Here is a 125,693-nt window from a genome sequence, read left to right as displayed (position 1 = left end):
GGCCAATTGTAAGTTCCTTGACCACTGGCCTGGAAATGAGGAGATTACCCAGGGCAGACCGAGGCTCTCACCTATTACCCATTGCATGCATACTCATTCCTTCTCTGATCCCTTCGTGCATTCCCTCACAGTGTGTGCAAGCAAGCGGCTTGTGGACAATTGATTCGGTGTTTGCTGGAGACAGCCGATAGCATGGCTCAGAGCAACAGCGGGATCTTGACCCCGAGAGTGACTAAGCACTAAATGATGGAAGAGGGGGTCCTCTTTGGGATTTGTCAATGGCCATGTGATGCAAGGAGATGGCTGGTGCATTATAGCATTGGGTCATAACATCTAAGCCCATACTGCAGTGAGATATAATACTATGGTAATTGTTGAGAGATTACTGTTAGCATTGATACAGATGTTTGACAGGCAATGGGAATTGTCATAATCTGGGAGTGTACATGGAAAGGAGACTTTGTCTTTACACTGGAGCGCAAGAAGTTGAGAGGAGACCTGATGGAGGAATTTAACATCATAAGCGACAGAAAACCTGATAGAAGTATATAAAATTATGAGAGACATCGATAGGTTTGACAGTCAGAACCTTTTCCCCATGATGGAAATATCAAACAACAGAGGGTTTAAGTTTAAGGTGAGAGGGGGCAAAGTTTAAAGAAAATCTGTGGTGTAATTTATTTACACTGAGGGTGATGAATGCCTGAAATCGGCTGCTGGGAGTGGTGGTGGAGGCAAATGTGATAGTGGCATTTAAGAGACTTTTGGATAGGCATATGGATATACAGGGAATGGAGGGATATAGATTATGTACAGGTAGATAAGAAATGATCTTGGTATCATGTTCGACACAGACATTCTGCGCTGAAGGGCCTGTTCTTGTGCTGTACTGTTCTATATTCTATTATTCACCCTCCAGTCTTCCAGCATGTCACCCGTGTCTAACGATGATTCGTATATCTCAGCTGGGCTCCCGCAGTTTCTTCTCTAGCTTCTCTCACTATACCTGATCGCACCTGGGAGATTTATCCAGCTTTATATATTTTAGGACATCCAGCACCTCCTCAACTGTAATACGGACTGTCCTCAAGACATTGTCATTAATTTTCCCAAGTTCCCTGGTCTTCATGTCTTTCTCTGTGGTTAACAGGTCCACACATGGATGACCGCTTTATAGATAATAGACAATAGGTGCAGGAGGAGGCCATTCGGCCCTTCGAGCCCGCACCGCCATTCAATGTGATCATGGCTGATCATTCTCAATCAGTACCCTGTTCCTGCCTTCTCCCCATACCCCCCTGACTCCGCTATCCTTAAGAGCTCTATCTAGCTCTCTCTTGAATGCATTCAGAGAATTGGCCTCCACTGCCTTCTGAGGCAGAGAATTCCACAGATTCACAACTGGCCTACCCCTTATTCTTAAACTGTGGCCCATTGTTCTGGACTCCCCCAACATTGGGAACATGTTTCCTGCCTCTAACGTGTCCAACCCCTTAATAATATACATTTCGATAAGATCTCCTCTCATCCTTCTAAATTCCAGTGTATACAACCCTAGTCGCTCCAGTCTTTCAACATATGACAGTCCTGCCATTCCGGGAATTAACCTAGTAAACCTACACTGCACGCCCTCAATAGCAAGAATATCCTTCCTCAAATTTGGAGACCAAAACTGCACACAGTACTCCAGGTGCGGTCTCACTAGGGCCCTGTACAACTGCAGAAGGACCTCTTTGCTCCTATACTCAACTCCTCTTGTTATGAAGGCCAACATTCCATTGGCTTTCTTCACTGCCTGCTGTACCTGCATGCTTCCTTTCAGTGACTGATGCACTAGGACACCCAGATCTCGTTGTACTTCCCCTTTTCCTAACTTGACACCATTCAGATAATACTCTGCCTTCCTATTCTTACCACCAAAGTGGATAACCTCACACTTATCCACTTTAAACTGCATCTGCCATGCATCTGCCCACTCACACAACCTGTCCAAGTCACCCTGCAACCTCATAGCATCTTCCTCACAGTTCACACTACCACCCAGCTTTGTATCTGCAAATTTGCTAATGGTACTTTTAATCCCTTTTAGTTTCTGAGGGGTCCTATTTGCCCTTTTTCCCTTAACATTCTTAAAATATCTCTTTGTATTCTCTTTAATCTTATCTGCTAGAACCAGCTCCTGCCACTCTTTTGCCCTCCTGCTTTCCTTCTTAAGTATGCTTGTTAATCCCCTCTACTTATTCAAAGAAACACTTGATCCCAGCTGTCTATAGCTGACCCATGCCTTCTTCTTTATCCTGACCAGAGTCTCAATTTATTTTGTCATCCACATTTTCTTACACCTACCTGACTAGCCCTTAATTCTAACGGGAACATGCACGCCTTGATCTCCCATAATCACACTTTTAGAAGCATCTCACTTCCTGGACATCCCTCTGCTCGCAAACAACCTACTCCAATCCACTTTTGCAAATTCCTGTCTAATGCCATAAAAAATGACCTTGCCTCAATTGAGAACTTTAACTTGTGAACCAGCCCTGTCGTTATTCATAACTATTTTAAACCTTACAGTCACTTCAGTGACATGACTTGCCCATTTACAAAGAATAGGTCAGGTTTTGCCCATTTCTTAGTCTCATCATTTTACCTGAGGAAACTTTCCTGAACACACTTGACAAATTCCATTCTGTCCAAGCCCTTGGCACTATGGCAATCCCAGCCTACACTGGGAAAGTTAAAATCTCCTACTGTGACAACTTTAATAGTGGTTACAGCTGCCTGCAATCTACCAGCATATTTGTTCCTCTAATTCCTGTTGACCATTTGGAGCCTATATTATAATCCCAACAAGGTGATCATTCCCTTTCTATTCCTCAGCTCCACCTATGTAGCCTCACTGGATGATCCTCCGGTAATAGACAGTTTGGACTACTGCCGCAATATTCTCCTTAACCAATATAGGAAATACTACTCTTCTTTTACCTTCACCATATCTCGCTTGTGGCACTGTACCCTGGAACCTTATGTGGCCAATCCTGCCTCCCAGTACTAGTTTGGATCTCACCCCCCTGCCAATTGTTTAAATCTCTCAGGTAGCCCTTACAAACCTGCCGGTGAGGACAATGGTCTCCCTCCAGTTCAGGTACAACCTGTCCTTGTGTAGGAATGGCCTACGTCCACAACGCTCTGCAATTTCTTGCGGTCTTGGATGGAACTGTTCCCATAACCATGCTGTGATGCATCTTGATAAAATGCTTTCTATGGTGCAAATGTAGACATTGGTGAGGGTTGTTGAACTTTCTAACCTTCTGAACCTGCCATGCTGAACTTCTTAAGCATTCTAACAAAGTAGAGGCATTGGTTATTGGTTCAGAGTAAAAGAGGCTTTCTTGGCCATTGGTTACTCCTATCTATGAAGCTCTCATTCTCTTGGATGGTCCTGAGATTGTCCAGCTACACCTCCAGTTCCCTCATGTGGTTAGTCAGGAGCTGCAGCTGGATGCACTTTCCCCAGGTTTAGTCCTCAGGGACACTGAAAGTTTTCCTGACTTCCCACATCCTGTAGGATGAGCATACCAATTGCACTCACTGCCATCTGGACTGCAACCAGTCTAAAAAAGTTACAGAAAAGACCTTACCTTATTTTACCCTCAACCTGCTCACTCTCGTTGCTGAAACGTTTGGAGCCAGACCTTCAACACTTAACACTCAAACACAGCACTTTGACCTCTACACAGCCTTTGCTAAAATGGCCTCTCTAGAGGAGGAAGTGGTATCTCAGTCCCAGCTGCTCAGGGGCTGCAAGTTGAAGAAAGAGATGATAATGGGAAGAGATTTACTGGAAATGTCAGCTACACAGGGGAGGAAAGCGGATGATCGACGTTGATCATAGTGGGCATGGTGGAGGGGAGGAGAGAAGGTCAGGCAGGCTGTGGGTGGGAGGGAGGGAAGAGGACACATGGGGAGGGGGGGGGAGTCACTCGCACTCTGATGGAAGGGAGAAGGGAGCAGGAGAGTCTCCACCTGCGTGCGGGGAGAGGGAGAGGGAGAGGGAGAGGGAGAGGGAGAGGGAGAGGGAGAGGGAGAGGGAGAATCTCCGGGGGTGGAAAGTGAGGAGAGATGGGAACGTGTCGGAAAATCGCAGAGACAAGTTGATCCACGGAGACGCGCTCCGGGCCGGGAGCGCGCTGCGGCGGCGGGGACGCGCCTGGCGGCGGCGGGGACGCGCCTCGGCTGCAGGTCCGGACTGCAGCGGGACAACGGACAGCGGTTCCGGCGGGCGGGGAGCGGGGCGGGCAGCGGGGCAGGCACGGGCAGCGGGCAGCGGGGGAGCCGTCCCTCCTGCAGCCATGTACGCGGGACGGAAGCGGAGGAAACCGGTGCAGAACCAGAAGAGGTGGGTGCGATCGGCGCCAGGACGGTGGGGACCGGCGTATGGGGGGGGGGGGGGGGGGGGAGGAGGTGTGGGTGGGGAGGGCAGGGGTTGGGTGGCAGGGGGTGGGGGCGGGGGAAAGGTGTAGGTGTGGGGGGCAGGGGGTGTGGGGGGCAGGGGTTGGGTGCGGGGGGGAGGTGTGGGGGCAGGGGTTGGGTGTGGAGGGCAGGGGGTTAGGTGTGGGGGAGGTGTAGGGGGCAGGGGTTGGGTGTGGGGGGCAGAGGTTGAGTGCGGGGGGGAGGTGTGGGGGGCAGAGGTTGGGTGTGGGGGGCAGGGGGTTGGGTGTGGGGGGAGGTGTGGGGGGCAGAGGTTGGGTGTGGGGGGCAGGGGGTTGGGTGTGGGGGGCAGGGGTTGGGTGTGGGGGGCAGGGGGTTGGGTGTGGGGGGCAGGGGGTTGGGTGTGGGGGGCAGGGGTTGGGTGCGGGGGGCAGGGGGTTGGGTGTGGGGGGAGGTGTGGGGGGCAGGGGTTGGGTGCGGGGGGCAGAGGTTGAGTGCGGGGGGGAGGTGTGGGGGGCAGGGGTTGGGTGCGGGGGGGAGGTGTGGGGGGCAGGGGTTGGGTGCGGGGGGGAGGTGTGGGGGGCAGAGGTTGGGTGTGGAGGGCAGGGGTTGGGTGTGGGGGGAGGTGTGGGGGGCAGGGGTTGGGTGTGGGGGGCAGGGGTTGGGTGTGGGGGGCAGAGGTTGAGTGTGGGGGGGCAGGGGTTGGGTGTGGGGGGCAGGGGGTTGGGTGTGGGGGGCAGGGGTTGGGTGCGGGGGGCAGGGGTTGGGTGCGGAAGGCAGGGGTTGGGTGCGGGTGGCCGCCCTGGGTTGGTGTCGAGGGGCATGGGGTAGGTACCGGCTGGGTGCAGGGATGCATAGGGCCGGTTCCAGGCTCTGGCACAGAGAGGGGTGGGTGCGGTCGGGTGCATATCCAGGTTTGGGTCTTTATGTGTAGGAAGGAACTGCAGATGCTAATTTAAACCGAAGAGAGATAAAATGCTGGAGTAACAGGCAGCATCTCTGGAGAGAAGCAATGGGTGACGTTTCGGATCAAGACCCTTCTTCAGACTAGTCAGGGGAAAGGGAAACGAGAGATATAGACAGTGATGTAAAGAGATATAGAACAAATGAATAAAAGATATGCAAAAAAGATTTTTGCATAATCTTTCATTCATTTGTTTTATATCTCTCTTTACATCACTGTCTGAAGAAGGGTCTCAACCAGAAACATCACCCATTTCTTCTCCCAGAAATGCTGCCTGTCCCGCTGAGTTACTCCAGCATCTTGTGTCTATTTTGGGTCTTTATGTAATGTGGTACAGAGTACTGTCAATTGTGTTATGGCATTTAATATGGACCTGACCCTACTCTGTGTTGATGATAGGTACTATCTTTGGAACACTAATGCAGTCTGTCATGAGGATTAATATAATCTTAAGGGGTAATTAATGCAGACCATGGATTGGCATTTAACTGAGTCTTCAAACTCTGAATTAGCTGCCAGACTGTTTTGTGAAAGTGTATTGATTTGCAACGTTATCTTGTTTGGCTTGTTATCAGTGTGAAGCCAGTGAATGTTGATGGAATCAAATCCAATCCATCAAAGAGGCACCGGGATCGGTTAAACTCTGAATTGGAACGCCTTGCTGGCTTGCTCCCTTTTGCCGAAGATGTGACCTCCAGCCTGGACAAGCTCTCTATCCTCCGTCTGAGTGTCAGCTACTTGCGATCCAAAACTTTCTTCCGGGGTGAGTTAAAAGTTGTGGAGCAATGTGGGCAATGATGAGGAGCAGTGACCCTTGCTCAGGAGTATCTATAGATGCCGCACAATGCAGAGAGTAGGAAACGGGGGCATCTATCATGTGCAGACACTAACATACTTCACAGAGCAAATGATTCCCTATATAACACCAGTGGGTGCACTTCAGAATCACTTTATTAGATGTAGCATGTAGATATTTGGACATGTACCTGGATAGAAAAGGTTTAGAGGCATGTGGGGCAAACGTGGGCAAATGGGTCTAGCTTAATTGGGGCATCTTGGTCAACATGGACGAGTTGAGCCAAGGGGCTTGTTTCCCTCTTCTCCCTTTCTCACGTTGTTCCAGTAAGTATTCTGTGACCTTTGCATCATCCTTAACAAAGACTTAGTTGTTCTTAAGTATATATCACAGACCCTGGAGGGTATATTTTGAAAGAAAAATAAAACTTTCCTATTTTTAAACAAGGAAGTAGTGTCACATTTTTGAGTTTTTTAAATGTTGGTCCTCATTAATTGTGGGAAAGTATTTTGCTTTGGTGATGTGAGGGGAGAACCAGCTTTTAGAAAAAACAGTTTGAACAATGCTTTGCTTTAGGGATATGTTTACACCGAGTGCAAGGGATAAGAGAAAGTGAGTTCTGTTTTTAAAATATTGGAGTCAATACGTTGCGGTGAACTGGTACCTCCCCACTTTGTTGCATTTTTTAAACTGGGTGCTTTGTTTTGATCTGAAGAAGGGTCCTGACCCATAACATTACCTGCCTATTCTCCGCACAGACGCTGCCTGACCTGCTGAGTTCCTCCAGCACTTCATATTTTACTTTGATTTGCCATTCTTGCCTATGGAAGCTTGACTCAGTGTTCTTTCTTTTGTTGTGGTGGTGTAAAAATGAACAACTATTTACAATAATGCAACATGCTTGACTGGTACAAAGGATACATTCAAACTCTCTTTAAATATTTATATAAAATAATGGTAATCATTTCAAAATATCAGTTTATTAGGGGCCGTGATTTTGTTCTGTGAATTGAATCGATGGGAAGGAGTTTTATTTCCACTTTAATTAATAGAATGCTGTTGAATGTATATATATTTTTAATCTTGCCTGGATGCTTGGTTTCAGTTCTGGCGCACTGCAGGGTTTCTACCCAACGGCAGGCATTAATAATTTAATGAAGTGCTATTTAAAGAATTTATAAAATGGATGGAAGTCACCACTTAAACACGTTTTGATTACCTGTATGATGGAGGTTGTTAAGGAAGCCTGCTTAATTATTTTGTACATCTTTGGGTATATGGAAATCTAAAGTGGATTAAACATATTTGTATTTGTCTTTTTTTTTTCTTGGATTTTCATGGGCAGTCGAGCCTGAGAACAGTCATCTTCTGGGCGGGAGGATGGAGAATTCTGCACTTGTTGCTTTTGTGCTCTTTAAGACTGATGTGTTTAAAAAATATATATTGTGTCGTTATGGATGGAAGATGGAAGTGAAGTTTAAATAATTATTACAACATTAAGTGCAATTGTGTAAAAACACAAAAATTGATTGGAATAAGCTTCCAAATGTCTGTGATGCATCTGAAGGTGGGAGCACATTACACTTTGCAAATTGCATGTACTTTGCAGAACTGTCGATTGATTGCTTGTCATTTTTTAATAAGTGGTACTTTTACTTCTCACTGACTTTCAAAGGAAAGCTGCAGCTGGTTAAGTACTTCAAAGCAGTCATTGGTTAAGTACTAACTCGTAGATGGCCATAACGATGCCAGGTTTACCAAGGTTGACCTCTTAGCTAGAGAATAAATGTTCTAGTGCTGATTATTCCTAATGGCAAGTTATTCCTTTGTAAGATTACCACTTTACCTTCTCAAAAGTAATTGACCCTTCATTTAATATAGAGCCCTGTCCTATTAATTACGTAATACCCTGCCATGACCTGTCTCCTTTTTAAGAGGTGGAATGTAATTCTAAAAATGCCATTCAAAGTCCAGGAATTAAGGTAGAATTTTGTTTATTTTCCACATGTGAATTGAGAACTCTGATAATAAATCTTTTAATTTGGAAATGTCACCAGCTTTCTTTTTCTATTGGAAAAAAGCAGGTACACTGGCAGTCTGTAATCCCCAGAACACTTCTGTAAATCAAAATACCACGAAACAAACAAAAGATCAATCAGACTCTATATTGGTGGATTTGCCAATACTTGTTGACAATTCAGTCAGCTTCCAGTTGGTATGTTTAAATCGGAGGCAGCGTTTGGCATCAATGCAACAGTAACAACGGTTAATGCCCCTGTGTCACTGTTTGAGGAAATGATCAGCATTTCAAAGCTAAAAAAAAACTGCAACCTAGCTTTTAGTTTTTAATAATTTTCTGTAATGTTTGAGAAACAAATTATTGTTTAGAAATCCTCCTTGGGGGAGAGATATTGTGAATTATTGTATTGCTCTCACAATCTTGCTTGATTTTGGAGTTATTTCACTAATCTACTGCCAATATCATAATTCATATCAAATCCCATTCACCCCCATGTGTCCATCAGTACATCAGTACTAAAATTTGACCCGTCCCAGCCACCTACAGTCATGATTATCAGTGAAACCATGTTTGGTCGTTTCATGTTCTGGGTACTTTGGGCTTTATGCAACACTGTATATCCCCAAGTTCTATCATTGCACCCTTGGCAAGTGTGTATTTTGCTGTGTAGCATTATATGCAAGAATTCTCTCCAGAAACTGTCATTCTTATAGTCTGTCCTCTTAGGATTCTCACCAAAAATCTAACTTGTACTTTGATTAGAGGTCCTGATCTTTTTGGTTTTGTGATTGTCGTTTTCTTTGACTGGTATTGGGTGATTATATACGAACAGAATGTTGCTTGAGATTTATTGACTGGGTGTGAACTTTGCTTAATGTTTTTTTTATAAACAGAGGTGTGCTATTGAGAACTTTATCTACTTTATTGTGATGTATTGAATTGCGGGGAAATCAAACTTGAGAATTGGAAATACTTTGGAGGGCCACTTACATGAAAGGCAGGGAAGCTGGGTTTCCTAAGAAGTTCTGGCAGCCATTGTTCTGAACCTTCTCCCATGTAATTTGGTTGGCACAATGATGCGGCTGGTAGAGCCAATATCACACAATGCCAGGGACCCGGGTTCAATCCTGACTTCTGGTGGTGTCAGTAGAGTTTGCATGTTCTTACGGTGAATCCACAGGCTTCGTCCCAGGTACTTTGGGCACATCCCAAAGGTGTGCGGATTGGTGGGTTGATTGGCTGCTGTAAAATGGCCCTTGTGTTTAGGTGAGTGATAACATCTGGGAGAAGTTACAATGGGATTACATTGGGCACTTGATAGTTGGCACCGAGTGGGTGGCACAGAGGGATCGTTTCCATGCTTTTTCTCTTTTTGACAATATTTCTCATGGAATTCAGCTGCTTCTGCTGTTTCTCAGCAGTTACCCTAGGAGAGTTGGTCAGATTCAATGGACAGTAGGTCTTCACAAGTCAAAGATGTTGAAAGTCTTGACAGCTGACAGCCAGCGGCAGGGCTTATTGATTTGTCAAAGCATTTTTGAGGGCATATCTTCCTATTATCATCAGATAATCATTAGGAAATAACAATGGCTGTGGATGCATGATCAAAGAGCAGAAAGCTTGGGAGTGGAAAAGAGGTCTTAAAAATAGATGAAGCAATATGCTGCTGGACTGAAGAGGCATTCTGGGGTGACACCCATCCAGGAGAGCTGCTGCAGGTAAGCAAATGGCCACACTACCCAGGATAAGTGGGCTTGTCCTAATGGCCATATTCTGCCAATGAACTTGGGGTGGCACAGTGGCACAGCTGTTGAGTTGCTGCCTTACAGTGGCAGGAACCCGGGTTCGAAACGGACTTTGGGTGTTGTCTGTACAGAGTTTGTACTGTGATTGGGTGGGTTTTCTCCAGGTGCTCCGGTTTCCTTCCACATTCCAAAAATGTACAGGTTTGTAGGTTAATTGGTCCTGTGTAAATTGTTCCTAGTGTGTAGGATAGAATTAGTGTATGGGTGTTCGCTGAATTCTTTGGGCCAAAGGACCTGTTTCCACACTCTATCTCAAACCTAACCTAACCTAACCACGTGTTGAGCGCCCAACTGTGTGGCAGAAGGGGACACAGATTTCCCTCCAGGGATGAATAAAGGTTTATCAGATCGTATCGTATCGTAGATAAATCAGGCGAAGTGTCAGACAGAATGTCAGTTCCTCAGTATTGCACTAGTATGAATGGGTAGATTTGAGCCAAAATCCTTTGAGTGCAACTTCAATCCCTGAACAAGAAGTTTGTGAGCTCAAATGCTCACTGCCGAGGTTCAGCTTAAGATAAGGTGGCGTGACATGATTCATTTTTAAGGGTCGGTCAATTAGGGGCCAGTAATCATGCCATAGTGACTAGGGCTCATTGTATTTTGGAGATGGTTCACTGTGCTCATGTAGCTGATTGTAAACCAGATCCTGAACAAGAGATGGAAATGTGCTAGGAATATGTAAGTGCTTTAAGTACCAACAACGATATTGCCTTTAATGAGGAAGAACATGTGGGGTGACACAGAAATGTAGCTAGTGGAGTTACTGCCTCCAGTGATCCAGGTTTGATCTTGATCTCTCGATCCTGATCAGAAGGGTCAAAAGGGGCCACAAAATGGCTTTGGCAAATCGGATTAAAGTAAATCCCTAGTCTTTTCATGTCTATATTAAAAACATTGGGGATAACCAGCAAGATGGTCGGACCACTCAAAGGGAGTTTGTGCTTGGAATCAGAGGATATAGGTGAGGTGCTAAACAAATACTTTGTAGCTATTTTCATCAAGGAAGAAGGACCTGGAGGACAGTGACATAATTGCAGAGAATACTAAAATGCAAGGTCAGTTTGAGATTAAAATGGAGGAGGTTGGGGCTCTTGAAGGTCACTAAGGTTGATAAATCCCCAGGACATGATGAGATCTATCCCATGTTATTAAGAGGCAAGAGAGGAGATTGCAGGAGCCTTGATATGAGAGAGAAGGCCTTTTTCATTGTGGTTTCCCATGGAAACTAAACCATCCCTGTGGAAGAAATTCAGTGGACAATAACTGACCTAACATTTGACTGATACTGAAGTTTCCTCAGCAGGTAAGGCCAAGGCAAGATTGAATTGATTTTTGATGTTGTGGCAAATAACAGCAAGGTGGGAACAATATGCAAGTTTAGATTGTCATAAAGCATACTGAGGTGTTCAGCACAATGCAGTTATGTGGAACATCAACTACCCTGCCACTGGGAGGTGACTGAGACAGAAATCAACCTTTCTGTGGAAGAGTGGAACTGGTTTTGGGAGCAACAAAGCATTATGAGCTGAATTACATCTATATACTAAAACTCTCGTTTGTTTGTTTGTTTGTTTGTTCCTGAACTATAGCCAAAACGGTCCATGATAGCGCACCAATACCTTACTCACCGTCATCCCTTTGGTGCTAATGGAAGAAGTATCATTGAAATCGGTGTTACATTTTTAAAGTTATTCACATTTTAAAGTTTAAATCTATCTCCTAGGGAGGGTGGCGGGGGGAGGGGAGGGAGGAGGGAGAGGGAGAGGGAGAGGGAGAGGGAGAGGGAGAGGGAGAGGGAGAGGGAGAGGGAGAGGGGGGAGAGGGAGAGAGAGAGAGAGTGCTGCACCAATGCAGGAGAGGTTTGGGCCCAACGGGTCCACTTGGTCTAGTTGCTCTATAAAGTTGTGTTGTCCTACACTGATTATTAATGATTTGTTTAACAAGGGTTGATGCAATTCATTCAATTAAACTAAACTGGTGCTTTTATTCTTAACCCATGGGCACAGTGGTTTGCAGATTACCAGTTCATGTGGAAAGATGAGTTGGTGGGGTGCTTGTCTTCTGACTACTTGCGCTGCATCCTCTGAGCCCAGCCACTTTAATGGAGCTATGCACCCCCATATTTGCTCTCTTGTAAGTTGTGGAGGAGATGGTGCATGGGCGGGGATGAGAGAACAAGCAGTGGATTTTGCTCTGAGAGTAGTCAAGATATTCCTAAACCCACCATTGCTCCAACATTCTCAATCCGGCACATGTGTTTTCTCCTGATGAATAGAAATGGAGTTATGGAACATGCTTCAGCAGAATGGCTTTTGACATAGAATAATACAAATGGGTCCAAGAGGGAATTGGTTGGGGAGACTTTGACGGGTATGATGGGATTAGGGTGCATCATTAGAGAGGGGCTTGACGGTGCTAATGGGTTTTTGCTCCCTTTCCAAAAGGTCTGTTTGGCCCAGCAGTCTGCCTCTCTCACTTTCAATTCACTGAAGCAACAAGATTCACTGACAGAAAGATAACATGAGGAGCAAAGGGAGAGAATGAAGCTTAAAGCACTTGCTGCAATAAAGCAGAAACGTTACATGACTCTTCACAATAACATGGCACTTCACAGGAGCGGTGACAAACAAAAGGAAGGCGAAATTAGGACAGGAGACCAAGGACTAGGAGAGAAGTTTCAAGGAAACTGCAAATTCCCTTGGAAAGGCCTGATAATGGACGAGTTAATCCAATTCCAGGTGTTCTATGTTTCCCTTATTTACAGGAAGTAATATACAGATGCTGTCCATTCAACCCATGACCTCTGCGGTAATTCTTTGCAATTTGATGAAAATCCAGGGCTGATCGAGGCAAGAGTTAATCAAAGATAAATACAAAGTGTTGGAGTAACTCAGTGGGCCAGGCAGCATCAGTGAAAAAAAAGGATAGTTGACGTTTCGGGTTTGAACACTTCTTCAGACTGAAAAATGGGTTTCACCTATCCTTTTTCTACAGTGATGCTGCCTGATGTGATGAGTTACTCCATTATTTTGTTTCTATCTTTGGTATAAACCAGCATCTGCAGTTCTTTGTTTCGCCAAGAGTTAATCAAATGTGTCCCAAGACTGCTGAGCAAAAGGCAATGTTAAATAACCCGCTGTATCTCAGAGATGTGAGAATAATTTCTGGTAATCAGTTCCTCTCCAGCTAGAATTGTCGGGAGCTGTTTTGTTGATTGGTAGCTGAGTGAATTTGCATTTATTTGCTTTGGGAAATCTGAGCATCTGTCAATTTGAGTGTCCTCTTTGCAGCAGCAGTGTGGGGGACATGGCAAATGTGCAAAGTGCTTTTTCTTGGGAGGTGTTTGTGATCCCACTTTGAATGAGAATTTAAACTGAGATCCGAGAACATAACTTTCTTACTTTGGTTTTCAATATCCTGCTTAATGAAGACCAGTAATCCTTGTGCCTTCCTAACCACATTGTCTACTGGTGTTGCCGCCTTCAAGTATCTATGGGCTTGTACATCAAAGTCCCTCTGTTCGTCAAAATTTCTAAAGATCTTGACATTCATGGTGTATGCACTTGCACATTAGTACTTCCAAAATGCATTCCCTGACATTTGTCTGGATGTCTGGCTGTTGTAAAAGGCAAAATTTAAATGTAAGTTTTTCTTTCTTCTTCTGCTTGTGCTTTGCACTGAATGAGGACCAAGTGTGTGAGAGGTGAGACGGGTGGCACAGTGATGCAGATAATAGAACTGCTGCCTTCACAGTATCAGAGTAATAAGGGGAGGGTGGATAGATTAGGACATTTTTAGTGTGCGGGGATCGCTGGGCTGTGCGGACTTGTTGGGCTGAAGGGCCTGTTTCTGCGCTCTATCTCTGAACTAAAGTAAATTATAGAGGTTTTTAAAATATGAAGGGCAAAGATTATGTAGGAAGGTAACTGCAGATGCTGGTACAAATCGAAGGTATCACAAAATGCCGGAGTAACTCAGCAGGTCAGGTAGCATCTTGGAGAGAAGGAATGGGTGACGTTTCGGGTCGAGACCCTTCTTCAGACTGATCAGTCTGAAGAAGGGTCTCGATCCAAAACGTCACCCATTCCTTCTCTCCAAGATGCTGCCTGACCTGCTGAGTTACTCCAGCATTTTGTGATACATTTGAAGGGCAAAGATTAGGTGAATAACTGCAATCTTTCCTCGAGATAGGGTAGTCAAGAACTAGAGAGTAGTTTTAAGGTGAGAGGAGAAAGATTTTAAAGGGACTTAAAGGACAAGCTTTTCGTGTAGAAAGTGGTGGGTTTAGGAAACGAGCTGCCAAAAGTGTTGGTTGAGGTAGATGTAATTACAACATTTAAACAACATTTGGATAGGTACATGGATAGGAAGGTTTTGTAAGAATATGGGCCAGCATAGGCAAGTGGGACTAACTCCATTAGTTAACTAATCTAACTGGACAAGTTGGGCCAAAGGGCATGCTTCTTGGCTGCATAGCTCTATGACTCGGTGATCAAGGTTCTATTCGGACCTCTGGTTTTGTTAGTGTGGAGTTTGCATGCTATCCCTATCCCAGTGTGGAATTTCCCTGGGTGCTCTGGTTTCAAAGACACGTGGCTTGGTAGGTTAATTGGCTACTGTAAATTGCTGTAAAGTGAGCGGGTGAGTGGGAGAACTTTAGGGATTGATGGGAATAAAATGGGATCAGTGTAAATGATAGCTTGGTGATCAACGTGGGCCAAAGGGCCTGATTCTCTGACTGTAAAATAAAACGGGCACATAACAAGGCAGCATGGTGGGGGAAGGGGTAAAACAGGGAGGTAGTGTGAAATGGGCAGGGGAGGTATTGGAAATGATTCAGCTGTACATGGAGTTTGCTGATGGCAAAATGAAAATATTACTGGCTTGAGCCTTCAAAATAAAACGCCACTTAAATGCAGCTTCATGGCTTTGACAGTAAGGATGTAGACACAATTCAGCAGCTGTCCTCTGATTTGGCAATGGTTTTGTTGATTAGTTCACTATCATATCATCATATCATATATATACAGCCGGAAACAGGCCTTTTCGGCCCTACAAGTCCGTGCCGCCCAGCGATCCCCGTACATTAACACTATCCTACATCCCACTAGGGACAATTTTTACATTTACCCAGCCAATTAACCTACATACCTGTACGTCTTTGGAGTGTGGGAGGAAACCGAAGATCTCGGAGAAAACCCACGCAGGTCATGGGGAGAATGTACAAACTCCTTACAGTGCAGCACCCGTAGTCAGGATCGAACCTGAGTCTCCGGCGCTGCATTCGCTGTAAAGCAGCAACTCTACCGCTGCGCTACTGTGCCGCCCTACATTAAACGGCAGGATGCCTTGTCGGCACTGACTCTGTCAGATCTGATTGTCTTCATTTGCTTTGGACAGAGAGGTGATTGGGCAAGGGGTTGTCCGATAACCTTAGTTCTGAGTTTACGGCAGCACCTGAATAAACGTGCAAGTGTGTGGACATGAGATGTTGGGAGGGCGAGCACTGTGTTGGCTGTCTACGTCCATTGCCTGAATGGATCTGGGGTAGGTTTGCGGTGGTCATGCCGCTGAGCTTGACCTCGATTCCATCTCATTGCTTCTGTGTGAGCAAGGAAGAGCATGGAAAGTTCACCAGTGATGTAACCCAACAGTGTTTGAGTTCGTATGAAACAGTGTTTCATAAAAAGATGATGAAATAATCAAGGCTGATTGCTCTCTCAATGACTGGGAGGCTCTCAGCCCGTGGTGCACGTCAATGCCTGGAGTCTTGTCACATCACACTGCTACGTATGTACGTGGTCCTTGAAATGTTGGTAATTAGATGTGAACAATTTCATCCATCTCAGTGATAGTTCTCTGCTCCTGGGCCTGGCAGGGTGAGTAATGGAGCTATCAGGAAAAGCCGCTGTGTTGTCAGTAAAATTTCAGCAGCACAATGCTGGCTATGTGAACTTTTCACTGCTGACTTGATCTGGATTGCAGTGGGAGAGAGAGAGTGCTGCCTGCTGTGAGTTGAAGCAGTGAGGGGTGCACCATTGTGACTTGAGGAACAGTTGCTGCTGAGAATCGCTGAGAGAGTTCGTCTGGGGTACAATGGCAAATGTTAAACTGTGGGGCTTCTTGATTTTCTGCCTATGCTACAAAGTTACTTTCGTACGTTGAAAATATTTCTGTGTACCTTTGGATATTTCAGGCAGTGAAGTGCTATAGAAATACAGCAAAAACAAGAAATGCTGGAAATACTCTATGCATCTGTGGAAAGAGAAACAGTTTATACTTCCGGTAGAAGACCTTGCAACAAAACTGGGGAAGAGAGGATACGAATATCGGAGTGGAGAGAAATAGGCACGTGACCTTCCAACAATGACCTGAAACGTTAACTCTATTTCTCTTCCCAGTTATTGCCTGGCCTGTTGAATAATTGCAGCACTTTGTGTTTAGAAGGGAAATTGACTTGCTCTCTCCATAGCCAAAGCCCTGAGAAGTTGGAGAAAAGCAGTCCACAGGGATGCTATTGGTACATCTTCAGTACCCTGGGAGCAGCTGATCGGAAGGCGGGATTGCTGCCCAGTTGAAGAGGTAAAAACTAGATCATCTGAGTGGACCTGTTGGCTTTTGAGTGGAAGCTGTGACTCATTCTGTCCAACTAATGGTTGACAAAAGTTAAAGAAGGAGATTGCATCTTTCAAATTGGGGCAGAAAGAGGGAGAACTAGCATTGAGTGGATGGAGGGGAGACGGGAGAGGGTCATTTGTTTACTTGGAACAATTATCAAAATGTTCTCAGTGGAATGGTAAGTCTAAAACTAGAGGGCATAGGTTGAAGTTGAGAGGGAAAAGATTTAAAGCTTCCATATACCCACCATCCTCCATGTGGAAAAATATGCCCCTTGGGGCTCCTTAATATCTTTCCTTTTTCATTTTAAGCCTATGGTTTCTAGTGTTTAGATTTCTCTACTGTGGGTGAAAAGATGGTGGCTATTCAATCTCGGCTTGGCTCATGATTTATGAACCTTGATAAGGTCATGTCTGAGCCTCCTTTGCTCCAGGGAAAATAGTTCCAGCCTCTGCTTACACTTGAGCCTTTAGTGCCGGTCACACCTTTGTGAATCTTTTTTCCACCGTATATGGTGCAATCACATCCTTCCCATAGCTGTATGACCAGAACTGTGCATGATACTTCAAGTGTGGTGTCACCAATGGTTTGTAAAGCTATAACATGACATCCCAACTCCTGTACAGAATGCCCCGATTGATGAAGGCAAGCAACCCTGCCTACCAGTGTCAATATTGGCAGGGAATACTCACCCTTTCCTTGAACAGTTGAACAGCAATGGCCAAGAAAGCACACCAACACCTCAACTTCCGTAGAAGGCTGAGGAAGTTCAGCATGTCATAGTAACATAGAAAATAGGTGCAGGAGTAGGCCATTCGGCCCTTCGAGCCTGCACTGCCATTCAATATGATCATGGCTGATCATCCAGCTCAGTAACCTGTACCTGCCTTCTCTCCATACCCCCTGATCCCTTTAGCCACAAGGGCCACATCTAACTCCCTCTTAAATATAGCCAATGAACTGGCCTCAACTACCTTCTGCGGCAGAGAATTCCACAGACTCACCACTCTCTGTGTGAAGAAATGTTTTCTCATCTCGGTCCTAAAAGACTTCCCCCTTATCCTTAAGCTGTGACCCCTGGTTCTGGACTTCCCCAACATCAGGAACAATCTTCCCGCATCTAGCCTCTCCAACCCCTTAAGAATTTTATATGTTTCAATAAGATCCCCCATCAGTCTTCTAAATTCCAGCGAGTATAAGCCTAGTCTATCCAGTCTTTCTTCATATGAAAGTCCTGCCATTCCAGGGATCAATCTGGTGAACCTTCTCTGCACCCCCTCTAAGGCTAGAATGTCTTTCCTCAGATTAGGAGACCAAAACTGCACACAATACTCCAGGTGCGGTCTCACCAAGGCCCTGTCCCCAACAACTCTCGCTAACTTCCTGCGATGCGCCATAGAAAGCATTTTACGGGAATGCATCATAGCATGGTTTGGGGACAGCTCCATCCAAGACCGCAAGAAATTGCAGAGAACCGTGGTGACAGCCCAGACCATCACGCAAAGCAATCTCCCTTCCTTTGACTCCATCTACACTTCACGCTGCTTCGGCAAGGCCACCAGCGTAATCGAGAATGAGTCACACCCTCTTCTCCCCTCTCCCATCAGGCAGGAAGAACAGAAGTGTGAAAACACACACCTCCAGATTCAGGGACGGTTTCTTCCCTGCTGTTACCAGGCAACTGAACCATTCTATCACTAACTAGAGAGTGGTCCTGATCTGCCATCTACCTCATTGTAGACCTTTGGACTATCTTTAATTGGACTTTACTGGACTTTATCTTGCACTAAACATTATTCCCTTTATCCTGTTACTGTACACTGTAGACGGCTTGATTGTAATCATGTATAGTCTTTCCACTGACTAGATAGCATGCAACAAAAAGCTTTTCACTCTACCTCGGTGGTACACGTGACGATAAACTAAACTAAACAGTCCAACACATTATGTTGAATCTTTATTGCACTGCCTCTTCAGGTGTGTATAGTCTCATTAAAATCTCCTTAACCCTCCAGTGCATCCCCTTTAATTGAGACTAACATATCACGTGCCTTCTTCATAGTTTGCCGCAGCTGCACGTTACCTCCATGCTTCGTATCAAGGGACACAAAGGTTCCTCTGAATAACATTTAATAACTTTGATCAACTTTAATCCTTTTTGTTCTTCCTAATGTGATTAGTCATGCATTTGGTCTTATCACCTTCTTGCTCATTTTCATCTGTTAATCCTTTTGAAGTATTTTTGGGATAGACGTTCATTCTCAATTGGTTACCCGGATTGTACAATGTAACATTAAAGAAGGGTCTTGACCCGAAGCGTGACCTATTCTGCTTCTCCATAGATGCTGCCTGACCCACTGAGTTACTCCAGCAGTTTGTGTCTACCTTCTGCATGTTTTGCTCTGCTTCTGTATTTTAGAAGTGAAGACCCATATGTAGCCATGATGATATTACTGGTGAATTTCTGCACCATTTTAGACAATAGACAATAGGTGCAGGAGTAGGCCATTCAGCCCTTCGAGCCAGCACCGCCATTCAATGCGATCATGGCTGATCACTCTCAATCAGTACCCCGTTCCTGCCTTCTCCCCATACCCCCTCACTCCGCTATCCTTAAGAGCTCTATCCAGCTCTCTCTTGAAAGCATCCAACGAACTGGCCTCCACTGCCTTCTGAGGCAGAGAATTCCACACCTTCACCACTCTCTGACTGAAAAAGTTCTTCCTCATCTCCGTTCTAAATGGCCTACCCCTTATTCTTAAACTGTGGCCTTTCCCTTTTATCTTCTCTCATCTGACTGTGTATCATTCTGACCCAAAGAATAAAGTTATACATTGAATGGAACCTTACAACAGGTTATTAATGTGTTCCATCTCATATGCCCGAGTTGGGTTTGGCTTGATGTTAATTTGATCTGTGTGCTACTGGTTTGTTATACCCACTACTGTCTGCGTGATCATCATTTCTGAAGTGTGACATCCACCAGGAAAGGGGAGGATTACATTCCAAGATTCTCAAATCTTTTTCCAAGAACAAATCTTTGTTTTTCTTTGTGCCTTTTTCTTTTGCTTTCCTTGGTCGTCCCTGCTCTTGTGTATGGACTGGAGAATTCCAAACGTTCACAAACTTCTGATTGAAGGAATTCTTCCTGACTGCATTGAGGGGCCTCGGTGTGAGCAAGTTGGAGGGGAACCTTCATATGGTGGGGTTCAACTGGGCCTGCTGGTCTTGTCCTTGGTGGTAGAGGTCGTGCATTTGGAGGGTGTTGTTGGAGTGATCTAGGCGAGTATTTGCAATGGTAGAAAGAGTGAATGCTTAGAGAGATGAGTGAGGTGTCGGTCAGTCAAGCTCCAGGATGATGTGTGACGTTGTTAGGGTTGTTGGAGCTGCATTCAGCCAGGTAAGGGGAGAGTATTCCATCATGCTTCCGCCTTGTGGGTGGTGGCGAACATTCTCACCATGAAGCATAAATCCCTGCATTTGTATCTGCAAGCAGGTGATGTGACAAACAACTGGGAGAAGCAGGAACGAGTTGAATAATGCAAGTTTTGATTGGAATTAAATTGATTAAAGCTGAATTGATTTTGTTGGTGGGAGTGTGGGGTGCGGTGTTGTAACTTTTGCTGATTAAAGCTGGGCTTTTGACTCTAGAAATGTCATGGAGCCATGCAGCTTGGAAACAGGCACACCACGACCACTTTAACCAACAGGCAACCACCCATTAAACCCCTTGTCCTGCGCTTTGCTGGTAGTCTTTTACACCCAGTTGAAGTGGCCTGATGACTGGGTCCCAGGAGAGCAGTCCAAATGAGCAAACTTGGTGCAAACTTGGAGCTGCAAAGGTTAATCCCGTTCCCTGCTTGCTTCTGCTGATTGTACAATTTTCCTGGAATTTCACAGTCCTGAGAAGCCTCCCGAGGTTTGGTTCCGTGTGCCTCTTTCAGCTGTGTGTGGAGATAGTGTCTCTGCACTCATTCCAGTTTCCTGTCTGCCGAGCAGTCAGCAAATAAATCACGCAAGTGCTCTGCTGTAATATTTGAAATCAGATCGGACTGACAAGCGAAATAAATGACCACGAGTTAGTGTGCAGAATGTTATTTTTTGCATAATTACAGACTTCCCCATTTCCTGACTCCGGGAAAATGGAACTCCCTTCAAGTGGCCGTCACTTGTGTGGGAGAAAGTTCAGCCAGTACACTGGGAGCATGAGTGCAGGACTGATCCACTCTCTCACCAAGGCCACCAACGGATGGATGTGTACACTGTCTGGCCACAGTTATATTCGGACACTAAAACACAGTCAATAGCTACTGCCCATTACACCTTGCTTTCCTGAATCGCGCTGCGGGAGCCCCTACCCAGGCTTCCTATCATCAGCCTCATCAGCTCCCATGCAGTATTACGAGTTCACAAGTTATAGGAGTAGAATTTGTCCATTCGACCCATCGAGTCTACTCTGCCATTCAATCATGGCTGATCTCCGCCTCCTAATCCCATTTTCTTGCTTTCTCCTCATAACCCTTGACACCTGTTCTAATCAAGAATTTGTCTATCTCTGCCTTAAAAATATCCACTGACTTGGTCTCCACAGCCCTCTGTGGCAATGAGTTCCACATTATTAGTACCAGAAGCTTCTCCAATCCCTTCATGGGCCATGAGAGGCAGTTCATAAATTCTAGGAGCAGAATTAGGCCGTTCAGCCCATCAAGTCTACTCCACCATTCAATCATGGCTGATTCATCTTTCCCTCTCAACCGCATTCTCCTGCCTTCTCCCCATAACCCCTGACACCCTTACTAATCAAGAATCTCTCAATCTCCACCTTAAAAAATATCTATTGACTTGGCCTCCGCAGCCATCTGTGGCAATGAATCCCACAGATTCACCACCCTCTGACTAAAGAAGTTGCTCCTCATCTCCTTTCTAAAGGTACGTCCTTTTATTCAGTTATCAGTGAGGATATAGGCTGAATGTTTAAAGACCATCCAGGTGTGGCGTGGCTCGGATTTCTCCGCTTGCTGCAGTTCTCTGGGAGGGTAAGGTAGAATCCACATGTACAAATCTGTCAAGGGGCATCTTAGTGACAGAGTTGTACAGCACAAAAACAGCCACTTCAGCCCACCATGCTTGTGCTGACTTTTTGGCCCAGTAAAACGATGTACAGGTATGTAGGTTAATTGGCTGGGTAAATGTAAAAATTGTCCCTAGTGGGTGTAGGATAGTGTTAATGTACGGGGATCACTGGGCGGCACGGACTTGGAGGTCCGAAAAGGCCTGTTTCCGGCTGTAGATATATGATATGATGATGATATGATAATGCAAATATCATTTGCCTGGTTTAGGAACATATCCTTCTATGTTTTGCCTATTTGTCAAAATAGTCTAAATGTCTCTTGAACATAATGATCTTATCTGATTTCCACAACCCCCCCTGGCAGCATATTCTAGATAGCAATTGCTTCCTGTGCACAAACAACACAACTCACCCCCCCCCCCAGATCCAGCTCTTGTGGTTTCTACTTTATGGAACGGACTGCACTGCTGAAGTACTTATGTAGAAAGGAACTGCAGATGCTGGTTAACACTGAAGATAGACACAAAATGCTGGAATAACTCAATGGATCAGGCAGCATCTCTGGAGAATAGGACCTGTTCCTATTCCTTTTCTCCAGAGATTCTGCCTGACCAGTTGTGTTACTCCAGCATTTTGTGTCTATCTTCTGCTGAAGTATTTCTCTGGCTGTAAAATGCACTGGAATATCCTGAGGATGAATCAGGTGTTGTGTAAATGTAGGTTCTGACTATGATCCTGACTACGGGTGCTGTCTGTATGGAGTTTGTACTTCTTCCCCGTGGGTTTTCTCCGAGATCTTCGGTTTCCTCCCAAACTCCAAAGATGTACAGGCTTGTAGGTTACTTGGCTTGGGACAATTGTAAATTGTCCCTAGTATGTGTAGGGTAGTGTTAATGTGTGAGGATTGCTGGTCGGTGCGGACTCGGTGGGCCGAAGGACCTGTTTCCGCACTGTATTTCTAAACTAAAGTAAACTAAAGTTAATTTGTGTTTTTCCATTATCCACATCATTGAGGCTCCATGGTACCTGAGCTAAAAGCAGATTGGACAATCCTATTAATTTATTCACTGCTTTTCCCACCCCTCCTCATCTGGCTGTTGAGTAATAAAAAGTTAATTGGCTCATGTGTCCTTTTTTTAAAGTACCACCATATCTCCGAGTGTAACCATTCTATTTAACAATGCAGAATTACCTAAAGTGCCTGACTATTGTGGAAGGAGCAATTACCTGGATCTCTGCCAGAAGCCTTAATGATATGCAACAGCGTAATCCAAAAGCCTTCGACATTATCTCTGCTCAGAACTTTTTTTAAACAATGGGCTGGTTTATTTTGGCTCGGCACCATTACTTTGTTGGAAATTAGCTGCAGAATTACTGCTAAACTCAATAATTGGCAGCCCCATTGCGTGTGTAGAGGCGCTGAGAGCTCTCCTGCCAAGAAAAGGTTATGAAACTTAATAGTATTGCCAGTTATTTTTTCCTGCCTTTCTCTTCCCCTCCACCGCCCTCTCCCCAACCTAGTCTCGACCTCGAGTGAACCTGAGTTTTTGATGCCAATTAAGGGAAAGTAGTACTGGTCAATGAGCAAACACAGCCTTTTACAGTGGGCCGTTTCACAGTGCTTGCTAATGGGTTTGCCTTTTTTGCACATCAAATTATTACCTGAAGCCCAATTTAAATGTGCTCGTTTGCAAAGAATGGAAGGGGCGGGGTAATCCTATGTAGCATTTAACCCACTGCACTGTTGCCTTAGAGACGACAAGGGCCCCATCCTTTTTGTGTGCACTATTTGCCCACTGGCACCACCTGGTGACTGTCTAATACAGGAGAATGGGCTGGAGATCTTGCTGGGACCTGTTCATCTAACTTTTTAACTGGCTTCTGTGTTTTGCATTATTGCAACAGTGGAGGGACTATCATGTCTGCCTGAATGCAGGTTCTTCAAACAAATGAGGATATAAGACCTTTCACAATCCAGTAAAACCCCGATAATCCCACATACTTGGAATGCAGTGAATCTCCATTAATCTGGCACACTTAGAATATGATAAAACTCAGCTAATCCAGCACACTTGGAACTTTGTTGCATTAGTGTTTTTTCCAGACTGTTGGGTGTTTCCATTGTATCATTCATTCTCATATTGTGTAATTTTTAGAGAAATAGTAGAAGATTGATTTACCACAGACTGGACCCCTACATAGGGTTGATGAGGCAACAGTTCTAGAATTATTTACATGACTCAGATGAACACATTGAGGTGGATTGATTCCTTTGCTCAGCTGTGTCTATACAGTGGTTTGCTGAGTATAATAGTTTGGGGGGGTCTTTTTGCAGATATATTAGATGTCGGTGAGGCTGTATTTAGAGTATGTGTTCATTTTTGGGCATCATGTTATAAGAAAGATGTTGTCAAGCTGGAAAGGGTGCAGTGATGATTTATAAGGGTATTGCCAGGTCTCAAGGGCCTGAGCTATAGGGAGCAGATGAGCAGGCTAGAACTCTATTCCTTGGAGCGCAGAAGGATGAGCGGTGATTTTATAGAGGTGTACCAACTTGTGAGAGCAATAGATTGGGTAACCGCACAGAGTCTCTTGCCCAGGGTAAAGGAATCGGGAACCAGGTTTAAAGTGAGGGTGGGGAAACGATTTTATAGTATCCTAAGGGGTAACTTTTTACACAGAGGGTGGTGGGTATATGGAATGAGCTACTGGAGGATCTACTATTGCAACATTTAAGAAATATTTAGACGGTGCATGGATCGGATACGTTTAAAGGGATCTGGGCCAAATGCAGGCAGGTGGGACTAGTGAAGATGGGACATGTTGGTTGATGTAGGAAAGTTAGGTTGATGGGCCTGTTTCCATGCTGTATGGCTCTAATACCCATTAGGAAGGAAGATCTTGGTAATGCTGTGCTCATGGATGGCTGGTGGTGGGGAATTTGCGACCGATTCGCATCACACAAACCAACCTCCCTCCCTTCCATTGACTCCATTTACACCTTGGGCTGCCTCGCTCGGCAAGGCCACCAGCATAATCAAGAACGAGTCTCACCCAGGGTTAGGATTAGCCGTAATTGCTAAAAATCTGAAATAACTTTTTGGGTTAGGGTGTTTTTAACGAGTAGAGAGAACTGACATTTCTTCTGAATAATAAGAGACAGAAATAATAAGCTCTGAAAGTTTGCACTTGCTGCAGCGTCCTATGTCACCAGCTGTGCTGTGGCAGTATCAGGACTGTGGGTCCGAGCTGGGTATCATAAGTCTTCCCAATTTGTTAAGGATGGTATCATTCCACCGCTGCTCTACAAGGCTCAGCAGACCCCTTCCTCTCCTCATTGGTAAATGATTGTAAAGACAATATATGAATCACCGCCATCAAAAGTTGTGATTCTTGTAGCTATTTGTCAACAGAGACCTTTATTGCTGAATCTTTAAGGGACTGGAAAGGTCAGAGCACATTGTGCATTTTCATTAGCTATATGACAGAAAATGCCAGTTGAATGTGAATAGACTTCTAGCGACGTTGAGAGTAACTAAAATTGGAAACTTGTCTGAGTGCATCAAAACCAAGAGCGACAGCACTCAGACCTGTCCCATCGAATTAAATCACAGTGACTGCTGAACTCTTGTCAATGGGAATATCTAGAGATCTAAAAAAACTGGCTTCAAGTTACTCTATGACAATGTTTAATATGTTTTATTTCTATTTAAAATGTTACGGGAAGGGAATTATTTTAATTTGCAATGCAGAACAGACCATTTCATCCAACAACTCTCAATATCTTTCCTGACATTAGCAGCCAGAATGTGAATGTTATCAACCAAATGTCTGGCTGGCCATTTGAAAACAAAAGCACCAGCACCTTTTAATGTAGTAAAACACCCTGAGGCAGTCGCTTTCTTGCTTTCCTCTCCAATGCATCCCTTCACAGAATATACTTATGTTCTTTTTTCCTTTCTCTGCTTATCTTCCCCTTAAATGTATTTATGTAATTCAAAGATAAACACAAAAAGCTGGAGTAACTCAGCGGGACAGGCAGCATCTCTGGAGAGAAGGAATGGGTGACATTTCAGGTCGAGATCCTGCTTCAGACTGGTTATGTAATTCATCTCAACTGGTTGGTATTATGGTGTGTAGGAAGGAAAGATGAGAAGAAGAGTCCTGACCCGAAATGTCACCCTCCTTTTTCTCCAGGGATGCTACTGACCCGCTGAGTTACTCCAGCACTTTGTGTCTAGCTTTGGCAGCAGATCCACATTGAGATCTTATCAATCTTTGAGCACTCACATACACAATTCTGCTTTATTCTTCTCAAGATCCCATCAACTCAACCCCAGTTTTTACCACTCACCTACATATATGCAGCAATTTACAGCGGCTTGTTAACCTACCGACCCATACGTCTTTGGGATGTGGGAGGAAATCAGAGCTCGCTGGGGAAACCAGCGTGGTGGACACAGGGAGAATGTAGAAACTCCACTCAGACAGGACCTGATGTCCGGATTGAATCTGGGTCTCTGGTGCTATGAGGCAGCAGCTCAACATGCTGCACCATTGTGCTGCCTTTTCTAGATCTTTAGCAGATAAGTTATTGCATCGTATGGGAGGCGCATTCCCAATCTCGTTGTACCCCTGGGTACAATGACAATAAAGATATATTGTATTGTATTGTATATAGTCAATGAATGCAGTCAGGGATCGCTCCTTGGAATAATTCACTGAGGATGTGTGTGGCAAATTCGTCTATTTCATACTTAACTATTGGGTATTTGTGAAGTGTGGCAATATCCAGTACCAAACCTGTCAGCTAAAGGATGGTTAGGAAGATCATTAATGTTTCACCCCAGTCAATGAGGAACTTGTAAAGCACTTCTTCAATCAGCCAACCCCAGCCTGCTGCCCTGATAGGACCCTAAATTCCTGTTGCAAATTGTTTATTCCTGTCAGAAAGTACAATACCGAGGTAATGTTTCCTTGATAAATTATGTATCTTAAATCTTCAGCTGAAATAAAAAGAAAAAATGCTGGAAAAACTCAGCAGGTCAGACAGTCTGTGGAAAGAGTAACAGTCGGTGTCTTTGGTCAGTGATTTTGTTTTGGTTAAATCTCCATGTGCTGTCTGATTAAAACATAATTGCTTGAAGTGTTATGGTTTTCGAAAACATTTACTGTTTGAAAGCAATTAGAGAATTGATGATAGAACTCGTTGGGCTAAACAAAATGTGAATTGTGCGTCAAATCTACAGAAACTGGTTTAACAAACGCTGACCAAGAGATCCGTGTTGGACATTCTCGGCATGTATATTTTTACAGATCTTCCTTCTATAACACAACATTTATTATCTCTGTCCGCTTCCCACGGAAGGAGGTGATGGACTGCCTTGTTGAACTGCTCCCATCCCTTCAATACAATGGAGTGAGATTAAGGACTCGGAAACCCAGCAGAAGATGGAGGGGGGAGATTCTGCAAGGTGCCACTCCCAACAGGAAGCAAATCCCCAGGGACCGTCTGATAACACTGTAAACAAGCAACAGTGACTTCAGGAACTTACTTATACATTCATTCCCACAATTTCCCATGTGGTGCTCCCTGTGGGTAATACTTTCCTTATGAATAAATAGGCACTGTTATTCCAATAATTATTCTGAAATATCATCTACAGACTTGCCTGTAAGTGTCTGTGACATTTCAAATATTTATTCAGGATATTGATCAGTTTAAAAAAAAGGGGAGAAGCCAGAAAGTTGTTGACAGTGCCTGAAGTCGGCATTGAACCTGCATCTCTGGAATTGTGAGCCTGTGGCTTTACCAGATTTGCTCCTTTGTCTTTGATATAGGAATTAAGCCTATGGATGATCCCTGCTCACAAGGGTGAGGTATGGGAGGACTGTGGAATGAATTGGAACTTTTGCACCAGGAAGAACGAAAAAATCCCAGTGTCTCAACAGCTGAATTCAAGAGAGTTATGTGGCATTAAATGCTAGCGTCTTCATATGAGATGCATGGTGGGTGGGGACTAAGGGAGGTTGTGCATTAACCCACACTTTGTGTTAAGATGCAGGAGTTGTGTGTGTTTAACAGCAGGAGGTTGTGACAATGTATGCTCCTCAGCCAGTGCAGCAATGAGGCCCTGCGTGTTGGATGCTATTGCTGAATTCCATTTGCTTTGAATGGGACTCGGTTCTGTAATCCCTTCCCATTCTTTCACTTGACATTACATGCCCTCCCTGGTGTTTAATGGTCTGCATAATTTTCATGTAGTGCTGAGAAGAGGCTCGTATATAATTAAGCATTGGAAGCTGCTTTCTAAGTGGGGGTGACCCTTGTCAGAATTGAATGCCATCACTTGCTGTTAGATTATCGGTACCAAAGGTTAAGCCTGCTTACTGCTGAGCATTTGAAAATGAGCAGGACCCTTCTGAAAAGCTGAAGGCAGTTCAGAGAGTCTACGTTTGCCACTGAAAAATAGGAGCAATAATGGCATATTGTCATGTCAGTGACCTACAAATCCTCTGTTCAGGTTTGCGCTGTCTGGTTGAAATTTACGAGTCGTCCTTAAATACAGGAGAGGTGCCGGAAGATTGGAGCGTTGCAAATGTTGTACCTCTTTTCAAGAAGGGCTGCAGGGAAATTGCTGGGAACTATAGGGCAGTGAGCTTAACATCTGTTGTTGGTAAGTTACTGGAGAGCATTCTGAGGTATAGTATATACAGGCATTTGGATGGGCAAGGGCTGATTAGGGATAGTCAGCATGGTTTTGTACCTGGGAGGCCATGTCACACAAATCTGATTGATTTCTTTGAAGATGTGACCATGAAGGTTGATGAGGGAAGAGCTGTAGATGTTGTGTACATGGATTCAGTGAGGCATTCGACAAGGTTCCGCATGGTCGGCTGCTCTGGAAGGTTAGATCGAGGAGAGATAGCTGAATGGATAGCAAATTAGCTTCATGGAAGGAATCAGGGGGTAATGTCGGAAGGTTGCTTCTCAGACTGGAGGCCTGTGGTGTGCCTCAGGGTTCGGTGCTGGGCCCATTACTGTTTGTCATCTACAGGGCAAGATTAGCAAGTTTACTGATAATACAAAAGTTAGTGGTTTTGTTGATAGTGAAGATGGTTGTGAATGAATGCAACAGGATCTTGATCGATTGGCCAGGTGGGTGGAGGAATGGTTGATGGAATTTAATACAGAGAAGTGTGAGGTGTTGCATTTTGGGCCATTGAACAAGGGCAGGACCTACACAGTTAATGGTAGGCCTCTAGGTCGTGTTGTAGATCAGAGGGATCTAGGAGTACAGATGCATGGTACCTTGAAGGTTGAGTCACAGGTTGATAAGGTGGTCAAAAAGGCTTTTGGCACTTGGCCTTCATCAGTCAGAGTATTGAATATAGAAGTTGGGAGGTTATGTTGTAGTTGTATAAGATCGCATTTAGAATATTTTCAGTTCTGGGCACCATGTTATAGGAAAGATATTGTCAAGCTTGAAAGGGTTCAGAAAAGATTTATGAGGATGCTGCCAAGACTAGAGGGTGTGAGCTATAGGGAGAGGTTGAGTAGACTGGGTCTCTTTTCCATGGAGTGCAAGAGGATAAGGGGAGATCTTATAGAGGTATACAAAATCATGAGAGGAATGGATTGGGTAGATGCAGAGTCTTTTGCCAAGAGTAGGGGAATCGAGGACCAGAGGACATAGGTTCAAGGTGAAGGGGAAAATATTTAACAGGAATCCGAGGGGTAACTTTTTTCACGCGAGGGTGGTGGTTGTATGGAATCAGCAGCCAGAGGAGGTAGTTGAGGCTGGGACTCTGCCATCGTTTAAGAAACAGTTAGACATGTACATGGATAGGACAGGTTTGGAGGGATATGGACCAAGCACAGGCAAATGGGACTAGTGGTGTGCCTCAGGGTTGGGCCGAAGGGCCTGTTTCCACACTGCATCACTCGATGACTCTATGACTCTATCGTGATGTTACAGCTGGATAAAGGGGTTGGAGTCATAGAGATAGAGCTATACAGCATGGAACCAGACCCTTTGGCCCAACTCGGCCATGCTGACCGACATATTAGATGTAATCTAATTTGCTTGTATTTGGCTTATGTTTCAAACCTTTTCTATCCACGTCCAAATGTCTTTAAAATGTTATTGTAGCTGCTCTATCATTCATGTTTTATAAACCTCACTTTAACATATAAAGTTTAGTTTAGAGATACAGCACGGAACACCGAGTCCGCACCGACCAGCGATCCCCCCACACTACCCTACACACACACACACACACACACACACACACACACACACACACACACACACACACACACACACACACACACACACACACACACACACACACACACACACACACACACACGGGACAATTTACATTTATATCAAGTCAATTAACCTACAGACCTGTACGTCTGGAGTGTGGGAGGAAACCGAAGATCTCTGAGAAACCCCACGGGGAGAACGTACAAACTCCGTACAGACAGCACCCTTAGTCGGGATCAATCCGGATCTCTGGCGCTGTAAGGCAGCAACTCTACCGTTGCGCCACCATGCCATCAAGGTTATCATTCAACTGTAAAACGTGTTCAAAAATGACAAAATAGGGTGGAAGTGGAATCGAAAATCCTGGAACAGATCCTTTAACACCCAAAAAGAAAAGATCAATGATTGACTTGGGACTTAGCCTAAACCCCAAATTATGTGAGTGGAGGGACGTTTTGAGAAGGGATTAAGGTCCTCAAGTCTGTCCATTGGGTGTACACAGAGACCCTGTAGAAGTGATGGAATAACCAACCACCTCACAAACTACCCTCCCATCCTCTCCACTGCTTCCTGTCAGTCAGTGTGACACTCTGAAATGCTTACCTTGATGTCAACAGCCATCTCCAAACTCCCCAAAATGGAGTGAATGCCAGTCAGCCTAATTCCCCAGGGACTGCTTTGGGTGAAGATGATAATATTTTATAAATGAGCCCAGTAGGGTATCCGTCTGTTTCATTGAGCAGCGGCCAAGGTAAGGTGTGAACTGATTAATCGCAGTACTGAAGGTGCATCATACACATCGTTTCTGATGCTACAATGAGGACCAGTAACAAGGTCTTTGTACACAAGCCTGTATTCCAGCAGCCTGTCATATGGCCCATCATCAATTATACATATCAAGCTATTCATCCATTATACAAAGACTGCACATTAATGGGCACTTTGTTTTCATTCCAGATAGAAGTACAACCGTTGAATGAATAATGTATTGTTCAAATAAATTGAATTTACTTAGTGTCTTTAGGAGAGTTTATTAAACAATCCACTTGACCTGTTCAAATACATGAAGTATCCTAAACCTTCAACGGACTGAAGTGCCAATACAGCCTTAATTATGCTGGCCTACTTGTGGGTCACACTTTTAACTTTGAAGTGGGAAAACCCTTGAGGGTATCCGAGTCTCCCCTCCCTCTCACCTCAAACCCTGGTGTCAGATCAAGGAAGGGACATGAATGTTTCACAAGATTCTGAAGAAGAAGTGCCGACTGACACTGCTCTCTGCATTGTCGATGGTGCTTTGGTCTTCAGTTACCAGCAATCAACACTACACTGTTGGAAGAGGGGAGTAAACTGCAGGATTCATCAGTTCACTCACAAGATTGAAAGCCGGTAACGAAAATGTTCTGTTTTTGTCAGCATTAGTGAGTGAAAGGAAATAATTTAATGTGAACATGTTTAATTTAACATGCTAATTTAACATGAAACATCCCTGGCCAAGTGAAGGGTCATAGAGTCATACAACACAGAAAAGGCCCTTTGGCCCAACATGTGCATATTAACCAGCAAGGACTTGTCTATACTGATCCCATTTCCAATATTTGTCTGAAGAAGGGTCTCGACCTGAAACGTCACCCATTCCTTCTCTCCAGAGATGCTGCTTGTCCCTCTGAGTTACTCCAGCTTTTTGCGTCTATCTTTGGTTTAAATCAGCATCTGCAGTTCCTTCATACACTAATATTTTATGCATCGGCTACAGAAGCAAACATCCCATATACTCTCTTAACTATCTTATCTGATCTGGCTGCTGCCTTCTCGGGTCCTTGGGCTTTTATATCACGGTCCCTCTGTTCCCCAATATTCCCTGGCGTCCTGCCATTGTGCATGTCCTATCTTCATTAGTCTTTGCAAAGTGCATCACCTCACACTTGTCAGCACCACTAAGCTTGAGGTTTTCCAAAGCTTTCCTGTCCATATCCTAATATGCACCTGTGCTTGTGTAATCTCTACTCAGTGAACCACACTCAGTAACATCATGATTTTAAAACTCACATCCCTTAAATTTAATGCCTCATGCTAAAATCCTTTAGCTTTCTCAGATCTCGGCGTTCTACACTTGAGGTCTCTTGCTCATTGTTAATTTTAATCGCTGCACCAAATGCTTTTGAGGCATTTCCGAAAGCTCATCTTTTTGAAAAGCTCTTGGCAACCTGTCCTGATACCACTTGGTGTGAAGGTTGGCAACTGCAAGTTCTAGCTGATAATGGTCAACCTTACCTAGCAGTGAATGATAACCTCCAGAGACTCACTGCAAGGCCTTGCATTGATCATTTGAAGTCACAAGACATGGAATCTGGTACAAGAAGCAAACTGCCGGAGGAACTCAATAAGTCGAGTAGCATCTGTGGAGAGAAAGGAATTGTTCAAATTGGGATCCTGCATCAGGACCGAGAGCGGAGAGAGCCAGATTAAAGAGAAGAAGGGAGTGTTGGGATGAGGGCTTGTAGTGACAAGTGGACCAAGGAGGGGTTGCACAGATGGAGATGGGGGGAAGGTGGGCAATAGGTGGAAGCAATCGAGGAGAAATAAAGGGATATGGAGGTGGGGTGAGTAGGGCGAAGGTGAAGAGACACAAATTGGAGGGTGATGTGCAGGGAATTTGAGGTCTCCTTCCAATCCTTGATTAGAATGGCCATCCTACTAAGCAAACAACTGATCTCTTTTTTGTTCATGGATTTACTGGATTGTTGGTTACAAATTTGCAACTGAAGGGTTAAAATAGGTAGCAATCAATAAATATTGTCCTGGTCATCCAGCAGTTTGAATATGGATAATTTAACCAGTTACATAACAATCTTGTAACAGATTACACTGGTAATTAAATATGTTACCATAAGTCAGTATTAACTGGTACTGAGTTGATTATAGTGGCAGCTGAAGTCCAAGAATATTACTGTTCTCGAGCACATACCTTTTATGAGCTGGTGGTCTTCCTTCCCTGAGACACAGATGTTAGTTCCTGTCGATTTATTCACAAAATGCTGGAGTAACTCAGCAGGTCAGGCAGCATCTCGGGAGAGAAGGAATGGGTGACGTTTCGGGTCGAGACCCTTTTTTAGACTGAGTTCCTGTCCTTGGCAGTGAGATGGGTGTTCCCTCCTCACCAGTTCTGCTTGAACGCAGTTTCACAGTGAGCATAGCTACCTAGGGTCAGCTTATCTGGTCCATCACTCTCCTCAATCTTCAACTCCTGTGACTTTTCCCTCCTTGTTGTAGTAGATACAACCTTGTGGCCTAACGTCTCATAGCCTATCCCAGGCTCTCTTATACAAAAAAGTACTTCCCTGGGTAAAGGTTCTAAGGAAGAAGACAACATCTAATACCAAATCCATTTTTTATTCTCTCCACTTTCCCATTAACTTACACAGATAATAAGCATGCATCAACTTTCAATGTGATGATCAATATGCTTAACACGTTTGAATTGAATGGTGTGGGAGGTGACCGCTTCCTGCCTATGCTTCTTTGTTCTTAAAATCTGGACTCAGTTTGAGTGTAATTGGGGACTTCGAGTAGCATTTGAGGATTACAAGCATGGAGAGTTACATTGCGTAGTGGAGTCTGAAATGTAAAAGAAAATTGAGACGACGGGTTTATTTTGCTGAATAGGAAGATGGCATTGTGTGACGTTGTGATTACATCAGACAATAAACTGTGGCTTGTAATTGTGCGGCGTGTGGAATACAGCAGTAACATGGCCAGGACACTGGCTACCAGTAATCTCTGCACTAGTTCCATGGGAGCTACAAGGTTCAGAAAAAGCCCTCCACCCCACCAGTGCAGCCATCTCCCCACACAGCACTCCCCCAGTCCTACACCAGAGGGTCAGCCGAGGTTTTGATTTGTGCTCGGGTTGCTGCAATGGGACTTCAAGCTACAGTGGCGCAGTGGTAGAGTTGGTGTCTTGCAGTGCTGTACATCTGGGTTCGATCCTGACCACAGGTGCTGTCTGTATGGAGTTTGTACGTTTTTCCCCGTGACCTGCGTGGTATTTTCTCCAGGTGCTATGATTTCCTCCAACACTCCAAAGATGTACAGGTTTGTTGGTTAAAAGGCTGAGGTAACATTGTAAATTGTTTAGGTAAAATTGTAAATTGTCCCTAGTGTGTGTTGGATAGTGTTAGTGTGCGGGGATCGCTGGTCGGCGCGGTGGGCTCGAAGGGCCTGTTTCCATGCTGTAATTCTAAACTAAAAAAACTAAACACAGGTTAAATTCTTGGGCCAAAGTGCTATCAAGGGTGCTAGAACTGACAAGTAAGTTTATAACAAGAACTTGGAGCAGGAGTGAGTAATCGTTAATTTAAGCCTGCTCTGCCATCCAGTGAGATCAAGACGGATTTTCTACTGTTTTCCTGCACTATTCCCCTCGCCCTCGATCCTCTCAATATCCAGAAATCTCTCAGTCTCTACATTTGGGTGCACTCATTGGCCGAGTCTCTCTGTTCTCCAGGGTAGTGAATTCCAGATGTATGACTCTATGACAATGAACTGATTATGCATTCTGGTTTAAATCATTTGTACAGTTTGCAACTGTTTTGCAGTTAGATTGTGCATTATTGCATGTGGATTATCTGGGGGAACACAGGGTCAGGCAGCATTTATGAAGAAAATGATGTCTTGAAGGAGTGTCCTGACCTGAAAGGTTGTCTGCCCATTTCCCTCCATAGATGCTGCCTGACTCGCTGTGTTCCCCCAGCAGTTTGTTGTTTACTTTAAATTCCAGCATTTGCAATCGCTTGGATCTCGTGGGTTATTTTTCCTGTTTTGTTTTCTTTCCTCCTCCCCCTTTCTTTGACTGCATCCTCTTTCCCGATCCCCTGACGTCCACTCCACGCCCTCTCAGAGTTAGTGACCATCTATAGCAGCTATTGCAAGCCTCAAGACTTTCTCACCCAGAGAGTTGTGAATCTGTGGAATTCTCTGCCACAGAAGGCAGTGGAGGCCAATTCTCTGGATGTTTTCAAGAGAGAGTTAAATTTAGCTCTTAGGGCTAACGGAATCAAGGGATATGGGGAAAAAACATGAACGGGGTATTAATTTTTGATGATTAGCCATGATCGTATTGAATGGCGGTGTTGACTCGAAGGGCCGAACGGCCTACTCCTGCACCTATTTTCTTTGTTTCTATGAACCCCTCACCCTGAATATCCCAGTGCCTGGCAGGAACCTGTTGTTGGTACTGGAGCTGGGTTCGATGTCCTCGTTCAGTGTCTGGATCTTGTTTTCCCAGGAAGGTGCAGTGGATCTTAAATCGCAGGGTGTGGCAAAGGCCCCAGGGTACAGAACCCAGTGACCGTTTTCATTCACTGCTGAGCAAGATGAGCATCTTGGCACAGACTGTGAAACCTGGAACCCATTGGAGATGTCTGGCTTGAGTCCATGTTGGACACCGTCCTGACTAAATGTAATGCAAGGGAAGTCTGCACAATCGAGCAATATACGCACACATATGACGCAGTCCAGCATGAGTACACAAACGATTGAGAGGTGGGGGCACATGCTTACAAATACCCACACATGCTTCACATGCTTACAAATACCCACACATGCCTGTAACCTCTAAGTTGCTAAATGAATGTACATTAATTGAAACTAAAAATATCATTGTTATCAGCTTCCTGTGGTTTAAGACTAAAACATTATAGTAAGTGTGGTGCAAAACTACTTGATAGTTTTTCTGTGAAATATGAGTGTATTTTTGCTGGAATATTTGGTAGCTGATTTGTGGAATCAGCAGCAGGGTTGGTTTTGTGGTTAATGCTACTGCCTCTCAGCTCCAGAAACTCGGGTTCGCTCGTGACCTCGGCTGCTGTCTGTGTGGAGTTTGTATGTTTGACTGTGTATATTTCCTCTGTGCATACAGATATCCTCCCATATCCCCGGTGTAAATCACGCCTGGTGTAGGCAAAATAAAATTCTGGATTTTTTTTAGCAGGGCAGGCAGTATTTGTGGAGAGAGAAGCAGAGCTTGTGCCTCATTGAGTCAGAGTCATACAGTGTGGAAACAGACCCTTTGGCCCAACTTGCCCATGCCGAGCAACATGCCCCCTCTATGCAGGTCCCACCTGCCTGCGTTTGACCCATAACCCTCTAAACCTATCTTATCCATGAACCTGTGCAAATTTTTCTTAAATGTTGTGATAGTACCTGCCTCAACTATTTCCTCCAGCAGCTCGTTCCATACACCTACCATCTTTTGTGTAAAAAAAAAGGTTGCCCCTCAGGTTCCTATCAAATTCTCTGGTTCTTGATTCCGCTACTCTGGATAATTCCTCTCATGATCTTATGCACCTCTATAAGATCATCTCTCATTCTCCTGCGCTCCAAGGTATAAAGACTTAGATTGTTTCAGTCCTACTACTTTTCTAAGCTTGCTACATATCTCTTTCTCAGACTCCCACTAACTATTGGGGGAGGGGAGAGGGGGTGGGGTGGTGGTTTTCTACAATACAATCCCATCAAAGTGATCTCCCCTTTTTTCTTGGTTCCACCCACATAGCCTCTCCTCTAGCATTTGTACCTTGCAACATTGAACTGCAAGTCCTGCCCCTTGCTCAGCCATGTTTCCGTGATAGCTGTAATATCCCAGTCCTATGTACAATCTATTCCTTGAGCTGAACTGTCTTGTTTCCCTTTGCACTGAAATAAATGTCAGACCTCCCTCCCTCCCTCCCTCTGTGTCTTCACCGTCCCCTGCATCGGAGTCGGCTGCAGTGTCACAGACCAGGCTGCTGCTCTCCTCTGACAGACCATTTCCCTCCCTGCTGACCCCCAATGGTTTCCAAAGTGCTATACTAGTTAGCCATTCACTAGGATGTTGCCTGGGTTGGAACGTTTACTTATGAGCAGAGACTGGATATGCTGGGTTGTTTTCTTTGGAACACCAGTTAGAGGTATACAAAATTCTGAGGGGCACAGATAGTGAAAACCTTTTTCCCCATGGCACAGATGTCCAAGACAAGAGGACAGAATCTATGGAGAGCAGGAAGAGGTTTAGGGGGTACCTGAGGATCTGGTGGGATGGAAACTGGAACACTGCTCGAGGGAGTGGCAGAGACTCTCACAACATTTAACAAGCATCTGGACCAGCACTTGAATCGTATGGAATGGAAGACGACAAAGGGAAACTCAATCATTATTGATTAGGTTTTTAAATTGTTTTTTTATTGATACTGGTATTTGTTGTGTTGGTTCGTATGTCTGTGCAATTGTCTTTGAAAGATATGCACTGTCGCACTGTTATCAGCTGTAGCACTTCTAATTTCGTTGTACCTTGCGTACAATGACAATAAAGGCATATTATTATTAAACCAAATGCTGGTAGATGAGATTAGTATGGATGGGTACTAGATGGTCGATATGGATGTGGTAGGTCGACAGCCCTGCTTCTATGAACTCTGTGGTCTAAGTTGTACCACGTAATATTTACCAATAGCTTCCATTTGGAGTGGGCCTCCTCATTTTCTTTTGGCATCCCTGGCCTCTCCTATTTCCCATTTCACGGTATTTCTTTCTGCTTAAACTGTTTAAGACAATTATGTTCCTTCAAATCTGGCCCCATAATCATCACCAATTCTAAACATTCTGCCGCTGGCGTCTGAGGGAGGCCTTGGGTCTGGAATTTCATCTCTAGCCCTCTCTACCTCTGTCTTCCCTGCATTTATCTTTATAACTCACCTTTGTTTATTCAGGCTGTTGGCCCAATAACTCTTTCTGTGTAAGACTTTGTGTGTCAATAATCTGGAGTTGGACCCTTTTGCATTTCATCAGATTAAAGATGCTCGATATGCACAAGCTATTAGTGGGTGTTGCTAAATGAGTTGATGAATGATTTTGTCAGTCAGTGCTCCTGGCTCATTGGAGCGTTGCTAATGCGCTGTCTTTAGAGTTTCTTTTGGAATTAGTTTACAATCCATGAATTTCCATGTAGAAATAATGACAGTAAGGCGTGAAGTTTTAGATTTTACATCTAGTGCACAGTATATTAGTACCAACGAGTGTTTTCATTACATTAATCACATCATGGCCTAGGTTGACAATTCAAATGATCAAGAACGAAGGAGGTCGCAGAATGTTGTGGCCATTAACTGGTCTATGATGGATATTGATCTCCTGACCATTGAAGGGACTTATAGGAAGCACTGCCTCAAGAAGGCAGCTAGTACCAAAGACCCACAGCAGCCTGGCCATACTCTTTCACTGCTGCCTTTGGGAAGAAGATACAGATCCAGGTTCAAGAATAGCTTCTACCCATCAATTATCAGATCTTGAACTGCCCTGCACAACCCTAACCTAAACCTTACCTCAGCACCGAACTACTGTGGACTTTTCACTACTGAGTTTGCACTACATACTTTGGCATGCACTATCATGGTCTGGTTTACCTAGAATAACTAATTTAGTATATATTTAGTGTAAGAAAATAACTGCAGATGCTGGTACAAATCGAAGGTATTTATTTCACAAAATGCTGGAGTAACTCAGCAGGTCAGGCAGCATCTCAGGAGAGAAGGAATGGGTGACGTTTAGGGTCGAGACCCTTCTTCAGACTGAGTGTATATTTATGTGCAGTAAGGGACGTCAGATACTGGTTTAAACTGAGGATATATTTTTCTGTTGTATTGTTATTTAATATGCCTGTAAAGCTGTAAGAAGTGCGAATTACATTGTTTTGGTCCCGTTGCACATGACAATTAATCACACTCTTTCGTACTCTTATTATTCTGGCCCCCTCCCAAAGATATTTCATAAGTCCTGCAATTTGAAAAGCAAGCAAGAGAACAAGATGATTTTGAGATTCATTCTTGCGTCTTGGCCATTGACAAGACCAGCATACCTTGTCTCCTGGTTTTTCCATTTAAGGTGATGGTGAGCAAATTTTAATTGATTTTATATTCTGATACTCTTACCTCTGATCGGACTAGCATTTATTGTCCAACCCCAGCTGCCTGTGAGGAGCTGGCGGTGGGTTGTAGCCTTGAGCCCTACATTCCTTCTGATTAAGCTACTCTCACGGTGCTGAAGGGTCGGAAGTTCCAGGATTTAGGCCCTGCAGCAATGAGGGACCTGTGACTGATTTCCCAGACTGATTTCCCAGCCACCTTGAGAGGGAGCTTCAAATAATGGTGCTCTTGTCCTCCTTCACAGAGTTTGTCTGTTTGGGAGGGACTTCTACCTTGCACTGTGGAATTATTGTCTCAAAGCTGCTCATGCAGAGCAATGTAATGTGGGCAGCCCTATTTATGGTGGAGGCATCACACTACTTTCTTAATACAATAAGAAAATAAGAATAAAATCTTTGTTCCTCCTTAATTGTCAATAAAGCTTTTTGTAAAGAGTTCTAAATGCCAGTTGATTTCCACTGTCTCTGAAGTTTGTCACAGGCCAGCCACAAATCCCCACACACCCTTCTGAGGCAGAACTGTGACAGGCAGGAGGGGGAAGCCATAATTGTTCCTGCAGCTGATCCTCAGCAGCGTGAGCAGATCTGATGTGACAGCTTCTGCTAAGATGGACTCCACGCAGCTTAAAGTGAGATAGACACAAAATGCTGGAGAACTCAGCAGGACAGACAGCATCTCTGGAGTGAAGGAATGGGTGAAGTTCCGGATCGAGACCCTTCTTCAGACTCGACCCGAAACATCACCCATTCCTTCTCTCCAGAGATGCTGCCTGTCCCGCTGAGCTACTCCAGCTTTTTGTGTCTCTCTTTGGTTTAAACCAGCATCTGCAGTTCCTTCCTACACATTTATAGTGGGATGTTCCAGGAAGGCATTTAACTGTAGAAGGTTCACTCTGCTGGTTTTCTGATGTAGCAGGTATTTGGTCCTTTGGCTGAGCAAAACAAAAGACACTTTTTCTTTTCCCTACATATCTGTTTCTCTCTCCCCTCCCACTATGACTTTCTGCTCTCAGACGTTCGCCTCTGTGTGCTGTGTTTATATACCTGCTGTCCTACTGCAGGTAAGAATTTAATTGTTCCGTTTCGGGACGTGTGTCAATAAAAAAGCTCTTGACTTGATTCACTTGCCGACGAGTGGAGGGGATGAATGATAAAGGTTGTGAGTGAGGTACGAGTCAATGGCTATTATTTTCTGGTTGGAGTTGGGATTTTTGAATCTTTTAAATGCAGATGGCAGATTTATGTCCATCAACTGTCATCTGCTTTTTGTATCACTTTTCAGAACATTATCTCCCTTGGAAATGAAACCTAGCGTTGATAACACTGTCTGCTGGGCAATAATCAGTGGTTATTGCAATGGTTCACAAAATATAGTTGTTTGGTATGTCATTCATTTACAACTCAAGAAGTTTGCCATATCAATACCGCTGGTTCTCTTGAATCAACAGATCTTAAGCTGACACTGGGGTTTCAGACCAGGTGATTAAACCAGGAGGGGTTTAGGAGGAAAAGAGCTGGTGGGGGGGGGGGGGAGAAGGGGGCAACATCTAAATTCACATGTGCAAAATGGACATCGGCAAGGTACCGTGGAACTCAGCTGCTGGAACGGGTATCAGTGTTCTCAGCGTCAGACAGAGACACAAGAGCAGCTGTGGAGCAGGGTGCTGGTAGGGATGACACCTTTAGCTGAAGCTTTTAAGGTCAGTAGTTGCAGCAAAAGCAGACAGTGTGTTGGGGGAGGCGAGGAGTTGCAGTTTAAATAATTGATCACAGCTGGTCCATTTTCACCCTTGCAGAGGTGAACTCCGCACATATGAAGAACTGCTTTTATAGCGTTTTTGCTGTGCTTTGGCAAAGTACATTAAAAATGCAGTGAATGAACAGCAGAGTGGGTTGTAGGCAATGGAACATGCTTATATTGAGAAGGGTAGTGGTTTTGCCATGTTAGAGGCTGCCGATCATCCTCTGACAAACCCCATCTCTTCCCCCCAGTAATACACCAACATGTGAAGAACCTACTAAAATTAATGGCATGAACATTTTGCTATGAACACATTTTCAGCAGAGAATGTGGTGGAAAATGCAGCCTTTTCACTTATCTACAAATACTCATTATGATTATCTCTACACATTTTTAGTTAGGTTTAGGTTTATTATTGCCATGTGTACTGAGGTACAGTGAAAAGCTTTGTTCTGCATGCTATCCAATCAGATCAGATAATACTATACTTAAATACAATCAAACTCAAGTACAATAGGTAGAGCTAAGGGGAAGATACAGAAGGCAGAATATAGTTCTCAGTAATGTCGTGCATCAGTTCCACTGACGAAGTCCAATGTCCGCAGAGAGGTAGAGGTGAATTGGAGAGTACTCTTGCTGATGGAAGGACCATTCAGACTCCTGATTTGATAACAGAGGGGAAGAAACTGTTCCTGAGTCTGGTGGTGCATGTTTTCAAGCTTCTTCACCTTTTACCTGATGGGAGCAGGGAGAAGAATGAATGACCAGGGTGGGACAAGTCTTTGATTATTATGTCTTTGATTAGTCAGATTCTCAGTCTAGGGAACAATTCCTTCACTAAACCTCCATACCTAAAAACCACACTAATCTCATCAAAAATAATTTGTACGTACAGGCAATACATCAAGTTGGTTGTAACCAGTTTTGTGTAAAGTTGTAATGTAATGTCCAAACTTCTGCCTCGACCTCTAAAGGCAAGCATGCTGCCTCCTTCACCATTCTATCCATCTGTGTTGCCTCTCTCAGGGAATGCTGGACTTGAACCCCAAGATCCCTCTGTTCTTGCTTGTTTACATCATAGGTATTCTTTCCAAGGGTTTGTTGTTGAGTTATCCCTGACTCAATAGCTTTTATTTGGTTTCTACTTAGGACAGTCATGTAAATGGATCGTCAAAAACCACAAAAGACCTGAGATGAAAGGATACAGTTAAGCAGAAAAAACCCACTTCTCTCCCTCTATTCTCAAGGCTTGCACATTTCATGGTCCATGGAGCCCTCGGGGCATGCTGTGACACCACACGTTTGGTCGGCTTCTGGGTTGTGAACCATGCAATTCTCCGGTACAGCTGTCTGCGTGGGGACCTGGCCCAGTTTCTGAAGGCAGATACTGCCACCCTGCAGGCATTGCACCACAGGACTTGGAACTGCAAATACAGATTTGTGACGGGCTCGGGACTGGAGATACTATTAAGCTGGAGACATTTTGTTTTGACAAGCATGGTCAAAATGGGCCAAACAACCTCCTCTGTGTTGTAGATTTTCCACAATTCTAAGTCCAACACCTGGCTGGAAGAAGATGTTAAGAAGATTTTTGACCAAAAGTTTGGTTAAAGACAGGGGTTTGAAGGAGTACCTTAAAGAGATGCAGAATTGAGGCTTGGAGCCTCTGCCGCTGAGGCCATAGCTGCTATTAGTGGAGCAGCTATGGCCTCCAGAGATTATCAAAATAGAATGGTGCAGATCTTTTGACTAGTGGCAGGGATGGATTTGAGTACAGGGAAAGGAAGGCATAAGTTCATGGAGCCCATTGAAAAAGAGGACAAGACGTTGAATGGTGTTTCTTCCTGTGAGCCAATGTATGTCAGTGAAGGATTTGGTCAAGTCCACTCAAGTTAAGTTTTTATTGTCATATGCAAAAGTATGGTGCAGTACAGGTACAATGAAGGCCTTGCTTGCAGCAGCATCACAGACACATAGATAACAAACAAAAAAATAAATTAGATATCAATTATAGAAAACAATGAAAAGAAAAAAGTGCAAAAAACAAGATATTAGTACAAATATTGAGAAACAAGCCCATGATCGTGCAAGAAGTGGCCCACTGTGTTCCATTAGATATGTAGGATTAGAGTCTGCTGATTGGTTCATGAACATGATGGTTGCACCATAATCCATTCTATCAGATTAAGGCCATTTGGCCCATTGAGTCTGTTCCGCCATTCGATCGTGGCTGGTCTATTTTTTCCCTCAACCATATGCTTTTGCCTTCTTCTCATGGTTTCAGTAAAGTACCCCTCTGGCCGACGATAGCAGCGAGAAGAGGGCATGGCCCAGGTGGTGGGAATCCTTGAAGATAGATGCTGCCTTAATGCTTCGCCTCATGTATATACTTTCAATGGTGGAGAGGGTTCTGCCCATGATGGACTGGTCTGAGCTGTGTCTTCTACTCTGCAACCTCTTGCCTTCCTGTGCATTGGAATTGCCGTACCAGGCCATGATGCAACCAGCCAGGACACTTTCACTAGTGCACCTGCCGAAGTGTGTTGGACCATTTGGTGACTGTCAAATCTCTTTAAATTCCTGAGAAACTAGAGGTGCTGGCACACCTTCATGATTACATCCATGTGCTGAGCCCAGGATAGGTCATCCAAAATGTTAATGCCCAGGAAGTTCAAGCTCATTCCCCTTTTAGGGTGTTGGTCTATTTTCTCCTGATTGTGTCCCTATATTTTGGAGGAAACCAGAGCTTCTGACAAGGCTTTGCTGATGCTGCAATTGGTCTCATGGTGTTGAACAGGGGCATTGAGTGGCTGACACCCGAGTATAGAAGATTAGTGGGTAATCAGATTGAGATGTTTAAAATAATTAAAGGATTGATGGGGGTTAAACTGAGACAAACTATTTCCTCTGAGTCCAGGCGAAAGGGATATTTACCTTTAAAAATACGGTGGGACCGTTGAGGGAGCTCTGACAACAGGCCGTTCTTCACAAACAAGCATTTGGAAATCTCAAATTCTCCCTGCTCTTCATTGCTGTAAGACTTGGAGTAGATTAAAATTAAGAAGATTAAGACTGGTGTATTTTTATCTGGCATGGATGTTACAAGAGATCCAGAAGTAAATTGATTTAGAAACGTCTGTCATAATCTTAGTGAAAGATAGATTAGGATCAGGGATTGAATAGTCTCTTGCTACTCATGTACTTGTATAAAGAAATGGAAGCACCTGTTTTCACTGCATTTTCAAATAATTTGTATGAACAGTTTAATGCCCAGATTTACAGTTCATCGTGGGCGATCCAGTAAGTTATATTCCAAAAGTAAAATACTGCAGGCACTGGAGATCTGAAACAAAAATAGTAAACAGTGCTGTAAATAGTCAGCAGGTCGGGCAGCATCCGAACAATCATGCTGGTAGGAGGTCATTAATCTGAATGTTAACTGAGTCTCTCTCCACAGATGCTGTTTTTATAATCATAAGTTGTACATTTGGTTGCAGGAAATCTCAAAGCAGCAGAGGGCACATTGAATGGGTGAGCAAAAATCATGGCCGATAGGGTTCATTGTAAACTGGCGGAGCAAAGAGACTCACCATCTGCGTGGGCAAGGACCCTTAGTGCCCATGTGGGCAAGGTGCCTCACTGAAACTGATAGCTTGAACCTGTTGGACCCACACTCATCCAGTCCTTCGCTCTCCTGACGTGCTTTGTGGATGGCGGATGAACTCTCAGGTGTCAGAATGTGAGTCTCTCACCACACGGTACTCAAACTCTGACCTGTCCTTCCGACCACTTCATGGTCACCAGCCACGTACATGGCCATGTTCAATTGTGTTTTTTGCCAGTGGTGACCCCGCGAATGTTGATGACAGAGGATTCGGTGACCGTAGTATTATTGGATACTAAAGTAGAAAACATGATCAAAACGTCAAGGTGGAATTTTGTTCTTTGTCTCCATGTAATGCAGCAGAACCTATGGTGACATTCACGTATGAAACCATACAATTACCCGCCTATAACATTCCTCACAAAGTAGTCTACCCCCTGGCCTTTGGAATCCACGGGATATGGGGGAAAAGCCGGAACGGGGTACTGATTTTGGATGATCAGTGATGATCACATTGAATGGTGGTGCTGGCTCGAAGGGCCGAATGTCCTACTCCTGTACCTATTTTCCATGTTTCTATGTTCCTATCCAATGCATGATAAGACGGTAATATTGTGCACGTGGAAAGGAAATCTGAAGAACACGGAAGAGTATAGCACACAAATAGGCCCTTTGGCTCACAATGTCCATGCTGAACATAATACCAAGTGAAACTAATATCCTCTGCCTGCACATGATCCATATCCCTCAATTCCCTGCATATCCAGGTGCCCATCTGGAAACCTCTTAAATGCCACATCATATGTGCCTCCACTGTCAATCTTGCCCCGCACATCTCCTTTCACCTTTTCCCCTCTCACCTCAAAGCTATGCTCTCTAATCTTCAACATTTCTATTTATGCTTCTCACAATATTATATACTTCTAAATAAAATATAGAAACCTCTGCTCTTCATTGAAAATAATCCATGTTTGTCCAACCTCTCCTTATAGCTAAGACTCTTTAATCCCGGCAACATTGTGCTAAATCTCTTCAGCAACCTCCCCAAAGTCCCCACATTTATTCTGTCATGGAGCGTTGTAAATTGCAACCAATACTCCAAATGCAGCCTAACCAAAGTCCTAACATGATGAAAAAAATGCAACTAAAAAGCTTTTTCTGTATCTCGAGTACATGTGACAATAAACTAAACTAAACATGACCTCTACACTTTTAAACTCAATGCTCTGACTTCAAAAGACAAGCATACATATGCCTTCTTTACCAGTCTATCTACTTTCAGGGAACTATGGACTTGGATCTCTCTGTATATCAATGCTGTTAAGGGTCTATACTTTCCCTTTCATTCGACCTTCTAAAGTGCCTCATCTCATCCTTGCTTGGATTAAACTCCATCTGCTATTTCTCTGTCCTTTTCTGTAGCTGATCTCCATCCTGGTGTATACTTTGATCGTCTTCCTCACTGCAATGAAAAGAGTGAAATGAGAGTGAATTAAAACTGGCATTCTTAAAGAATCTAGTATGACTTGAGGATATGCCACACATTATAACAGTCAGTAAAGTATTTTTGGAGTGACTCCTCCATTGCATGGTGGGAAATGAAGCAGCCATTTGAGTGCAGGCTTCCATAAAAAGCAATTTAAGAGTGTTTAGATGAACCTTCCTGGTGATGTTGATTGGCTAGGACTGCAGGAATAAATTGTGTGAGAAACAGAATGTGGGGTTATTTACATGTTGTGATAGTCAGGACTTGAGGCCCTTCTGGATTTAAGGAGAAGCATTGAGCATTTTGCCTTGAGTGGTCAACGTGCTTAGTTCGTACAGCTTGTTTACAGCCACAATGTACTGTTCAGACTCTATGCACCTACGCACTAGGTATGGGGAGCTTGCTAGCAGTCAATATTAGTAGAAAAAACAAAGCTGTAAATTCAAAATGATATGGGATTTTGTTCATTCTGAACTCTTCCTCCCTGGAACAATCATAAAGTAGACTGACTGAATTTTAATGGGAAAAAAGAAACAAAGTGCGTGCGTAACTTGGGGTCAGGCAGCATCGATGGTGAATGTGGATAGGTGACGTGTTGGGTTGAGACCCTTCTTCAGAACAGATTTGCGAACACTTCAGCTCAATCCGCCAAGGCCTACTGGATCTCCCGGTTGCTAACCATTTTATCTCCCCCTCCCATTCCTATAGTGACCTTTCTCTCCTGAGCCTCCTTCATTGCCAGCGTGAGGCCACACGCAAACTGAGGAACAGAACTTTGTCTTCCGCGTGAATAGCTTGCAACCCAACGGTATGAACACTGAGTTCTCCAATTTTAGGTAACCTTCAACAAATAAGAACCACCCCCACCCCCGCCCTGCCCCTCCCTTTTCTCTCTTACCCCCCCCTCCCCCTTTCTTTCCACTCTCCCTTCTCTATTCCGCATCTGGTCTTGCATCTAGTTCACTCCTCCTCCTCCACCTACATTCCTTTCTCTGGCTTTGCAAATCTTTAATCCTTTTGCCGCACACTACCTATTTTTTCATTTCTGGGCCTTTGCCTATCAAACCTCCCCCTCCCCTGTGCTCACCTGCCAAACTTTATCCTGCCCATCCTCTCCTCCAGCTTTCTCCCCCCCCCCCCCCCCCCCCCCCCCCACAATCAGTCTGAAGAAGGGCCCTGACCAAAAACGTTGACTATCCATGTTCTCCGGGGATGCTGCCTAATGCTCTGAGTTCCTTGTTCCTTGTTTCCGAATTCTAATGGGTCAGGAGCTGCCATTGGCCATTCCTCCAACATCAATTCAATTCCAGATTGAGAGGCAAATGGAACTACCTCAGGTCAGCAATTTGATGGGCATGGAGAGTTGGGTTGAAGTATATGTCTCTGCATTTCTCAGAACACTGTCTCTGCAGGGTGAAGGTGCCATGGATGGAGCTGACATGGTGACTCCTCCTGCCTGCTCTGCATCATGCACACAGGTGCCCTTGGGTCCCATTTTGATCTTAAATTGGCCTGACGGTGACTGGGGATTTCAGATTAGTCCCTGTGAGAAGGTGTAGGCATTGCCGTCATTCATTGCAGGCTGCAAGTAGCGCAGAAGCTCAGTGGACTGAAAGGTCCTGATGTGCACAGCGGGGCTTTAGTAAATATTATGTTTGTGCTAAACCCATTATTGTGCTTCGTTGCAGTTGCCTTCAAGAACCACAGCTGTAACAAGATAGCCGATGGATATGGTAACCATGGAAACGGGAAGATGCCTGGTTTGGTGGATGGAATTCTGCCAGAGGGAGAACTTTTACTGCAGGTCTGTCTCTATGGTCAGGTCGCTGGCTATCTCTTCCCTGACGTACCCCCCTCAGTGCAAAGATCCATTCCATCTTCATTCCTCCCTTTTGAGTATTAAACAGCTCTGACTTTAATCTCAAGGCACTGATTGAGCTTAGCAGACGATGCCCGGACTTCTGATTTATTCTCAGCGTTCAAGGACAAACTGGGGCATACCCGTTGAGCAAGGTGAGGAGAGAAAGTTGAGGAGGTTGGCAGCAACGCCGTGGGATCTGGGCTCTGGCTTGCTCGAGAGATAATCAATTGTGACAGTTGCACTTTCAGTGAGTTTGAGAGGACCCATTAGCACTGCTCATCCAGGGGAGTGAATGACCCTCATGTTTCGAGACCGGCAAAGCTACATCACAGCTGAACTAAACTTCCTTACTTTTGCAACTAAAATCAATGTATCTATCTTGGAATCTAACGGCTTTAGTGGAGGTGCTTTTATATTTTATTAATTGAACATTATCCTGACTCTTCTTCCATGATGTAGCGTTTTTTCCCTTCCATCTCTGTCTGATTAACTCTTGTATCCCCCGCTCACTGCAGAGCTTCTCTCCGAGATCCTTTCTGTGTTTGTTGGCCTCTGGTATGGATTACTACACTTCTTTTCATAAGAGGAGCGAGGAATATTCTGCTCATTTTGAAGCATTTCCTCTCAAATTTGATGGGAACAAGAGGAAAGTTTCAGAACATCTAATTAACTACAGTAGATAACAAGGTATCACAAAATGCTGGAGTAACTCAGCAGGTCAGGCAGCATCTCTGGTGAGAAGGAATGGGTGACATTTCGGGTCGGGACCCTTCTTCAGTCTGAAGATATGATAGGTAGATATTGATAGGGTCAATGGGATACAGGTGCTGGGCTGAAGAAGGGTCTCGACCCGAAACGTCACCCATTCCTTCTCTCCAGAGATGCTGCCTGACCTGCTGAGTTACTCCAGCATTTTGTGATACCTTCGATTTGTACCAGCATCTGCAGTTATTTTCCTACACAGTAGATAACAAGAACTGCTGCTTTCGATATCTCCGTCAGCACTGAACTATTGTGGGCCATGCTGCATTTCTTCATCACTGTTCATGATTTAGTGTGGGAAACAGGAGTGGGAAGAGTCACCTTTACCTGTTCTGCCATCCAATAAAATCACCATCTCACGTCCACTTTTCAGCCCAGCACCTGTATCCCATTGACCCTATCAATATCTACCTATCATATATATGATTTATGTAGGAAGGAACTGCAGATGCTGGTTTAAACTAAAGGTAGACACAAAATGCTGGAGTAACTCATCGGACAGGCAGCATCTCTGGAGAGTAGGAATGGGTAACGTTTCGGGTCGAGACTCTTCTTCCTATATATATGATTTATCTTGTTTTGCACCAATTCAAATATTGAAGCCCATACCAGCGCACAGTGGAAGAGGACATGCGATAGACAGCAGATGGGGAGTTGGCGTCTGAGTAGACACAAAGGTTTCCAACTATCTGCACTGCTGTTTGAAGATCTTGGCAGGTAGCCTCTAATCAATCACCATGTCCTCAGCTTTAAACAGCTAGGTGCTTTTAACAATGCTGTTCGCTGTCGATCTGGAGACAAAGGAATGTGAGCAGATATTTCCTCTGTGTGTTTTTGCTTGTACTTACTGCTGATCCACCACAGAACCTGTAGAAGCTCAGAGGGCACTGATTGGGGTCACTTCTACCCACTCTGGTTCCCTGCTTTGGATTTGAGGACCCACCTCATCCTCGCTCCTTGGGTTCAGGTCCAGGCTGGGTTCAGATCCAGTTACAGTACGTAAGGGTGACAGGAGGAATGATGGGTTCCTGTTGCCTAGAGTAAGCTTCACAGGGCAACTGCTCTCACCCTCCCTGAGGAGACATCTCGGGACTGTAAATGTCCAGAGGTGTTGAATGCACTTGTCAAATGCTTTGGGTCAGAACCGAAGGTTTCCTCACATTCACCCTCCATCCCTACAATGTAAAGAGTTCCTGCTACTCTTGGTGCTTGCATGAGTTGTCTTGGTGGTATTAGGAAGAGGTGGCATGCAGAATGCTGTGGGCCACCCCTTCGACTTGCATTTACAAACTGCCATCAGTGCAGGACGTGGGAGTGGCTGTCACACAATAAAAGGAAGCACTCTGTCGAAGAAAGTTCCTTGGGTTTGAGATGTAAACCAACACCAGAAGATGTCAAACAGAGGAAGGCAGCGGTTTTAAGATGAGAGGGGAGGAGGCTTAAGAGAGGTAAATCTTTCACACAAAGGGTAGTTTGTATCTGGAATGAGCAACCAGAGGAGGTGGTGGAGGCAGGGACAGTAAGAACATTTAAGAATGTGGCCAGGTGCATAAATGAGCAGGGCATAGGGGGATATACAATTAATGCAGGTAAGTGAATTAGCACAAATGGGCATGATGGTCGGTGTAGACATTGTGGATCGTAGGGTCTATTTCTGTGCTGTACAACTCCATGACTTGAAGATCTGCCCCCTAGTGTGAATTTTAAAGAGTCCATAAAATCCTCCATTAACATTCCATCCTCAATCAAACTCATTGTAACCAGATGATCTCTTTGCCTAAGCAATGTTGTATCTTTGAGTTCTTGTAATATGTACATTATCCACCTTTTCCTATCCATACACTTATGGTGAGGCCACACCTGGCCTACTGTGCACTGCCTTGGTCCCCTTACTAAAGCGATGTCATAGCATTAGAGACAGTCCAAAGGAGATTGACCAGAGTTACTCCTGAGTTATTGCAATATATATATACCGTTCATCTGCATACACATATACACACTACTTGGATGTAAATGGAGTAGATTGGTTGATTAGTAAGTTCGCAGAGGGCAGAAATGGATGGAGAAATGGCAGATGAAGTTTAATCCTAGCAAGTATAAGATGTTGCACTTTGGGAGGTTGAATGTAAAGGGAAAGTGTGCAGTTAATAACAAATCCCTTAACAGCAATGCTGCACAGAAGCATCTTGTAGCTGAAGACATGGCCACAATTAAAGCACTTAAAGCTGAAGGCATAGAGCGATCAAAGTTGGATAGGTGCAAGATCCAGAATTGAAGAAGTAGAAAAGTCCAGGAAGGTTGCAGTGCACACAGAGGTCATAGAGAAAGAGAGCACTAATGCTGTAGATCCACGTAAACTAGGAAAGTTAACAATGATTGCGATTTCTCTGTGGAAATTTGCCATACTCTGATCTTCAATAATTAGACTAGAACAGTAAACAAGTATTTTTCACAGGAGAATATAAACTATGTAGAAATCTGATACGTAAATGTGTTTTAATGCACATTAGCAAAACTAAACAGGAATCATTCCAAGAAATTGTGCATTAAAATGATATGTTATTAATAGCAAGAGGGTAGAACTTGGCAGTGAACAAAAATGATTTGACTTGTCAGTTTTGGCACCACTTTTGGAAAAAAAAAATCCCTTGTTCTTCCCCCTCCCCAGGCTCAGCTTTATTTTGCCAGATTCTGATTTAAAAAAAAATTTACTGTAAGAATTCTCATGATTGAACTCCGTGCCAAGGAGAAACTTGGGATAAAAGAAATTATTTTACCGGTATGAAACTTACTTGTTTGTCAAAAAGCTTTGTGACTCATGGCATTTATAATGCCCGAAGATTGAGGAGGGTGATCTAGAAGATTGAAAAGTCACAACTTGTGGCCGTGTTGACATTTATTTTCCTTGCTCTCTTTTGCTGCCTCCCCATTAGTAACCGCAGTTAATTGTGTCTGCGGTTAGAGGAAAACCTTATCCAGCGAACAGGCAGTGTTGAAGTGGCTGACTTCAGAGAACAGTCGAGTGCCGAGAGTCATTGGCAGTAAAATAAGTCGGATCTTTCTTGCCTGTTCTTTCCATCGGGTGTTGTGGACTGCAGAACATTTGTCGCAACCAAGCACTTCTCCAAATCAAAATACCACAGTTGCTGGAAATCTGATGTAAACATTGCAACTGCTGGAACAACACAGCAGGTCAGTCAGCATCTGCAGAGAGAGAAACAGTGTAGCGGCAACTTAGTCCTTCCCAATAAAGTCCTTAAGCTTACCGTTGACAAAGGAGGGGAGCAATGGTTCTAGACACAAATAACAACAACGGAGAGATCTTCACATTGCAGTCTAATTAGTCGTTTATTGAAGTAATAATACAAAACAGATTAGTATATCCCGTCGTTAACTTGTTTGTTTGACTTGCTTGTTTGACTTGTTTGGTAAGAACTTAGTATCTCACTGTAACTCCTTTGTATCCTGTTACTGGCTTGCTAAACCCTATGTTTAGTAGGCTTGGCGTGTCTGGCTACTAAGACCCTATTATCTTAGCAAGCTCCTGGTGTCACACTGAAGCATTACGTCAGTGCTGGGCAAATTATACTCATAATTCTGACCTCCCATGGCTCCTCCCAGTCGAAATGCGTAAGACTCCAACATTCATCTCAGGACAATCCCCTGGTGTACAAAAATAATACAGTAGGATACAAAGTAATATGATAATATGCTAAAATAACTAATAAACACAAAATGGCTCCTACACACCGGCTCCTACTTGTTCTAAGTATATAACAAAACAATTACTAATAGACATTAAAAGGAGACATAAAAACATCATATATAATCAAAAAGCATGCCCTATATATTGGCATCTAATCTACTATAGTGATTCTTCAACCTTCAAGGCCACCAGACCTTGCTGTAATCAGGTATCAGCTTCCAGGAGCAGATATATCTTCGTAATTGGTCTTTCCAAGATGTTGCTCTTACTCTGAAGTCGAACAGTACACACAAAACCTTGTGCATCTGGTACAGTCTCCAATATTCTGCCCATTAGACAGGATCCTCTTCAGTCTTCTTCTCTTCCAGCTTAAGAAGTGGTCGGTCTGCTGTCAGTCCTCTTGATGTCTCACCTGCAAGATTTTCCTTTGTGCTAACATATCTCCATTGTGATACATCAGTAACATCCCTTACAAAAGAGATTATTTTTGCTTCAAACGTTTGAAAGCGTTTGGTTTTGTTGTTGTGGTACTTAAGCACCGTTGTGATATCGGTCCAGAAGATGGATTTGTCCAGTTGAAGCTGTAATTCTTTTCGCAGCATTGTGTCAACTCTGGATTTTCTCATTATGAAGTCGTGATTGTATTGCTTGACCAGAAGCTCCTCTTGGCTTGCAATAGATATTCGATTGACAGCAGTGGCAGGGCAGCCATTCCCATCCCTGCTGTCGTGGTCTCTTCTTAGTTCACCATCCAGAGTAGTTCCATTTGTAACAAAAAATTCTGGATGGTCTGCTTCAGTTTCGCTAGTGATGGATTCATTTAGTTTTCCACCATCGACAGACTGAAGAGTTCTCTGAGGAACTAGTTTTTTCAGCAATTACTTTGGTTGAAACGTCTTCAAGGTTTGCTGGGTTTTCTGGTGCAGGACCCCCTGAAGTTTCCAGTTCTATCATTTCTTGATCCGAAGGTTCACGATTTTCTGGTGCTACTTCAGAGTTGGTCTCAGTCATCTCTGTGCTCAGACAAGTATTTTCAGGACCAGATTCTCCAGCCAATGGATCAGCTTGGACTGCTTTGGAAGAGATGCAGGTTTCATCACCGGCCCCGATATGGTCACACGTTTGAGATGGGAGAACAGCATCACTTGCACTTGGCTTTTCCTTCTGTTCTGGTTTCTATTCCTTGTCCTTTTGTTCAATATGAAGAATTTCAGGGTGATCTTTTTGCACCTGTGATTCTACAGGTTCTGTAGTCGCTGCCAAACTGCTTTTGGCTGTTTGCCGCTTTTCTCTTGCTTTAGCAAAGGTAGGGCCTTTGACAGTTCCTCTTTTCAAATAAGAGCTCATCTCATCAGCTACTGTCGAGCTGTGTCTTGATTTCCTAGCCTTAAGTGCATTGAGTCTTGTCTTGGCTGCTGCTATTGCAGCATCTAGTACCAAATCGTTCCTCCATCTTCTCAGCTGTCCTTCTGGCTCTCCCATTTGAGCTCCATTTCCAATTGTCTTCTCTTCCTATCGAGCTCCATTTCCAATTGTCTTCTCTTCCTTCGAGTTCCATTTCCAGATGTCTTCGCTTATGTTCACTTGACAATTCTTTGTTTTTCAATTGTTCATCTCGTTTCTTCCTTTCTTCTCGGTTGTTCATTTTCCAATTCCTGTTCCTGTACCTCAATCTCATGCCTGTCTTTCATGAAGGCAGCCTGTTCTGCGAGAACGGGCAGGTCTGCCTTAGCCTTCATACGAGCAGAGTGTGTCCAAGATGCACGAGATAAAGAACGAGATTTGAAGATCAATTTAGAGTTTGAGACATTTGAAGCACTGTCAGCAGATCCAATGATATCTAAGTTTACACGACTCTGTTGTGTAACACTCTCAGCAATGGAGTGTGTAGTTTGATGACCATCTTTAGAACCTTGTGTAAACCCGATAAAAGTTTCCACTGTTTGGTGAATCCACTGATTTTGCTTTTTGAGCTCATCTTCAGGCATTGGTAACTTTACCAGTGCTTCATATTCTTCATTGATCATTTCATTGGTAGCTTGTTTATATCTTGTGTTTTTCTTTTTCTTCTTCTTCAATCTCACGCTGGCTTTTCAGGGAGGCAACCCATTCCAAGACATAAGAGAACTTAGAAGGTCCATCTATTGAAGAAAAACCATTTTCCCTTTGGGAATCCATTCTGATGGCACCACCTGCTGGCCGAACATCAGATTTATGTACAAGCATACTTGTACGTCAATATCCCTTCAAGACTTATTGACGCAAAGCCAAATCTTCAAGGAATTCAAAACAAAACTGATAGCAAGCGTGCACAAGGTCACTTCTTTGTTTCTAGCAATCCTAACTTTTCCAGTTGCAGTTTTCTTTTGCCACTTCTGAAAAACAGCTTTCCTATAAAGCTTAATGCTTTATCAGCTTTCAAAGTTTTCCTTTCTCCGAAGTCAGATTTACGCAGAAAATTACTCTTATCAGTCTGAGTTCAGCTTTTGCAATAAAAATGTCCTGTTCCATGCAGTCGATAAACAAGCTCCAGCCCCAATCCTAGAGCCAGTTCCTTTTAACTGACTCTTTAGAGACAGGTTACCTTATCTTCTCTCACCAAGGATAGCTCTTGATCTATTCACTCTGGCTGAGGAAGTTTTACAATAAATCCCTGCAGTTCAGATAGGTTCTTACAATAGCACTCCGGCTAAAGATAAGTTTCATATTTCATATTTCCGATACAGTGCGGAAACAGGCCTTTTCGGCCCACCAAGTCCGCGCCGCCCAGCGATCCCCGCACATTAACACTATCCTACACACACTAGGGACAATTTTTACATTTACCCAGTCAATTAACCTACATACCTGTACGTCTTTGGAGTGTGGGAGGAAACCGAAGATCTCGGAGAAAACCCACGCAGGTCACGGGGAGAACGTACAAACTCCTTACAGTACAGCACCCGTAGTCAGGATCGAACCTGAGTCTCCGGCGCTGCATTCGCTGTAAGGCAGCAACCCTACGTTGCGCCACCGTGTTCTTACAATGTCGCGGAACTTAGTCCTTCCCAATAAAGTCCTTCAGCTTACCGTTGATGAAGGAGGGAAGCAATGGTTCTTGACGCAAATAACAACAACAGAGAGATCTTCATGATGTTGCAGTCTAATTAGTCGTTTATTGAAGTAATAATACAAGACAGATTAGTATATCTCCCGTCGTTAACTTGTTTGTTTGACTTGTTTGTTCGACTTGTTTCGTAAGAACTTAATATCTCACCGTAACTCCTTCGTATCCTGTTACCGGCTTGCTAAACCATATGTTTAGTGTTGTTATGTTATGTTGGCGTGTCTGGCTGCTAAGACCTTATTATCTTAGCAAGCTTCTGGTGTCACACTGAAGCATTACGTCAGTGCTGGGCAAATTATACTCATAATTCTGACTCCTCCTATAGCTCCTCCCAGTCGATATACGTAAGACTCCAACATTCATCTCAGGACAATCCCTTGGTGTACAAAAAAATACAGCAGGATACGAAGTAATATGCTAAAATAACAAATAAACACAAAATGGCTCCTACAAACAGTGTTAACATTACAGGTCAAGGACCCCTAACACAACTGGGAAAGTTCAGAGAGCAATTCTGAGATTTATTTTGTGGGACTTGAGTTGTATTGAGGCCAGGTCATTGAGATGAGAGTTCTGATGCAATGTTTTGATCTGAAACGTCAACAGTTCTTTTCCCCCACAGATGATATCTGATACACTGAGTTCCTCTAGCAGACGGTTTGTTGCTTTAGACTCCAACATCTGTAGTCTCTTGAGTCTTCAATGAGAACAAATTTTGTTCCAGAAAGCACGAGTGAGGAAGTATTTTTGAACATTGTGCCAACTGTAGCAGTTTTTATTCCCAGGTTACTTAATGAAGAAACTAAGTTGAATTTCTCAATTTGTCTTTGTAGGATTTGAACTCACTTTCTTTGGGTAGTTAACAAAAATTCTGGATTACTCTTTTGGTAACATATATTCTACCATACCCAGCTCCAGCAGTGAACCCATTTTGTTGAACGCAGGGTTGCTAAGATCTAGGGTGGCACTAGTGCAGCGGATAGAGCTGCTGCCTCACAGCACCACGGACTCCGGTTCCATCCTGACTTTTGGTCCTGTCTGTGTTCGAGTTTGCATGTTCCCCTGTGACTTTGTGGGTTTCACCTGGGTGCTCTTGTTTCCTCATATATCCCAAAGACATGCAGGTTTGAAGGTTAATGGACGAGTGTAAATTGCCCCTAGTGGGTGGCGAGTGGATGAAAAAGTGGGATAACAAAGAACTAGTGCTGATGACTGATGGATGGTCAGTGTGGAAGCAGTGGGCTGAAGGGCCTGATCCAAGTATTCAATTCAAGAAATAGAAGCAGGAGATGCCATTTTGCTTCTGTATGCCCAGTCCCATTTCCCTCCACTATCCTTATGCCCCTTGATCTCTTGTTATTAAGTGTCCGGGTCTCTCTAGCTCTACTGTGTAGAAAATGTCAAATGTTTGCCATCCTCTGTGCGAAGAAAGCTCTCCTTTATTCAGGCCTACTCCTAATGCTTGTCCTAGACTTTTTAGTCAGAGGGAAATATCCTCCTATCAATCAGGCCACCTCCAGGTGCTATCACTAGGGGCAATTTGCAGTGGTTGATTAACCTACTAATTTGCACACCTTTGGGATGTGGGAGGAAACTGGAGCAACCAGAGTAAGCTCAGAGATAGACACAAAAAGCTTGAGTAACTCAGTGGGTCAGAGAGCATCTCTGGAGAAAAGAAATAGGTGACGTTTCGGGTTGAGACCCTTCTTCAGTCTTAAGTTTAAACCAACATATGCAGTTCCTTCCTACAACGTAAACTTGCACAGTTACAGGGAGAATTTACAAACTCCACACCCACAGCACCAGAGGTCAGGATTGAAAACAGATATCTGGTGCTTAGAGACATCTGCTCTACCAGCTCTGCCACTATGCCACCCCTATATTTGAACCCACAACACTATTGAACCCGCAGTGGGCCTCGCTGCATTCTATCATCTGCTCAGAACGCTGGAAAGTTTGGCTTTGTTTATTGTCACATGTACTGAGGTACATTGAAAAGCTTTTGTTGCGTGCTAACCAGTTAGTGGAAAAATTATACATGATTACAATTGAGCCATGCACACCACACATACATACAATAAAGGGAATAATGTTTAGTGCAATATAAAATCCAGTAAAGTCCAATTAAAGATAGCCCGAGGCTCTCCAATGAGGTAGATGGTAGGTCAGGACCACTCTCTAGTTGTTGAAAGGATGGTTCAGTTGCCTCATAGCAGCTGGGAAGAAACTATTCCTGAATTTAGAGGTGTGCGTTTTCACACTTCTGTACCTTTTGCCTGATGGGAGAGGGGAGACTCTTCCTTGATTATGCTGATGGCCTTGCTGAGGCAGCGAGAAGTGTAAATGGGAGGGAGGTTGGTTTGTGTGATGGAGGGAATTGCGTCATCACCGTCAATCATCAATAGGGGCGGCACGGTGGCGCAGCGGTAGAGTTGCTGCCTTACAGCGAATGCAGCGCCGGAGATTCAGGTTCGATCCTGACTATGGGAGCCGTCTGTACGGAGTTCGTACGTTCTCCCCGTGTCCTGCGTGGGTTTTCTCCGAGATCTTCGGTTTCCTCCCACACTCCAAAGACATACAGGTATGTAGGTTAATTGACTGGGTGATATGTAAAAAAAATTAAAAAATTGTCCCTAGTGTGTGTAGGATAGTGTTAGTGTGCGGGGATCGCTGGGCGGCGCGGACTCGGTGGGCCGAAGGGCATGTTTCCGCGCTGTATCTCTAAATCTAAAAAATCTAAATCTAAAAATCAGCGAGCTACAGTGGAATCGCTGTCGCCTTTGGATTTATCTATTAGTGTGAGATGAGTGAGAGCATTTCAGGCTGAAGGTCAATGCCTGGCAACAGGAGAAAAAGTGGAGATCCCAAGTGGATTGAACAGTTTCCAGCGCTCCTGCACAAATGCACCAAGTCTACTATAAAGCTTTAGTGTGATTTCCCCCTGCTCTCCCCTGAACACGGATGGGTTGTAATAAAGTAGTGGTTACAATGGATGGTTCTGACTGAAAATTCATGAGTGGAGTTGGTGCCCAAAATTAATTTCTCTGAAGCAGGGGCAGAACTAGCAAAGTTTCTGGTCTGTGACACCCTATGTTGTGAACTGTCGTTTTATCGTGATCCTGTAATGGCCCTGAGAACTATTGCAAAGGTCAGTGAAAGCCTTTCTGTGCGGTGTGTTAACAGGTGTGGCGGCACAGTCAGGATGTCAGGCAGTGAATGTGTAGTGGTGGAATGAACAGTCAGAAAGTCTGATCATAGTTGAAGAAGGAATGTTTTGGAATGAAGCCCCAATGGACCAATGCCCAATAGCGCCCTGGGACATTTAATATCGACACTAGCAGGTGCGCAGATGGCTGTTTAGGTTTTTAATCAACACGGCATGTCCTTGCACTGGAGTACACTGGAGACTCGCTACGAGCTGTGGCTCAATGGGCAACCTCACTCATAAAATCCCTGAATCAATAGTGCCTTTATGCACAGCTGCTGTCTCTCCCTCCAGCTCCAACCTGGATCCCACACAGTTGTCAATTCATCTGATCTCAACCTTCAACCAAAGAAGGAAGCTCAGGTCTAGAGATGATGATCAGACTGGGTTTCCTCAGCAAATCCTTGCAGGCCCTAGCTTCCTCGCTGCTCATGTGGTCAAATACATTTTGTCATTGCAGGTCGCGAATCATTACCATGGGAGTGCCTGTTTCCTGGAGGTTACCCACTCACAAGCACTCCTCTGCCACCACCATTCATCTTCTGCAGCCACAATTACAGTGTTAAAGATTCCTAAAAACTTAGCATTGAATAAAATAAATATGTACGTTAAGCCCGGCTGAAAGTCGTGTTTACTTTTCTGCAGCCAGCCTGCTAATACCACTCTGGGTGACTTCTACATGCCCAGGACTGGAACCAAACTATTGCCTAATTCATACAATGATGTACTGCTCGCTGATGTTGTGCGGGTATCTCAGATTGATGTCTAACACTCCCCATGATTGTAATGTTTCCAAATATTTCATTCACGTAATTGTTGAATTGACCAATTTAGTTTTGCCTCGACTTTTGTTTCCAGATTTCATTAATATTAATCTTGGTTTGGGTTTCTCTTTCAGGCTCTGAATGGATTTGTACTGGTTGTCACGGCAGATGGGGTTATATTCTATGTCTCTCCGACAGTTCAGGACTATCTGGGATTTCACCAGGTGAGCCTGAATGTGCCCTGTTCTGTTCTTTGTATTTTAACGGAGCCCTGTCTGTGTGGAGTTTGCACATTCTCCCTGTGACCGTGTGGGTTTCCTCTGGGTACTCTGGTTTTATCACACATCCAAAGATGTGCAGGCTGGTAGGTTAGTTGGCCTCTATAAATTGTCCCTATTGTGTGGGTGCCTGCAGATGAATAGTTTTCCTCCGATGGGAATTTCTGAAATGGAAGCAGTTATATATTTTCTATGCATAGGAAGGAACTGCAGATGCTGGTTTACACCAAAGATAGACACAAAATGCTGGAGTAAACTCAGCGGGTCAGGCAGCATCTGTGGATAAAAGAAATAGTTGATATTTCAGGGTCATAGATACATAGACAATAGGTGCAGGAGTAGGCCATTCAGCCCATCGAGCCAGCACCACCATTCAATGTGATCATGGCTGATCAGTACCCCGTTCCTGCCTTCTCCCCATATCCTTTGATTCCGCTAGCCCTAAGAGCTCTATCTAACTCTGTTTAATGCATCCAGTGAATCGGCCTCCACTGCCTTCCGAGGCAGAGAATTCCACAAATTCACAACTCTCTGTGCGAAAAAGTTTTTCCTCATCTCATTTCTAAATGGCCTACCCCTTATTCTTAAACTGTGACCCCTGGTTCTGGACTTCCCCAACATCGGGAACATGTTTCCTGCATCTAGCGTGTCCAATCCCTTAATAATTTGATATTTTTCTATAAGATCCCCTCTCATCTTTCTAAATTCCAGTGAATACAAGCCCAGTCGTTCCATTCTTTCATCATATGACAGACCCTCCATCCTGGGAATTAACCTTGTGAACCTATGCTGCACTCCCTCAATATCAAGAATGTTCTTCCTCAAATTAGGTGGGTCTCACCAGGGCCCTGTGCAACTGCAGAAGGACCTCTTTGCTCCTATACTCGACTCCTCTCGTTATGAAGGCTAACATTAGTTTTCTTCACTGCCTGCTGTACCTGCATGCTTACCTTCAGTGACTGATGTACAAGGACACCCAGGGCTCGTTGTACTTCCCCTTTTCCTAACCTTTGAGGCCCTTCTTCAGACTGAGAGTCAGGGGAGAGGAAAACCAGAGGTATGAAAAGGCACATAATAAATCAGAGCCAGCACTGATGACTAAGGAAAGGTGGAGCCCACAGTGGTCCATTGTTGGCTGTGGGAGAGGTGATATGAATGATACCAACAGTGGCAGGACGACTTGGAAAGGCGAGGGATGGAGAGAGAGGGAATGCTAGCGTTACTTGAAATTAGAGGAATCAATATTCATACTGATGGGTTGTCAGCTGCCTGAGCGAAATATGAGGTGTTATTCTTCCAATTTGCATGTGGACTCACTGACAGAATCGAAGACCAGGAGAATTGATATGATTGAAGAATTGGGATTGGGAGAGACTGCAGGGGAGACAAAGGAATGCCTGCGACTGAGGGAAGGTATGAGATTAGGTGAGACTGAATGGAGGTTTGGTCATATTGAATGGCAGAGGCAGCCTAATCGGATGAAAGCTTTCCAGCCGCTGCTATCTCTTTGTTCTCACAACTGCTCTATGTCAAACCTAGTTTCAAATGTGCAAGCTTTTGGGTCTTTCTTTTGCCAGACCGATGTCATGCACCAGAGTGTGTTCGAGCTGATTCACGTCAAAGACCAGCAAGAATTCCGCCGGAACCTTCACTGGGCCTTGAATCCACCGGAGGCAAACAAAGGTCGGTCAGGCAAGTGGGGGAAACGATTGTGGCACGTGCTTCCTTTGTTCTGAGGCACAGACGTCCATACATTGAGAAGGGGGGGAAAAGCCAGATGAGGGCACTCAAATAGGAGCGGTAGAAAAGGCTGTGTATCATTAGATGAGAATGAAGGGAAGACTGAATACGATGCTGGTATTGAGAGGGATTTTGAAATCCACAAAGCTAACACAGGTGCAGCAAATAGTTAGGAAAGCAAAACTTGGGTTAGTTTGCATTACCAATAGATTGGAGGGTGAGGGTAAAGGAGCCTTGCTTCATTTCTATAGGGATTTGGAAATATCATGAGCTGGATCGCTGAGTAAAATGATGCCTCTTGTGCAGTGTGTGGAGTGAATGTTCATGGATTGAGCATTCACCACTGAGGGGAGGTTAGGTAATCAGACCTAAATGTATGCAGCTCAGCAGAATAAGAAGCAGATCATATCAAATAATGAAGAGGCTTCACTGGGTAGATGTGGAGTTGATATTTATTTTAATCGGGATGTCTAGAACGAGCAATTACTGTTTCAGAATAAGGAATTGTCTCTGTTAGGTTTGAAGTGAGGAATGAATAATCTGTTCTACGGCTTAAGGATACAATACTAATGTGGGAAGACAGTACAATCTGCAACCCCATGAGGCTAACTGAGCTCGTGTCACAACCACTGAATTATCAGGGCCTTTAAAATGTAGTTTTACTGAAGTGTGTTCTGGTATCAGAAGCAACATTGGGTCCACGTAATTCACTGCACCAGGTTCACCTTCTTTCCCACTGACCTGCAGTGACATAGATCCTCTCTGGATGTGATTGTACCTCACATAAGAGAGTAGACAAGGGCAGAAATTCATCCTTACTGACATTATAACAAATATGCCTTGTATTCTTCTGAGGATTGAAGTCGATGGAAACAAATCTCAACAAACAGCAGGTTCATTGCTCATTTAGCACAATTAATTGAGGACAAAATGCTGTTTGTATGTAATTTAACCATAACAGATCTGAGGATGAGATTGACCTAGACAGTGACACACCTTGAGTACAAGTCAACATCCTCAGTGGTAACTCGCAGTGCCTGATGCTCTCTTCATTTGATTACCAATACATGTTCTTATCAGTGTTAAACATTGGAGGCCATTCAAGGTTGCCATGCATCCTCTTGAAAAGTCGGAGTGGAGGGGCACGAGGCCAGTCAGATTAGAATTACAATCACCCTGTTGAGATCACCTATCCCTACATTAATCAAGGCTTTAGGTAGGAGCTTTGGTATTGGGTGTGTCTATTCTTGGACTGGGTAACATTTACCAAGGTTTGAACAGCCCTGGTGATCACCTTCCTGCCCAACAGTGGATTTCCCATTGAGGACATTACCTTGTACTCAAGGTGTGTTGCTGGCAAGGTCAACTCCAACCCCAGGTCTGCTGTAAGATCTCCATGACTGCACTCCAGACATCCTGCTGCTCTGTGCTATCCACGGGCTCTCTTCGGAAACAGGGCATGCCTGAGCAATTAATCTCCTTGCACCAGGAGAATTGCTCTCTATGTCTCTCATGGGCAGCGCAATGGTCCAGCTGGCAAAGCCGCTACCTCACAACTCTAGTGACCTGGGTTTACTCCGAGCATTGGGTGCATCTACGTGGAGTTTGCACATTCTCCCTGTAAACGCATTGGTTTCCCACGGGCAGTTTGTTTTCATCCCACATGCCAAAGACAGTTCATTCACTGCTATAAATTGCCCCCACTGTGTGGGTGAGTGGATAAATCTGGGGAAGAGGGGTGAATGTGGAGAGGGAACACTTTTCTCATTTATGCCTCATTTTCAATGCTATCCTCAGGTGAACGGGTTGCATCTACATCTGTAATCCCATGCGGTCCTGAGCAGCTACCACCAGAAAACACGTCATTCTTTGAGAGGAACTTCATCTGCCAGTTTCGCTGTTTGTTGGATAATTCATCTGGCTTCTTGGTAGGTTGCTGTTCTCAATCACATACATGGCATAGGAGTGATATCGTGTTTTTTAAAATATTAAAATCTGTCTCCAGCGTGAAACAGCAAGTTTCAAACTTGCATAGAAATAGGTAATGGTCATACAGCACAGAAACAGATTCTTGGGCATCGTGTCCATGACAGCCATTGTGCTTATAATAGTCCCATTTAGGAGCCACATGCCTTGGCAATTCAAGTGCTTACCCAGAAGTTTCTTTAAATGTTGTGAGAGTCTCTGCCTCCGCTACCCTCCCAGGCAGTGTGTTTCAGACCCCAGCTACCCTCTGGGTGAAAGATTTCCCCCTCAAATGCCCTCCAATTTCTTACCAGTCACCTTATACCCACACCCTCTTATTTTCAACACCCTAGTCACTGGTCATCATAAGGATTGCAGTAAAGTGTAATACTGGAAGCTGATGTTCATTTAGTTCAGCACTTGTGTATCTTGAAAACCTTGTCGCCTTTTCTCTGAGTCCTTCCTTCCAGTACTTGAGCAGCAAGCTTGATGTTGCAGTACGATACTCGGGGAACGTGACCTTGTATTATCATGATCATCCGAGAACTTGTGAACCAGGGCTTTTACTGCTGAACCTGCTCATTCCCATTTCTAGTAGAGTACCGTGGAGCTGCAGAGAAAGTTCAGATAAAAAATAAGTAATGAGGTAGATTGCGAGATTGGGAATTGATCCTTAGTTTGAGAGGTCTTTTTAGTAATCTTATAACAGTGGGGAAGAAGCTGTTCTTGAATCTGGTGGTACATGTTTTGAGATTTTTGTAACTTCTGTGAGAGAGTGGAGGAGGGAATGACCAGGGTATGTCTTGCTCTGCATCATCCCATTACAAAAAGCTTAATGGATTTCAGAGAGTACATTGAGGCTTGCAGACGGACTGTGGTTAATGCTGTTGAACTGCATTGATGGATTAGAAGTGACATCTGCCCTGCCTGAAGGAATTTGAACCCTGCATGTTGCTGTTCAGGTCAGATTACACAGTGTTTATTTCTGGGGAAATAGGCAACAGTTGAGGCAGTTACATTTTTTGCCTCAGGAGCTCAGAATACCCGAACGGCAGCTCGGAAACTCGAGCCGTAACCCTTGCAGTTTTGTTGCAGGATCTCCAAGCAGCAGAGATGCACATTGAAGCATCCGAAGCACTGCTGGCCATTTTTTCCTCTGGCCAGAACTTCCGACAGTGAGTTAGTGCTTCAGTGTTAATTTACTTCTTGGTAACTGTGTACTTTATTTTGAGAATGCTTGTCACCTTAAACTGTCAAATACATGCAGCAGACATAAAGATGTATTTACCCACCCCTCTCTTGAACAACCCCCTCCATCTTAGCTGTTATTAGTAGGATTTAAACATTCCATAATACTTAAAATCAGAAAGAAATTCTTTAAGAAAAGAATGATTAAACCAAATTGGACTGAATAAAATTCTTTACCATTTCACTCAGCACAAAATATTTTACTTCCATCGACTGAAAATAAACAGATGCTGGAAAACTGTTAGTTGACAATTCACAGATAATTCATTAGGTAGCTCTTCTGTTGGGGTGAAACATTTGTCCATTCATCCTGGTCCAATGTAATTTAGCTTCATGTAGGATTGTAACTTTTTGGCTTTAAGAGGTGTCTGCAGGTCAAATGATGAACAATCTGCTGGAGGAACTCAACAGGATGGGCAGCATCTATGGGGTGTTAGGAGATGGGGGAAGGAATTGTCAGTGTTTCAGGTCGAGACACTGCATCAGGACTGAGAGTGGGGAGGGAAGATGGCCGGTATGAAAAAGGAAGAAGGGGAGGAGTGAGATGGGGGCTAATAGGTAACAGGTGGACCAAAGAGAAGGATGGTAGATAGAAGGAGCCAGGTTGGGGGGTGGATCTGGTGAGTCAAACAGTTGCCCGTCATGGTGGACCCTGATTTAAGAGCATTTATGGTGTGCATGAAATAAGGCAATTCGAATGTTGGATTCACCATCTTGACACGTTCAGTTGTCATTTGTAACATTATTTGAGCACCCTGGTGTCTCCCTTCTGATCATAAACTATGAAAACAAGGAACATAAACACAATCCTATCAACCTAAAAGGAAATAGCTGGCAATACGAACCAGATGGTCATCACAAATTAGTCATATCGACTGAAAAACGGAAAATCTTTCAACAAGTCGGTACCCTTTACAGGATTTGATGGCAACGTTTTGTTTCAACATGTCCATCAGCAGGACAGTACTGAGGTTTCTCACTGACGCTGTTTCATGACGTGACTTGGCTTCTAAAGATCCAAGGAAATTTTGTGTTTAAACACTATAGGGATATTGCCATCAAGTTAGATATCCCACTCTCTCACTCACTGTTTTATTCAGCACAGTTTGTTTTTTCTGTCTTATATTTGCACCAAGCCTGCTTCTTGCAAGTGCGATGGAATGTGGAATTTATGGTATGTTCTGCTGTGACCAGACGGCACTTTGCTCTTGACCTGCCGGTCAGTTGTGCTCCATTTTCATTGCTGTCCCCTCAAGCTCTCCACCTTCGGGGAACTTGTTCTACAAGACTGTTTGCAGTGGTGAGGACATTGGGCAATGTTTCAGAGGAATACCTACATCACAAGCCAGTGTAAAGTGTCTTACATTCAGCAGTCTACTATGGCAAAATAGTACTCCATTGGTGTAGGACTGGAGATGGGGAGGAGTCTACAGAACCATCCTCTGATTCTCTTCCTCAAACAGCAGTTCAAATGTGTTGCTAAGTTGTTTCTATTGAGAAAGCCCTTGCAGTCATAATAAATACATTGATCCACACCAGCCATATAAAGCTCAATACTACTCGTGAAAGCACATAGATGCTTTCTCAGTCTCCAGTTTCATAGGGCACAGAATTTTATCAGAAATTGCTGAAAACATGGTTTTAACAATAACATTCACTATTGATAATGCTGCAAAAATTCTTTGAGAAACTGTTGGTGCAGACGAGGGTACTCTGAGTTGCCTGCAGGCTTCTGATTGTAACTTCAGGAATGGAAAGCCAAGGATCCATGAACCTGTCCTCATCAATGGGACAGCAGTAGAGAGAGTCAATATCTTCAAGTTCCAGGGCGTGCGCATCTCTGATAATCTGTCCTGGTCCCAGCACAATGATGCAATCACAAAGAAATCTCATCAATACGTCAACGTCATAGAAACACAGAAATTAGGTGCAGGAGTAGGCCATTCGCCCCTTCGAGCCAGCATCACCATTCAATATGATCATGGCTGATCATCCTCAATCAGCACTCCGTTCCTGCTTTCTCCCCATATCACTTGATTCCGTTAGCCCTAAGAGCTATATCCAACTCTCTCTTGAAACCATCCAGTGAATTGGCTTCCGCTGGCAGAGAATTCCACAGATTCACAACTCTGGGTGAAAAAGTTTTTCCTCATCTCAGTCCTAAATGGCCTACCCCTTATTCATAAACTGTGACCCCTGGTTCAGGACCCCCCCCCCCAGAACACTTCCTCAGAATAATGAGGAGATTCGGCTCTCGTCAAATTCTCTGTCAAATATGTACAAATATGCAGTGGAGAGCGCACTGACTGGTTGTCTCATGGCCTGATTTGGTAACGTGGACACCCAAGAAAAAAGGAGGTGGCAGAAAGTAGTGGACATTTCCCTGTGCACTGAGGGATCTACCTTAAGAATGAATCTTATATCATCAAAGACCACTCTACTCTGACCACACGCTCATCTTGTTACCATCGGGAAGAAAGTACAGGAGCCTGAGAGCCATTACCTCCAGGTTCACAAACAGCTTCTTCCCATCAACTATCAGGCACTGAACCGACACTGCTCAATCCTAACCACAAGCCCACCTCAGCAACGATCTACTATGGACCTTGTTTAAGATTGCACAATGCATTTGTACTAAAATGGTTTGATTATCTAGTTTCAGTGATAATTTATTGTATTATTGTATATTCATTTGATACATGAATGTGCCTGTGAAGCTGCAGCAAGTAAGAACTGTTCCCGTTCCAGTGTTATGACAATTAAACGCTCCTGACCTTGGACTCAGCCAGCAAGGGAGAAGTGGTCAAATGCACTAAGATAGAGACAGGAGAGGCTGGTTTTAATGGGTATCCTTCATTCTCATGTAGAATTGGAAAAACAGAGAAGCCAGGTCAGAAAAGTGTAAACATTTGGTGTGCGCATGAGTTTGTTTTCTGGAGCAGTTGATTGGAAAGATGTGCAGGCTGTGATAGACGCTGGAGTTTCTTGTCCCACGATGCTGTCATCTCTGGGTGAGCAGATAGATACAAAAAGCTGGAGTAACTCAGCAGAACCCTTGTCTCGGCCTGAAATGTCATCCATTCCTTCTCTCCAGAGATGCTGCCTGTCCCGCTGAGTTACTCCAGCTTTTTGTGTCTATCTTCGGTTTAAACCAGCATCTGCAGTTCCTTCTGACAGTTCCATTTCCTTCTTCTGGGTGAGCTGTTCGGTAATGTCATCTACTCCAGTACGCTGTCATCTGCTCAGATCTGTTCTATGGACACAAAGCAGAACAAATCCAGCCCAGGAGGTGGAGTATGTGGTCAGCATGGAGCTCACCAATAACTTGCTCACACTTGCTTTGTTTGGGTTCCATCAAGGCCAATCCACAAGGGACCTTGGTCCAAATAATGAATGCAATAGGTAATGCAAGAGGTAAGCCAAGAGTGACCAACCACCACCTCCACTTGCATCAGGACAGAGGTGTGGCAGCAAGCATACTTTAATTGATGTCACAGGGACACCAAAATTAATGTCAGAGGGAACATTCTCAAATCCTAATTTGTGGAAGGATATACTTGCTGTTGAGAGAGTGCAGCGTAGGTCACCAGGTTAATTCCCGGGATGGCGGGACTGTCATATGATGAAAGAATGGAGCGACTGGGCTTGTATTCACTGGAATTTAGAAGGATGAGAGGGGATCTTATAGAAACAAATAAAATTATAAGGGACTGGATAGGCTAGATGCAGGAAAATTGTTCCTGATGTTGGGGGAGTCCAGAACCAGGGGTTACAGTTTAAGAATAAGGGGTAGGCCATTCAGAACTGAGATGAGGGAAAACCTTTTCACCCAGAGAGTTGTGACTCTGTGGAACTCTCTGCCACGGAAGGCAATAGACAATAGGTGCAGGAGTAGGCCATTCGGCCCTTCGAGCCAGCACCGCCAGTCAATGTGATCATGGCTGATCATTCTCAATCAGTACCCCGTTCCTGCCTTCTCCCCATACCCCCTGACTCCGCTATCCTTAAGAGCTCTATCTAGCACTCTCTTGAATGCATTCAGAGAATTGGCCTCCACTGCCTTCTGAGGCAGAGAATTCCACAGATTCACAACTCTCTGACTGAAAAAGTTTTTCCTCATCTTCGTTCTAAATGGCCTACCCCTTATTCTTAAACTGTGGCCCCTGGTTCTGGACTTCCCCCAACATTGGGAACATGTTTCCTGCCTCTAACGTGTCCAACCCCTTAATAATCTTATACGTTTCGATAAGATCCCCTCTCATCCTTCTAAATTCCAGTGTATACAAGCCTAGTCGCTCCAGTCTTTCAACATATGACAGTCCCGCCATTCTGGGAATTAACCTAGTAAACTCCCTCAATAGCAAGGCAGTGGAGGCCAATTCACTGGATGTTTTCAAGAGAGAGTTAGATATAGCTCTGAGTGCTAATGGAATTAAGTGATATGGGGAGAAAGCCAGAACGGGGTACTGATGTTGGATGATCAGCCATGGTCATATTGAACGGCAGTGCTGGCTCGAAGGGCTGAATGGCCTTCTCCTACACCTATTTTCTATGTTTCTAAAAGTACACCAACCAGGGCAAAACAGCCCATTTAATTAGCATTCCTCTCATTACCTTAAAATTTCCCTTCACTGTAGCCCCACAGTAGAATGCCATTCACGATCAGCATCCTTTCCTGAAGCTGTAGCCCAGTATTGAGGCCTTGATTACACTTGGTGAACTCTGGCAGCAGGGGACATTGCTTACAAATGGGAACATGCCAGGAAAAATACAGCAGATTTTTATTACAGCACTTTCTGTTTTTATTTGAGATTTCCAGCATTTGCAGTTGTTTTGATTTTCAACTTTGTTCACATGTCTGGCACATTCCAAGCTCCATTGTGGTGAGAGATTGTGAGGCAGATAGAACAAACTAAGATGTTTCCAAAGCCTTCATGATGAAGTGTAAAGGGCCTGTCCCACTTCGGCGATTTTAAGGCGACTGCCGGCGACTAGGCTGTTGCCGACAGTTCACCGGGGTGTCGCGAGCATGATCGTGAGGAGTCTTCCAAAAATCGTAGTGGATCTCCGGTTTGAAATTTCTCGGCGACAGCTGGCTTGTCGGCAGGTATCGTCAGCTGGCTTGTCGGCGGGCGCTGTCGCATGCTGTCCCCAGGTTTGATTGGTTCTCTTAGATGCATTTAGAAGCACATAATATTAAAATAAGTAAAGTCATTTCAAAACACCATAAATGCTTGTGTTTAACCAATTTATTTACCATCAGGACATTTGACAGGTAGATTGGAGGCGACGGTTTGACGGTCAGGCAAGCATGGGATTTTTTGCGATGTTTATGGCCATCAGCCATTCCATTTAAAGTGGGCTCCAACCCCAGATATGCAACCCAGAAACCAGATATGCATCTTCCATACATTTTCAAAGAATGCCCACACACTATTCACAAAAATCCACTTAACCACTTAATACAGCTATTAGTAAACTGGAAGTAAATCCAGTTTATTCCTTGTTACAGTGAAGCGTGGTTTTTAAGTAACCCATACAAGGAGTTATAGTTCAAAACTCTCAAGCACTTACCGACTTGTCAGTGATTTCAGCGAAAATCAGGACGCCAGAGAAGCATTGACAACGTGGGAATTTTCGCAATGTTTCCGAAGACAGTGTAATCTCGACCTGACTCGGCATTGTCATGGTCATTGTCGTCGGGTAAAAGAATATTTTGGCGATCTGCTACGACTTTGACAGTCGCCGGCAGTCGCCAAAAAAATCGCCTAAGTGGGACAGGCCCTTAACTTCTTCACCAAGCCATGGGAATCTCTGGGGTGCAATGATCAAAATGTAGAGGAGTGGTGTCAAGAATGTGGACTCCATTTTTTCAGGAGTGACCTTAAATCCAGCGGAAATGGTGTTGAGGACGAAGAAAGAGGAAATGACAAAGAGGACAGCGGTGAATAAGCAAGTGAAGAATGCTCTGCAACACTACAAGGCTTTCTTAACTGTCTCATCATCCTCAGCCGTCTCAAAGGATGAGGGCTTCAGGCAGACAGAAATGCTGTAACACATTTTCCTGAGTTGGAAAATGCCATTCCTCATCAGCACTGGGTCCCAATCCTGGAACTTTCTTCCCAACAGCACATTGAGAGTTTTACAGTGAGCTTCGCTTTTCAAAAAGGTGGCTCAGCATCACCATCTCAAGGGCAATTTGACTTGTCACTGATGGCCATTCCCGATTCTGACTCCGACTTGAAACACTAATTCTGGTTCTCTTTGCACAGTTGCTGCCCAACCTGCAGAGTGTTTCCAGCATTCTCTTTTTATTACATATTCTCACTTTCCATTTTTGAGGAACCATAATGTTAATTCTCATCACTCACATCCTAGCAGTAGTTTCTGTTTATCTTGTCAGTTCCTTTAAAAATCCTCAAAATTTGGTGACGACAGACGTTATAAATTGCTCATAAACCTTGGATCTTTGACAGTATTCTGGTGGTTCTGTGTACATTCCTTCAAGCCTGGTATGTTCTTTCTAGGATGGGATGTAAAGAGGTACACAGAATGTTCCTGGTGCGCTCCAACTGATTAAGATGAGGTGTATTCAATTGGTTTAGTGTGATACTTTTTGAATAAATTTCATTTTAATACTCCCTTGTGGACCAAAAAAAAATTCTGCCTGACTATGTCGAATGATTCTTCTCCACAGCCTGGTGATGGCAATTCTAAAGACTCAATTCTCAAGAGAAATCCCTCCTTGTTTCTGTTTACAATGTGCAGCCCCTTACTTTGAAACTGGTGCCCCTCTTACAGAACGGGGTTAGGAGGGAGAGATAGATCAGCCATGATTGAATGGTGGAGTAGACTTGATGGGCCGAATGGCCTAATTCTACTCCTGTTTCTTATAACCTATGACCTTCAGTTCTAGATACTCCCACCAGGGGAGAAATACCTCAGCTTCCACAAAAAACTTGCCCCACACATCTCCTTTAAACTTTGCCCCTCTCACCTTAAAGCCATACTCTGCCATATTTGATTTTTCCATCCTGGGAAAAAGGCTTTGACTGTCTATGCTTCTCATAATTTTATATGCTTATATAATCTCTGGCATTGCAGAGAAGACAAGTCAGTCAGTCTATCATAAATCCCACTCTATTTTTTACCCCCTGTCAAACTTTACTGAATGCCTTCTGGACTTTTAAGCACTTGCTTAACATTTCAATGGGATCAGATAGATGCAATAACCTTAATGCATTTATGTTGGCTCTTTTAAATCAGCTCAAATTTCACTTAAGTGCTCAGTCACTCTCACCCTTAATTGTAGATTCAAATAACATTTCTGGAACTGAAGTTAGGTTAAGTTTCATGAATGTTCTCGCAGAAAGGGACAGAGAGAATCCTTCTTCAAAAACTGAGTTATATTTCTAATTTTCATTCCAATGGGACAATTCCTAAATCAAGAGAAGTTTGGAGGATGACCAAAGCTCCTACTCCCCACAGTACAATTGTCCAAAAGCTGGACTGTGGAGCACCTTGTGAGCTGAGCAGTTTGGTCTCAGGGAAAAGTGTCATACATGAGAGAATCGAGAGTCAAGTTTCACAAAGTCCATATTTTTATCCCAGAGACCCACTTGGATCTGAAGTGCCTTTGGACAGTGAAAAACTCAGACATGCGGGGTGACATATAACAACACATATCGACACCCCTCCCACAACTACTAAGTCACACTTCCGCCTCCACGACTCACATCTCTTCAAATTGCTGACCCTCTTCACAACATATCCCCAGCCTCTCTAGTAACCTTCCAACTTGAACTGTCCCAATATTCACACCTTTGCCTCCCAACCCTCGCTGATTCCAGCTACTGCCCCTTAAAAATGAAAAACCCACACATTGAACAACTTAATGACCCGAGAAAGGCACCTTTTAATTTCTAGGCAAGTGTCTTTCGCTGGAAATTCCATCTTCTCAAGAGTTAACTGCAATAAAAATTTAGATTTGCATGAATACTATTTTCCCCAGTTCTTGTGAAGTGCTCCAGGCTTGATCCTGTATCTGATTAACATAGCGTCAACGCAGATCAGGTTGCTGGGAGACCATCTGAAAAGAAATAACATAATAAAAGAAACATTCATTCATAAAAAAGAGCAACTACAAGAGGGACAGGATTTAATATGAGCCTGAGGGCCAACCTTTTCCATAAGATGGTGGGTATATGTATCGAGCTGCCAGAAGAGGTAGTTGAGGCAGGTACTATAACAGAATTTAAAAGACACGTGGACAGGTACATGGATAGGAAAGGTTTAGAGGGAAATGGGTGAAATGCAGGTAAATGGGACTGGCTTGGATGGGGCATATTGGTCGGCATGGATGAGTTGGGCCAAAGGGCCAGTTTCTGTGTTGTATGAATCTAAACAAACACATTTCCTTCTCCCGCTTCCCAAAATAAGATAAGGGAAAAGATAGCTAAGGATTTTTGAAAGATGAGCACTAAGAACGGTAGTGGAATCCACCGCAGCTACTCTCCCTGGCAACAGACTTCAAGCCAGAGGCCATCGGTTCAATTCCACAAAGGAATATACATGTAGATGTTTACCCGATCACATCAGTTTTCCAAACACACCAGTTGAGTAAAACATACCCACTATATTTCTGTTCATTTTGTCCTGTACGACACCCCCTCTCCTTTTCAAAGATAGCAAAGTTTTGCATGCGCAGACATTCAGTGTTGATCCTATCATTTTCACTGCAGCTGTGTTATAATAATATAATAATAAACATTTATTTTTTATAGCGCTTTTCCAAATGCTCAAAGACGCTTTACAAAAACAGTCAAGACATAAAAACAAACAGACAAACTATCCTGACGGAGAAGCGGCGAACAAATAGCGCCAGTGTCCTCTCACGTCAGGGTCCGGCAGTAGACAATAAAGAACACAAGACACACAATTACAATTTTTAACACAAACAGCCATCACAGTGATTGCTCCAGGCACACCCTCACTGTGATGGAAGGCAAAGAAAAGTCTTATCTCCTCCTCATTCTTCCCCCGTGGTGCCACGAGGCGATCGAGGCTCCCGACTTTTGAAGCCCCCACTGGGCGATGGAAAGTCCCAGGGCCGAGCCGAGCAGGCCGATGAAGGAGGAGATTGGAGGCCGCGTTGAGGAGGAGATTGGAAAAAAAGGTTTCCCCCACCCCTCCACCACCCCCCACATATACAGAGTTAGTGTTAGGTTAACATTGCCCCCCCCCCCCCCCCCCCGGCTGAGTTATCCCTCTCATCTGCAAGATGTGCACTTCTACCCAGGTCAGACTAACCTAAAGCCACTTCACTACCTAGCTTCTTCATCCCAGTTCTGAGTAGATAAATTTCCATGAAAGTACAATGGATGATATAGTGGGTAATTTGGAAGTCTTCTGGTACAAGTGTGGGGCAGAGCAGTGGGAGCTTCATTGTCCATCTGAATGTGCAATACTAGACCTGGGAGTGCTTAAAGTCAGCACAAAGTGTGTGAGGAAGATAAATTGTGCAGATGTACCATAAAAACTATCCTGACTGGTTGCATCATGGCCTGTTACTGCAGTTCCAATGCACTGGAGCGCGAGAAGCAGCAGAGTGGTGGACTCTCACTGTTACTACGGAGGTACAGAAGCTTGAAGTCCCACACCACAACCAGTTTCAGGAACAGTTACCTTTCTACAACCATCAGGTTCTTGAACCAACCTGCACAGCCCTAATCCTACCCTTGCAACAAAACAATATAGACCACCTTGTGCACGGCCATAGACTAGTTTTCTAATTTAAACTTTCTAATTTTTAAAGTCATTTTCTACTCACTGGCTTGTGGAATTTATGAGTAATTTATGTATAATGTATGTTTTGTGTGTTGTCTGAATCCAAGTGCCTGCGATGCTGATGCAAGCAAGATTTTCATTGTAAATCCACCCAACCGCCAATAACAATAAAGTTGATTTGACTTGACTTCCTTTGAGAATTCTATTATTGGGAATCTGTATTTAGGTGTTCAGCATATTGATTTTCATCTCCACGTTTATTTTTCCTCTTTATTTTTACCACCAGGCTCTCAACGTCCAGGGGCGGCTGAGGTTCCTCCATGGACAGAACAGGAAGGCTGAGGACGGCACTCCCATCCCACCGCAGCTGGCTCTCTTTGCTCTGGCTGCTCCCCTCCAGGCCACCTCCATCCTGGAGGTCCGGACCAAGAACATGATCTTCAGAACCAAACACAAGTTAGACTTCACACCAGTTGCCTGTGACGCCAAGTAAGAACCTGGGGAGAAAGATGAAAGGAATCTTTAGAACGAGAAGTACAAAGAAGTATAGATTTTTTGGGGGTGGACCAGGAATGGAATTAAATTGAGGGATTGGACACTTGAATGAAACTCCCAGCTTCAGGTACAGGATCCGGTCTTTCAGAGCATTTGTGTGGGATTTCATGTGTATTTAGTTGAGATTTACTTAGTCGGGATTTGCTACAGGTGAATCCAGAGACCATTTCACCGATGGCAGTTTACAGAAGACCAATGTGGGCTATTAGTCAGGCTATTCTGCTGATTCAGGCTGTGAACGATACAAAAATAGGTGGAGGAGCCGGTAGTGTGGTGGAAGCAGAGAGTCTGCAGAAGGACTTGGATAGATTAGGAGAGTGGGCAAACAAGTGGCAGATGAAATACAGCAAAGCAAAGTTTGTGGTCATGCACTTTGATAAAGGCGTAAACTATTTTCTAAATAGTGAGTGGATTCAGAAATCAGAGGTGCAAAGGGACTTGAGAGTGCTGATGCAGGATTCCTAAAAGGTTAATTTACAATTTGAATTGGTAGTAAGGAAGGCTATTCCTGCCATCCTTTCATAAATCTATTGGGTTTCAGCCTAATTATTCATATTACTGCCCAAGCAGAGGAACAACAATCTCAGCGTTTTTTAACTTTCTTTAGACAAAGAAACCCACTGTGCAACTGAAGATTTTGAACCCCTCTTGTTCTTTGTTTCAGAGGGAAGATTGTTCTGGGCTACACAGAGGCCGAGCTCCGGGCACGAGGGACCGGATACCAGTTCATCCATGCGGCTGACATGTTGCATTGTGCGGAAAATCACGTCCGGAGTAAGTGCCTCAGTCTGCCTTTGTCCTAATGTTCCTCTCAGCTGCCTCAGCAGCGATTTGCCAGGCTATTTTACGGAGCATGTAACCTGCTGTAATAATCCCTGTTTTAGTTCACCCACTGACATTTCAAACCTTTCCAAGCTATAGCAGAAGCACTGAATAATATATCAACCCAGGTAACTTACAGAAGGCGGCCCATAACAGGTCAAAGATGGTCACCGGATTATGAGTGACATGCCCTCCACCGAACCTTGCACATCAGCGTTCAAACTATGCCCATTTTGTTTATTGGTTTTTTCTAAACTCCAGTGGGTACAGGCCCAGTGCCAACAAACGCTCATCCTAGGTTAATTTTCTCATTCCTGGGATCACTCTTGTAAGCCTCCTCTGGACCCTCTCCAGAATCAGCATATCCTTCCTCAGGTATGGTGCCCAAATTGCTCATAATTTTCCAAATGCGGCCTTACCAGCGTCTTACAGAGCCTCAACATTGCATCCCTGTTTTAGTATACAAGCCCTCTGCACTGGAGTCCAGAATGGAGGGTGGTGGATGATCAGAAAAGTTGTGAGGGGCTGCTGCTTAATTTTATTTTTTTACCAACCACTCAGTCAATGGAGTTGGCCATTATTGACACCCTTGTCTTTGTGAAGTTGAATGAATTTCTGTGGGCTGTTACAGAGGAGAAAGCCCGTGGAGAAGGTAGCCCCAGATAAAACGGGATCTTCTAGGCAAGCATCAGGCTCAAAAGATGATGCAGCTGCTGTTGTGGTTTTTAGAAATGTTCTTTCTGCCCCAAAAAGACGTTTGCTTCAATGAGTCTGTCATCTTGTGAAGAGTGGTTCAATAGTTCACTCCATGTGAGATGAGTTGAAAGACCTGGATCTGAAATAGCAGTCTGTTTCACCAAAACTGCTGAGAACAGTTCCACAGGAGCCTCGCCCATTCACACATACAACAGAGCTATGGATTAGTGAAGAAATGGCATTTAGACTGTAATAGGATTCATCGTCAGTGCAGCAAGGAGATTAAAGAGAGCCTGTCACACCATGTTACAGTTAACAGCATTATTACAGCAGGTTACATGCTCCGTAAAATAGCCTGGCAAATCGCTCACACTACGGCCACTACATTGGACTTCATCGGTTCTAGAAGGTGACACTTCATCTCTTTGTCAAGGACGTTTAGAGATCGGCATTAAATGTCAGTGACATTGAAGTTTAAAAAATTGAGTTGTAATAAACTCTGGCACACAAATGACATGCTCACTGTTTTTTTAATACATTAGGGAAGTCCCCCATACAAAGTTTGCATTCTATGTAATTCAGCAATCCTGTGGAATTTGCTAATTCCACCAACTGGCATCAGAACTTGAGCTTCTGAAAGCACATTTGCTCAATTACTTCTCCCCCAGCTCTCCCCTTCCAAAGCTGTTAACTGGGGTAGCTCATGTCTGTGATATGTCTACCAAAGACACATTGTACCGGGGGATTTGAAGAAAACGGTTTCCCAAGATATTGTGCTGTTGCCTGATCAATGCAACATATTGAACAAAACAGACCCATTCTGGTTGGAGTCAGTTAGGGCTTGATGACAACAAAAAATGCTGGATCTGCTCAGCAGGTCAGGTGGCATCTGTGGAGAGAGAAACAGCAATTGTTGCAGAACAGGAAGCCTTTGTCAGAATTTAGTTCTGGTGAAGAGTCACAGACCTGAGAAACAGTGATGTTTCTCACTCCACAGATACTGCCTGACTAGCTGAGTGTTTCCAATGTTTTCAGATTTTTATTTCAGATTTCTGCAGCGTTTGCAGTATTTTTTTTTTAATTCTGAAGGTTGTTGATTATTCCGACCAGTTGCAAGCTGAATAGAGTTGTATCCTTTGAGTGGTAAAGGCTCAATTTTGAAACCAGTTCATGGTCGTGCAATGACCTAGTTTCCAGGTGATTTCCCAATCGAGTTAGGGCAACTGTTTTTTGGCAGGATTGGCATTCGTAGGTGTGTCAATCCTGCCAAAAGATTGCAAGAATGTCGACCTCCTCAAAGAAGAGATGTCGCCTGAAGGCTGAGGGCTCGGACAGCACTGTGATGTCCAACACCAGCAACATCAGAGGAATGGGAATGGATGCCTCATTCGAAGTTGAAATGGGAGGCCATTCAGCCCCTCATTTTTTCTCCTACATTCAGTAAGACCATGGCTAATCTTTTACCTCAGCACCATCTTCCTGCACTGAGCCCGTATTCCCTGATTCCCTTAATAGTCAAAGATCTAACAATGACGGCCTGGAGTATATCAGCAACTGAGCCTCCACAACCCTCTTGGGTAGTAATACGCAAAAACTCACTGCTCTCTTCACTAAAGACATTTCTTATCATCTTGGCCCTAAATGGACACTCTTTATATTGAGACTCCCATTATTCCAGTACTGCAGCCAGGAAAATATCCTCCCAGCATCCACTCTTTTGTGGCCCAGTAGACTTTTAATGTTTCATTAAAATCATCTCTCATTCCTCCAAACTTTGGAGAGTACAGACCCAGTCCATGGAAGCTTTTACACCCTAATCATTGCTTCTTGTTACTTTCCTTTTCCTCATCAATGCCTTGGATCTGCACTGCTGAATACGGAAAATGTTCTCAAACCTCAAATTTACTGCTCTTTTTGTCAACATTATAAATGTATCCCTTTGATCTAATGTTATCTTAACTTCTCGTGAAAGCCACACCTCTGCCACTTTCTCCTCTTGGAATTTTACACCATAAAAGAATGTATATTTGTTGTAAACAATATATTAATACTTTAAATATTAGCCACCGCTTGTTTACTGTCTAACCCTTTAATGTAATTTCCCGATTTACCATGACCAGCTCACACATCATCTCTTTGAAGTTTGTTTTGTTGAGGCTTAAAGTTGAACTCTTTGTTGAAATGCAAACCTTCTAGTGCACTGACATCTGAGTAACCAGATTACAATGTTGGCTTAACATTTATTTGAGGTCATTGATATGAATTCATACTGCACAGATGCAGAATGTGTTCACATTGTTACCATGCTACCATGTTAGTTCCATTCTTCAGCTCTCTTACCACTCTCTTAACGTTCATGCTGGCAAATGGGCAATGCAACCAGAATTAAGTTAGAATCTTTATAGACCCTCATCTGCCTCTGGTATGGATTGAGCCTGTGTTAGACTCTCCTTCCCGAGGTCCCTGTTGCTTTTGTTTCCTTTGTTTCCCCTGGGCCCACATGGAAACTGGAAAATACAAGCAGTGCAAAAGGCGTGGTGGGAAAACCCTGTTAACTGCAGAAACCAACATCTTCAGACAATGTGGTGACAAGGAGAGGTGTGATTTCATTGTCCCTCTGCAGGAACGTACAGTCAAAGGTCAGAAGTTGTGTCTGATCCAGGACGTCTTCCCATAGATCCCATGGTGATGTGAAGATGCTATCCACTGAGTCAGGGTCACCCATCTCCAACAGTCAATGCTTGAATTAGTGACTGCACCACTTTAAGCAAAATCTCTACCTATTGTACCTTATTATTTGCAGTAGAAACTCCATTGTGTTTCAAGACCAATGCATCACATAGGAAGTACAATTGCTGTTGTAGTGTTGCAATCTATTTGCATCAACTGCAGATGTGAAGAAGAATTAATTAGCCTCTTAGCAGTGAGTGTGGTAACACTGAGAAAATTCTAAACTCTTAAAATGTGGCACTGGATTTTTTACATCCAATTGCAGTCAGAACAAATGCCTCGATTTAATATTTCCTCAGGAATGGTAATGCAACTGGCTGTCAACTTGAGTCCCTGCCCAAGTCCTGGAGTGCAGACTGAAGCCACAACTTTGAGAGGAGTGAACATTAGCTCTCAGTGAAGCTGACATTTGGGAAGATGAAAGTCTGATGTTTCCCACATACTATTTTATCCAGATCTCATGAGATTCGATTTAGATCTTGAGCATCTGTTCAATGATGGCCTTAAACTTGGACTTGTGTAGTTCCATATTTCCATATTTCTTGACCCAATTAACATTGAGACTATTAAGATATTCGCATTTTGTTTCTGGTTTTACACAAGCTGTTTGGAAGTTGTGCCCAGTTAGATCTTCAGGGTATTTCCAATCATGATGCTAATTTCAATGTAACACGATCATCCTTTAAATCCCCTACACCTCTTCATTTTAATAGGTTACAGGGGAAATATCTTGTCAGTTAGTATTGGTTCACTGAATGGTTGAACTGCAGGCGAACTGTAGATTATTTATTTCTGATTTGCCATTTTCTAAAACTGGAAATGTTTTTATCCAAGATCAATATCTAATTTTTCTCTGGTCAATACATTGTCCTGCAGATTTAGTGGCGATTTATCAAGACTGGTGCAGAAGTGAACAGGAATGGTTAGATAGAATGTGGTTGTAGAACCATTTCCTTTTAATGGACAGATGCCCACAAGAGTGTTTGCAAGTCTGTGATAAACCCAGGCAAGGAACAGTGCGGAGTCTAGAGAGTCATCATTCCCAGTGTGGGAGGGATTCTACACATCACAGTGATGATCCAACTGAATTTCCAGTCCTTGGCTCAACAGCAAAACGTTCTCCAGTCCTGTTCAAGAGTTGTCGTAAAGAGTGGTGACGTGATGGGGGAATAGGAGTCATGGTTATCGTGGCTACAGGCGTTGAATTAGTGCCCTGGCATTGCCCATCAGTTGGGAAAAGAGAATCTTTTCTCCAGAACAATGGACTAATGAACTAATACAATCTAGACCCTGTGCTTAGCAGGTAATGCCCATGTAGCTAAGTGACTCACCCTCTTAAAAATAATGGCATCACATGTAGAGTTGTTGCCTCACAGCATAAGATATCCAGGTTCAATCCTGACCTTGTTGATGTCTGTGTGGAGTCTGCAAATTCACCCAGTGAGCATTTGGGTTTCCCCCAGGTACCACGGCTTGCTCCCTCAACCGAAAGACATGTAGGTTAGAGGTGATTTGGCTGCTGTAAGCTTCCTAGAGTTAATGGGTAAGGAAGCGTCATATGGCAAGGAAACATGCCCTTCAGCCCAATTTGTCTGCGAACCAAGGTGCCCACATTTGACCTATATCCCTCTGAACCTTTTCTATATATATACATGTCCAAATGGTCCTTAAATGGTGTTATTGGACCTATCATTAACAAATGGGCACATGCAAAAGACTAGGTTATAGCGTAGTAAGTGAGAGAAGGGGATTGCTCTGAGCACTGTCAGGGCCTCAATGGGCTGATTGGCCTCCGCCTAAGTTGTGTGGTGGTATAATACAGCATCTGCAGTCTGTCCAGATGATTCATGTCCTCCAGCCTGTTAATCAGACCAAGAAAGCTCTTCCATCGGCTCAGATGTCTGTGTTCACTCTTTCTCTTCCAGTGATTAAAACCGGCGAGAGTGGCCTGACTGTGTTCCGACTGCTGACCAAGGACAACCGCTGGGCCTGGGTGCAAGCAAACGCCAGGCTGGTGTACAAGAATGGAAGGCCGGACTACATCATCGTAACACAGAGGCCTCTGGTGTGAGTGAGAGTGTGGATCAATCTGTGCTGTTCCCCTTCCTTTGTTACTGCTTCACTTAATTCCCTCTCAGTTTTGATCCCCCTTGCAGAGAATGTGCTGTGGTTTTTAACACAGATGGTCCTCTTCACTGTTTGTCTAACAAGACGAGAGATGGATAAAGTAGTGAACATGCAGATCACAGCGCAGGGTTGGTGATTTTGTTTTTCCTAGTCTGGGTTCCAGCTGAAGCAGAATCTGACTTCCCTAGCCGGCAACCTGATCTTGTGGGCCCATAGGGAAGGATGACGGAAGATTGGGACTGCATGTCCCATTCCTCTGCTCCCAGTGGGACTTCCTGCCTCTTGCATCGTCCACCACCCCCGTCTGCTCCTCCCCAGCTATTGGGTGCGATTCACATTCCCTGCAGGTTTAATGGCCCAATCCCTGCAATGGGAATGGATGTCCATATGCAGGCGTCTGTCCCTGAGTTCAGCTTCAAGCATTTATCTGCTGAAACTATCTGCCTTGTCTGAGATGTTCCGTGAAATTCCTTACACTGATCTACACAGACAGCATCTGAGGTCAAATCGAATAGGATAACTGGAGCTGTGAACCAGCGGTTCAATCAGTTGCCCCATTTATGTTTTCCTCCTCTTTCCCCCTCTCCCTAGTTAACACTCAATGGACAACCATGCCTTGTTATTGGTTGCAGTTTCTTCCTTCTGAAACTAGGAACTGTATTTAGTGTCCTTGAAGCTTTGAATCCAGAAATAAATCTAAGACAACCTTAGGAGATGCTAAAGTGCTCTGAAGTCAATGAAGTTTATTCCTCTTCCTACTTTACCGTAGCGATATGTTTCATTTTAAGGCATCATCTCTTTTGTGGGAAACATGGTAGCCATTTTTAACACAAGAAGCTCCCCACAAACAGCAGTGGTAATCATGTTTGTATTGTGTCATTTAAGAGATAACTCTTGGTTAGAACACCCAGCTTATCTTTATATCCATTATCTAACAAAGGATATAGTAGCATTGGAAGCAGTCCAAAAGAAATCTCCCTTCCAACTGTGGCACCGTCCAGTGTGTCCATTCTGCAAGAGTAGTGACAGCTACCGACCGTGGGTGCTGAGGCCTTGCATTTCTTCCAGCGGTGTTTGGAGCAGGACTCCTGGCTCCTGGTGTCTCCCCTTCAATGTGGAGAAGTGAGAATGGCACTCCCTCCATCTCAGCTCTGGTACTAATGCACGGAGGATGAGGCTTGGCTGTATGTCTGAGCTTCTGGTCAGTGAGCCCATTGGGGATCTCCAGCTGAGATCCTGGCCACTTGCACTTAGATCACTACGTGGTCAAATGTGCTTGAAGTCTCCACCATGCATCAATCTATTGGTTTCTTGTTTTGTGCTCCCACAGCGATGAGGAAGGAGGGGAGGAGCTCCACAAACGCGCCCAGCACCAGCGCTTCAGCTTTGCCACGGGAGAGGCGCTGCTCTACCAGATAACCACCTCCTCAAATCCAGGGCAGCCAGATCTGCACCAGGCCAAGGGGAAGAGCGGCCGGGGGAGGAAGAGCACGTCAGGCAAAACCGAGAAGCAGCAAAAATCGGTGGACCCCAGCTCGCTTCTGGGCGCCATGATGCAGCAGGACGAGTCTGTGTACGTCTGCCACCCGGCTTCCGAGCCCAGGTATCCTCTCAGCAGCAGCTCCTTCAGGGCGGCCGCTGACTCTGGGGACACTGCAGGGTGCAACTGGCAGCTGGTTCCTGGTGACACAGGACAGCCACAGGACAACGGGAGGACACTCGATCCCTTGCTGGCCACCTTGGATTCCCTCAACCTGGTGGCTGAGGACAACTGCTTGAACAGCGACTTGTTCAGAGCGATCGAGAACCTGGGGCTCGGGGCGGATGACTTGGAGCTCCTCCTGTACGATGAGCGGATGGTGAGGGTGGAAACAGACCCCGACTACGTCCCCACGTTAAATGACATCATGACAAATGGTGAGATTTTGTCCTACATCCACGACTCGATGGTGACCAACAACGATCAGGGACTCTCAGGAAACCACCAGCCATATCCTTTGTCGAACTTTCCCCAAGCAGCAAACATGGACCCCACAGCCTCAGGGAGTGAATCGCTGTCTTCCTCCCAAGATGTTCCTCGACACCACCCTCCACTGCTGACGCAGCATCAAGCCCTGTCACAACCCCAACAGAACAACCGGCTTTGGGACCAACACACGCTGCCCTGCAATGCACCCCGATCTCTAGGCGAACCCACGCCTCCGCTGCTGAAAGTGCGACTGCACACGGAGTGCCAGTTTGAGCCGACAACCGCGGAGCAGGTTGTTGTCAATGGCGTGCATTCCCTTCATCTGGCAGACCCCCAGCCAAGGGACGGTCACCAGTGGCGAAACTATGTCTGCCCATCTACAGCTGTTGAGTCTGTTCCTTACAGGCTGGATCCCTTTCGTGGCTATGGTATCGGACAAAATGTGGATTCCTATCAGCAGCCTGTGCCATCGTCTCTTGCCCCCACTCAAATTGGGCAGGAGATGGGTTACCACATGGATGGGACACCTTACATGGAGTTAACAATGACTGGTGATAGTCAGTACCGCAGCTTCCTCACCACCTCCTCAACTTTTCAGGCTTCGTCACAGAAGCAGCCGGCACAAGGAACTCTGCTCTGCCAGCACCCGCTGTCGAATCCTTCCACTGCCCACTTTGTAGACCATTGCCCAGAGGAGCTGCAGCCTACAGCAGACCTGTATGGATTGTTTTCACCATCCCTTGCTCAGGATGGTTCCCAAAAGGTAACGAACTCGTGTTTCCATTTTGATTTTGATTTTAGCATCTCAGCGAATGTCTCTGAGGAAAGGGGGTAGATGTTGAGAAACTGTTTCCACTGGCTGAAGAGCTCAAGGCATGAGGTATTTTAGAGCTGAGGTAGAGGTTGTTAATTCTCTGGTCTGAAAGCCTGTGGATATTCAATCAATATGTGCATTCAAAGCTGGGATAGGATAATATATTCCTTTATTCGTCCCACACCGGGGAAATTTACAAAGTTACACAAAACTAATACACAAAGCTAATACACAAGAATAGTGAGAGAAATAACTTAACTAACTACTAAGAAAGAGAAAAAACGCTCACCAGTGAGCAGGAGCCGCTGCAATGGCTGCCGCACAGGGAGGCACCATCTTGAAGTCATCCAGGATCTTGAAGGATGTGTAACAGAACATTAGTTGTGATGTGGATCAACTCAATAGGCTCCATGTGCTGGGTGAGCTCCCTTGTCCTTTTATACTGTTACCCAATTAATGATTTTGGGTGGATGTGTGGACTGGAACCATCTATAAATTTCTACTGGATAGGGACTTGACTGCCTGGAAGCCAGAGATAGATAAGATAAGGCCTGTGGGAAATCTTAAATGTGCTTGCTAGTAATGGGAGGTGCCTGCAAAATATTGCAGAGGATTATTGGCAGCGGATAGTCTGTTGAATATAAGGGGGATCTGAGGCAGCTACCAGGAGCTCGGTAAGTGGGACCTCCAGGGAGAAGGGGATTGAACCCCTCTAGTGATTGTTGACATGTTCCTGGAATAAGAGACATCCTGACGTTACTTGAGCTGAAATCCAGAGGAGTTCAAACCATGCCATGTCAACTGACAACTTCAATTCAGTTGATCAATTGAAGAAAATCTGGAAATCAGAAAAAGATTGGTTCCAGTCATAAAGTCTCACTGGGTTCCTGAGCCTCCTTCAGGGTAGGAGGTTTCCAGTGTTTATGTGATCTGGTCCACCCTCTGAAGTGGCGTGGGAAGTACTTGACTGCTTCGGATTGCTTCTGCTGTTTAGGAATACTTAACCGCACCTTCTAAGGGCAGGTAGAGTTGGGTATAGATGTTGCCTTTACAACAGGGCAGCTTGGTGGCGCAGCTGGGAGGGCCGCTGCCTCAGAATGCTAGCAACCTGGGTCTAACCCTGACCTCGGGCCCTGTCAGTGTGCAGTTTGTATATTCTCCCTGTGACAGCGTGGGTTTCCCCTGGGTGCTCCACTTTCCTACCATATCCCACAAACTTGCAGGTTGGTGGGTTAATTAGCTGCTTTAAATTCCACCTGACATGTAGGTGAGGGGTGGAATCAAGAGCCAAAATGATGGGTATTTTGGAGGAATTAAACAGGATTAGTGCAGTATAGTGTTTGGTGCACCAAAAACCTCAATGAGCTGAAGGGCCTATTTCCATGTTCTATTTCTATCTGACTCTTAACATTCACATTATTATTATCAATTACCCATAAAACCTATGTGTTTTGCCTGCAGTATCAGTTATTTAAGAAATGTAGCCATTGGGGTGATATAAACTATTTCCCAATGGAAGGTGCCTCAAATCAATGCGATATCTGCAGATGTGCATTCCACATTGCTTCAAAGACTCATTTGTAATGTGTGTGTTAATCAGGATCGAATCTCTGGGCAAGTAGGTGACTACCTTGGAGGTGGCTGAATGGAGCAGTCAGAACGTGACACAAAAGGTCCTTGTGGAGTTATGGCGGAGAGTATGGTTTGTAGAGAAGAGCGAGCCTCATTCAGACTCGGAGAGAGGCTCTCCTGCGCTGTTAGCCTAATAGTGGAGCATGGAACATTTCCAGTTTAAGGTTAACATTGGTAAACTAGACTAAATGAAGCTCTTGATCTCATCTCATCTTATGTGTCTCTCTACTTTCTCTGCCCGTGTCTTTAGGAGGAGAACTGTGTTCCGAGCACCGTCGATGTGGCATATCCTGATGCCTGTGTCCATCCAGGTGGAAACGTAGCGTCTTCAGACAATGGACATCCCTACACGGATGTTTTTGCAAACCCTCCACTGCCTGGCTATTACATTCAGTGACTTCCCACCAAGTGGTCATTCCAGTGTCAGCACAAGGACCACGTGCAGCATCGGAAGATTTCTGAAGCAAACTAAAGTACTTCTGCTCTGAAGTATTGTCCATGTTATCCTCCTGTTTTCTTTGTTAATGAGGGGATGTGTTTACCGTTGAGTGTTTACTCTGCTTAAATTTTTTTAAGGTGCTAAATACAGAGTAGAATGAGTTGGGCGATTTTCATGTAAACATAAGTGCAGGCTGCAGTGTGAATTGCCTTCTAAACCTGTTGCGTAGTATACCCTTGTGTTGATTAGAGTCAATAGACAATAGACAATAGACAATAGGTGCAGGAGTAGGCCATTCAGCCCTTCGAGCCAGCACCGCCATTCAATGCGATCATGGCTGATCACTCTCAATCAGTACCCTGTTCCTGCCTTCTCCCCATACTCCCTAACTCCGCTATCCTTAAGAGCTTTATCCAGCTCTCTCTTGAAAGCATCCAACGAACTGGCCTCCACTGCCTTCTGAGGCAGAGAATTCCACACCTTCACCACCCTCTGACTGAAAAGGTTCTTCCTCATCTCCGTTCTAAATGGCCTACCCCTTATTCTTAAACTGTGGCCCCTTGTTCTGGACTCCCCCAACATTGGGAACATGTTATCTGCCTCTAATGTGTCCAATCCCCTAATTATCTTATATGTTTCAATAAGATCCCCCCTCATCCTTCTAAATTCCAGTGTATACAAGCCCAATCGCTCCAGCCTTTCAACATACGACAGTCCCGCCATTCCGGGAATTAACCTAGTGAACCTACGCTGCACGCCCTCCATAGCAAGAATATCCTTCCTCAAATTTGGAGACCAAAACTGCACACAGTACTCCAGGTGCGGTCTCACCAGGGCCCGGTACAACTGTAGAAGGACCTCTTTGCTCCTATACTCAACTCCTCTTGTTACGAAGGCCAACATTCCATTGGCTTTCTTCACTGCCTGCTGTACCTGCATGCTTCCTTTCATTGACTGATGCACTAGGACACCCAGATCTCGTTGAACTCCCCCTCCTCCTAACTTGACACCATTCAGATAATAATCTGCCTTTCTATTCTTGCTTCCAAAGTGAATAACCTCACACTTATCTACATTAAACTGCATCTGCCATGTATCCGCCCACTCACACAACCTGTCCAAGTCACCCTGCAGCCTTATTGCATCTTCCTCACAATTCACACTACCCCCCAACTTAGTATCATCTGCAAATTTGCTAATGGTACTTTTAATCCCTTCGTCTAAGTCATTAATGTATATCGTAAATAGCTGGGGTCCCAGCACCGAACCTTGCGGTACCCCACTGGTCACTGCCTGCCATTCCGAAAGGGACCCATTTATCCCCACTCTTTGCTTTCTGTCTGTCAACCAATTTTCTATCCATGTCAGTACCCTACCCCCAATACCATGTGCCCTAATTTTGCCCACTAATCTCCTATGTGGGACCTTGTCGAAGGCTTTCTGAAAGTCGAGGTACACCACATCCACTGACTCTCCCTTGTCAATTTTCCTAGTTACATCCTCAAAAAATTCCAGTCATTCCGGATGACTGAAGATGTGAAAATGGCTATAGGTTTCTGCAGTCTCAGCTGCCATGATTAGGAAACAGCCTCATTTCTGATCGTTTTCCATTTTTAAACCAACCAGTGGGTTATGTCTTTCCCTTTGGTGAACAAGACGCCTGCAGGTCAGTGAGGTTGTGAAGAAGTGTCAATGTTTAGCATTGGGGAGAAAATTATTTTAAGTCGGACCAAGAACAGTGCTTTGATATCTTCAACAACATGACATCAGACACATCGTGCTTCACATGTGTCAATAGAGGTGCAACTTCACAAGTATTTAAACTTTTTCATTTGAGACTTTTATGTAGTTGTTGCTTCAAACTGACATTTAAGAAAATCAGCCAGTTTAACACATGATTCTGAAACTCAAACCTGAGAATAAAGCCTCAAGGTTGAAATAATTCTTGAGGAAAGATGTAAAAAGCTCTCGTAGGACGTTGTCTTTTGTTCTGGGCTGGAAACGGAGAAAAGACCAATTAGCTTTGGAGGAATTCCACACAGATTGATGAGAATGATGCTGGGGCTCAAATTATTAAGTTATTAAGCATAAGTAATAAGTATTCTATTAAGGAGAGAAGACATGGGTGATGTAATCAGGTCTCTATGAAAAGTGGAGCAGGTGATAGTGTTAATCTTGAAGAATTATTTCTTCAATAGACAATAGGTGCAGGAGGAGGCCATTCGGCCCTTCGAGCCAGCACCGCCATTCAATGTGATCATGGGGGAAAGTCCAAGACAATTGAAAGTAGAACGTTCAGGTGACATATCTCTTCACATAATTTTCCTGGAAGCTGTTGCTGGCTTTCACAAACGAGACTGATGAACCATTCCAAGGCAAAGGGTCCATAGAACTGAGATATAGATCAGCTGAGGTCTCACTGAGCGACAGAGTGAGGTTGAGAACTGAAATGAGCAGGAAAGGATACAGAAAACACTTGAGTGTTCAATGGCATACATCCATGTATCTATCTGACTTGTACAATGAGGGTGGAAGAGATTGAATTGAACTGAAGCCCAAGGATTCAAGAAATTAGAAGAAGCTTGCACACAATGAATGGCAGGATATCGAGTTCATCTCGATCCCAATGAACAATTGGGATTGAGATGAACTGCACCTTTGAAAAAGATCTGGTTATGATTGGAGTTGCTGGATCAAAGAATGGATGTCGATTGAACAGATATTCCAACAAAGGTAATGAATCATGTGTGGATGGAGAAGAATATTGGGAATATTTTCCACATAAGCGATCAGAGGTGGAATAAAGTAGAATATTGCAACTCTTCCCGTTTATCTGTGCACTTCTGAGAGTCTTTGGGGAAAATTTGTTTCCTCCCAGGAATATGGTGATGGTTCAAATAATTTCTGGCAGATGATGAATTGACGTATCAAATGCGCCTTTGTTTCAAGTCTCACTTTATAGTGGTCTCTGACCAGACTTCTCAGATGTCTGAAGAAGTGTCCCGACCCAAAATATTACCCATTCTTTTTCTCCAGAGTTGATGCCTGACCCTCTGAGTTACTACAACACTTTGTGTCTATCTCTGATGACATTACAGAATTACCAGTCAGTGTGCACTGTAATATAATGACCTCTCCCCTCAATTTCTCTGATTGTAATTAAGAGACCGAGATGATCGACCCCAATGGGGGAGGGGTCTTGGCCAACATGAGAGAGGAAGAATTGTCATCCCCCGATCATCCTTGGGTGATGCTGGCCGAAAGGTCTGCATGTCTGGACATGGGATGTGGAGAGAGTGGTTTAGCCAGAGTATGTCAGCCAAGTCTAAGTTATAAGGTTGGGTTTGATCATGTCATGACAGTTGGAAAGCCTGATAGTGTGCATAGTCCTGAGCAAAAGGCAGAGTGGAATATTGACAGCACTTGGACAGATAGGACTTCACAGTGTGGTTGCAGCCAGTGGTTGCAAAAGGTAGGAGGCATTGTCTGATAAATCCGATCATTATTTGTTCACCCAGGGAGGCATATTTGAAACCCAAAATACAATAGCATTGCTATGACATTTACGTTCATGTTTGAAATCTCGTAAAGTAAATTCCTTTGTCATCATTCTGCCACCTCTGGAACTGACTTTTTAGAGGTACTTTTGTGGGGCTGATGGCAAAGTCATGTTTTTGATACTGAGTGTCCAGTTCAGGGGGTCCTACTTGGCTCCCAATTGCAAGGGCTGAAGATTGCACCATATAGCACAGGAACAGGCCCTTCAGCCCAACCTATCCAAGCCAAACAAGGTGCCTAACTGAGAGAGTCTCACTTGCCTGCCCATATCCCACCAAAACTTTCCTATCTACTTACTAACTGGCCTGTTTTCATGCTGTATCTCCAAACTAAGCAAAATCCCATTCACTTATTTAACCTTTCTCCTAACAATTTGTCCCTTTGAATGAACTACGCACTATTCTTGTACCATTTTAGTGGTGTGCCCTGTGTGTTGCCTCTTCCTATTCTTGCTGCCAAAGTGGAACACTTCACCTGTCTCAGTATTGACTTCCATCTGCCATCTCTGCCCAATCCTGGTGTGTCTTACCCTCCTTACATGGTCATGACTGCAGGTTTTGGCCATGTCCTCCAACACGAGTTGATGCAGCAGTCTGTAGCCTGGCCAACAGTCAGCTAATTACGGATGACCTCGAATTATTGAGCAGTGGGGTAGAAAGATTTACAAGAGTGCTGAACAAGTTTGAAACTCCCCAAAGTGAAGGCATGAAGATCTGGGGAAAGGACAGAGTCAGTCCTGTGGGGTGCATCACCTTTGTGGAGAACCTTTTGACCCAGATCCCCAGCAACAACAATTCCACTTTTACATCACTTTCAATGCAGCAAACAGAACATTGTAAATTTTGGGGTGACATAATGACACAGCTGATAGAGCTACTGCCTTGCAGCTCCAGATACTTAGATTCAATCCTGACCTCGGGTACTGTCTGTGGAGTTTGCAAATTCCCCCGTGACCACGTGGATTTCCTCCAGGTGCTCTAGTTTCCTCCCACATCCCAAAAATGTAGAGTTTATTGTCTGCTGTAAATTGCCCCTTGAAGTCTATAGGTGAGTGGTAGAATGTACAGTGTAGTAGATGGAAATATGAGGAGAATAAAATTGGGATTAACGTAATGTTGGTGTAAATGGGTGGTTGTTGGTTAGCACAGATCTGGTAAGCTGAAGGGCCTGTTTCTGTGGTGTGGGATTCTATAGCACTTCACAGGATCATTATCATCAAAATGTCGAACTACAAAGAAAAATATCCACTAAAGTGCTTAGCTAAGGTGGGCCTCTATAGGAACCCTAAAGGAAGAGCAAGGACGTTTAGGAAGAATTCGGGGCTTGGCAACTGAAGGCTGCCATCAGTGGTGACGCCATTAGAATAGAGGGAGGAGAGAGGTGAGAGGTCAAAGCAAGAGGTCAAAGTTGACTGCGTAGGCCAAGTTTGAATCCCAATAACAGCAATCAACCTGGGTGAGGGGAAGAGGAATTCGGAGAGGTGGAATGAATGGTTGGTTTACATTTATATTTTAAGTAACAAGGACAATCAGTAAATGACTGTGATGACAATCAGTATTGAAGCCTGACATTACAACATAAATATAAAATCTATACTTGCATATTATATATATACATATATATTTTGTAAATAGTGTAATGTGTAATTTCTAGAAATACATTGAGCACACCTGAACCAATGCTTTATTGGACACAGATATAGGTCAGTTTGTTATTTTTTAATGTCCAATGATAATTTTTTATAGTTTGACTAAATAAAGTGTATTGACTGTAGCATTGTAATTGTCACTCATTCTGATGTGTCCATTGGTGCCATAACATTCACACCTTGTTTTTGAAACTGATGGTCCCACTCTCATTTATTGTTTTAATTTAGGAGTCAAGATATTTTATATCTGTTGAATTGAAATTTGTTGTTTAGTAGACATCAAAGACTCACATTTATTTGATTATTAACGTGCGAACACTGAAGAATAAAAGTAGTGATTTGTTGTATGATTGCAATCTGTATGTTGTCTGTTGAAATGTAATCTTTGTTCTCCACAATAAAGAGATTGTGCCGTTACCTCACAGTGTTGTTCACACAAAGGAAACTTGCTTTACATTTTATCACTGATTTATACATTTCTTGCAGCTGCACATTTTCTTGATGAATGGTTTTGCTGACTTGTGTGTGTGTTTACATAGTTGTATTTATAATCAGTGTAGCAGCAGTTCAGCGACAGAGTGCTTTGTGAAGACTGAGAGAATAGCTTAACACGGGTATCCAAGTCACTCAAACTTGTCTCGGGAGGCTAGCCATTCTGGATGTGCTGTTAATATGGTACTTGGAACAAATCGAAAATACAGTCCCATTCTGTCTTTAATATGGGAAAAGGCCTGAATGATTGCCCCAGAATGAGCAGGTTCAGGTGTGCAGAGGATAGGAATCATACAGTGCATGAAACTACATAGGAAATGTTGGAAATACTCAGCAGGTCAGGCAGCAATTGCAGAGAGTGAAACAGGGTTAACATTCCAGATCGATGATCTTTGCTCAGAACGGGAAATGGGTAAATCATGTTTACAGTTGCAGAGTATGGGGTCAGGGGTGCAGAGGAAGAGAACGAAAGGAAAGGTATCTGATTAACCTCATGATAATATCTCACAGACTGATGCATTTCCAGAGAAATGTTCAGAAATCTTTTCCATGTGGAAGCAGCAGTCCCCATGAATCCTCATTGACAGTGTTCCGTGAATCCCTGCTAAATCCCCACGAGCAGTACTCCGTGAGTCCTTGCTAATGGGATTCTTCACAGATGGCATTCCATGAATTTCCACTGAGGGAAATCCTCACTGGTGGTGTTCTTGTGCTATTTCTGAGAGAAATCATGTAGATTAGTTTGGGTGGTGAGTGTGTAGGAAGGAACTGCAGATGTTGGTTTACACTGAAGATAGATACAAAATGCTGGTGTAACTCAGTGGGACAGGCAGCATTCAGACTGAAGAAAGGTCTTGACCCTAAACGAAACCCATTCCATCTCCAGAAATGCTGCCTGTTACTCCAGTAACTTACTTAGTTACTCCAGCATTTTGGATCCATCATGGGTGGAGAGTGTGGTGGATGGAAGGGTAGAATGAATGAATGAACGAAAGGGGGAACTAAGGAAGCTAGAATAGCAAACCTCCTATTAGTCACCTGATTAGTGTGTGAATATTTTATTTGCATCTGGAAGGAACGGCGATGCTGTTAAAAAAAAAAATGAGACCATGTAATTCTGTGGGCCAGACATCTGCAGGTTCCTTTTGAGCTGTCAATTCTAGTCAAGCAGAATGAAGTGGAATATATCTGTCCTGGAATATATCCGTTCAAGGAGGCAACTTCCCAATAAAACATTCATGGCACCAGACGGTGAATGGAGCACGTCTCTTCACAGCAATCTCAGCCAGCTGAGCACTGTCACAGCCATCTGCAGCCTTGTAGCTGTGTTCTCCCCTTATACTCTCCCAGCTTTGGTGAAGCTCTGCCAAATACTCAATTCGTTCCATTAAAATCCATTAAAACCGTGCTTTAAGCAGTATTTTTCCTTTGTGAACCAACATTCCTTGTTTCTAATATTTTTCTTATGTGGACCGTTGGAATGATCGATTTTCAGGCGCATTGAATAAATTTCACATTTTTGGTCTCCAATATATTTAGTGGAGTTTGAGGAAGAGTTCTTTGAATTGATTTCATTTATTTTTGAGGCATTTTGTTAACGCAAGGTAAAGACATCTGGGATTAGGGTATAAATGGAAGCAAAGTATGAAGAAATCAGGATACAGAGTGTCAGAGTAACTCAGCGAGTCAGGCTGCATCTCTGGAGGATGGGTAGGTTACATAAGGGTCCCTAGAAATGTTGGCTATGCATGTTCTCCATAGATGCTGCCTGACCTGCTGAAACCATGGGCAAGCTCAGGTTAGAGCCTGCCCTCCAGTGCCGCCTGTGTGGAGTTTGCACGTTCTCCCGACAACTGCATGTTTTCCCGTGGTGCTCCGGTTTCCTCCCACGTCCTGAAGACATGTAGACTGGTGGATTAATTGGTTTCTATAAATTACCCCTTGTGTGAAGTGAGTGGTAGGAGAATCAAAGTGGCAGTGTGATTTGGAGCATGGACTCTGCCAATGTATACACATCCAGAGGGTGCAAAACTTCCAACAGATTCACGCTGAGGTGGCAAATGCTCTGGAAGGGTGTATAAAGGGTGACAGTGGTTCTAAGGACATGTTTCTGTGCTGTTTCTCGCACTGACTCTAAGAAGTCCCATAACACCTTATACATATATATAAAGTAAAGTCTAGTTCATCAGTGAACTGATTTATCTGGACTTTAAAAAAATATATCTTTACTCAAGGTCCTGTTCATGTTGCATTTGCAATCCGTTGGCCATTCTTATCTCTCACACTTTAGTACAATTGGAGAATCATGAACTCCTGGGTGCCTGGTGTCTGTGATGAAAGAGTTAATGAAAGCAGCCAGGCAAATAAAAGCAGCCTTTTAGGTGGCTGGTTGAAATATCGAGCATTCGCTGGGTTAGGGGTCATTCCACTTGAGATACTTCCCATTCCCAGCCGGTGAAGGGGACAAGACAACCTTCCCTCCCCCACCGGTTGACACCTGTTGCATTGTGGACAATTCTTGGCAGCCTCAGTGGAGTGCACACAACGCACTGAATCCAGCAGTAATGTCCACCCCATTAATTCATTGTTATTCCTCTTGACTTTTTTTAACACACAGTTCCATGGACAATGCTTCAATTAACTGTGTACCATTTATTCCCATAATTATAATTTGAACATTTTTTATTGTTCCCTGGGGTGTGCTAATCCCTCACTATGTCAACTATAGACTGAAAAGGATGCAGTGAATTTATGTATTAAATTCCTTCCATTTTACTCATTTTTGATCCTTTAGAAAGTCTCTTTGATTTCTCAAAGTTAATATAGAATCATTTTATAACTTTCTAGGTCCTTTCCAAATGGGAACCCCTCGTTAACTTTGTTTAAGTATGGGGTCGGATTCCACCGTCCCTTGAAAAATGTTTAACTGATTACGCACAGAGTCTGATTGCTAATTCAGTTTCCACATTCTGCGGTGGCTTGTCAGATGTTTACGTAGTTTCATGAAAGAAGACCAGTGGATGTTTGGGGTTCTGCAACCTGGAGACCAGCAAAGAGTTCAGCTGGACTTCAAATCAGGGAAGGAACAACCAGCATAAGCCTGAGGCCTCATTTGTTGAACCTTTAAATAGCTGATTTTACCGAATAATTTTTGAATTAGTTATCAATGTCTTTGTACAATGGCTGTTAACTTTTAGTGAAGGTTTATTTTCTTCATTGAAACTGGTCTCAACTGATTCCCTTTGGTGATCAGCAGTAGAAAAGGGTGGATGGAGAAACACTGGCTGTCTTAGTTTCATGCTACCTTCAGGCAAAACTTGGCCATTTATCCACATCAGAGAGAAGTTGTGGTTTCTGGATCTGATCTCAACCATGGAGAGATTAGGTACTTCCAGAAATATTTCCCTGGGAAAATATCATTTGGTAGAGCAACGATTCCAGTTGCACAATGTAACGTCAACCACAACTACTTATCTCTGGCATCTTTAGCAATCCATGTGTATGCATTGTGGGCATTGACAATAGACAATAGACAATAGGTGCAGGAGTAGGCCATTCGGCCCTTTGAGCCAGCACCGCCATTCAATGTGATCATGGCTGATCATTCTCAATCAGTACCCCGTTCCTGCTTTCTCCCCATACCCCCCTGACTCCGCTATCCTTAAGAGCTCTATCTAGCTCTCTCTTGAATGTATTCAGAGAATTGGCCTCCACTGCCCTCTGAGGCAGAGAATTCCACAGATTCACAACTCTCTGACTAAAAAAGTTTTTCCTCATCTCTGTTCTAAATGGCCTACCCCTTAATCTTAAACTGTGGCCCCTGGTTCTGGACTCCCCCAACATTGGGAACATGTTTCCTGCCTCTAACATGTCCAACCCCTTAATAATCTTATACGTTTCGATGATCTCCTCTCATCCTTCTAAATTCCAGTGTATACAAACCTAGTCGCTCCAGTCTTTCAACATATGACAGTCCCGCCATTCCGGGAATTAACCTAGTGAACCTAGCAATGTGAATGGGACAGGACAGAGATTGTACCTCCTGTCATACATTTGGTTTTGCTGATTGTACTTCCAATCAGACATTTGGTTCAGTTCCTGATGAGTACCTTCAGCAACAGTCTGGTTCCATCAAGATGCAGTACAGAACGCCACAGGAGATCCTTCTTCCCTGTGGCAATCAAACTGGACAACTCATCCCCCTTCTGTTGTGGAGTAGGCTGACTCTCCTGCCCCCCTCCCTCCAATCTTTACACATCCCCAATCCTTTCCACTCATCACTTTAATTTCATGTTTCATGTATTTTGTGTTTTATGCCTGTTGGCAGATCAATTTCCGTCCTGGGAGAAATAAAGTTCTATTGTATCGTTGAAGTAAATGCATTTTCCATTTTGTGTCCCTTATTGTTTGAGAAGTGAAGATTTAAAACACCTCCAACAAAATTGCTATATTTAGGTATAATTATATTCTCTGTATGACAAGGCTAAAAGGAACAATCTATTAAACACAGTGCCTTTTCTGACTCACCAAACATTTTGGCAGTAATCATCCTTTATGCTTGGGGTCCTCACTGAATTATAACCAGCTTGCTTAAAAGCAAACAGGTAAAAACAAACTGCTGGAGGAACTCAGAGGGTTGAACAGCATCCAAGGAGGCAGAGGAATGGTTGATGATTTGAGTTGAGTCAAGATTGAGAGTGCGGAGGAGAGATAGCCAGTATGGAGAGGTGAGCGGTAGGGTTGAGACTGGGGCTTGCAGGACATAGATGGGGTGGGCAGAATAAGCCAGGGGACAGAAAGGGAGAAGTAAAAATGGAGGCTGGAGGTGATTAGTGGAGCTATGTACGGGAGGTATGATAGGCAGATGGACCAGGAGGGGTTTAGAGATGGAGGCTGGTGGGTGATATGTGTAAATAGAATCCAACTTGCTGTCTCATGTGTCTCTGTGTTTAAACACCGGCTGGCAGCCTTTCCTCTGCAAGGGGAGAAGAATCACCTGGAGAATAGGTGGACCTCAGCCCCTGGATTCCCTGGAACTGTGAAGAGCCTTTAGATGTGCCAAAGAACCAGTAGATCAAGGCACGGATACTTACCATACTTACCTTAGAGCTCAGGGTCTGTTTGCAGGAACAGGAGGACTCATGGAATCGGTGATAAGAGGGGTCCTGGCCCTCTTGACATTGACATGTATTGGTGACAAGTGTTGCCCTACCTGGAACCCAGCATGAAGTTCTGCCCATTCCATAGCTGCGGGTCTCGGAGTTGTGCAGGCACATTTCTAGCCTCTGGCATATATAGAGTCGTAGAGTGATAGAGGGCCAGTGTGGAAACAGCCCCTTTGGCCCAATTTGCCCACATCGGCCAACAGGTCCCAGCTACACTAGTCCCACCTGCTTGCGTTTGGTCCATATCTCTCCAAATCTGTCCTATCCATGTACCTGCCTATTTATTAAACGTTGGGATAGTCCAAGCCTCAACTACTTCCTCTGGCAGCTTGTTCCATACACCCACCACTCGTGTGAAAAAGTTACCCCTCAGATTCCTATTAAATCTTTTCCCCTTCATCTTAAATGAATGTCCTCTGGTCCTCGATTCACCCAAGCAGGAACGGGGTACTGATTTTGGATGATCAGCCATGATCATATTGAATGGCGGTGCTGGCTCGAAGGGCTGAATGGCCGACTCCTGCACCTATTTTCTATGTACTCTGGGCAGAGACTGTGCATCTAATGTTTTTGTTCTTGTTTAATAGTTCTTGCATTTTAAATCTCAGTTATACTTAAGAATTATGCTTAAACTATAATTATATTAAAGTATGGTAATTATGTCGTCTTCGTATGATTGTTATCTTTCTATTGTCGAAATTATAGTAAGTTTCTGCGGCAAAGAATGGAATAAACAGAGACATTTGTCCTGAATAACTCTTGAGACTGGTAATATGGGAGAGTGCACTGGATCTCTGGCCTTTACTGTGTGCTGGAAGGAGGGCAGTTCATGTGGGAGGAGGACAAGTCTGAGATGGGCTGAGTAAAACCATCCTTTGTACATTTCAGTAATTTCTCTCATTCACTCTCGAAGACACTGGAAGATAGCTGGGTATTTGAACTCGTGAAGCCACCTCTTTTATATAAGGACTTGCTTTGTATCGACCAGTTGGCTTGTGAGGCAAGCAGCTTCACCACAGAGTCAGACAGCCTCTGCAATATTCCATCCTAACCACTGTTATGATAAATGCGTGTCAAGCAATACCATTTTTAAAATGGCAGCACTTCATGTTAGGTACATTGAATTACCACAAGGGCCATGTACTGCTCCGCATTGTGTCAAATCTTTCAGAGAGTCTACGATAAAATAAAGCATCCCATTCTCACTCCATCCATAACGTGATCCATAGCCAGTGGATTTATTCACAAAATGTTGGAGTAACTCAGTGGATGCTCAGCTCACATGTGCAGGGCTTATTACTATTCCTGCAACACTGCAAAGTTTACACCAAGTTGTTACAATCTTACTTGAAGCAGATTCCAAATGGAGTTGTTTAACCAGGGTGGAAAATGCTGATGGCAGCAGAGTCAAGATAATTATCTGTGCGAATTGCCCCAGTTTATGAATTGGCTCCTTTGTGTTGGCATGAGTAATTTCTCCCAGCTTCATGCATGGTATTGAGAGCTGCTTTGTATCCTGTCTGCAGTGTTGTTCCCAGGGCAGCGCAATGACGCAACTGGTAGAGCTGCTGCCTCTCGGCTCCAGGGAGCTGATTGGAGTGTGGGGGGAGTAAAATGGGAATGGTGTGAAATGATCACTTGATGGTTGCCACGGACTCGATAGACTCAAGCACATGTTTCTGTGCTGCACACTCAGAGGTTCCTCAGTCAGGGCAAAGCCCTTCTAGTTTGGAGCAGGATATGGTGCAAAAGCCTGAATCAATTCTGAACAATTTAATAGACATATTAATTTCATAGACATATTACTGAATGGGTGTAATGCGAAGCTGGATGTGAGATTAATGTTCATGCATTTAGTTAATAGTAAGTTCAAGTTTGGTTATTCAAAGATGATCCAAAGTGTCAGCTTTAAAAAAAAATTTAAATAAAAAATTAAGGATTGAAATAATTGCAATAATGCAATCATTAACAGCAATTTGAACTCACAATTCAAAATTAATGTTAATGATTGATAAGAAATCCTAAACTCACATTTAAAGTAGTTGAAGGCTGTGTTTAGATTTCAGTTTGACAGCTTGAGAATTGAAGTCCATTGTTTGATATTATCTGCCATCTTAGAACATGTCTTTGCCAAACATGATGCCAAGAACAATTCTTATCTGCCTGCACATAATCCATTTCCCTCCATTGCTCCATAATCCATTGCTCTCTCGCTGCTCCCCCTCTGTGATTTCTCCTGCCCTCCTACGTGAATAAATCAATTTCCCTCCATTCTCTGCATATCCATATGCCTATCCAAAAGTATCTTAGAAAAGCATCATTCTGCCTCAACCACCATCCCTGGCACCACATTCCTGGTACTCACAGCCCTCTGAGTAGAAAAACTATATTTCATAACAAAAATACTGTATATATAAAATATTGGTCTTCTACGCTCTACTTTTGCGCTTTCTATGGTAACATTAAAGTTATGCCCTTTGTTTACTCTCATCCCTCTCGTCCTTCTTCATAATTAGGACCTCTTGCCCTGCCATCATCCCGGTGAATCCCTGCATATGCCTCACCATTCCCTTCTTAAAGCTTGTAAGTATATAAAGCAATGCAGGCTCTGTGAGTAGAGAAAGCAGATCAGCCATGAAAGACCATGTCTTAGGCAACTTAAGTCATATTTCACATTTATTATCATTAACATCAGCTTTGTCAAAAATTAATTGATTTTGTGCTTTAACCCCAGCAGTATGCTTTGTGGATTTAAATGAAATCATTCACATGTTAATTAAGGATAAGTCTGAGGAAGAGGTGATGTGTTCTGTCTGCTCCCTCGGAGTGACTCACCATGAGGACACGGTTGCTCTTTCTGTTTCTGATCTTGTGGTCAGGCTCTATGTGGGTGGGAAGCGGTGGCTTCAAGTGGAGCGATGGGGCACATTTGTGTAAAATTTCTCATCAGTAAATCCAGTGACATCCTTGCCAAGCCATAAGAGAACCACAGGCAAATATATTAAAAATCAGTGTTGCTCTTAGTCAAATCTCTTGGCTAATCAGTATTTCTAGCTTGTTATCAAATGCCATGTTGACATACTCTTCACTGGATTACACCCCTAGATCCTGACTGTGTTCACCTGTCCAAATGAGCAAACAGTTCACATTGTTCGGTACAGCGTGACAGTCTTGGGTCAAATGGTAGCACTCCATTCAGATGCACAGTTTTTTTTATTATCAAAAAATACTTTATTCAAGAAATAAATATATACAAAACATGTTCCTTCCAAAACTCCATCCGACATTCTTGGAGGCTATACATACATTCAATACAGATATTCAATACACCAATTACACAAAATCACCCCAAACCCTTGCCACTCCTGTGGCCCACTGGCGTGGAATCCCTTCCCTTATTTGGAGGGGCGTCTCCACCATCCCTTGCCCCCCATGTCTAGCAGCGGAAGGGCCCTTGACTGTGGTCCTCCCCCACAGAGCCTTGGTGTTGGCTGCACCAAGCTTCAGTGCGTCCCTCAGCACGTACTCCTGCAGTCTGCAGCGGGCCAGTTGGCAACATTCCCCGACGGACAGCTCGCTCCACTGGGAGGTCAACAAAGCTCGGGCAGCCCAAAGAGCGTCTTTCACCGAGTTGATGACCTTCCAGCAGCACTCGATGTCAGTTTCTGAATGCCATTCAGATGCACAGTGTGCGTACAAAACAATATCACAGAGCTATTTTATCCTTCTTGTTAATGGGATGTCTCTGATCTTGTAAAATGTAGTCACATCCACCTGTTATGAGGGAAGAGAATGATGTAACAGGGTTAATGTTGTTCTGGGAATGACAGGATCTGTACCTGTTTAACCTTGGCCTTTCGGTTCTTTATCATGTGTTTTGGTTTGCTTTCCTTTCAATGGAAAGTCTTGAAGGGACATTGTCATTATGATGCCATGTAAGGGTAAATGACTGATTGTGGCAATGGCATTTAGGTGTTACTGAGGGCACTATTGAATATGGCAGTTAATGTTTATCCATGTCTTTCATGACTGTTAGGTATGTAAGCAGTTCTGCAGCCAACAAAATGTTTTGAAGAATGGTCACTGGTGAGATAGAAGCAAGGAACTGCAGATGCTGGTTTATAAAAAGAAACATAAAGTGCTGGAGTAAATCAACGGGTAGGGCAACATCTTTGGAGAACATGGATAGATGACGTTTGGGTTGAGATCCTTCTTCCTAGTTAAAGGGTGTGTGAAGTGTCTCGGATGTAGGTTGGAACTGGACAAGGATGATAGGACTGAGTTGAGGTGTCTTCAAATGAGTTCTGTGGGGCAGGAGCAGGCAGAAACAATGGGTCTGCCAGGGCAGTCCTGTTTGTGGATTTTGGAAAGGAGATAGACGCGAGCAGTTCAGGGCTGGGGAACGATTTTGCAGGCTGTAGAGAGAGGACCGCCTCAGGCGATGAGATCTATAACAACCTTGGAGATGATGGCCTGCTGTTCTCAAGATGGTCAGCCTGCCTCTGTGGGCTCATGGTCAAGAGAGAGGTACGAGGAGATGTCCGAGAGCTGATGCCTGGCTTCAAAACTCCCACAGGAGAATTGGCATGGGCAATAAATGCTGTCCTTGCTATGGACACTCCTATCCTGACAAAGAATTATTAAAAGATGCTTAGGTTACCGCTTTAACACTTATGAAGGGATTGATATTTCTCTAAAACTCAACAATGCATTTCTCTGTCGATTGTCTAACGTCAGCCTCCAGAAAATAAAAAGGGACCTGATATCTGTGAGGCATCTTTTGTGCGTTTGCTGTTCCAGCTTCCAAGAAGCTTGTTGCTCTGTTCCAACTGCTCCCCAGCCTGGCTGTGTGCCGGCTTCCACTGGCAACACTCCAGCCGAGTCACCAAAACATATTTCTCCTCTGAAAGTAAGGGCTCCATGTCTGCGGAATCAGGAAAACAATCATAGTGGTCAGACGAAAGGCCACACTGCCTTATTGTGATCAAAGGAATACTCTTGCCTATCTCTTACTCCTTTTGCAAAAATATTTTACAACACCCACCCAAAGCATGGGGATGACTGAACACCCTTTGATCAGTAAGAATGCTCTAAATTCTGCACCATACACATTGGTTGAAAATGTTCTACAGCGATCAGCCCCATAGTAAACAAGGGATTATGTGGTCAGTTACATATTTGAGCAAATGGGGTGTTTCACATTTGAAATCTGATTACAAGCAGAATCTGTTCATTCCCTTGATGCTGCCTGACCCGCCGGGTTTCTCTAGCATTTTGTGTTTTGGTCTACATTCTAGCATGTGCAGTGTTTCCTGTCCCCACACTGAATCTGGGACTCAGCAGTGGTCACAATTTTCAGACTCCTAATTTTATGAGTTAAATGAGAGCATGGCCATGGTGGTATGGTATCTTTCATGATACTGGCTGTCTTTTTGAGGCATCGCCTCCATCTCTTCAATAGTGGAGAGGTCTATTCAATTATTGACAGCTCAATAATGCATTTTTTTTGCCTGTTTGATTGTTATTAAACTGTTTTTTATTATTGTGCAGTGCATATCCCGAGCAAGCAGAGTGCCCTGGGTGTTGACTTTGCCTCTCTGCAAGCAGGGTCAACTTGAGTGCTAATTACGTATCTGCAAAATTCTTGCACAGAAGAGGTATCCAGGGAAAATCCTGGTGGACTCAGATAATCTATGAGCACTGTACACGACGCGTTCAATGCAGACAGATCACATACAGACACATTAGAACATAATTTGTGTAGTGCCTTGTAAAGATATGGTGTTGCGCACTTGAATTTCTGGGCTGAGGTATGTGAGTTTGAGAGTGGCACGTTATTGGAGTTCAGTGATTGAACAATTCATGGTCTTGCAAATGCACAGTCTCTAAAATGGACAAATGGCCAGTTTGGCAGTGGCACAGAGGAGCAGTAGTAGAGCTGCTGCCTTACAGCACAAGAGACCGGGTTCAATCCTGGCTATGGGTGTTTACTGTATGGACTTTGTACATTCACTCTGTGACCATGTCGGTTTTCTCCAAGTGCTTCGATTTAATCCCACAGTCCAAAGATGTGCAGTTTGTAGGTAAATTGGCCTCTGTAAATTGCCCCACGAGTAGGATGCGAAACTGGGATAACATACAACATGTGCATGGCTGATCAATGGTCGCCGTGGACTCAATGGACCGAAGAGCCTGTTTTCACGCTGTATCTTTAAACTAAACTAAACCTTTCAATCTATTGAGCTTAAATATATTGAGAATAATTTTTAAAATGCCAAGTTGATTTATTGAGAATGAGAAAAAAATGATAAAAACATTTAAATTCCCCAAAGTATAAGTGAATAGATCCCATAATGTTTTTTTTATGTCCTGTCTTGTCAAATTAAGCTAGGTTGGAATGATGGATGGCTCAGTTTTCTGGCTTGTCCTTCAGTTGTACAGGCCAGCCTGAGTTTTGGACGGTGGCTTAACTCTTTGTATACTGCTTGAAGAATTTCTCGATAACATTGAACTGTTAGTTTAATTCTAGACCAGAGAACAACTAGAGAGCAGTCCTGAACTACTATCTACCTCATTGGTGACCCTTGGACTGTCTTTGATCGGACTTTGCTGGCTTTACCTTACACTAAACGCTATTTCCTTAACACGTATCGATAAGCTGTAAATGGTTCGATTGTAATCATGTATTGTCTTTCCGCTGACTGGTTAGCATGCAACAAAAGCTTTTCACCATGCCTCGGTACACGTGATAATAAATTAAACTAACTAACTAAGCTAATTCCATGCTCACTGATTATTACAGTGACTCCTTCCCACCTTGTGATGGGATTTCAAGTATTCCGGAGGAGACATCATTAGTCCATCCCCTTGTATAATCCACAGACCTGCTTCGGAATGGTGCCCCAAAGTAGTCATTAAATAAAAATGATGTCTTTGTGTTTTTCTTACTAAAGTGGGCGTGGGGGCGTTACTTAAAGGGGGCGTGGCTGCGTTCTGCAGCTGCGGCTCACCGGCAGTCTCTCTGTCTTTTTTTTGTTTTTTTGTCTATTGTCATCGTTTAATGTACGTTTTGTTCTATTTTTAACTCTGTGTATGTGGGGGGGTGGTGGGGGGGTGGGGGAAACCTTTTTTTCTAATCTCCTCCTCAACGGAGATGCGACCTTTACCGTGTCGTGTCTCCGTTCGCGCTACGGCCTAACACCGTGGAGTCGGCGGCCTCCAGCTGGGATCGACCTTGAAGACTCCGGTCGCAGGGCCTGGACTTACCATCTCGGAGGCTTCGGCCGTGGGCCCTGCAGACCGCAACATCGGGAGCTCGCAGGTCCCTGGCTGGCGACCGGCTTTCGGGAGCTCCAGCCGTAGCAGCTTCGACCACCCCGGAGCGCGAGGTACGATCGACCCCCCCGCAGGCCCTTCATCGCCCTGCGTGGCCTGGCCGTGGTACTTTCCATCGCCCGGTGGGGGCTCAGGACTTTCATCGGCCTGCTCGGCTCGGCCCTGAGACTTTCCATCGCCCGGTGGGGGCTTTAAAAGTTGGGAGCCTCGATCGCCTCGTGGCGCCACGGGAGAAGAATGAGGAGGAGATAATGACTTTTCTTTGACTTCCATCACAGTGAGGGTGTGCCTGGAGCAATCACTGTGATGGCTGTTTGTGTTCAAATTGTATCTGTGTGTCCTGTGCTTTTTGTTGTCTACTGCCAGACCCTGACGTGAGAGGACGCTGGCGCTGTTTGTTCGCCGCTTCTCCGTCAGGATAGTTTGTCTGTTTGTTTTTATGTTATGACTGTTTTTGTAAAGCGCTTTGAGCACCTGGTAAAGCGCTATATAAAATAAATGCTTATTATTATTATTATTATTATTATCTTCCTAATTCACCCCATCTTATTCAACCTATCATTTTCTTTGTGAAGAGGTTTTCCAGAATGCTGCCTGGATTAGGGCATATTATCTACATGGAAAGGTTGGAAAAACTTGGACTGTGTTCTCTGGAATATCTATGCCTCTCATAATTTTATATACTTTTATCAGGACTCTGTAGAAGTATATAAAATTATGAGAGGCATAAATGGAGTAGACCATCAGAATCTTTCCCTCAGAATTGAAATGTCAAAGACTAGAGTGGAGAGGGGCAAAATTCAAAGGAAATGTAGAGGGCAATTATTTTTATACAGAGGATGGTGGGTGACTGAAACATGTTACCAGGAGTGTTGGTGGAGGCAGATACAATCGTGGCATTTAAGAGACTTTTAGTTAGGCTCATGGATGTGTAGGGAATGGAGGGATATTGATCTTGTGCAGGCAGGTGAGATCGGTTGATCTTGGCATCATGATAGGCCCAGAAATTGTGAGCCGATGGCCCTACTCCTGTGCTGCTCTGTTCTATGTTTTATGTTCTATAATATATTCTTGGGTTTAACCTGTATACAGCCCCTGGCATACTCACAGCCTAATTTCTCCCCTTACCCAATACTGTATTTGCAGAAATCCTGAAACATTATATTGGGCTATCTGCTTGCCTGAGTTAGCTTGTGCATGGAGAGATGCACCAGAGCAGTATCAAGTCCTTGAACCCTGCATAAACTCACAACCGTTGTAATTTGCAGCTCTGTTGTCACAATAAAGCGATTCAGCTCAGCCGGACACAGGCTTAGTGTTGGTTGAGAGCAAATATTTCATTTGCTTGACTGTTAATTCAGTTGGGATATGCCAGATTTATTGAACAAGCAACCTCACAACCACATTGCACAGGATGCAAATTCTTTCAAACTAGTAACTGATTATAAATAAGACGTAGTTTATCCAGCTAAACACCACATGCTTTGGTTTGCTACATGGTGCGCAGTGCCTGACCATGTCAAGCAGGTGCAATGCTTGCATTATTTAAGAAAGTCCATTATCTTACTGCCCAATTAATTTCAATTTTTAATGGACAGCACAGGCTTTTTACATCCCTGTTATAATGACCTAATCAAGCTGATTAAGAGTTGAAAGTTTCAAACTGCCATAGAATACAGAGCTTTATTTGTCATTCGGTACCGAGGTACCGAACGAAATTACATTGCAGTCACACACAAAAAAAAAAGTACACAAGACACATAACCCCAACACAAACATCCATCACAGTGACTCCAAACACCCCCTCACTGTGATGGAGGCAACAAAACTTCCACTCTCTTCCCCACGCCCACGGACAGACAGCTCGTCCCCGACCGACCCGCACAGTCCCCGCAAGGGGATGGAAGTCCCCGCGGCCGAGCCGCACCGGGCGCTGAAAAGTCCCGCGGCCGAGCCAGGCGATGGAAGGCCCCGCGGCCGAGCCGTACCGGGTGCTGAAACGTCCCGTGACACAGCCTCGACAGTGTTTTAAGTTTTAATTTAATTTTTGGAAGTGCACATCAAAGTAAACAAGTTGAATTCAAAGGTGAGGATTTTTAAATCCAATCATGCCGCAAGTGGTCAGTGTAGAGTGGTAAATAACAGGCGACGGGTGAATGGAACTTGGTGCTCATTAGAAGATGGGCAGCAGGGTTTTGGTGATGGATATTGTATCGTCTAGCATGAGTTAAAACTGGCAAAAACCCGACTTGATGTGACCATGCCAGGATGGTGAAACTTGGGGGAAATCTGTAAAAGGTGAGAACAGATGCATTGGGGACTAACCAGGGAAAGGGAACGGTGGTGTTAAAGAGAGGAATGCTTGTTAACACAGCAAGGGTGGGAATGTGATAATAACAATACATGAATACATATCAAGCAATGGTCCTGAGGTGGGGGGGAGTTAATAGTAACAAGTACTTTCACCTGTAATGACTGCTTGGTGGAGGTTTTATTGTGTTTTGACTTGTGCAATACAAATACAACCAATGTAAGCTCTTTAGAGTTCTTGGGTTGTCCCAAGGATATTTTATCTCCAGCCCTGCTGTGTCTAACCTCTTATTTCAGACTGAGTGCTGTGCCTTCCCCATCTGTAGTTCACAAGCAGCTCCAGGCAGTACAGCCAGTGTTTATCAGTGTGAAAGTGGAGCGGCTTCATATTTGCAAGACTGTGAAGTGTAGAACCTCACAGCGCTAGAGTAGATCATTTAATGCCTGAATTGGTTCTTCGAAAGAGATAGCCAATTAGCCTGGATCCCCTGCTGTTCTCCTGTAGCCACACAAATTCTAACCACTTGAAGTGTTGGAAAATATGAATCATTAGATCTGCTTAACCCACCCAGTGCTCTCCAGATGACAATAAAAACAATTATCTTCCTCCCTACTGAAATCAGAACGCTAAAGAATATGCTTTCATGTTGACTTGACATGATGTGTGTTGACAGTCCAGCTTCCTTGCCTACGATTAATGCCCCAGAAAGATATGGGATCAAGTTTAACACAAGTGAGTAAAACACAGGAACCTGGACTGGCACTCGTGTGCAGCATAAAGGACTGCAGTACGACGGCAACAAGAGGCCCCGAGAAGGGGAATTCAGCGCTCCAATCTGAAACATTTCCTCTGTTTCCCTCTCCACAAATGCTGCCTGATCTGCGAAGTGATTACAGTTTTGACTGAGGACCTCCAACCTGAAATGTTAACTCTGTTTCTCTCTCCACGGATGCTGCCTGACCGACTAAGTGGTTCCAATTTTGACTGAGGATCTCCGACCTGAAATGTTAACTCTGTTTCTCTCTGCATGCAAAACAAAGATTTTCACTGCAATTCAGTACATGTGACAATAATAAACCTAACCTAACGTAACCTGATTTGATAAGCACTTCCTGTGTTTTCTACTTTTATTTCAGGTTTCCTCGTTTGTTTTTTTATTTTATTTTTATTTTTATTTTCCACAGTTTCTTGATAGTTGAATATGGGATGCGAGTGGATAATGGTCAGCCTGGATGTGGTGGGCCGAAGGGCCTGTTTCTGTACCGTACGGCCCTACGACACTCTCAGTGATGATACTGTTTACTTTGTGAGTGGGCTGCACTGATAGGCATGGGAAGACACAAAAGGCTTACCGCACCGATCGATGACCTTCAACTTAGAGCAGTAACTACAATAAGCAATCAGGTTAACCGTTAAGTGGTGAGATGCTTCAGAAATGTCCAGGTACCAATCGATATCGGGCAGCATCTTGATGTACTCGTTATTGAACCTTGAAGGTGAGGAGGTGGTGCTGCTGGATGGATATCCTGTGCTGTTACCGAGCGTCTCTTTCACCTAAGTGGACAGAGAACCCTGGCCATCAGCTGCACTTTAATGCAGCAGTGAATTTTCAACCTGGTTCTCTGCTCTAACCGGTGGGGATGGGACGGTGATACAAGCAGGCACTCTATCTATAATTGGCTTGCTGCTGCAATGCTCAAAGCACTCAGCTGTCAGATCTCATGAATTCACTCCAGTGTCAATTGCTGGCCCTGGCTGTCCGATTGAGAGGTGCCTGTTTCCTCCCCTCCAGCTGCAGTACCGGCTGCACCTGAAGCAGTAGCTCACACCAGGCCAACGTAAGGTGGACCGAGCATAAGGTACATTTGCGGAGTCTGCTGTTGGCTTAACAGTAGAGAGGGTGGTAGGGATTTCTTGGAGATATGTTAGACAGAGAAAGAAACAAAAAAGAAAAGAAGATTGTGTTAAGTGGGAGATAATAAAAAAGACAACATATAAATAAGTAATTTTTACAATCCCAATTGCAAATTTAAGAAGGTTCTAAAAACTACTCACAGCCTGGGGGAATGAGAGTTCACATCTACTTGGTTACTGTTTGATACTGCGAGGTTAAAGGTTAAAGGAACATAAATCTCCTTATTAAAGTTAGATACCTTCCCTAACTACCTGCAACAAGTTTACTTTGCATTTGCAGAAGAAACACAGAGAACTTTTGAAAATCATGTGGAGAACTAATACTTTTTCATAAGGTGTTCGAGTCATACAGTTATACAGCATAGAAACAGGCCCTTTGGCCAAGTGGCCCACACCGACCAGCATGTCCCATCTACACTACTCCCACCTGCCTTGTTTAGCCCATAACCCCCTAAACCTGTCCTATCCATGTAGCTGTCTAAATGTTTCACACACCCATCACCTTCCTGTGAAAGATTGTTGTTGGAAAGGTTGAGGCTGTGCAGCAAGTTTCAGTGATTTACTGTTCTCAGCAGATCTCATCCTTTCAAATGTGGCTGGGTGGATTATGCTATGATTTTGGTATGTGCTGTGAGCTTCACACAGCCAAATCTGAGCCACAGTTATGTTGATGAATGATACGTCAAGGATTTTGCCATATTATAGTATTTATGAGGATAGATTAGCAAATAACGGGCTGGAGGAATGCAGGAGCCCAGAATTTCACAACACAGAAACAGGACATTGTTCAATCAAGTCAAGAATGGGCAGCAACATCTTCTCCTCAGCACTGGAGATTGTGTGCTCGGCCTCCTGCTCTACTCACTCTATACCCATGATTGTGGTCAGATATAGTTCCAACTCCTTCTTTAAATTTGCCGATGACACCACCGTTGTTGGGCTAATTATGGATGATGATGAGTCAGAGTGTAGGAGGGAGAGCAATCACCTGAATGAAGAACAACCTTGCTCTCAATGTCAATAAAACTAAGGAACTGACTTTAGAAGAGGAAGGCCATGGTGGAAAGAGAGAAAAAGGTCATATTCTTGGGCATGCATATCTCTGAAGATCTGTCCTGGACCCGGCACATTGATGTAATCATAAAAAATGCCAACAATGCTCTACTTCCTTAGAAAATTGAGGAGATTTGATACATTGATGAATATTCTCTTGAACTTCAGCAGATGTACTGTAGAGAGCATATTGACTGGTGGCATCATGGCCTGATTCGGTAGCATGAACGGCCAAGAAGGTAGGAGACAACAAAAAATGATGAACACTGTGCAGTCCATCTGTGCCTTAACTGGAAACTCAGATCTCATCCTCCATTGGGCCTCCTACACACTGGTTTCGCCCTGCTGCTTTTCCTCACACCAGCTCCTTCATCTGCACAGTGGAGCCACTTCTGATGGTGGCTGTCCACATGGCTGTCTGAATGAAGGGCTTTGGTTTATTAATGTTTCCAGATGTCTCTGTCACTCGTACCTTCGCCGTCACCCCATCATAAGAGACCAGAGTTTAACTTAAGAACCCTTCATGTCAACCCTTCCACATTCTTTTGTGCTTTTATCCCTCTGTTTTGTTATACTTTAGACTTTAGAGATACAACGTGGAAACAGGCACATTGGCCCATCAAGTCCACTCCGACCAACGATCCCCCCGGTACACTAGCAGTATCCTACACACTAGGGAATGTTTACAGTTTTTACCAAAGCCAATTAACCTACAAGCCTATACATCTTTGAGCGAGGAAGCTGGAGCACCTGGAGGAAATACTCGTGATCACAGAGAGAATATACAAACTCCTTAAAGACAGCACCCATAGTCAGGATCGAACCTGGTGCTGTAAGGCAGCAACTCTACCTCTGCACCATGTGCCACTGTGCTGAGTTCAGCTAATTCAGACCCTTTTGTTTCTTTATTCTTTTGGTTTCCTTTGGTTTCCTCCCTCCCATCTCCTCCCTTTTCTGTCATCTACTCACAGCAGCTGCTGGCCTTTGAGTAACACCTCATTGGAGTATTGCGTCAGAGCTCTGGAAGTCTAAGAGGAAAGTCATGAAAGAGATCTCGCATGGTCCCAACTGCTACAGAGAATGTCGTTCTGTGCCATAGCAGTGCATCAAAGGCTTGAAGACCTGTGGCTCAGATGTTCCTTGGCAATGCTGCAGCCACTGAGGCAGAGGAGACCAGAAATACTCAGCAGGTCAGGCAGCAAATGCCCGGGTGGCACGGAGGTGTCGCGGTAGAGCTACTGCCTTACAGCACCAGAGACCCAAGTTCGATCCTGACTACAAGTGCTTGTCTGGATAGAGTTTGTACGTTCTCCCCGTGACCTGCATGGGGTTTATTGCAAGATCTTCAGTTTCCTCCCATACTCCAAAGACGTACAGGCTTGTAGGTTAATTGGCTTGGTATCAATGTAAAATTGTCCCTAATGTGTGTAAGGTAGTGTTAATATGTGGGTATTGCTGGTTGGTGCGAACTCGGTACGCCGATGGGCCTGTTTCCACGCTGTATTTCTAAACTAAACTAAAAAGCATCTGTGGAGAAAAACATAGTCAACCTTGCAGCTCGATGACCTTGCTTCCATAAAATATTGTTTCCTTTGTGCAGATTAAAGTCATTAGTTAGATTAGAAAATGTTTTTAAAAATGGCAGAAGCAGGCATTTCTCTTCCTTATTTGAAGCAGTCCTGACTCAAAATGTCAACTATCCTTGTCTTCCAGAGATGCTGCCTGACCTGCCAAGTTACTCCGACCTGAAATGTCACCCATTCCTTCTCTCCTGAGATGCTGCCTGACCTGCTGAGTTACTCCAGCATTTTGTGATACCTTCGATTTGTACTAGCATCTCCAGTTATTTTCCTATGCCAGGTTACTCCAGTACTTTCTGATATTTGTTTTATTCACCAGCAATCGCAGTATGCTGTACATTTCTCTACCTTTTTTTCAGGCACTCTTTCAGTCACAGCGGATTTTTCAGACTTTAGAATGGAAAGTTAAATCTGTGCCAAGTTTGTCTTGAATATGCTTAATCTCCTTGAAGTAGACTTCCAACCAAACATTTTGGCAAGATTCATATTGGTTAAAATTACAACCGAAGAATACAACCCAGGTGCATAATGAAGTGCATGCAGCATTTTCTGGAAAGCTGGATCTTTACCAAGGTCTTTCATTGCACAGATCAGGAAGCACTTTGCAGGCTGTGTTTCTCTTGCCGTGCACACATCCAGGCAAACAGATTGCAACAGCTGGGCCTGACCTGTCACACATAGGCAAACAAAGGCTCTTTTGAGATCCAGGAACATCTGATTTCACCTTAAATGCAAATGCTTTCATTTCAACCAGTGCCTGTGTTTTGTAGGGTGGTACAGTGCCGCAGTGTTAGTGCTGCTGCCTCACAGCATCAGGGACCCAGGTTCGATGCTGACTACGGATGCTGTCTGTATCAAGATTGTTCGTTCTTCCTGTGACTGCATGGATTTTTTCCGGGGGATCCGGTTTCCGCCCCCATTCCAAAGACGTGCAGGTTTGTAGGTTCAATGGCTTCTGTAAATTGCCCCTAGTGCTTAGGAGGTGAAAGTGGGATAACATAGTACGCATGTACGGGTGATCGATGGTCGGTATGGATTCGGTGGGCAGAAGGGCCTGTTTCCAAGCTGTATTTCTAAACTAAAGTAAACATGGACGTTCCAGCAAGGGTCCATAGGTGTGGAGCACGATAGTGAACGAGGGCAATCAATAACCCATTGATTGGAAGCCACCCTAGGGATTGCTCATCATCACTCCTCCCTCCGAGGATGATGCGTCCGTGATCACAGCACTTTCTTTCTGCCTGCGTTCACGTTTTGTATTACAGACTCCTGCCACTCAAACCCTCCCCCAGGTCCCCTCATTCCACCAGGCGCTTGGGGGCATCGCAGGGTCAGAGCAACAGGAAAGACAAAGAATTGGGATGGAGATGCAGTGAATGCCAAAAGGGAAGTATCTGACTTTAATGGGTAGGCTGGATGGTGGATGGATGTTCCTGGTGATGGGGAGGTCCAGAACCAAGGCTCTCCAGGGATCACAGTTTACAGACATGGGGATAAACCATTTAAGGTGTCATAGGTCTGTATAGTGCAGTAACGGGCCTCTCTGCCCAACTTGTCCACACTGCCACACATGCCCCACTTGCTTGTGCTTGGCTCATATCCCTCCAAATAATTCCTATCTATCTAAATGTATTTTAAATGTTAGAATTGTACCCACCTCTGCCACTTCCTCTGGAAGCTTGTTCCATGTACACATTTGAAAAAAATACCCATCAGGTCCCTTTTAAATCCTTTCCCTCTCGCTTAAAAACGATGCCCCCTCGTTTGAGGCACAGTTACGCAAGAAAGGGCTGTGGGCATTCATCCTAACTATGAGCTGAGGAGAAAGTCATTCAGAGGGAAGCAAGGAATGCTGATGCTAGAATCTAGAGTTGGCGGAGTGAGCTGCTGGAAGTGCTGAAGCAGTCTGGAGCACATGGATCAGACGGTAGTCCAAGTGGCCGAGCACATGAAATGGATGCAGTCTGCAATGGTACGGCCAACAGATGCACAGAGTAGGTGAGTCGAGGATCAGAGGACAGGTTTAAGGTGAAGCGGAAAAGATGTAATAGGAATCTGAGGGGGTAACATTTTAGATTTTTAGATTTTTTAGATTTAGAGATACAGCGCAGAAACAGGCCCTTCGGCCCACCGGGTCCGAGCCGCCCTGCGATCCCTGCACATTAACACTATCCTACACCCACTAGGGCCAATTTTTACATTTGCCCAGCCAATTAACCTACAAACCTGTACGTCTTTGGAGTGTGGGAGGAAACCGAAGATCTCGGAGAAAACCCACGCAGGTCACGGGGAGAACGTACAAACTCCGTACAGATGGCGCCCGTAGTCAGGATCGACCCTGAGTCTCCGGCGCTGCATTCGCTGTAAGGCAGCAACTCTACCGCTGTGCCACCCCACAAAGGGTGGTGGGTGTATGGAACAAGCTGCCAGAGGAGGAAGTTGAGGCAGGGACTATCCCAACATTTAAGAAGCAGTTAGACAGGTACATGGGAAGGACAGGTTTGGAGGGTTATAGACCAAATGCTGGCAGGTGGGACTAGTGTCGCTGGGACATGTTGGCTGGCAAATTGCGCCTGTATCACTCTATGAATCTATGATTTTATAACAGAGTGTCAGCGAAGGACATTGACACATCACCTGGCCAGGATGACCCTTGCAACACTGACAGTGCCGCCATCAGGACAAGGGCCTTTATAGCCAGGTTAAGACTCTAACAATATTTTTTTTAATTGGACTTGAAGAGTTCAAGATGGCACCTAAAATGTGGTGACTCTTATGTACCCAGTGTCTTACACTCTTATACTTAGTATGATTGTGCCTAATGTATAATAGGATTGTCACTTTACTGTATGGAAAATATAGAATTTCACTGTACTTAGATATACGTGAGAATAAAGTGCTATTGAACCATTGAAGTGTGATTTCACAAAATCAAAAATACTTAAGGTTATAAAAAAAGAAGGAACTGAAATACACCATTCAACAGTATTCACCAATCATTTGACAATTGGCTTTATCCAACAGAATAGATTAACGTATCAATGACATGGACACAAAGAACTGCAGGTGCAAGTTTACAGAAAAAGCCACTAAGTGCAGGAGTAACTCAGCAGGTCAGACAGCATCTCTGGAAAACATAGAGAGGCAACTTTTCAGGTCCCAACTGGCACTTCAGAGAAAGCACCTGGACCAAAACTGAAGCCATGCCACAGGGTCACCTGGACAGACTTTGGAGCAGGGTCCAGGGTCGTTAGAAGGGCTCCTACCCAGAATATCACTGATCTATGTTTTCCAGAGATGCAGCCTGATCCTTTGTGTTACTCCAGCACTTTATAACAATAATGTGTAGTGGGAGAAATGATTTCTCAGCAGAGGCCAAAAATCAGCGCTGGGGCTGTGTCAGTGTTGCCCCAGTATCACCTGTGCACTCCCTCAGTGCTCCCCCACTGTCAAACCCTGGAGTCTCTCTCTGGTTACTGGTTAAGTGCTGGATAAGTAAGCTTTTCCGATATTACGACTGTGGTAAAACTTCAGAAGTTCTTCATTGGCTGTGCCTTGTAGTACCCTGAGGTTATACAAGCTGCTAAATAAAGTCAACCTCGCACTCAAACATGCTTTGCGTTCCTTCACATCCGAGAGACAGTGCCTTGGGACTAACAACATACCCCAAAGCTACGCTGAAGTGTCGACCCGAGCTAAGTGCTCAGATCTCAAGACGAGGTGAAACTGACAGCCTGCTGACTCAGACTGTAAGTGAGGGCACTCACAGCCGATGCTTCGAGGATCAAGAGGTGGAGATGACCTTTCCGATTTTGTTTTCCACTTATTCCCTGTGATTGCAGAACAGTTCACTTTATAAGCAACAAATCCCAATAAGAAGGAAAACAGAAAATAATTTCTGCCTGAAAGACACCAAATAAAGCCTCACTTGTACAAGTAGGCTATTTTATCAATATTTAAATGAACGATTTTTATTCCCATCTCATCCTCAACATTTCTATAATGTATTTCTAGATTTCCTTGATTTGGTTTTATCTTCATTCCAAACGAACCCTAATTCTCCTTTAGATAGACCTAAAGTGCTGGAGTATCTCAGCCTGTTGGGCGGCATCTATGGAGAAAAAGGATCGTTGACGTTTCGCATCGGGACCCTTCTTCAGACTGAAAGTAGGGGGTGGAGGGGTGAAGGGCTAGAGGCCAGGGTCCCAACCTAAAACGTCACCTACCCTTTTTCTCCAGAGATGCTGCCTGACCTGCTGCGTTACTCCAGCACTTTGTGCCCATGTTTGGTACAAACCAGCATCTGCTGTTCTTTGTTTCTAATTCTTTGATTTTCAGTCATTCACAAACATCCAGTTAGGATCACCTTACTTCTCCCGAGAGGAAGATGCAATTGTGGACTGCTAGTCTACTTGCCCAGGAAACAGGTATTATCAATGAAACAATCTGCCTGACCTGCTGTGTATTTTCAATATTTCCTGCTTTTGTTATAAGATTTCTGCTTTTGGATTTTTGGAAGTTTAGCTTTGCCTAGGGAAAACTAGACAAGTTTCTAGTTGCATTCAGCAAATCTGAGGTGGCACACAGAACACAGCTTCTGAAGGTAGGAAAAAAAACTGCAGATGCTGGTTTAAATCGAAGGTGGACACAAAATGCTGGAGTAACTCAACGGGTCAGGCAGCATCTCTGGTGAGAAGGAATGGGTGATGTTTCGGGTCGAGTCTCGACCCGAAACTTCACCCATTCCTTCTCTCCAGAGATGACAATAGACAATAGACAATAGGTGCAGGAGTAGGCCATTCAGCCCTTCGAGCCAGCACCGCCATTCAATGCGATCATGGCTGATCACTCTCAATCAGTACCCCGTTCCTGCCTTCTCCCCATACCCCCTCACTCCGCTATCCTTAAGAGCTCTATCCAGCTCTCTCTTGAAAGCATCCAACGAACTGGCCTCCACTGCCTTCTGAGGCAGAGAATTCCACACCTTTACCACCCTCTGACTGAAAAAGTTCTTCCTCATCTCTCTTCTAAATGGCCTACCCCTTATTCTTAAACTGTGGCCCCTTGTTCTGGACTCCCCCAACATTGGGAACATGTTATCTGCCTCTAATGTGTCCAATCCCCTAATTATCTTATATGTTTCAATAAGATCCCCCCTCATCCTTCTAAATTCCAGTGTATACAAGCCCAATCGCTCCAGCCTTTCAACATACGACAGTCCCGCCATTCCGGGAATTAACCTAGTGAACCTACGCTGCACGCCCTCCATAGCTGCCTGACCCGCTGAGTTACTCCAGCATTCTGTGTCTACCAACTTCTGAAGGTGATCAGCTGATCTCTTGTGCAACCTGGCATGTCTCTTGCAATCTTTATTCATTTTTTATTTCTACATTATGATCAAATGCAACTACAATAGTGGTGTTTAAGAGGTTTTTAGATAGGCACATGGGATCGAGGGGAATGAGAGTGGTTTATGTTGGCATTATGTTTAGCACAGACATTGTGAGCTGAAGGGCATGTTCCTGTGGTGTACCTTTCAACATTCTTTGTTTAGTTTAGTTTAGTTTAGTTTAGAGATATAATGTGGAAACAGGCCCTTCGGCCCATCAAGTCCACGCTGACCGACGATCCCCACACACTAACACCACTCCACATATACTAGGGACAATTTACAATTTTACCAAGTGAATTAGCCAACAAACTTGTACGTCTTTGGAGTGTGGGTGGAAACCAAAGCTCCCAGGGAAAACCCATGCAGGTCACAGGGAGAAAGGTCCAAACTCCGTACAGACAGCACCCTTGGTCAGGATCGAACCCGGGTCTCCTGTGCTCTCCGGTGCTGTAAGGCAGCAACTCTACCGCTGTGCCACCGGGCCACCCTGTTCTAACTGGATACTGTAGTAGATAGCAAGGGAGGGAAGGTGATACACATTAAGTTCATTTATATTGCAACTTCAAAATCTAGAAGAAGAAACCTCTTCAGGACCTCTTTTTTAAAAATAAATCCTTTCAACAATTCTGCTCTATTTTTGAGAGAGTTTGAACACTGAATCAATTTCCACATCTACAAGCTACTGGGCAATGGTTACCATTTATTAATTATTGTCACCATTTAACTACTAAAGCACAATTTTATTATTGAATCAAAATATATGCATGTTTTTGAGGAAAAATCACACACAGCATTGGGTTTCAATGCTGTCATTTTTAATAAGCAGTTTCTTTAAAATGCTTCTGGACATAAAGCGACGTGCTGCAGACAGGTCCATTAAAGATTGTATCCTCTGCACAAATCAGAATCAGGCTGCTCAGAATGCAACGAGAAGGAGTTTGTAATGGCAGTTTCTTGTTTACTAAAAACAGCTTGATTTATTCAGAGTTGACATGGAGTTCACTGCACTGCCTTTTTGTAAATCAGGACGCTTGTGGCAAGAAATTTTTAATCCTTGTTTTCCTAAAACAATGATATATTATGGAAAAAACTGTTGACTCCTGTATCCTGCCAAACGACCAAAACAAAGTAAAACTTGCACGTATAACGTGCCTTTTAAAATCTTAGGACATCTCAAAGCACTCAGCGTCCAATTAAACATTTGGATCCAGAACAAATTGGCTAGAACATTGGCATTAACACCCAGCTCTTTATCAAAATTGACGATTAAATGCCATGACACTGGATCTTTCCTGTCCTCCTGAGAAAGCTTAACAACTTACCTTTCAGTTCTTTGGAGAGTCAAGTCAAGTCAAGTCAATTTTATTTGTATAGCACATTTAAACACAACCCACGTTGACCAAAGTGCTGTACATCAGTTCAGGTACTAATAAACGAACAACTAAATGGCACACAAACATAACAGCACATACATAAACAGTTCACAGCACCCCCTCAGAGGGCCTCAAACGCTAGGGATTAGAAATAGGTTTTGAGCCTGGACTTAAAGGAGTCGATGGAGGGGGCAGTTCTGATGGGGAGAGGGATGCTGTTCCACAGTCTTGGAGCTGCAACCGCAAAAGCGCGGTCACCCCTGAGCTTAAGCCTAGACCGCGGGATAGTGAGTAGCCCCATATCGGCCGACCTGAGGGACCTGGAGATAGAGTGGTGAGATAGAAGATTTTTGATATAAGGGGGGGCAAGCCCGTTTAGGGCTTTATATGTGATTGAAATTGATTCTGTACCTTACTGGGAGCCAGTGGAGAGAGGCCAGGATTGGTGACTTGAATTAACTGCCTTGTGACTGGTCATGGGAAAAAGTTTCCTATTGTCTACCCATACCTCTCATAATTTTGTATAACTCGATGAGATCTCCCTTCAGCCTCTTCTGCTCCAAGGGGAAAAAACCCTCACTTAAAAACGACAAAAGGATATGGGCCAGGACCAGGCAAGTTGGACCTGCTCGGTTCAGCAACTTCATAGCATGGATGAGTTGACCAAAGGGTTGGTTTCCATGCAGTACAGATCCATGACCCTGTTAAACAATAAATAATTTTATCATCTAAAAAATTATTAATATTTTTCATAGTAAGACAAAAAAAAATCAAATAAGGCATGCCAAGTAATTAAAAACAGTTGACATAATTAAAAAATAATTAATCCCCATATTTTTTCCTCTGTCCCTGTTAAAACAAGTGCTTGTGAATCTCAACTTCGTCCTCAGAGACTTCACTAGCAGCTGAGGTGAGAATGCACACAGTAGGTTCGGAGCTTGTGGGTTTGTACAAGTCCAGGCCCCTGGACTGTATTGCTCTTTTTAGTTGTGTCCTTCAGGATGCCCAGAAGGCTTCACTTCCACACTGGGTCAATTGTAACTACTTTTACTTTGAGTAGGTACAATGTTCCAACTTATAACAGTCACATCTAGATTTAGATGTCATTATTGACTGCTTGAGCATGGTTGACATGCTGAGTTTTGTGGGAAGACTGACAATTATTAGTTTAGTTTAGTCTAGTTTAGAGATACAGCGTGGAAACAATCCCTTCGACCCACAAAGTCTGCACCGACCAGTGATCCCCGCACACTAACACCAGCCTACACACACTAGGGACAATTTATACTTGCACCAAGTATACAAACCCAAGCCAACTAACCTACAAACCTGTACTTCTTTGGAGTGTGGGAGGAAACTGAAGCTCTCAGAGAAAACCCACGCGGTCATGGGGTGAACATACAAACTCTGTACAGACAGCACCTGTAATCAGTGTAGGAAAATAACTGCAGATGCTGGTACAAATCGAAGGTATCACAAAATGATGGAGTAACTCAGCAGGTCAGGCAGCATCTAGGAGAGAGGGAATGGGTGACGTTTCGGGTCGAGACCCTTCTTCAGACTGGTCTGAAACGTCGAAACGTCACCCATTCCCTCTCTCCTAGATGCTGCCTGACCTGCTGAGTTACTCCAGCATTTTATGATACCTTCACACCTGTAATTAGGATCGAACCCGGGTTTCTGGCGCTGTAAGGCAGCAACTCTACCATTGTGCCACTGTGGCACCAATTCTTTCATCAGAGCTAGGGATTAATCCTACCACTCCTGCTTCCTGGTTCCATAAACAAGTAGCTCCAAGCCTGGCTATAGCTTGAAAAAGTGGTCATTCTCTCAGTGTTTCAGGAATGGGAGGATGCAGAGTGGAAGAGGTTGTTGATACATGTCTTTGTACCTTTGGGATAAGGTTAAAAACCTCCCCAGAATGAAAGCGTGAAAATACCCTTTGTCTGTTGGCTGCCTGTGAAAATAAGTTAGATCATTTTCAACCTCAGAACCTTCTTGAATGAAAGTCCTAAACCAGAGCCAATTCATGTTAAATAAAGGGCATCCTTTCAGAGTGAACACATGTTGGTAGGAATAGGATTGACATTTCTCCAAGTTCATTCTACGAATGGCAAAGGAATGTTTAGCTGATGAACTTGCACTGAAGTCGAGTCCACTTCCTGGCATCTAATTCACAGTGACTGTTGCTTCTCCTTTTTTCTCGTTGTACAGAATTCTTGTATTGCATCCAATGAAAATCCACCCGGAAAAACCACTGTAATAAAAGTGGAGAGTTTTATATTGTCAAACTCTGGGATCATTCCCAATCAGACACAATAAGTATATTTTATTTGGAAATTGGCACAGTGTAGGAAAAACAGAAAATTAATCTGTTATTTCAGATTATAATATTGCAGATACTGTAACTTTTAAATAAAAACATAAAAGGTTGGCAAGATAGCATCTGTGGAGAGTCAATCAGCTTACACCAGAACTTGAAGACTATCAACCTGAAATGTTAACTCTGTTTCTCTCTCCACAGATCCAACCTGATTTCTTCATGAGTTTCTCCATCATTTTCTGTTTTATTTTACTTGATTTAATCTATGCAAAGATCCTGTCACTTTTGGGTCACAATTCATGTCATAAGTTATAGGAGCAGAATTAGGCCATTCAGCTCATCATTCTCATTTGGGAACAGTCAGGTTACCATCGAGGATGTACTGAAGGTGCTGTCGTGTTTGAAGGTAGACAAATCTCCGGGGCCTGATCAGATATATCCGAGGACATTGCAAGAAACTAGAGAGGAAATTGCGGGAGCCCTGGTTGAAACCTACGAGTCATCCTTAAATACAGGAGAGGTGCCCGAGGATTGGAGGGTGGCAAATGTTGTGCCTCTTTTCAAAAAGGGCTGCAGGGAAAATGCTGGGAACTATAGGCCGGTGAGCTTAACATCTGTAGTTGGTTGGTAAGTTACTGGAGACTATTCTGAGGGATAGGACATACAGGCATTTGGATGGGCAAGGGCTGATTAGGGACAGGCAGCATGTTTTTGCACGTGGGAGGTTGTCTCACAAATTTGATTGATTTTTTTGAAAACGCGAGCAAAAAGGTTGATGAGGGCGGAGCTGTTGTGTACATCAAAGATACTAGAGGAACAAGATGGACCACTCCGTTGAAATCGCCTATACTGAAGTGTAGTATGCAAAGGAGCCATTTTGGTAGGCAAAACCCGCCGTCCGTTATGTCTCTCGCAGTGTAATCAGTGTTTTGGGGGAACAGTATGTATGATGATACCATTAAAATGCAGAATATATCTCATCTATCAATTCACAGATTTTTGTCTGCAAGTTTCTGCCTACTTAAATGGCGTCATGACATATTACGGTTTTTAGGGTCGAGTGGTCTATCTTGTTTCTCTAATATCTTTGGCGTACATGGCCTTTAATAAGGCGTTCGACAAGGTGCCGCATGATAAGCTGCTCTTGAAGGTTAAAACGCATGGGATCCAAGGAGAGATAGCTGAATGGATAGCAAATTGGCTCCATGGAAGGAAGCAATGGTGGAAGGTTGCTTCTCAGGCTGGATGCCTCTGACTAGTGATGTGCCTCAGGGTTCGGTGCTGGGCCCATTACTGTTTGTCATCTACATCAATGATTTGGATGAGAACCTACAGTGCAAGATTAGTAAGTTTGCTGATACAAAAGTTAGTGGTTTTGCAGATAGTAAAGATGGTTGTGAACGATTGCAGCAGGATCTGGATCGATTGGCCAGGTGGGCGGAGGAATGGTTGATGGAATTTAATTCAGAGAAGTGTGAGATGTTGCATTTTGGTACGTCGAACAAGGGCAGGACCTACAGAGTAAATGGTAGGCCTCTGGGTAATGTTGTAGAGCAGAGGGATCTAGGAGTACAAGCGCATGGTTCCTTGAAGGTTGAGTCTCAGGTAGATAAGGTGGTCAAAAAGGCTTTTGACGTTTTGGCCTTCATCAGTCAGAGTATTGAGTATAGAAGTTGGGAGGTCATGTTGCAATTGTATAAAACGTTGGTGAAACCGCATTTAGAATATTGTATTCAGTTCTGGGCACCATGTTATAGGAAAGATATTGTCAAGCTTGAAAGGGTTCAGAAAAGATTTACGAGGATGTTGCCAGGACTAGAAGGTGTGAGCTATAGGGAGAGGTTAAATAACCTGGGTCTCTATTCCATGAAGCGTAGGAGGATGAAGGAAGATCTTATAGAGGTATACAAAATCATGAGAGGAATAGATCGGGTAGATGCACAGAGTCTTTTACCCAGAGTAGAGGAATCGAGGACCAGAGGATATAGGTTCAAGGTGAAGGGAAAAAGATTTAATAGGAATCCGAGGGGTAACTTTTTCACATAGAGGGTGGTGGGTGTATTGAACAAGCTGCCAGAGGAGGTAGTTGAGGTTGGGACTATCCCATTGTTTAAGAAACAGTTGGACAGGTACATGGAAAAGACAGGTTTGGAGGGTTATGGACCAAGCGCAGATAAGTGGGACTAGGGTAGCTGGGACATTGTTGGCTGATGTGGGCTAGTTGGGCCAAAGGGCCTGTTTCCACACTGTATTAATCTATGACTCTATGACTCTAACTCTACTCTGCCATTCAATCATGGCTGATTTATCTTTCCAATCTCAACTCCTTGTCAAATTCCTTGTCAGCAGATGGGCAGTGTGTGCAAAGTTTCTTAGTTCAAAGAATCAGGGGAAAATATGTGATCTATGAACGGCAAGATATTTGCTTTGTTGCATTGATTCTGAATCGTCCCCTTATTGATTCACTATAATGAATCATTCAACATAAGATACTAGGAGCAGAAGTAGGCCACTTGACACCTCAAGCCTATCCAACCCTTCAATATGATATATGCTGGCCTCAATACCTCTTCTGTGCCAGTTCTATGTAACCCTTAATTCCTCCATCTCTCAAATATTGATCAAGGCTTACTTTAAAAATATCAAATGTTCCACAATACACTGTTCTCCATGGGAAGAAATTTCCACACACCTCCATTTTAAATTTTAAGCTATGTCTCATTGTCCTCATAGGAGATAACATGTGAGGAATATGCACTTCCTGGGAATGGAGATGTTTTAAATGGTTGTTCTTGGAAACCTCAGTTTGCCCAGAAAGAATCTAGTCTGCTTCATATATTCTTCTGGCGTCAGTGATGTTGTCTCCTGACCAGATCTGTTTATAGAGGAAATGGCTACAGGGCATTGGAACACTTGTTTTTCAGTCCTAGAGCATAGATTTCTATTAAGCCCAGATCAGTGCAGTCAAGTCTTGTTGCTGTCATTGTTGTAAGTAGATATTTCACTCCTGTTCCAAATGGGTGTGATCTTGTTACATTAAATTTTCCATGACTTCATGTTACATTTATATTAGGTCCACACTCAATGAACAAAAGGACCATGTGGATAGTGGAAGAAAGGAGTATTGCTTCAATACACAAGAGGTGCTTTTCTTCAAATTATGATCAAGACAGTTTGTTGGTGCAGAGCATATATCTCATGATACATCTGGAACAGTTGATGTGGACATCAATTGCCTAACTAGCTAATTTTGGAGACAGAAGAGATTGTTGATGCTGCAATCTTGAGCAAAAATTAAACCACTGGAGGAACTTAATGGGCCAGGCAGCATTTGTGGAGGGAGATGGACAGACAACAATTGTTTTTGGGAAGGATCCTAACCTGAATTGCCATCTGTCCATTTCTCTCCACAGATGCTGCCTGATCCATTGTGTTTTTCAAGTAGTTAGTTTGTAGCTAATGTTGTTCCTTTTCTTAAGAAGAGCAATAGGGACAAACCACGTAATTATAGATTGGCGAGCTTTCCATCAGTGGTGGGGAAATTATTGAACCTCTTAAGGGCAGTCTTATTTGCATTTGGAGAAGTGTGGACTTATTGGGAATAGTGTCAGGCTTTGTGCCAGGAAGGGCCTGTCTCAAAAATGATCTTGCGTGCACTGAAATGTAGAGGTTTAGGGTTGAAAATGGATACAGCTGTAGAGCCACTGCCTCAGCACCTGAGACCTGGGATCTGTACTGACCCCTGGCACTCTCTGTCAAACCAGTTCTGAAGTATGTTTCAAGAGTCCAAATTGTTTAATTGTCATATGTACTGTCAACAGAACATTGAAATTCTTACTTACCGCATAATAACAGGCCTATAAACACAATACACATTGATAACATAAAATAAACCAAAATGTAATAACCAATGCTACTGCAAAAAAAGTCCTTAGAGCAGCCAAAGAGTCCATAGTTCATGGTTTAGTTAGTGTTGTAGAGTGTTCAAGAGCCTGGTGATTGTGCAAAATAAGCTTTTCTTGAATCTGTGGAGCTAGTGATCTGTGTTATTCCCACTGCAACTTATCTTTGTTTCGCATCCTAACCGCTATTAGCCATGTGGAAAGTCGAAGAACAGAGCTTTCTTTGGTCAGCATTCCTTAGCTGGTCGAGCACTTGGGAAGGGGGCTAGCCTCCAATTCTCCGGTGACTTGGCTCAGCCCTCTGAATCTTTGTCTCATAGTTACCGCTCTGGATATTTTGCTCGGAAATTGTTTCACTGGATTCCAACGAAGGACTGGTCTATGTTTCAATGAATATTTTAGTTTTTTTTAAGAGGTACAACGTGGAAACAGGCCCTTTCGGCCCACCGGGTCCGCGCCGCCGACCAGCGATCCCCGCACACTAACACCATCCTATACCCACTAGGGACAATTTTTAAAAACCATTTACCAAGCCAATTACCCTACAAACCTGCACGTCTTTTGGAGAGTGGGAGGAAACCGAAGATCTCGGAGAAAACCCACGCAGGTCAATATTGCAGGTGTCCATCCTACAGTCGTGGAGTGTGGAGAAATTTTAACTGCAAAGTATAATGGACAAACTGTATGGCAGCATTTGGGTTAAAGCTGTGGTTTAAGCTGAGAGAGGGAAGATGTATGTGAGGAGTGCTGGCATGAACAAGGACTGTAAGTAGACATGCACTGAGTAACACAGCAGTCAGAAGAGTGCCAGTGTTACCTGGATGAGTGAATCACCACAGCAGGTGTAGTAACAAACTTAAAATGAATCCACACTGGAATATAATATGAGGAAGAGCAATGCTACATTTCAGTTTCCCAGCAAAATGCGAGTGAATTTCTCAAGGGGGCACAGTGCCGCAGCTGGTAGTGCTACTGCCTCACAATGCCAGAGACCCGGGTTCGATAGAGCTGCTGTGTCACACTGCCAGTGACCTAGGTACGATAGAGCTGCTGTCTCACAGTGCTAGAGACCCGGGTTCAATCTTGACCTTAGGTGTTGTCTGTATTGAGTTTGCACGTTCTCCCTGCGATCTCGTGGGTTTCCTGCGGGTGCTCCAGTTCCCTTCCACATCCAAAAGACGTGCGAGTTTGTAAGTTAATTGGCCCCTGGAAAATTGCTCCTAGTCTGTAAGTAGTGGGGTGCGAATGCAGGATAACATAGAACTAGTGTGACCGTGTGATCGATGGTGGGCGTGGATTCAATCGTCCAAAAGCCTATTTCCATGCTGTATCTCAAAACTCTAAACTCTAATATGCCTGCACAAATCTTCCAGATTTCATTGTCCAAGGACGGCCTGAACTGTTCTATCAATCAAATCATTTTGAAGTGGAGTCTGCGATGAAGTCACAAAGGATGCAAAGCGGTTCAAACAACCATATGATGATGATTAACTCATGCTGGATGAGTATTAACTCTTGGCAAGACTCCAGGGATTTTTTTTACATCCCCCTGAGAATTAGTTGAAATCTTCATATGAGATTCAACATCAGTCTGAGACTACATCAGTACTGCACTGCGATCCACGCACAGGCTTCTTGCTCATGAAGGTGGACCCAGGGTCTACAAGCTCA

At 44.1% G+C, this 125,693-nt stretch overlaps 1 protein-coding gene across 2 annotated transcripts; it reads left to right on the top strand.

Annotated features, from left to right (window-relative positions):
- The first annotated feature begins 4,126 nt into the window (after window positions 1-4,126).
- On the top strand, window positions 4,127-86,623 carry ahr1b (aryl hydrocarbon receptor 1b). Of its 2 annotated transcripts, none has more exons than XM_078403492.1 (11): window positions 4,127-4,396; window positions 5,968-6,155; window positions 47,460-47,575; window positions 59,310-59,399; window positions 61,031-61,136; window positions 62,991-63,121; window positions 74,479-74,681; window positions 75,412-75,521; window positions 80,921-81,062; window positions 82,453-83,854; window positions 85,788-86,623. In XM_078403492.1, exons 1-11 carry the CDS (start codon window positions 4,350-4,352, stop codon window positions 85,932-85,934), a joined length of 2,682 nt encoding a protein of 893 aa, XP_078259618.1. In that variant the 5' UTR covers window positions 4,127-4,349; the 3' UTR covers window positions 85,935-86,623. The 2 variants fall into 2 exon arrangements, with proteins under 2 accessions (XP_078259618.1, XP_078259617.1); XM_078403491.1 differs by having other exon boundaries at window positions 61,031-61,145.
- Window positions 86,624-125,693: the final 39,070 nt, after the last annotated feature.

The sequence above is a fragment of the Rhinoraja longicauda genome, chromosome 8 (genome assembly GCF_053455715.1).
Source record: "Rhinoraja longicauda isolate Sanriku21f chromosome 8, sRhiLon1.1, whole genome shotgun sequence".
Classification (NCBI taxonomy): Eukaryota; Metazoa; Chordata; class Chondrichthyes; order Rajiformes; family Arhynchobatidae; genus Rhinoraja; species Rhinoraja longicauda.
This window is presented reverse-complemented; position numbering and strand designations above follow the sequence as displayed.

What these genes read in the sequence shown, in the direction of transcription:
- ahr1b (XM_078403491.1), top strand. Translation starts at nt 4,350, where the DNA reads ATGTACGCGGGACGGAAGCGGAGGAAACCGGTGCAGAACCAGAAGAG. An exon ending in ATCCAAAACTTTCTTCCGGG is followed by an intron (nt 6,156 to 47,459) that starts GTGAGTTAAAAG and finishes GCTTCGTTGCAG; the next exon opens with TTGCCTTCAAGAACCACAGC. An exon ending in GGCAAACAAAGGTCGGTCAG is followed by an intron (nt 61,146 to 62,990) that starts GCAAGTGGGGGA and finishes TGCTATCCTCAG; the next exon opens with GTGAACGGGTTGCATCTACA.